This window comes from Zingiber officinale, chromosome 7B (genome assembly GCF_018446385.1).
Source record: "Zingiber officinale cultivar Zhangliang chromosome 7B, Zo_v1.1, whole genome shotgun sequence".
NCBI classification, from domain to species: domain Eukaryota; kingdom Viridiplantae; phylum Streptophyta; class Magnoliopsida; order Zingiberales; family Zingiberaceae; genus Zingiber; species Zingiber officinale.
In genome coordinates this window covers 53,993,389-54,137,567 of record NC_055999.1, presented here as the reverse complement: position 1 = coordinate 54,137,567, position 144,179 = coordinate 53,993,389, and the positions used below count along the sequence as shown (strand labels likewise).

The following is a 144,179-nucleotide window of genomic DNA, read 5'->3' as shown; positions in this document are numbered from 1 at the left end:
CTAGTCCTTGGACCTGAAGTCACCATGGACCCCTACATAAGGAGTTATGTACTTTGGTTTCGTCAAACGTCACCCGTAACTGGGTGGACTATAAAGGCGATTACTGGGTATATAATGAATTATGCGAAGGGATGTGAGTGATGTAGATGGGATCTATCCCTCCTATATGATGGGAGCGATATCGATATTCTTGATAGAGTGAGACCACGAAGTGTATGACCATGCCCAAATGAGTCAATATAAGATATTGAGCTCATTTGATTTAGTGAGTCTACTTAGAGATTAAGATTTAGATTGGTCAGAGGATGACACGGTCTATGCCTCACATTGATCAATCAAGATGTCTTGGATAGAAGGACACTTGTCATATATTGTGAGGAGTCACAATTAGTAGTCATAAGGTGATGTTGGATCTCAACATTCTTTTAACTTGGGTAGTAATGATGTGTTGCTTGATACCGCTCATTACTTATGCTCCTAAATGAGTTTAGGGGCATTGCCAACGTTACAAGAACCTATAGGGTCACACACAAAGGACAACTAGATGGAGATTAGGTTCATATGATGAACCAAGAGGATTAGATTCATTTGATGAATCAAATTGGATTAAGAGTAATCCTAATTGGGCTAATTGAGTTGGACTCAAGTTGATTCATGTGTTCAATGAGTCTAATTTAGATTATGACTCATTGAATCAATTTAATTAAATGAATTAGATTTATTATATTAAATTGGCTTGAATTAAATGATTGGATTAGATCAACCATGAGAGAGATTAAGTCAAGTTTGACTTGACTTGAGAGGAAGAGGAAGAGTCAAGTTTGACTTGACTTTATGCCACACCATTTGTGACTTGGCATTAAGTGGCCAATGATGAGGTGCCACATCATCATGTTTAGCACATGTGTGTGTCACCTCATGGAGGTTACAAATCTCTTAATGGCCACACTTAATGCAAAAATGGGAGTTACAACTCCATGAATGTGGCCGGCCACTTTTGATGGGAAAGAATGAATTTTTCATTCAATTGTATTCATTCACATCTTCTTCCTCCTAGTGCTCTCTCTTCTTGCTCTTCCTCTCCTCATCTTGCCGAACCCTACTAAGGTGCTAGCACACTTTAGTTTGGTGATCTCCTTCGTGTGTTCATGTGGATACCTCATGGAGGGTTGTCTACTTTATTTATGCTTCTTGTTTATTATTACAGTTCATGTTTATATACCTACTGCTTGTTAGTATGTGATAGTTTAAACATGATATCAGTAGTTAGATAACTGTGCGGAAAGCTGGGCTAATTCAAAATTTTACTAATTATCTGATTAATGTTAACTCTGACACTAACATTCCGGGTGTACCTTGGAGTTGTACACATGCTAGGGGAGGTATTTACAACTGGTAACACCCTCCGGACACGCATCAAGGGTAAACGCTCTTATCTAGTGTAGATATAGACTTTGTAAACTCGTACTCGTAATGTTTTCGAAGTTTTATTCTTCGCACGGATCCGGTGGCGGGGCTTTCGAGGTTTCCGCGACGCGAAAAAGCGATTTTCGCGGCCCGAAAAACCCAACATAAATCACATCATGGCCGAAAGTTCAAGGGGCATGAAACTAAACTCTAAACAACATACAAGCATAAGAATATCATGTTAATTTCATATCATATCATAAGGAAAGTCTTAAGCATGTTAAATCAAATTTTATGCTTTCCTAGGCCTTAAGTCTCATCATGGCGAAAGTTCAAGGAGCATGCAATTAAGCTCTAAACAATATATAAGCATAAGACTATCATGTTAACTTCATATCATGTCATAAGGAAAGTCAAAAGCATGTTAAATCAAACTTTTAGCTTTCCTAGGCCTTTAATCTCATCATGGCCGAAAGTTCAAGGGGTATGAATCTAAACTCTAAACAACATACAAGCATAAGAATATCATGTTAATTTCATATCATATCATAAGGAGAGTCATAAGCATGTTAAATCAAATTTTAAGCTTTCCTAGGCCTTTAATCCCATCATGGCCGAAAGTTCAAGGAGTAAGAATCTAACCTCTAAACAACATACAAGCATAAGAATATTATGTTAATTTCATATCATATCATAAGGAGAGTCATAAGCATGTTAAATCATATTTTAAGCTTTCCTAGGCCTTTAATCCCATCATGGCAGAAAGTTCAAGGAGTAAGAATCCAAACTCTAAACAATATACAAGCATAAGAATATCATGTTAATTTCATATCATATCATACGGAAAGTCATATGCATGTTAAATCAAATTTTAAGCTTTCCTAGGCCTTAAGTCTCATCATGGCCGAAAGTTCAAGGAGTAACCCTAGGTTTTTAAGCAATCTAACCTCATGGGAAAACACGTAAACAACTTGTACCACAGGTGAGGGGATACTTACAAATTTCTTTACTTAGTTTTTCTTAAAATAAGATACTCTTATGAAGAGGAAGAAGAAACTTCTCTTCCTAGGTCTCCCTTTTCTTCTCTTGCTTGTAAGGAGTAGATCTTGAGAACTCCTACTTGTGAATTAGTTTTCTTAGCAAGAAAATCTTAACTTGGATTTCCGGAAATGAGATAGGGAGAGGTTTAGGTCTCGGTGGAGGAGGAAGAAGGAGAAGGAAGGAGGAGGAAGAAGAAGGAGGAAGAAGTAGCCAAACTTTCTCTCCTTTCTCTTCTCATTCCTATTTATTCTCAATGAGGATGAAACATGTCCCAATTCATCCCCTTGACTCCTCTACTCTCTCACCCTCTTCATTCTCAAGAAAATAGAGAGAAGAAAGAAGAATGGCAACTTGTCTTTTGCTTGCTTCTTCTCTTAACCAAGAGGAAGAGGAGGAAAGTGTAACACCCATAGGGTCCTTAGCAAAATTCTAGAATGTTTTATCATGAATAAAGAAAAAATATATATATGCTTTAGTTAAATTTTGCTCCTAGCCGAACACTTAAACAAATAAAATAAAAATAAAAATAAAAATATATAAGGTCTAGGACTTGAACTCTAGATCTTTCATTAGATGCCTAAATAAGATAACCAATAGAACAAGAGAAATTATTGTTAGAAAAGAGAGGGAAACCATAATTAAATGTAAGAAGAAAATGCTCTTCTCTTAGAAGGAGAAGTGAGAGTTGTCTTCTTCCTCTCTAATGAAGAGATGCTCTAGAATATTCTTTTCTTACTCACCAAGAAGGGATGTATCTAGACTTTTCTCTTAATTATGAAGAGAGTAAAAGAAAGGAGGAAGAAAAATATATTTTTCCTTCCTCCTCTCATGATGAATAAAAGGAGGAAATTAAAATGAGTTGGCATTTTTCCTCATTCACCTTCCTACTCCCTCCTCCTCCACTGTGACCTCTTCTTCACCATTTCCTCTTCTTGCCGAGACCAAGGAGAAAGGAAGCTTCCCCTCTCTAGGAAGGATCCACAACAAAGGTTAAATCTCTAAGGAAAACAAGCGCAAGGAGGTGAGTATCCCCTCACTGCAGTACAAGTAGCTTCGGTTTAAAATGTTTTTCGAAACTCTAAAAATTTTCTTGCAAGAATGTGGTCAAGATAAAGAATAGGTAGTCACTTAGGGTTAACAAGTGACAAGAGATGCTTCATGTTGTAGAAAAAGAAAAAGAGAAATTTAGAGCCTTATTGCATGTTTCGGCCAAGGATGGAAGAGAGGACCTAGAACAAGTTTTCTTTGATCACATGCTTAATTTTTCTACTCTATGATATATGAATTTCACATGTTGTTAGTTAAGTCTTCATTCTTCATGTTTTGGAAAAAAAAAAAAGAGATACCTATCTATATGGTTCGGCCAAAATTGATTATAAGGCCTTAGGTCAAGAATTTTAGATAGAAACCATACTAGTTGTACCTCTTTGTGATGTATGAATTTTTACATGTTTATAACCAAGGTTTTTATGCTTCTTATGGAATAAAATGGTATGAAACCCTAATGATATATTTGGATAAATTGAAATAAATGAGTTAGGGTTAAGGTTTTGAACTCAAATATGCTTAGATCATGAAGTACAATACCTTGTATGCACTTAGATTAAATGGGCTTGTTATATGTTTAAGTTTTATGCTCCTTATGGAATAAAATGATATTAAACCCTACTGATATGTTTCGGCCAAATGAAAATAAATGGGTTAGGGTTAGAGTTTTGAACTCAAATAGGCTTATTCATGAAGTATAGTGCCTTGTAGGTACTTGTATAATGCTCTATAGGTACTTAGATTAAATGTGCATGTTACATGTTTAAGTCTTATGCTTCTTATGGAATAAAAAGACATGAAACCCTACTGATATGTTTCATCCAAATGAAAATAAATGGGTTAGGGTTAGAGTTTTGAACTCAAATAGGCTTATTCATGAAGTATAGTGCCTTGTAGGTACTTGTACAATGCTCTATAGGTACTTAGACTAAATGTGCATGTTACATGTTTAAGTCTTATGCTTCTTATGGAATAAAATGATATAAGAACCCTACTGATATGTTTCGACCAAATTGAAATAAATGAGTTAAGGTTAGAGTTTTGAACTCAAACATGCTTATTCATGAAGTATAATGCCTTGTATGTGCTTAGATCAAGTTTACATGTTATGTGGATAAGTTCTATGCTTCATATGGAACCAAATGATATAAGAACCCTACTGATATGTTTCGGCCAAATTGAAATAAATGGGTTAGGGTTAGAGTTTTGAACTCAAACATGCTTATTCATGAAGTATAATGCCTTGTATGTGCTTAGATCAAGTTTACATGTTATGTGGATAAGTTCTATGCTTCATATGGAACCAAATGATATAAGAACCCTACTGATATGTTTCGGCCAAATTGAGATAAATGGGTTAAGGTTAGAGTTTTGAACTCAAACATGCTTATTCATGAAGTATAATGCCTTGTATGTGCTTAGATCAAGTTTACATGTTATGTGGATAAGTTCTATGCTTCATATGGAATGAAATGAGGTTGAAACCTACTGATATGGTTCGGCCAAGATGGATTAATTGGGTTAGGAAAGAGTTTAAACCTAACCAAACATGCTTATGTACTTTCATGATATGTAGCCTTTGATATATAAGTAGATTAAGCTTTCATGCTTTATGATGTGATGGAAATATGCTTTATGATATGTTGCACTTCTATGTCTTATGATAAGATGTGCCATGTTTATGATATGATATGATAGACTTATGACATGATAGGCTATGGTCATGATATGATATGCTAGACTCATGATATGATATGCCATGTTCATGATATGTTATGCTAAGTTCATGAGATGATATGCCAAGTTTGATGATAAGAAAATAACATGTTATACTTTATGTTATGATAAGAACATGTTATATAATGCATGTGTGAATGGCTTATGTAAGAAGAAAAGCCTAAAGAGTTGCTTCCCTTAAGTTGGGACCAAGAGCATTCTTCATGTTATGAAAAAGAGTTGCTTCCCTTAAGTTGGGACCAAGAGCACTCTTCATGTTATGAAAAAGAGTTGCTTCCCTTAAGTTGGGACCAAGAGCACCCTTCATGTTACGAAAAAGAGTTGCTTCCCCTAAGTTGGGATCAAGAGCACTCTTCATGCTATGGTAAAGAGATGCTTCCCTTAAAGTTGGGGATCAAGAGCTCTCTTCATGATATGACAAGAATTATGACATGTATGATATGATGAGATATGATATGCATGATATTTTACTTTGTATGGCTTGTACCAAGGGTGGGCTCCATAAGCGCCCCGGGGTCGACGGACTATGAACGGACCTCGTTAAGGGATGGGCTCCTCAGTACGCCCCTAGGTCGACGGACTATGAACGGACCTAGATCCCTAGTAGGTTCGGGGCTAGCTACCCTGTCCTAAGGATTGCGCGTATTTATGTTTACATGTGGTACAAGCCGGGGTCCTTCTCATGATGATGATATGATATTCAAGTATGTATACTATATGTTTTGAAAGAAGCATGATGCATATGTGCATTCCATGATACATGTTTTAAAAATATACATATTGCATCTACATGCACATATTTATGAAATTATGTTTATGCACTCTTATGAACAGGTATGAGTTATGATACATGTTTACATGATATGATAGGCTTCCTGATATGTGCTTACAGAATGTGATATGAATCATGATATACACTCACATGCTATGCTCTGATATGTTATGCTCCTTATGTGATATGATATACTATGTTCTGTTTTCCCTCATGTTAGGTATGAGATGTTATGGTTTTTACATGATAAGATATGTTCTATGTTATGATTCTCCATGCTATGTTATGCTATGCTATGGTTTCTACATGTTATGTTATATTATGTGTTTTTCGGATTTATGGGTAGGCAAGGATCTCACTAAGCCTTTGGCTTATAGCTACACGTTTTCCTTGTACTGCAGATAAAGGCAAGGAATGGATTGTTTAAGGGGAGCAGAGCAGGAAAGGCAATGAGGATGTGTGTGAAAGTGCTGGTGGATAGATCTATTTATGTTTTTGAATTATCTAAGTTATGCATGTGAACAATGTTGGACCTATGCTTATGATAATATTCAGCTAGTATGATATCCTACTCATGTTATGTTGGTACGTTTGACTTCACATGCCATGTTAAGAGAACTAGATGCATATGGTATATGTTATGATATGAAAAAAAAACAATTAATTATATATATGTCTTCCGCTACCATGAATCCATATGCATTAGTATAATTGATGTCCATGTCTTAGTGACGTCCGTCCCTCTGGGGTGGCCTTAGTGCTACCTGGAAGGGCGGGCGTTACAGAAAGCTACTTGCTTTTCTCTTGTTCCCTTACTTAATCATACTCTTACTTTTAACTACAATTTCTATTCCTTGTTATTCATATATCATTCATTATTCTAGTGGTTATCATACACAACTCTATTATGAGAGGTTCATGGTTCAAGCCTTAACTTCTCTTTCTTTTTATTTCTTTTTGATTCTATTTCCATTTCCCTTTTTATTCTAAAATAGAATACCTATATATATAGCTCAAATATTTCGTGGGTGTTACATCCCAGGAGCCGAGCCCGAAGTTCACACGGTCGTGCCAATTGGCACGGCCGTGCAGCGCGGCCAAAGACAAGAAAGGGCACAGCCGTGCCATATTGGCACGGCCGTGCCGTCGCAGCCGTTCCCTAGCTTATAAAAGGGTTTAACCCTTCTCCTCAAGGGGGGCGAGCCGGAAGCGAGCCGTAAAAGGGAGAATCACCTTGGTGTTGTTCCACGTCGTCCAGGACCTCCATCCATTGATCCTTCATCACCACATCGACTCCAGAAGCAAAGGGTTGGATCAGAAGATCACTCGTCGTCGTTGGATAAGCATTCATTCTCTTTCTCTCTTCTTATTTGAGATTGTATGCTTAATTATATCATGTCTTCGGGTTTTTCTCCGGCGTATATGGAGTAGATCCCTTGTTCTAGGATTAGGAAGTAGTTGTGGATTGGTTTGATGTAAGACTCGTATTATGCTTATATTCATTGGATGATTTCACTTGCTTTGTTTCAATTGCATATTAATTGATTGTGTAGGAATTGCTAACCTCGTAGAGAGATTATCTTAGATCGTACACCTAAGGGGCCCTAGTGACAGGGGTAACCCGTTCACGGACATCTAGGGTATTTCCTCGAAATGAGAGGCAACTTCTCCGCAAGGAAGTAAGAGACCAAACCAAACCCTTACTTCTATCCTTAATTACACCAATTAGTGATACAACTCCGGATCAGCTCCAAGCCAATGAGACAGGACTGCAAGTTGAGATGTACATCCCGAACCACGAGGAGCATGAAGAGGACTTGCATGTGCCAACCGAGCTGATATTGAAAACAGAGGTCAAGCAAGTTCAACATGTTGTACAAGCATTGACATTTCGTATCTTGGAATGGTAGGCTGTGGAGTTATAGTTGATGCCATGCCGAATGATCAACTTCATACAAGTCGTCCCTAAAATGGGTCAATTAGCTGCGGAAGAATGGAATATCATGATGTAACATGTTCCTAGCCAAATACCATATTAGAATGGTAGGAAAACACACCATTCTGGTTGGAATTGGTGTGTCATTTAATGCTACCTACATTTTGGATGAATTCCCAAGTTGGAGGATAGCTAGAGGGAGTGTGCATAAAGACTTGCATTCATCATCTTCTCTTTCCATGCATTGGAAACTACCATTTGTTGGAAAGGGAGTGTGCATGAAGACTTGCATTCATTATCTTCTCTTTCCATGCCTTGGAAACTACCATTTTTAGTTCTATATAATGTCTTGAGTAGATATCAAAGGGGGTAGAAAACATTATATTTTGAGAGAGTTTTCCTCCTTGTTGTTCTTCAGCAACTCTGTAGGGATTATGGGTGAGCACTTGTAATTCTCAACACTTTTATAAAATCGGTTCTTGGTTTTGTTATAATCATTGGGTCGATATTCTCCATTGTTCTCATAATATTGGTTCTTGATTCTCTATAATCAACGGGTCAATATTCCATCCCTCCAAAACCTCCTTTGGACGATCCCGGAACTGAGTTCCAATCTTATTGTTGTTGGGTCTCGCGGCATTGTTCGTCTAGGTTTGCATCATCTTTGGTATCAGAGCCAAGTTCCAAATCAGGTTTATCTATCTTTCCTAGTGTTTATTTTGTTTTTATCATCACAATCAGTCCATACTCATATCGTTATCTTCATCTACTTTCTAGTATTGTTGCAAAAAAAGAAAATAAAAGAAAAAAAAGGAAGAAAAAAAAGAAGAACAGAAAAGAAAAAAAAGAGAGTAGAAAAGAAAAGGAAGAACAAAGAACATTTGATTTGTTTTGATTGCATCTCATGATATACATCTAGTGCCATCTGTGGCTGTCGTGATTCCGTTTCCATTTGCATGTTTCTTTTCAACTCCATTTACCATCTCTATTGTGCTGCTTTGATTTGATTTTCTCTATCTTATCATCAATTCGATTTTGCTTCATCATATCATCATTTCTTTTTGCATCATATCTTCTTTCCATCGTTCCTTGATTGGCATCGTAACCTCGATCCAACTGAGCCTAGAATCAGTATTCTGAGTTTGTTGGGTTGAATAAGTGTTTGCTTGTTTTGACTTGCTTAGTTTCTCTAGAACTTTTTGGAGGAAAACAAGTGAGCAGAGAGAACTCAATTTTCTGAGTGAAACACGAGTGTTTTTGTGACATCCAACTGAGTGCAAATACGTGAGGGAGTGAGTGAGGATCCTCCTTTGTTCATAATATTTTAGTTGCAGCTCACTATGTCTCGAGAGCACGGTGGTAGGGTTGATCCAAGTGATGGAGGAGGGGATGATCAGACTACGATCATGCGGTCTATGCAGTAACAATTTGAGCGCATGAATGTCATGTTCAATGAGATTCGAGATCGGTTGGATAGGCATGAGGATCGGCTCGAACAACTTCAGCAAGAGCCATTAATGATGTGAGCCCATAAGAGGCATTGAAGGGAATTGGGGGACCCATGACGAGGTCCAAGACTAAGAGAATGAAGCAAGCTTTGGAAGGCTTAATAATGGGGCTCAAGGAAAAGGAGGATCAATGCACAATGGAGGCAACAACTAAATGGATCACATTCCTTCAAATTGAAAGTGAAATTGGACCAACATGAGGTCCATTTTCGTATGCATTTTTGGGAGGTTTTTCTAAAGTGACTTTTGATGTCCTTTGTGGGTTTTTAATGCATTTTTGAGAGTTCCTAAGCTAGTATAATAAACACCATGCATGCATGGTTGCATTAAGCTAGTATTAGGGATTAGTGGTTGCATTATTGGATAATAAATACCATGCATGCAAGCATGATATTTATTGTATAATTAGTGCATAGTGGATCTTAAGGGATGTTAAATAGGAGAACTCTTGTATGGAAAATCAAGTAAGTTTGAATGAAAATTTTAGTTTCTCTTTGGTGAGAGCTTCCTTCTAGTTCTTAGGCAAAGAACTAATTCTGATCTTATCAAGGCAACTTGTGGCGATCAAACCCCAATGACTTATCACTCACCTTCTCATCTTGCTTGAGTGTGGCGTCAATACCCTTCCCCAAGCTGAATTTCAAGGCGATCTTTTACAAGGATTCTTTATCATTTGGTATCAGAGCCTTGGCTCCTTGATTTTCAGGTTTGTGTCTTGTTTTCATCTTTGTTCTTGTCCATCTTTGTTGATCTCTTCGTCCCTATCTATCATAAATTTCTATTCGCTATTTGGGTCCTCAACTCAAAAAAAAAAAGAAGGAAAATTCGAAAAAAGAAAAAGAAAAAAAAGAATCATTAGAGTCATTGATTTCTGATTGAAAAAAAAAAGAGAAAAAAAAAGGAGGAGGATTTGTGAATTGAAAGGACTCAATATTCTTTCTTTGTGAAATCTGAATTCAAAGATATATTCCTTTCATTGCTCTTGATCATTACTGAATTTCTCGTTTTATCCGTTTATTTCTCTTGTTCTACTCATATTTCTCTTGTTGGTTTCTTATTCACTTGATTGTCTACTTATTGTCTTGAGAAAGATATTGATAAGATTCTTTCCTTAAGAGCTTATAAAGCAAGCTGAGTGGATAAATTTGAGTGCAACCACGTGAGTAGAGTAGTGAGGTCCGTCTAACATTTCTTTTGTAATTTTCCTTGTCATCTTCTTTTTTTTTTTTTTTTTGCAAGCATGAGTGGGGAAAAATCACCTCATTCCCCTAGGCGAGATCTTAATAGGCTTCAAATGGAGGCACTTACTCAACAATTTGAGAGAATGCTCCAAAGGCAACTTGAAGAAATACATGAAAGGATGGACCGACTTGAAGGAGAAAAAGTTTCGAACCGTGAGGGCAATTCTAATCATGAAGAATCTCGTCAAAGTGACCCATTCTATGATTCACCAAGAGAAAGAAGGAGGCATGAAGGGGGAAGAAGACGTGAAAGAGGAGGTAGAGACCATAAACGAGAAGATGATCTAGGAGGTGTGAAAGTCCATATACCTTCCTTCCAAGGGAGGAATGACCCCGAAACATATCTTGAGTGGGAGATGAAAATAGAGCAAATCTTCTCATGCCACAATTACAATGATGCAAAGAAAGTAAAGGTGGTTGCCCTTGAGTTCACCGATTATGCCTTAATTTGGTGGGATCAATTGCAAAAGGAGAAAAGAAGGTATGGAGAGCATCCTATCAACACTTGGGACGAAATAAAGACTTTGATGAGAAGGAGATTTGTGCCTTCCCACTACCATAGGGAATTGCACAACAAATTGCAAAGACTCACCCAAGGGAGTAGCAGTGTGGATGATTACTACAAGGAGATGGAGGTGGCTTTGATTAGAGCCAATATTGTGGAGGATAGGGAAGCTACCATGGCTCGGTTTCTCCATGGCCTAAACCGAGATATTGGAGACATTGTGGAGTTACAACATTATGTGGAGCTTGACGACTTAGTGCATCAAGCAATGAAAGTAGAGCAACAATTAAAGAGAAAGGGCGTTATGAAGAAATCATCTTCTCCAAACTACTCTTCAAGTTGGAAGGACAAGCCAAAGAAGGAGGGTTCTTCTTCAAATTCTAAGGAGGCAGCAAGCACTAAGAAGCCTATTCCTACTACCTCTTCTTCCACTTCTAAGAGTAGGGATATCAAGTGTTTTAGGTGTTTGGGAAAAGGACATATTGCATCCGAATGCCCGAATAAGAAGACTATGGTGGTGAGAGATAATGGGAGTATCTCTAGTGAAGAAATTACTTCTCATTCCTCTTCCTCAAGCGATGAGGAAAATGATGGAGCAGCCTATGCGCAAGATGGAGATCTCTTGGTGGTTAAGAGATTATTGGGAAGCCAAGCCAAGGAGCATGAGGAGGACCAAAGAGAAAATATTTTCCATACCCGCTGCCTTATTCAAGGTAAAACATGCTCTATGATCATTGATGGTGGAAGTTGTACCAATGTGGCAAGTACTAGGATGGTCACCAAACTCAACCTCAAGACTACACCACATGCAAGACCATATAAACTCCAATGGCTTAGTAATAGTGGTGAATTGGTAGTAAACCAGCAAGTGTTGATTAATTTCTCCATTGGCAAATATGAAGATCAAGTTCTATGTGATATTGTGCCTATGCAGGCAGGCCACATTCTTCTTGGAAGACCTTGGCAGTTTGATAGGCGAGCTCACCATGATGGATTCTCCAACAAGTTCTCTTATGTCCACAATTCTCGCAAAGTCACACTTGTACTGTTATCACCAAGGGAGGTTTGTGAGGATCAAATAAAAATGAGAGAGAAAAGAGAAAAAGAAGAGCGAGAGCTTAAGAAAAAGAAAGAGTGTGTGAAAAAGAAAATACTTGATTTTGAGGACAAAATTCAAAAGAAAAGAGAGAATGAGGAAAAGAAAGAGAGAAAAATAGAAAATTTATTTACAAGAGGAAGTGAGGTGAAGAAAGCTTATTTGACAAGGCAGCCTATATTTCTTCTTTTGAGCAAGGAAACTTGCTTGGAATCTAACCCTAACTCCTTGCCTAGTGATGTTGTTATTTTGCAGGATTTTGAGGATGTGTTTCCCAAGGAAGTACCTCACGGTTTGCCACCAATGAGGGGGATTGAACACCAAATAGACCTTATTCCTGGCGCTTCTCTGCCCAATAGGCCAGCTTATAGGAGCAATCCTCAAGAAACAAAGGAGATACAAAATCAAGTGGAGGAGTTATTGCAAAAAGGATGGGTTAGAGAAAGTTTAAGTCCTTGTGTTGTACCCGTAATTTTGGTGCCTAAAAAGGATGGATCATGGTGGATGTGCACTGACTGTAGAGCAATCAACAACATCACAATTCGGTATAGACATCCTATCCCTAGATTTGATGATTTGCTTCATGAATTGCATGGTGCTTGCTTCTTTTCTAAAATTGATTTGAAAAGTGGGTACCATCAAATTAGGATAAGGGAAGGGGATGAATGGAAAACAGCTTTCAAAACCAAATATGGATTGTATGAATGGTTGGTTATGCCTTTTGGGTTAACTAATGCACCAAGCACTTTTATGAGGCTTGTGAACCATGTCTTACAAGAATTTCTAAGAAAATTTGTGGTAGTATACTTTGATGATATTTTGGTATATTCCAAGAGTTGTGTTGAGCATCTTTCAAATCTCCAATCTGTCTTGTATGTCCTTAGAAAAGAAAAACTATATGCTAACTTGGAAAAGTGTTCTTTTTGCACTACTCATGTGGTTTTTCTTGGTTTTGTCATAAGTTCTAAAGGAGTGCAAGTTGATGAAGGGAAAGTTAAGGTCATTAGAGATTGGCCAACTCCTAAAACTGTGAGTGAGGTTAGGAGCTTCCATGGGTTGGCAAGTTTCTATAGGAGGTTTGTGAAGGACCCCATTTTTGTGGTAGTTGATAGAGTCGCCAAGATGGCACACTTCATACCTTGCCACAAAGTGGATGATGCAACTCATGTGGCAGATTTGTTTTTCAAAGAGGTGGTAAGACTTCATGGCATGCCTAGGAGCATTGTTTCAGATCGTGACACCAAATTTTTTAAGCTATTTTTTGAGGACCTTATGAAACAAGCTGGGAACAAAGCTTCTTTTCTCCACCACATGCCACCCACAAACTGACGGTCAGACTGAGGTGGTAAATAGGACACTTTCTACTCTTCTTAGAGCAATTATTAAGAAGAACATTAAATCTTGGGAAGAATGTTTACCTCATGTTGAATTTGCTTATAATAGGGCAGTCCATTCTACTACTCAATTTTCTCCTTTTGATATTGTTTATGGGTTCAATCCACGAATACCTCTTGATTTGCTTCCTTTACCTAACACTTCTTCTTTAGTTCACAAGGATGGCAAAACAAAGGCAGAATATGTGAAGAAGCTTCATGAGCAAGTTAAAGCTCAAATTGAGAAGAAAATGGAGCAATATGCAAATCGAGCCAATAAAGGGAGAAAAAGAGTTGTCCTCGAACTCGGTGATTGGGTGTGGGTTCATATGAGGAAGGAACGGTTTCCTATCCAAAGGAAATCAAAGCTTCAACAAAAAGGAGATGGACCATTCCAAGTGTTGGAAAGAATTAATGACAATGCTTACAAAATTGATTTGCCCGGTTAGTATGGTGTTAGTGCAACGTTTAATGTGGTTGATTTGAGTCCTTTTGATGTAGGTGATGATGACCTAAATTCGAGGACGAATTCACCTAAAGAATGAGGGAATGATGTGAGCCAAGAAGAGGCAATGAAGGGAATTGGGGGACCCATGACGAGGTCCAAGACTAAGAGAATGAAGCAAGCTTTGGAAGGCTTAATAATGGGGCTCAAGGAAAAGGAGGATCAATGCACAATGGAGGCAACAACTAAATGGATCACATTCCTTCAAATTGAAAGTGAAATTAGACCAACATAAGGTTCATTTTCGTATGCATTTTTGGGAGGTTTTTCCTAAAATGACTTTTGATGTCCTTTGTGGGTTTTTAATACATTTTTTAGAGTTCCTAAGCTAGTATAATAAACACCATGCATGCATGGTTGCATTAAACTAGTATTAGGGATTAGTGGTTGCATTATTGGATAATAAATACCATGCATGCAAGCATGATATTTATTGTATAATTAGTGCATAGTGGATCTTAAGGGATGTTAAATAGGAGAACTCTTGTATGGAAAATCAAGTAATTTTGAATGAAAATTTTAGTTTCTCTTTGGTGAGAGCTTCCTTCTAGTTCTTAGGCAAAGAACTAATTCCGATCTTATCAAGGCAACTTGTGACGATCAAACCCCATGAATTATCACTCACCTTCTCATCTTGCTTGAGTGTGGCGTCAATACCCTTCCCCAAGCTGAATTTCAAGGCGATCTTTTACAAGGATTCTTTATCAACCTAAGCATCGGAGACCCGACCAGCGGCCACATTTTGCTCCAAATGTCCCAGATGATGACTATGATGATGGGGTGAGCAATGAAGTGGTTTCCAATGCTACTTGGAGGAGGGCTAGGGCTATCAAACCCGAAAGGCCAAGGCATGTTCAAAGGCAACATCGAGAAAGGGAAGCCGTAGATCATAACATGGGCACCATCAAGCTGTCCATTCCTCCATTTCAAGGTATAAATGATCCTAATGTTTATATTGAATGGGAGAGGAATGTTGAGCTGGTATTCGATTGTCACAATTACTCGGAGGAGAAGAAAGTGAAGCTTGCTGCGGTGGCTTTTACCGACTATGGCATTGTATGGTGGGATCAGCTGACCCTGAGTAGATGTCGGAACCGTGAGCTTCCCATCGACAATTGGGAGGACATGAAAGCCGTTATGAGAAGAAGGTTTGTTCCATCTCACTATTATTGGAACTTACATTTGAAATTGCAAAGTCTGAAGCAGGGGTCCATGACTATGAAAGACTACCACAAGGAGATGGAGATAGCCTTGATTCGGGCTAACATTGAGGAGGACCGAGAGGCGACCATGGCTCAGTTCATTTGTGGCCTGAACCATGAGATTGCCAATATTGTTGAGCTGCATCACTACGTGGAGCTTAACGATGTGGTACACATGGCAATGAAAGTTGAAAGACAACTCAAGAAAGGTGTAACGCCCGCCCTCCCTGCTAACCCTAAGGGACGGGGCTACGATACTCTACGTACATATTACAGCGGAAGACTTAAAATCATTTTTCTTAGTTTAATAAAAAACCGAACTACACTAACATGGTTTCCATAACATGATAACAAGTTAAATAAAAACATAACATCAAGTCAACCATATAGTACTACAATTTATGAAACCAAAGTGAAATTCTTAAAAGTTCTTAAAGCAGGTTCTTATTTGGTTGCCTAGCCACCGCCACACACATCTCCTTGCCTCTCCTGCTGCTCCTTTAGCTCATCCAGCTTTTTCCTTTATCTGTGGTACAAGGAAAGTAAGCTGTGAGCACTCATGGCTCAGTAAGTTCCTTTCCTACTCACTAAAACCAAAAATCAACACATAATCAAAGAATGTCTCAACTTAACATGATCTCAACTAGTCATGGCATAACATATCATATTCTTTAAGCATATCATGCAGCATAACAAACATCATAACTAGTCATGGCATATCATCTCCTAAAACATAGCATGAAACATAACATAATCATATCATAGCATATCATCTCTTAAAGCATAGCATGAAACATAACATAATCATATCATGGCATATCATCTCTTAAAGCATAGCATGAAACATAACATAATCATATCATGGCATATCATAAATCATAGCATCATCACAACATGATCATAAAGTATATGCAATATGATTTTGAAAACATGTATCCGAAAAACATGTGTATGTCTCATGATCTTTAAAACCATTTCTTCTTACATATATACTTGAACATAATCTCAACATAAAGGGGATCCCGGCTATGTACCACATACATACATAATGCGCACATCCTAAGTAGACCCAAGGTAGCTAGTCTTGAACCTACTAGGAAACTAGGCCCGTAGCTCGACCTAGGGGCACGTAAGGAACCCACCCTTTACTAGGCCCGTAATTCGACCTAGGGGCACGTAAGGAGCCCACCCTTTTGGTACAAGCCACATAAAGTAAAGTACATGTCATACTTGTACATATCATACATCATAAAAGCATGCATCACTTAGGCACACATCATATCATAAAAGTATGCATTACTTAGGCATACATCATGTCATAAAAGTATGCATCACTTAGGCATACATCATATCATAGAAAAGTATGCATCACTTAGGCATACATCATGTCATAAGGGTATGCATCACTTAGGCATATATCATAAAAAGAATACATTACTTAGGCATAGGTTGTAAAAACATGCATATCTTAAGCATAGAGCATATCATCAAGCATGCATAATTTCACCACATAACATATCATGTAAGCATGCATATTTTAAGCACATAGCATATCATCAAAGCATGCATAATTTAAGCACATATCATATCATGGAAAGTATAAATCACAAGCATACATGTTTAAGCATAAGGGGTGTATCATGTGATTATACTATCATAAGAAATATGGTAACATAGTTAACTTGGGTTCTAAGCTTCCTAATCCCTTGGGTTCTTATCATGGCCGAACCCCTTAGATCTCATTTTAGATGAAAAACAACCTCCAAGCGTGTGGAACCTAAATTATCATCACATCAATTTCATAGGAAGCATTATAAGCATGATTAACTTGGTTTCTAAGTTCTCCAAGTCCCTAAACTTCATGTGGCCAAACCCTATCAGTATATAAACAAGGTCCCAAACGTCATGAAAGCATGGAAACCTTAAACCATATTTATAGCATTTTTTCCAAGTAACATAGTAAGCATATTGAACTAGTTCCTAAGTCCTTCAAGCCCTTAACATATGTCATGGTCAAACTTTTAACAAGTGTTCATTAGGGCTAAAAAACAAACATACAAGCATGTGAACTTGAACTAACATCATGTATAAATTCATAACAAGACATTATACAACATGTATGGCCGAAACTTACCCTAGCCTCAATTAGGTCATTAAACAACATATAGCATGAGAACTTTGTCTTTCTACTTATCATATTTCATGTAGAGTGACATAAGCATATTTAATTTTGGTTCTAGGGTTTCTAGGGCATCTATCCCTTCATGGATGAAATATACAATGGTCTATTTAGGTCATGGAAAAATTATACAAGCATGTGACACAATCAACACATTATCATATTTCCATAAGAAGCATTTTTAACACATTTGGTTTCATTTCTAAGGCCTCTAGGTCTTTTAAACCCTACTTGGCTGAGACTTATCAGTGTATAAACTTGCTTCAAATAGCCTAAAAGCATAAGAAGTCATACAAGTTTCATAGCATGTATAAAGACAAGCATAATAGACATACATGTGAATTGTGTCTTAGGCTTCCTAGGTTTCTTTCCCTTTTTCTTTTATTTTTCCTCATGGCCGAAGCTTACCAATTTCTAAACTAGGTTTTAGGTGGCTTAAAACATGAAAGACCTAAGTAAGTTTCATGGCAAAAATTTACTAAGAACATCATATACAAAGTTGGTTCATGAACAAGCTAGGACCCTTGTGATCTTACATGTCATATATCATGTAACTAATTTTTCTACACTCCAATTAAACATGAGAGCATTAAACAACTTTCATATCATAATATCACAGAGGTCTTGAGCATATTAGAATTTTGTTTAAGCTTTTCTAAACTATCCATCTTATCATGGCCGAAAATCTACAATAAAAGTTCATGAATTTCTAGCAATGTTCAACATGAAATTCTTCAAGAGAACTCTATATTCTATCATACAAACATGTTTACTTAAATTTAAAGGTCTTCCTAACCCTAAGTCCTTTTCTTGGCCGAAACATATAAATGGATTTCTTTTGGTTCCAAGTAACTTTTAAGCAAGAAAACCAATAAAAGATCCTTAATAGTTCATGGAGAGAATCTTGTACTAGTTTGGTTACACAATATTTTCCCTAACCTCCTTAAAATATTTTTGGCCGAAATTCTAGGGTTAGGTACTCCTCTGATCAAGCATCATTTAGGTATAAAAACATGAAGAAAATCCTTCCTACATAGCATAGAAAACATACCATGAATTAAAGACTTGTTTAAGCCTTCCTAGATTTGAAAACCCTTTCTTAGCCGAATTTTCTTAAATTCTTTCCTAGGTTTTCTAATCCTCATAAAATCCAAAAATCACATAAAAAGCCTTGTACCACAGGTGAGGGGAAGCTTACATCCTTTTCGCTTGTGGATCTAAGGTATAGTGATGGAAGAAGTAGCCTCTTCTTCTAGTTCCTTTCCCTTGATTTCCTTGCTAAGTCCTCCTTGTATCTTAGGCTTTCTTAGGAGAAAACCTTGGATTTGGGGCCGAAGATGGAGGAGAGGGGACTGATGGTTTCGGTGAGGGAGAGGAAGAATGAGAGAAAATGAGAGAAAAATAAACTTCTCTTTTCTTGCTCCCTTTTATGTTAAGGGGGAAGAGGTAGCAAACTTGATTTTTGCTTTCCTTCTCCCTTAGCCATTTTTTTTCTATTTCCTATTTATTTTATTTATTCATTTATTCTTACCATTCATGATGAAATAAGGGGGATTGAATCCTCTTTAATCCCCTCTTTAAATTTTCGGCAAAAGCAAAGAGGAAAAGGGAGAGAAAGGGAGGAAGGCAAGTTGTCTTTCTCTTGCTCTTTTCTTGTTTTCTTTTGGCTAACTTTTACTCTCACCTTTATCATGAGTTTCCCTCCTTTGCTATCAATATCTTCTCTCTATCCCAATTGGTTTCTACTAATTAGTTCTATGAATTATAATATAAGAGGTTCAAGGTTCAATCCTTGACCTTCACTTCTTTTTATTTCATTTTATTTCTTTTTGCTTCAACTCACTTCCTATTATTTTTCTAAGGCAAAATCCCACATTCATATATTTATCTTACAAGCTTAGTGGGTATTACAGTACCCCGTACCTCATAAAATGTTCGTCCTCGAACTTTAAAATAGCTCCGGGTACTTTTGTTTCATATCGTCCTCGCGTTCCCAGGTGGCTTCTTCAAATTGTTGATTCCGCCATAGAACCTTTACTAAGGGTATCTCTTTGTTCCTTAACCTCTTGACTTCTCGGTCCAAGATTTGAATAGGTCTACTTTCATAACTTAAGTCCTCTTGAACCTGTACCGACTGTGGCTCAATTACTTGATTTGTGCTGGGAATACACTTCTTGAGCATCGATACATGGAACACATTGTGAATGGCTGCCATGTCTGGAGGTAGTTCTAGTCTGTATGCAACTTGGCCCACTCTTTCTAAAATCCGGTACAGTCCTACGTATCGTGGGCTTAACTTGCTCTTCTTTCCGAACCTCATTATCCCTTTCATGGGGGATACTTTAAGGAATACCAAGTCTCCGATGTTGAATTCTAGCGGCCTGTGCCGTTTATCAGCATAATTCTTCTGCCGACTCTGAGTAGTTTCTATTCGTTGACGGATCTTTTGTATAGCTCGGGTGGTGTCATCAATAAGTTCCGTTCGGAACCCCATTTCCTTCTTTTCACCACTTTCATACCAGCATATAGGAGATCTACACTTCCTCCCATATAGAGCTTCGTAAGGTGCCATTCCAATAGTAGCTTGGTAGCTATTATTGTAGGCGAATTCTGCCAGGTATAAATATCGGCACCAGCTCCCCTTGAAGTCCAGGGCACAAGCTCTTAACATATCCTCCAATATTTGATTTAATCTTTCAGTCTGCCCATCAGTCTGTGGGTGGAAGGCTATGCTAAACAACAACTTCGTGCCGAGGGCCTTCTGAACGCACTCCCAAAAGTGCGAGACAAAACGTCCGTCTCTATCAGAAATAATGGTCTTAGGGATACCATGTAATCTGACGATTTCCTTAACATATAGCTGGGCTAGTTGTTCAGTTGAATAAGTCATCTTGATCGCCAAAAAGTGTTCAGACTTCGTCAATCTGTCCACGATCACCCATATAACATCATATCCGTTTGTCGTCTTGGGTAGACCTGAAATGAAATCCATGGAGATTTCTTCCCATTTCCATTCTAGAATTTGGACAGGTTGTAATAATCCGTCGGGTCTCTGGTGTTCAGCTTTTACCCTTTGGCACGTCAGACAAGTACTGACGTACTGAGCCACTTCTCTTTTCATACCGGACCACCAAAATTTCTTTTTCAGGTCCTGGTACATCTTAGTGGAACCCGGGTGCATTGCATAAGGCGTTGTATGGGCTTCTTCCAGTATCTTCTTTCGCAACTCTGGATCCTCTGGAATACATAATCGATCCCTGAGGTATAATATTCCATCGTCTGCGATACGGAACCCGTCATTCTTTCCTTCTGCGGTCTCTTGCTTAATTCTTTGAAGGCTCGGGTCCCTGGTTTGCTTCTCTAACATGTTCTCGAATAACGTTGGTGTTATGGTGAGGGTAGAGAGTCGTCCGGACATGGTTTCAACTAATGGATACGAAACATGTCTCAGTTTCTCGATGGATTCCCTCATTAGTTCGTTTTTGGCATTGAATAAAAATTCTAGCATACTGACTGAAATTAAATAGCTGACCTGTGATGATAATAAAGGCGTTTGCCACGTCATCTTGAGCGAGAGAGTAGACTCTGGCATTGGTCATAGTGGGAGGGGCCTCCAATCTTCCTTGGCTGATTGAAGTCCCTTCTATGGCGGCTTGCATCTGGTGAAGCTGTGCGGGGGTACTCCTGTTCTGGAAGTTCTGCGAAGGTGGTGCCTGAGGCTGAGTAGGGCAATCTCTTATCAAATGACCTTCCTTTCCGTAGTTGTAACACTTTCTGGTGCTCAGAAGACATACTCCAGAATGCATCTTCCCACATGTGGCACACTGAGGGTACTTGGTCTGCTTTTTAGCCGGACCACCTTTTGGTTTATTCCACTGTTTCCTCTTTCCACCTGAGTTTCCTTTCCAGTCTGTTCTGGTATTGTGTGATTTTTGTGTTCCGGTCAGTGCTTGGTTCTTGCCCTTGTTCATTGCTTCCTGATAGTGCTCAGTAATCAGGGCACTGCTGACTAGCTCCTCTGCAGTCTGCGGTCTATTAACTCCGCCGGCTACGTTCAGAGCTATCTCGGGTCGGAGCATCTTCAACATTAACTGGACCCTTTCTTTTTCAGTACGGACTAGTTCTGGGCACAGTCGGGCTAGGCGGTTGAACCTCTTGACGGCTTCATTAACTGACAGATCACCTTGTCGGAACTCAGTGAACTCGTCATAGTGCTTGTTGGTCACTTACATATGGAAAAATTCCTCTAAGAACTCTGTCTCAAAATCTGTCCACTGCATTTGGTTGATTTGTCTTTTAGCCTTTACTCTGTCCCACCACATCCGGGCATCTCCGGTAAGACAGAACGACGCGCATTTGACCTTCTCGTGTTCAGGCCAATCCAATAGTTCCATTATGTTTTCCACGGTCTTGAGCCAGGCTTGTGCATCCCATGGTTCACAGTTTCCCGAGAATGCTTCCGGCTTAAGCCTTTGCCACTGAATCAGATAGGCCTCTTGTCGGACCATCGGAGTAGGGGCTGCCGGGGGCACTGGTGTGGCTGTAGGTACAACAGGTAGTGGATTCACCGGTGGGGTGACTGGGTTGCCTTGCTGACCCATCAAGGTAGTGATCAGCTGCTGTTGCTCTGCGATCTGATGCTGGAGGTCTGCGACTACCTGTGTCAGGTCTGGTGGAGTCGTTGTTCCTCCGGTTCGGGTATTTCGTGTCCTAACCATGTTTATCTAAATAAGGACAAACAGACTAGTGTAAGTGGTTATCGTCTTTAGCCAATCTAACGTACTGTTTTGTTTCTATCTATTTGTTCTGGTATTATTCCTAATCTATCAATATGAAATCCTAATCTAAATTATAACTAAAAGCATAGAATAAAGCATCAAACATAAGCAAGTAAAACATGAAGCTAAAGCATAAACAACATAAAGAAATGTAAGGAGTAGAGTGACAACAATATAACATAAGGAAATAAAGCATAAGCAATATAGTAAGGAAAATAAAGCATAGGCAATATAACAAGAAAGAAAAAATAAAGCATAAGTCATATCATCATGAAAATCAAACATAAACATATAATCAAGAAAATTAAACATAAGCATTCTTACTTGGAGCGGCAGGTCGGAGGCTTGATGTGTGTGTAGTGAGCTGGCAAAAACTTGGCTCTGATACCAACCTGTAACGCCCGCCCTCCCTGCTAACCCTAAGGGACGGGTCTACGATACTCTACGTACATATTACAGCGGAAGACTTAAAATCATTTTTCTTAGTTTAATAAAAAACCGAACTACACTAACATGGTTTCCATAACATGATAACAAGTTAAATAAAAACATAACATCAAGTCAACCATATAGTACTACAATTTATGAAACCAAAGTGAAATTCTTAAAAGTTCTTAAAGCAGGTTCTTATTTGGTTGCCTAGCCACCGCCACACACATCTCCTTGCCTCTCCTGCTGCTCCTTTAGCTCATCCAGCTTTTTCCTTTATCTGTGGTACAAGAAAAGTAAGCTGTGAGCACTCATGGCTCAGTAAGTTCCTTTCCTACTCACTAAAACCAAAAATCAACACATAATCAAAGAATGTCTCAACTTAACATGATCTCAACTAGTCATGGCATAACATATCATATTCTTTAAGCATATCATGCAGCATAACAAACATCATAACTAGTCATGGCATATCATCTCCTAAAACATAGCATGAAACATAACATAATCATATCATAGCATATCATCTCTTAAAGTGTCATGGCATATCATCTCTTAAAGCATAGCATGAAACATAACATAATCATATCATGGCATATCATAAATCATAGCATCATCACAACATGATCATAAAGTATATGCAATATGATTTTGAAAACATGTATCCAAAAAACATGTGTATGTCTCATGATCTTTAAAATCATTTCTTCTTACATATATACTTGAACATAATCTCAACATAAAGGGGATCCCGGCTATGTACCACATGCATACATAATGCGCGCATCCTAAGTAGACCCCAAGGTAGCTAGTCTTGAACCTACTAGGAAACTAGGCCCGTAGCTCGACCTAGGGGCACGTAAGGAGCCCACCCTTTACTAGGCCCGTAATTCGACCTAGGGGCACGTAAGGAGCCCACCCTTTTGGTACAAGCCACATAAAGTAAAGTACATGTCATACTTGTACATATCATACATCATAAAAGCATGCATCACTTAGGCACACATCATATCATAAAAGTATGCATCACTTAGGCATACATCATGTCATAAAAGTATGCATCACTTAGGCATACATCATATCATAGAAAAGTATGCATCACTTAGGCATACATCATGTCATAAGGGTATGCATCACTTAGGCATACATCATAAAAAGAATACATTACTTAGGCATAGGTTGTAAAAACATGCATATCTTAAGCATAGAGCATATCATCAAGCATGCATAATTTCACCACATAACATATCATGTAAGCATGCATATTTTAAGCACATAGCATATCATCAAAGCATGCATAATTTAAGCACATATCATATCATGGAAAGTATAAATCACAAGCATACATGTTTAAGCATAAGGGGTGTATCATGTGATTATACTATCATAAGAAATATGGTAACATAGTTAACTTGGGTTCTAAACTTCCTAATCCCTTGGGTTCTTATCATGGCCGAACCCCTTAGATCTCATTTTAGATGAAAAACAACCTCCAAGCGTGTGGAACCTAAATTATCATCACATCAATTTCATAGGAAGCATTATAAGCATGATTAACTTGGTTTCTAAGTTCTCCAAGTCCCTAAACTTCATGTGGCCGAACCCTATCAGTATATAAACAAGGTCCCAAATGTCATGAAAGCATGGAAACCTTAAACCATATTTATAGCATTTTTTCCAAGTAACATAGTAAGCATATTGAACAAGTTCCTAAGTCCTTCAAGCCCTTAACATATGTCATGGTCAAACTTTTAACAAGTGTTCATTAGGGCTAAAAAACAAACATACAAGCATGTGAACTTGAACTAACATCATGTATAAATTCATAATAAGACATTGTACAACATGTATGGCCGAAACTTACCCTAGCCTCAATTAGGTCATTAAACAACATATAGCATGGGAACTTTGTCTTTCTACTTATCATATTTCATGTAGAGTGACATAAGCATATTTAATTTTGGTTCTAGGGTTTCTAGGGCATCTATCCCTTCATGGCCGAAACATACAATGGTCCATTTAGGTCATGGAAAAATTATACAAGCATGTGACACAATCAACACATTATCATATTTCCATAAGAAGCATTTTTAACACATTTGGTTTCATTTCTAAGGCCTCTAGGTCTTTTAAACCCTACTTGGCTGAGACTTATCAGTGTATAAACTTGCTTCAAATAGCCTAAAAGCATAAGAAGTCATACAAGTTTCATAGCATGTATAAAGACAAGCATAATAGACATACATGTGAATTGTGTCTTAGGCTTCCTAGGTTTCTTTCCCTTTTTCTTTTATTTTTCCTCATGGCCGAAGCTTACCAATTTCTAAACTAGGTTTTAGGTGGCTTAAAACATGAAAGACCTAAGTAAGTTTCATGGCAAAAATTTACTAAGAACATCATATACAAAGTTGGTTCATGAACAAGCTAGGACCCTTGTGATCTTACATGTCATATATCATGTAACTAATTTTCTATACTCTAATTAAACATGAGAGCATTAAACAACTTTCATATCATAATATCACAGAGGTCTTGAGCATATTAGAATTTTGTTTAAGCTTTTCTAAACTATCCATCTTATCATGGCCGAAAATCTACAATAAAAGTTCATGAATTTCTAGCAATGTTCAACATGAAATTCTTCAAGAGAACTCTATATTCTATCATACAAACATGTTTACTTAAATTTAAAGGTCTTCCTAACCCTAAGTCCTTTTCTTGGCCGAAACATATAAATGGATTTCTTTTGGTTCCAAGTAACTTTTAAGCAAGAAAACCAATAAAAGATCCTTAATAGTTCATGGAGAGAATCTTGTACTAGTTTGGTTACACAATATTTTCCCTAACCTCCTTAAAATATTTTTGGCCGAAATTCTAGGGTTAGGTACTCCTCTGATCAAGCATCATTTAGGTATAAAAACATGAAGAAAATCCTTCCTACATAGCATAGAAAACATACCATGAATTAAAGACTTGTTTAAGCCTTCCTAGATTTGAAAACCCTTTCTTAGCCGAATTTTCTTAAATTCTTTCCTAGGTTTTCTAATCCTCATAAAATCCAAAAATCACATAAAAGCCTTGTACCACAGGTGAGGGGAAGCTTACATCCTTTTCGCTTGTGGATCTAAGGTATAGTGATGGAAGAAGTAGCCTCTTCTTCTAGTTCCTTTCCCTTGATTTCCTTGCTAAGTCCTCCTTGTATCTTAGGCTTTCTTAGGAGAAAACCTTGGATTTGGGGCCGAAGATGGAGGAGAGGGGACTGATGGTTTCGGTGAGGGAGAGGAAGAATGAGAGAAAATGAGAGAAAAATAAACTTCTCTTTTCTTGCTCCCTTTTATGTTAAGGGGGAAGAGGTAGCAAACTTGATTTTTGCTTTCCTTCTCCCTTAGCCTTTTTTTTCTATTTCCTATTTATTTTATTTATTCATTTATTCTTACCATTCATGATGAAATAAGGGGGATTGAATCCTCTTTAATCCCCTCTTTAAATTTTCGGCAAAAGCAAAGAGGAAAAGGGAGAGAAAGGGAGGAAGGCAAGTTGTCTTTCTCTTGCTCTTTTCTTGTTTTCTTTTGGCTAACTTTTACTCTCACCTTTATCATGAGTTTCCCTCCTTTGCTATCAATATCTTCTCTCTATCCCAATTGGTTTCTACTAATTAGTTCTATGAATTATAATATAAGAGGTTCAAGGTTCAATCCTTGACCTTCACTTCTTTTTATTTCATTTTATTTCTTTTTGCTTCAACTCACTTCCTATTATTTTTCTAAGGCAAAATCCCACATTCATATATTTATCTTACAAGCTTAGTGGGTATTACAAAAGGAGTGTGATCATCTTCCAAGTATGAGGCTGCCAGTTCATCCCCTTGGAAGCAGAAGTGGAGATCATCAAAACCAACTGAGAAAGCAGTTTCAAAATCAAAGGGAGAGACGAATGTGGCCAAGACACAACCTAGTAACAAAGATAAGGGTAACTCATCTTCCCAACCTCAAAGAAATAGTGACATCAAATGTTTTCGTTGTTTAGGATCAGGTCATATTGCTTCTCAATGCCCAAACAAGCGATCAATGATCATGTTGGATAATGGGGAGATCGAAACTGAAGAGGAAGATGAAGGAAATGAGTCCACTCCATCAGTTGAAGATACTAGTGATGTTGAGCTTGCTGTTGATGGCCAAGCTCTTGTTGTTCTAAGAGCTCTCCATATGCAAGCCAAAGAAGATGATGTCGGGCTGCAAAGGGAGAACATCTTCTACACCCGCTGCCATGTGAAAGATCGGGTATTCAGTTTGATTATTGATGGTAGCAACTGTGTTAATGTGGCAAGCAAGTTAATGGTGGACAAGCTTGGCCTACCTACCTTGAAGCATCCAAAGCCGTATAAACTCCAATGGCTCAATGACAGTGGGGAAATGAAGGTAACCAAGCAGGTCCTTGTTTCATTTGTGATTGGAAGGTACATGGATGAGGTTCTGTGTGATGTTGTACCCATGCAAGCTAGCCATTTGCTTCTTGGAAGACCATGGCAATTTGACAGACGGACCACACATGATGGGTACAAGAACCGCTACAGCTTCAGCAAGGATGGTAGGAACATTACACTTATTACACCTTTGACACCTTGTCAAGTATTTGAGGAACAACTCCAGATCAAAAAGTCTGTTGCAGCAAGAGGAAAAGGTGCGGCTGAGATAGAAAAAGAAAATGAGAGTGAAAATGAAAAAAAAAAGATGGTGGACTAAGAATAAAAAAAAGAGTTGAAAAAAAGAAAAGATTGAGAGTTCGGCCTTGAAAAAGAAAGAATAAAGAAAAATGAGCTTCTATGCAAAAGAAAGAGAGATCAAAAGTGCTTTTAACTCCGATTGACCGATGATCTTGTTTCTATACAAGGAGGTCTATCTTTCTTTGGCTGACCATAATGTTTCTTTGCCTAGTGCTGTGATGTCTCTTTTGCAGGATTTTAAGGATGTCTTTTCCAAGGATACGCCACCTGGGTTACCACCCAAAAGAGGAATCGAGCATCAGATTGATCTCATTCTGGGAGCTTCCATTCCAAACCGACCAGCTTATCGAAGTAGTCCAGAAGAGACCAAAGAGCTTCAAAGGCAAGTCAAAGAACTTATGACCAAAGGACATGTTCATGAAAGCATGAGTCCCTGTGTTGTGCTGGTGCTGCTGGTTCCAAAGAAATACGGGACTTGGTGGATGTGCGTGGATTGTCGAGCTGTAAACAAGATAATGGTAAAGTATTGTCATCCTATTCTTCACTTAGATGACATGCTTGATGAATTACATGAATCCACTATATTTTCTAAGATTGATTTGAAGAGTGGGGATCATCAAATTCGAATTAAGGAAGGGGATGAGTGGAAAACAGCTTTTAAGACAAAACAGGGGCTATATGAATGGTTAGTGATGTCATTTGGATTGACGAATGCTCCTAGCACATTTATACGTCTCATGAACCATGTGCTACGTGCATTTATTGGAAAATTTGTTGTTGCTTATTTTGATGATATTCTGATCAATAGCAAGAGTTTGCATGACCATATTGATAATTTGAAATGTGTGCTTAAAGCTTTGAGGCGTGAAAAATTGTTTGCTAACCTTAAGAAATGCAGCTTTTGCGTAGATAGGGTTTTTTCCTTGGATTTGTTGTTAGTTCCAGAGGCGTGGAAGTTGATGAGGAGAAGGTGAAAGCTATCAGGCAATGGCCTACCCCTAGCACCATCACTGAAGTAAGGAGTTTTCATGGCTTAGCCGGGTTCTATAGGAGGTTTGTGCCAAATTTCAGCACCATCGCTGCCCCTTTAACGGAAATCATCAAGAAGAATATTAGATTTAAGTGGGGAGAAGCACAAGAGAAAGCCTTCAACGCATTAAAAGAAAAGCTAAGTACTGCTCCTTTACTACTTCTACCAGATTTTTCTAAGGTTTTTGAAATCGGATGTGATGCTTCTGGTATTGGTATAGGTGCATTTCTTATGCAAGAAAAGAGGCCAATTGCCTACTTTAGTGAGAAGCTCAATGGTGCAGCGTTGAACTACTCAACATATGACAAGGAGCTTTATGCATTGGTGCAAGCTTTGAGACATGGCAACATTACTTGTGGTCCAAGGAGTTCATTATTCACACGGACCATGAGTCACTAAAGCATTTGAAAGGCCAAGGTAAATTGAATCGTATACATGCTCGTTGGATTGAATTCATTGAAATATTTCCTTATGTGATCCAATACAAGCAAGGAAAAGAGAATGTGGTAGCAGATGCTTTGTCACGCAGGTACACCCTTATCTCTACCTTAGGGTCAAAGTTTTTTGGATTTGAGCACCTGAATGAATTGTATGTGAATGATGCTGACTTTGCTGATATCTTTAAAGCATGCGAAAAGGGTGCATTTGATAAGTTCTATATGCATGATGGTTACTTGTTTCAAGAAAATAGACTTTGCATTCCCCAAAGTTCTTTGCGTGAGTTGCTTGTTAGGGAGTCACATGGGGGTGGATTAATGGGGCATTTTGGAGCTGTGAAAACCTTGGACATTTTAAAAGAACATTTCTTCTGACCTCATACGAAAAGAGATATTGAAAGGATTTGCATTAGGTGCCTTGCATGTAAGAAAGTCAAGTCTAAGGTGCAACCACATGGACTTTATATGCCTTTGCCTGTGCCTAGCCACCCTTGGACTGATGTGTCAATGGATTTTGTGTTAGGTTTGCCTAGGACTAGGAATGGCCGAGATAGTATTCTTGTGGTTGTGGACCAATTTTCGAAAATGGCACACTTTATCCCTTGCCATAAAACTGATGATGCTACACATGTGGCAAATTTATTCTTTAGGGAGGTGGTCTGTTTGCATGGGGTCCCTCGAACAATTATTAGTGATCGAGATGTGAAGTTCCTCAGCCATTTTTGGCGAGTCTTGTGGGGAAAACTTGGGATAAAGTTGTTATTCTCTACCACTTATCACCCACAGACTGATGGGCAAACCGAGATCGTTAATAGAACCTTGGGAAATTTGTTGCGTTCTGCCATTGGGAAGAATTTAAAAGCATGGGAAGATTGCATACCATTCATTGAATTTGCATACAATAGGGTTACGCATTCTTCTACTAAGTATTCACCTTTTGAGATTTTCTATGGTTTTAATCCATTAACTCCATTAGATTTAATTCCATTACCTGTGGATGAGATTGCTAGCCTTGAAGGTCAAGCGAAGGTTGATTTGGTGAAAAGGATCAATGACAAGGCAAGGCAACACATGTTGAGGAGGAATGAGCAGATTGCAACCCGTGCAAACAAGGGACGAAAGCCTATTACTTTTCAACCTGGAGACTGGGTCTGGGTCTGGGTTCATTTTCGAAAGGAGCGATTTCCAAAACGAAGGCAATCCAAGCTGAACCCACGTGGTGATGGACCATTTCAAGTACTGGAGAAAATCAACGGCAATGCATACAAGTTGGATCTTCCAGGTGAGTACCAAGTGAGTTCAACCTTTAATGTTTCTAATCTTTCCCCTTTTGTTGTTTCAGATTTGAGGACGAATCCTTTTGAGGAAGGGGGAGATGATACAACTCCGGATCAGCTCCAAGCCAATGAGATAGGACTGCAAGTCGAGATGTACGTCCCGAACCACGAGGAGCATGAAGAGGACTTGCACGTGCCAGCCGAGCTGATATTGAAAACAGAGGTCAAGCAAGTTCAACATGTTGTACAAGCATTGACATTTCGTATCTTGGAAGGGCAGGCTATGGAGTTACAGTTGATGCCATGCTGAATGATCAACTTCATACAAGTCGACCCTAAAATGGGTCAATTAGCTGCCGAAGAATGGAATATCATGATGCAACATGTTCCTAGCCAAATACCATACTAGAATGGTAGGAAAACACACCATTCTGGTTGGAATTGGTGTGTCATTTAATGTCACCTACATTTTGGACGAATTCCCAAGTTAGAGGACAGCTAGAGGGAGTGTGCATAAAGACTTGCATTCATCATCTTCTCTTTCCATGCATTAGAAACTACCATTTGTTGGAAAGGGAGTGTGCATGAAGACTTGCATTCATTATCTTCTCTTTTCATGCCTTGGAAACTACCATTTTCAGTTCTATATAATGTCTTGAGTAGATATCAAAGGGGGTATAAAACATTATATTTTGAGAGAGTTTTCCTCCTTGTTCTTTTTCAGCAACTCTGCAGGGATTACGGGTGAGCACTTGTAATTCTCAGCACTTTTATAATATCGATTCTTGGTTTTATTATAATCATTAGGTCGATATTCTCCATTGTTCTCATAATATTGGTTCTTGATTCTCTATAATCAACGGGTCAATATTCCATCCCTTCGAAACCTCCTTTGGACGATCCTGGAACTGAGTTCCAATCTTATTGTTGCTGGGTCTCGCAGTATTGTTCATCGAGGTTCGCATCAGTTAGAGTTGCATTCTTGTGATCTACCGAGGCACCCTAGTGACAGTGGTTAACCGTAACAGGATTTCATAGGGATCTTCTTTATTTAGTGCTTAAGGATAGTAGCTTTAGCTTCCAGCGAAAGCACGTTGATGGACAATGAGTAAAGGATAGAACGTGAACGAAACCGAACTCCTAGAACTCTTCATAAACCAAGTAAATTACTCTCTCTTCACTAGTTCTCATTTCCGCTTCTCATTTTCTTTTCTTTAGATAACTTACAACTATCGATAGTTTAGCTAATCTTAAGTGAACCATTGCTAGTGCTTATAACTAGTCTTCGTGGGATCGATAATCTTTATTACTGACGACGAATCCGTGCACTTGCGGAATCGTAACACTTGGTGTCAAGAGGTTCCCCCTATTCCTACATTAGATAATATTTTGGAAGATCCTGCTCTTCGTTCTTCACTGGCGAAATTAAAGGGCGTAAAATTTAACTTACCTGCCTTGATCGCTGAAAGCTTTCTATTTACTTTTGGTCTTAGCACAGTAGACATAACCTTAGATGTTTCCTTTGGTAAGATCATTCTTCTTACTCAGGTTTTAAGTCATTTTTGTGTTGTTTCTAATGTAAGTTTTTCTTTTTTTTTTCAGCTGATGCTATTCTTCCTGCTCTCATATATAAGAATACTCGCCTGACAAGGGTGGCTTTAACCAGAATGGGTGAAGAACTATTGAGAAATTGCTCTCTTGATGAACCCCCTTCTTCCCTTGTCCTACTACTTCTCTCCAAACAACCTCAGGAATCTTCCAACTCAGAGTCAGAGCGTCCCTTTATGGCGAAACACCAGAAACCTTGCACCTCAGCTCCTTGTCCCCTCTCACATACCATAGATGATTTTGAGTAAGTTCCCATTGTTCCTACTGAAATCTCCCATTCTAAAGGTAATGACCTTGCTCCCCCAGCTGTTTCTTTATCAGAGGAGGTACCTATTGCTCCTAAGGATACATTGCCTCTTCTTCCAACTTTACCTTCCTTTTCCACCAGGCCTCGTGCTAAAAGAACTCCTTGTAGGAAATCAGTTACTTCTGGGTCTATCACCGCACCCGTTGAAAAGGATCCTCCATTAGTGAGTCTCTCTTCTCCTAATCCATCTTCACTAGCCTCTGAACATCCTCCTTTCTCTTCTTCACCATTTACAAGTTCTCCTCGTCCTTCCATCTTATTTTAACAAGGTCATAGTTTACCATCTCTGCTCGATCAAACTCCTACCCCTGCTCCATATGGATTGTTACAACTAAAGGGGGCACTAGCTGAATCTTGGCTGCAGTCTCAGGCGCATCTGAGAAGAAGCACCTTCACAAAGCGTGTCGACAACCACAATCGTCAAGCCAATGATGTAAGTTTTTGAATCTAACTCCTTTGTTTTATACTTTCAAAATGTAATCTTACTATCATTTCCTCTAGCTATATGCTTCTAGTCTACATTTGGGCAAGCTGGTTGTGGATTTGGAGAAGACTAACCAAATTTTAAAGGACAAGGTAGAAAAGTTGCCTCCAACCTCCCCAACAATGAACTTCTTCAACTACGAGATAGGGTGAAGTTACAAGCTGAGTTAATTGCTAATTTAGAAAAGACTCTACAAGACACCCGCCAGATGCTACAATCTCGAGAGGAAGGAAAAAGAAACTTAGAGCTACAGCTAGAGGGGCTTAATTCTACGCTTAGCGTTGAAAGGCCTTTAAAAAATAAAGCCCTCTCAGATGTTACTCACAAAACCACCCTGCTAAACCAGCTGGAACAATCACATGGGTCGGAGTCTCCTGAGCTAGCCCCAGAATTGGCTTCCAAAAACTTTACCTTGTTCCAACAACAAGAAAAATTGTGAGCCCAAGATTTGCAAATAAGCTCACTTCTTCAAGAACTAACAGAGGCTAGGACAGAGAAGACTACTTTACAAGGGGAGAAAGATAGCCTACAATCTGAATTTTAAGTATACAAAGCAGGCGAGGAAGAGCGCTGGCAAAGTAGGTGCAAAGTCTATTTAAATTCTCCTGAATTTGGTGAAAAGTATGCTAGATGGATTGTAGGAACTCTCACTTACTCAGTTGAAGGAGTAATCCAACAACTGAAAGAGGGAAGTTGTTTATCTAAAGTCCCTCCTCCATTATTTAGAGATCATCGGCGACTCAACCAAAAACTCCTAAAATACCTTTTGAGAGAATTTGAGTAGACTTGGAATTTTATATTTGCATTTAATTGCAATTTTATAACTGATGTATACCATTTACTGTTTAATGAAAGTTCATACTTACCTGCTCTTCCTTATATGATTTCATTTTCTTCAGAACCACCCAATCATTTGTATGAACGACCTTGTTCAATATGTTTACCATATGAAGAGAAATCCCATGGAAAAATTATGAACAAAGGAAGTAGATACGCTAGTTATCCACTAAGTGATATGATGAATGAACTTTTTTTCTGCTGCTCTCCAGGTTCGTATGATAAATTAAATGTCTTGCCCATATATAAAGCATTTTTGACTTGTCCAATAGACCAGTCAAATTTATATATCCGGGCGAGATTAATTATCTGCTATATATGTCATCCTTTAGGCTTTCTTGACTGCATAGAAGATTGGTCGAGTTTGTTCGCCCGAGCGAAATTGAATATATGTTATTTAAATATTCCTTCGGACTTTCCCGATTACATAGAAGACTGGTCGGGTTTGTTCGCCCGAGTGAAATTGAATATATGCTATATAAATATTCCTTTGGACTTTCCCGACTGCATAGAAGACCGACCGGTCGGGTTTGTTCGCCCGAGCGAAATTGAATATGTGCTATATAAATATTCCTTTGGACTTTCCCGAATGCATAGAAGACCGGTCGAGTTTGCACGTCCGAGCGAGATTAAATATCCATAAGTACTATTAATGTTCAAACTCATGGTTGATCTTAGAGAATGTTTAAAGTCTCCGATTTCCTCTAAGGAAGCTAGGCATGTCACTCCTTAAGGTCCCCGATCGACTGTTATGGGCGTTTAAAGTCTCCGGTTCCCCCTAAGGAAGCTAGGTCGGTCACTCCTTAGGGTCCCCTATCGACTATTATGGAGGTTTAAAGTCTCTGATTCCCCCTAAGGAAGTCAGGCCGGTCACTCCTTAGGATCCCTGATAGACTGGATGAAAGTTTAAAGTCTCCAGTTCCCCCAAAGAAAGCCAGGTCGGTCACTCCTTAGGGTCCCCGATCGACTATTATAGAGGTTTAAAGTCTCCGGTTCCCCCTAAGGAAGCTAGGCCAGATACTCCTTAGGGTCCCCGATCGTCTATTATGGAGGTTTAAAGTCTCCAGTTTCCCTTAAGCAAGTCAGGACGGTCACTCCTTAGGGTCCCCGATCGACTAGATGAAGGTTTAAAGTCTCTGGTTCCCTCTAAGGAAGCCAAGTCGGTCACTCCTTAGGGTCCCCGATCAACTGGATGAAGATTTAAAGTCTCCAATTCCCCCTAAGGAAACTAGGTCGGTCACTCCTTAGGATCCCTGATCGACTGGATGAAGATTTAAAGTCTCTGGTCCCCCCTAAGGAAGCCCAGTCGGTCACTCCTTAGGGTCCCCGATTGATGTGAGCCAAGAAGAGGCATTGAAGGGAATTGGGAGACCCATGACGAGGTCCAAGACTAAGAGAATGAAGCAAGCTTTGGAAGGCTTAATAATGGGGCTCAAGGAAAAGGAGGATCAATGCACAATGGAGGCAACAACTAAATGGATCACATTCCTTCAAATTGAAAGTGAAATTGGACCAACATGAGGTCCATTTTCGTATGCATTTTTGGGGGGTTTTTTCTAAAATGACTTTTGATATCCTTTGTGGGGTTTTAATGCATTTTTTAGAGTTCCTAAGCTAGTATAATAAACACCATGCATGCATGGTTGCATTAAGCTAGTATTAGGGATTAGTGGTTGCATTATTGGATAATAAGTACCATGCATGCAAGCATGATATTTATTGTATAATTAGTGCATAGTGGATCTTAAGGGATGTTAAATAGGAGAACTCTTGCATGGAAAATCAAGTAAGTTTGAATGAAAATTTTAGTTTCTCTTTGGTGAGAGCTTCCTTCTAGTTCTTAGGCAAAGAACTAATTCCGATCTTATCAAGGCAACTTATGGTGATCAAACCCCATGACTTATCACTCACCTTCTCATCTTGCTTGAGTGTGGCGTCAATACCCTTCCCCAAGCTGAATTTCAAGGCGATCTTTTACAAGGTTTCTTTATCATTTGGTATCAGAGCCTTGGCTCCTTGATTTTTAGGTTTGTATTTTGTTTTCATCTTTGTTCTTGTCCATCTTTGTTGATCTCTCCATCCCTATCTATCATAAATTTCTATTCGCTATTTGGGTCCTCAACTCAAAAAAAAAAAAAAAGGAAAATTCAGAGAAAAAAAAAGGGGGGGGAAGAATCATTAGAGACATTGGTTTCTGATTGAAAAAAAAAAGAAAAAAAGGAAAAAAAAAAAAAGAGGAGGATTTGTGAATTGAAAGGACTCAATATTCTTTCTTTGTGAAATCTGAATTCAAAGATATATTCCTTTCATTGCTCTTGATCATTGCTGAATTTCTCGTTTTATCTGTTTATTTCTCTTGTTCTACACATATTTCTCTTTTTGGTTTCTTATTCACTTGATTGTCTACTTGTTGTCTTGAGAAAGATATTGATAAGGTTCTTTCCTTAAGAGCTTATAAAGCAAGCTGAGTGGATAAATTTGAGTGCAACCACGTGAGGTCCGTCTAACATTTCTTTTGTAATTTTCCTTGTTATCTTCTTTTTTTTTTTTTTTTGCAAGCATGAGTGGGAAAAAATCACCTCATTCCCCAAAGCGAGATCTTAATAGGCTTCAAATGGAGGCACTTACTCAACAATTTAAGAGAATGCTTCAAAGACAACTTGAAGAAATACATGAAAGGATGGACCGACATGAAGGAGAAAAAGTTTCCAACCGTGAGGGAAATTCTAATAATGAAGAATCTCGTCAAAGTGACCCATTCTATGATTCACCAAGAGAAAGAATGAGGCATGAAGGGGGAAGAAGACGTGAAAGAGGAGGTAGAGACCATAGACGAGAAGATGATCTAGGAGGTGTCAAAGTCCATATACCTTCCTTCCAAGGGAGGAATGACCCCGAAACATATCTTGAGTGGGAGATGAAAATAGAGCAAATCTTCTCATGCCACAATTACAATGATGCAAAGAAAGTAAAGGTGGCTGCCCTTGAGTTCACCGATTATGCGTTAATTTGGTGGGATCAATTGCAAAAGGAGAAAAGAAGGTATGGAGAGCATCCTATAAACACTTGGGACGAAATGAAGACTTTGATGAGAAGGAGATTTGTGCCTTCCCACTACCATAGGGAATTGCACAACAAATTGCAACGACTCACCCAAGGGAGTAGGAGTGTGGATGATTACTACAAGGAGATGGAGGTGGCTTTGATTAGAGCCAATATTGTGGAGGATAGGGAAGCTACCATGGCTCGGTTTCTCCATGGCCTAAACCGAGATATTGGAGACATTGTGGAGTTACAACATTATGTGGAGCTTGACGACTTAGTGCATCAAACAATGAAAGTAGAGCAACAATTAAAGAGAAAGGGTGTTATGAAGAAATCATCTTCTCCAAACTACTCTTCAAGTTGGAAGGACAAGCCAAAGAAGGAGAGTTCTTCTTCAAATTCTAAGGAGGCAGCAAGCACTAAGAAGCCTATTCCTACTACCTCTTCTTCCACTTCTAAGAGTAGGGATATCAAGTGTTTTAGGTGTTTGGGAAAAGGTCATATTGCATCTGAATGCCTGAATAAGAAGACTATGGTGGTGAGAGATAATGGGAGTATCTCTAGTGAAGAAATTACTTCTCATTCCTCTTCCTCAAGCGATGAGGAAAATGATGGAGCCGCCTATGCGCAAGATGGAGATCTCTTGGTGGTTAGGAGATTATTGGGAAGCCAAGCCAAGGAGCATGAGGAGGACCAAAGAGAAAATATTTTTCATACCCGCTGCCTTATTCAAGGTAAAACATGCTCTATGATCATTGATGGTGGAAGTTGTACCAATGTGGCAAGTACTAGGATGGTCACCAAACTCAACCTCAAGACTACACCACATGCAAGACCATATAAACTCCAATGGCTTAGTAATAGTGGTGAATTGGTAGTAAACCAGCAAGTGTTGATTAATTTCTCCATTGGCAAATATGAAGATCAAGTTCTATGTGATATTGTGCCTATGGAGGCAAGCCACATTCTTCTTGGAATACCTTGGTAGTTTGATAGGCGAGCTCACCATGATGGATTCTCCAACAAGTTCTCTTTTGTCCACAATTCTCGCAAAGTCACACTTGTACCGTTATCACCAAGGGAGGTTTGTAAGGATCAAATAAAAATGAGAGAGAAAAAAGAAAAAGAAGAGCGAGAGCTTAAGAAAAAGAAAGAGTGTGTGAAAAAGAAAATACTTGATATTGAGGACAAAATTCAAAAGAAAAGAGAGAATGAGGAAAAGAAAGAGAGAAAAATAGAAAATTTGTTTACAAGAGGAAGTGAGGTGAAGAAAGCTTATTTGATAAGGCAGCCTATATTTCTTCTTTTGGGCAAGGAAACTTGCTTGGAATCTAACCCTAACTCCTTGCCTAGTGATGTTGTTGTTATTTTGCAGGATTTTGAGGATGTGTTTCCCAAGGAAGTACCTTATGGTTTGCCACCAATGAGGGGATTGAACACCAAATAGACCTTATTCCTGGCGCTTCTCTGCCCAATAGGCCAGCTTATAGGAGCAATCCTCAAGAAACAAAGGAGATACAAAATCAAGTGGAGGAGTTATTGCAAAAAGGATGGGTTAGAGAAAGTTTAAGTCCTTGTGCTATACCCGTAATTTTGGTGCCTAAAAAGGATGGATCATGGAGGATGTGCACTGACTGTAGAGCAATCAACAACATCACAATTCGGTATAGACATCCTATCCCTAGATTTGATGATTTGCTTCATGAATTGCATGGTGCTTGCTTCTTTTCTAAAATTGATTTGAAAAGTGGGTACCATCAAATTAGGATAAGGGAAGGGGATGAATGGAAAACAGCTTTCAAAACCAAATATGGATTGTATGAATGGTTGGTAATGCCTTTTGGGTTAACTAATGCACCAAGCACTTTTATGAGGCTTATGAACCATGTCTTACAAGAATTTCTTGGAAAATTTGTAGTAGTATACTTTGATGATAATTTGGTATATTTCAAGAGTTTTGTTGAGCATTTTACACATCTCCAATCTGTCTTGCATGTCCTTAGAAAGGAAAAACTATATGCTAACTTGGAAAAGTGTTCTTTTTGCACTACTCATGTGGTTTTTCTTGGTTTTGTCATAAGTTCTAAAGGAGTACAGGTTGATGAAGGTAAAGTTAAGGTCATTAGAGATTGGCCAACTCCTAAAACTGTAAGTGAGGTTAGGAGCTTCCATGGGTTGGCAAGTTTCTATAGGAGGTTTGTGAAGGACTCCATTTTTGTGGTAGTTGATAGATTCGCCAAGATGACACACTTCATACCTTGCCACAAAGTGGATGATGCAACTCATGTGGCAGATTTGTTTTTCAAAGAGGTGGTAAGATTTCATGGCACTAGGAGCATTATTTCAGATCGTGACACCAAATTTTTAAGCCATTTTTTGAGGACCTTTTGGAACAAGCTGGGAACAAAGCTTCTTTTCTCCACCACATGCCACCCACAAACTGACGGTCAGACTGAGGTGGTAAATTGGACACTTTCTACTCTTCTTAGAGCAATTATTAAGAAGAACATTAAATCTTGGGAAGAATGTTTACCTCATGTTGAATTTGCTTATAATAGGGCAGTCCATTCTACTACTCAATTTTGTCCTTTTGATATTGTTTATGGGTTCAATCCACTAACACCTCTTGATTTGCTTCCTTTACCTAACACTTCTTCTTTAGTTCACAAGGATGGCAAAACAAAGGCAGAATATGTGAAGAAGCTTCATGAGCAAGTTATAGCTCAAATTGAGAAGATAATGGAGCAATATGCAAATCGAGCCAATAAAGGGAGAAAAAGAGTTGTCCTTGAACCCGGTGATTGGGTGTGGGTTCATATGAGGAAGGAACGGTTTCCTATCCAAAGGAAATCAAAGCTTCAACGAAAAGGAGATGGATCATTCCAAATGTTGGAAAGAATTAATGACAATGCTTACAAAATTGATTTGCCCAGTGAGTATGGTGTTAGTGCAACGTTTAATGTGGCTGATTTGAGTCGTTTTGATGTAGGTGATGATGACCTAAATTCGAGGACGAATTTACCTAAAGAAGGAGGGAATGATGTGAGCCAAGAAGAGGCATTAAAGGGAATTGGGGGACCCATGACGAGGTCCAAGACTAAGAGAATGAAGCAAGCTTTGGAAGGCTTAATAATGGGGCTCAAGGAAAAGGAGGATCAATGCACAATGGAGGCAACAACTAAATGGATCACATTCCTTCAAATTGAAAGTGAAATTGGACCAACATGAGGTCCATTTTCGTATGCATTTTTGGGAGGTTTTTCCTAAAATGACTTTTGATGTCCTTTGTGGGTTTTTAATGCATTTTTGAGAGTTCCTAAGCTAGTATAATAAACACCATGCATGCATGGTTGCATTAAGCTAGTATTAGGGATTAGTGGTTGCATTATTGGATAATAAATACCATGCATGCAAGCATGATATTTATTGTATAATTAGTGCATAGTGGATCTTAAGGGATGTTAAATAGGAGAACTCTTGTATGGAAAATCAAGTAAGTTTGAATGAAAATTTTAGTTTCTCTTTGGTGAGAGCTTCCTTCTAGTTCTTAGGCAAAGAACTAATTCTGATCTTATCAAGGCAACTTGTGGCGATCAAACCCCATTACTTATCACTCACCTTCTCATCTTGCTTGAGTGTGGCGTCAATACCCTTCCCCAAGTTGAATTTCAAGGCGATCTTTTACAAGGTTTCTTTATCACCGATTAACTGGATGAAGATTTAAAGTCTCCAGTTCCCCTTAAGGAAACCTGGCCGGTCACTCCTTAGGGTCCCCGATTGACTGGATGAAGGTTTAAAGTCTATGGTTCCCCCTAAGGAAGTCAGGCCGATCACTCCTTAGGGTCCCCGATCGACTGGATGAAGGTTTAAAGTATCTGGTTCCCCCTAAAGAAGCTAGGTCGGTCACTCCTTAGGGTCCCCGATCGATTGTGAGGGAGATTTAAAAAAAATATGTATCTCTCCCAAATAATATTGCTTGCATTTTATCTGTCATTTGTATTAAAAAATATTCGAACAAAATACATAAATGACTTACAGGCATATTTGTTAAGTTCTATATAGTTGCAATGATTAGCGCTCCAAGGCCGCTCAAGTTTTCTCCCTTCTGCATCTTGAAGGTAATAGGCGCTCGATACAAGTTTCTGTATGATTTTGTAAGGTCCTCCCCATTAAGGTTCTAGCTTGTTGACATCTCCTACAGGCTTGATGCGCTTCCATACCAGATCACCTACCTGAAAGAATCTTGGAATAACTCTTTTGTTGTAATTCTGTCTCATTCGTTGTCGATAAGAAATAAGTCAGGTTGCTGCTTTGTCCCGCACTTCCTTGTTGGGTTTTTCGGGCCGCGAAAACCACTTTTTCACGTCGCGGAAACCCTGAAACTCCCTAGCCAACGGATCCGTGCAAAGAAAAATTTTTCGAAAAACTACGAGTACGAGTTTACCTAGATCTACACTTAGATCAACATGGAGAAAATCTTATACCTTCGATGCGTGCCCTTCGCAAGTCCCGCTTGTCCAAGGAGATGCCGGATCTCTAGTTGTCAAAGTAGACAACTCTCTAGAAGTATCCACATGAACAAGATGTGTTCTCTAACACTCAAGGATGGAGAAGAGAACACCACAAGTGTGCTAGCACTTCTTGATGCTCTCGGATGGGATTGGAAGAAGAAGAAAAGAAAAGAAGAGAACACACTCCTCTAAAATCTGTATGTGACTTTCACTAACCTTTCTTCTTGGATTAGATTCACTCTCTTTTCTTCTCCCTTGCTTGAAACCCACGACCAAGAGAAGAGAAAGAGCAAGAAGAGAGCTTAGGAGGAGGAAGATGACTTGAATGAGAGTTACTCACCAAAAGAAAACTTCTCTTTTTCCATCAAGTGGCCGGCCACTACAAGTGGTGTAACCCCCTTCACATTAATCACAATTAATGTGGAGGCCATTAAAGAGAATAGTTGTAACCTCCATGAGGTGGCACATGTGATGATGTGGCACATCATCATTAGTTCTCCTAATGCCAAGTCACAAATGATGTGGCATAAAGTTAAGTCAAACTTGACTCTTCCTCTTCCTCTCAAGTCAAGTCAAACTTGACTTAATCTCTCTCATGGTTAATATAATCCAACCATTTAATTCAAGCCAATTTAATATAATGGATCTAATTCATTTAATTAAATTCATTCAATGAGTCATAATCTAAATTAGACTCATTGAACACATGAATCAACTTGAGTCCAACTCAATTAGCCCAATTAGGATTACTCTTAATCTAATTTGATTCATCACATGAATCTAATCCTCTTGGTTCATCATATGAACCTAATCTCAATCCACTTGTTCTTTGTGTGTGACCCAATATGTTCTTGTAACATTGCCAATGCCCCTAAACTGATTTAGAAGCATAAGTAATGAGCGGTATCTAGCAATACATCATTACTACTCAAGTTACAAGAATGTTGAGATCCAACATCACCTTGTGACTATCAATTGTGACTCTTCACAATATATGACAAGTGTCCTTCTATCCTAGACATCTAGATTGATCAATATGAGGCATAGACTGTGTCATCCTCTAATCAATCTAAATCTTGAACTCCAAGTTGACTCACTAAATCAAATGAGCTCAATATCCTATATTGACTCATTTGGGCATGACCATGCACTTCGTAGTCTCACTCTATCAAGAATATCGATGTCGCTCCCATCATATAGGAGGGATATATCACATCTACATCACTCACATCCCTCTGCATAATTCGTTACATACCCAGTAATCGCCTTTATAGTCCACCCAGTTACGGGTGACGTTTGACGAAACCAAAGTACATAACTCCTTATGTAGGGAACCATGGTGACTTCAGGTCTAAGGACTAGTAGTCATACTAATAGTCACATGAGAAAGTATATGACACTCATATAACGATCCATGATACTTTCTCATGGCGGGTCATTCAGTATACATTCTCTAATGCATACCCATGTGTCAACTTGATATCTCTATATCCATGACTTGTGAGATCAAGTCATCGAGTTGACCTACATACTAGTCTTATTGCGTTAACATTGTCTCTGAATGTTAATACTCGACTAGGAATGATTAAGAGTAGTGTTTCCTATATCATCTCACTATCGATTCAACCAATCGATTGATATAGGTAAGAACCTTCTACTCAAGGACGTTATTATACTTAGTTTATTTGGCACCAATACAAGTAAGTATAATAACCAAAAATCAAATGCCTTTATTTATATAGAATATGATACAACAAGTCCAAAATACAATCATCAAATGATTGGCTCTAGGGCTCTAGCTAACATTCCTCTATTAAATCAAGCTCCATAAGGCGTTGAAATCTGCATTATTGTCATCATAATAAAGTCTCCTTCATTTGGACTCCACTCTAATCTCAATTGGAATCACTACTTCACCACCATAAACCAGGTGAAAAGGAGTAATTCCTATAGATTCTCGAGGAGTAGTACGATATGCTTACAATACATTGGGTAATTCATCTACACAGCTACCACCAACATGATCTAATTTAGTTTTAAGTCCTCTGATAATTTCTCTATTGGTTACTTCAGCTTGTTCATTATTCTGTAAATATGCCACAGAGGTAAAAGCTTGTGTGATGCCATAATCAGAATATCATTTCTTAATCTTCCTCCCTTGAAATTGCCTTCCATTATCATAAATTATTTTATGTGGGATATCAAATCTACAAATAATATACTGTCATAAAAATTTGATAACTGCATGTTCAATAATTCTGGCCAATGGTTCTGCTTCTACCCATTTGGAGAAATAATCCACTGCTACTAACAAGAACTTCCTCTGAGCAGGTGCAAGAGGGAAAGACCCTACTATATCCATGCCTCATTGATCAAAGGGATAAGATACTATAAAAGTCTTCAATAATTCAGTAGAATGATGAGGAATATTCTGATGTTTCTGACAAGACAAATAAGTTCTCATAAGTTGAGCAACATCTGCTTGTAAAATAGGCCAAAAATATCCAGCTAATAATATCTTTCTGGCAAGAGACCTACCTCCCATATGACTACCACAAGAACTCTGATGCACTTCTTGTAGAATATATTGTATGTCATCTGATCCGACATATTTGAGTAGAGGACTAGAGAAGGCCCTTTTATATAAGTGATCTCCAATCATAGTATATAGTCTTGCCCTCTTCTTGAATTCCCTAGCTTATTCTGCATCAGCAGGTAGAATTTCTTGTCGTAAAAATAGAATGATTGGTGTTCTCCAATCATCTTGAATTTCTAGATTAGCCTGTTATTCAACACAAGATACTAATAACGTTTGTTCCACTGGTCCATCCAAATTCCAAGGAATAATGGTAGAGGCTAGTTTATCCAACTCACCTGCTACTTGATTATCTGTTCGAGAGATTTTCTTTATACTTACTCCATGAAATTCAGCTTTCAATTTGTCAAAGGCCTCTACATATAGCTTGAGTCTTTCATTACTAATTTCAAAGTTGTCGGTTAATTGTTGTGCTGCCAATTGTGAATCAGAATGAATTACCACACTAGCAGCTCCCAAATGCTTAGCAGCTTGTAAGCCGGCTATCAATGCGTCATACTCAGTCTTATTATTTGTGTTGGTCGCTACTCGAAATTCCGTTCTGCTTCCCCTGTATAAAAATTTGTACAAACACAGAACTTTCCTAACAACCTATGTGTTCCTCATGAGTTAAACTTGAATTGGAAACGGAACTTAACATTCTTACTTCAAGTTCAACTCATGTGTTCTTCAGTAGTTAAAACTTGGATTGTAAACGATACTTAACATTATTAATCCAAGTTCATCCTATGTTACAGAAGTTGATTAAATATCTATTTCAAGGATTGGCTTCCAGGTTAAACATGGCGAGACACTTGACCTTCTTGGGTATGGGATCATCCACCACTTCCTAGACAAAGCCTTTCAAAGAAATTGGATATTTAAACTTCTTACAGTAACCCTAGGTTTAACTATAAAGACCTCAATAGAAGCACAAGATTAAAACACTAAAATGAAACACAGAAACAAAACACGAAATCGCTAGCCTCTTGTATTGGTATTTCATTATCCATACAAAGAACACAAACTAATTAATTTGAAGCAGAAATAATTAATTAGTTAGACCTTTCTTTGTAAACAAAGACCTCTTGATCTTCTGTTGTATTCCTCTCTTTTTCTTGGACATCGTGTGGGTGATGATCTACCAAGATGAAATCCACCCGAACCACTTCTTCTCCTCCAAGATTCGGCCACCTAAAGAATGCCAAAATAGGAAACTTCCTTCTCTTCTCCTTCTTCTCCAAGCAACCGCCGACCCTTATGTTCTCCCCCTCCAAGCAAGGTTTCAGCCACCAAGCAAGATGAGAAGAAGAATAGTTAAAAATAGTGGTCAGCCCTAGAAGAACAAACAAGGAAAGAATAGAGAGAGAAGTGTCGACCACCAAGGAAAAGAGAGGAGCTTTTGAGAGATGTGTTCATCTTGTAAGGCACCCTCTACCTCTCTTTTATAATCCTTGGTCATGGAAAAAAAAGAAATTTTAATAACAATTAAAATCTCTCTCTTTTATATTTCCTATTGTGATGGCTATAAAAGGAAAGTTTTAAAATTAATCTCTCTCTTTTAAACAATGTAGAAGGCTACAAAAAGGAAAAATTAAAATTAAAACTTCTCTTTTAAATCATCATTACAAAAAAGGAAAGTTTTATCAAAATTAAAATCTTTCTTTTAATCTTTTATAGATAGCTATAAAAGGAAATATTTTAAAATTTAAAACTCTCTTTTAAAACCATGTAGATGGCTATAAAAGAAAAGATTTTAATAAAATAAAATCCCCTTTTAATCCTAGTGGCCAGCCCCTAGCTTGGGCACCAAGCCATGCTTTGGTCGACCACTTCTTGGGCTCCAAGCTAATGTTTTGTCGGCCCCCTTGCACCAAGCAAGGATGTGTCCGGCCCATTACTTGGGTAAGAAGTGGACTTTATGGATATAAGGCTTTATAGAGGCTACAACAGGGACCAAGAGGAAGAATTGGTTTTGGTCTCCCGATGAGCTTGAGCTTCCTATGTTTGCCCCGAACACCCAACTCAAGTTCATCAATAATAACTCATATCACTAAAGAGTTATTATTGAACTACCGCACCAATCCCATATTACATTATGAGCTCCTTCTTATTATGAGTGTGTTAATCTCCCTGTGTTTAAGATATCGAATGTCCATTAATCAAATGAGTTACTGACACTCACTTAATTAACATCTAGCTCCAAGAGTAGTACCACTCAACTTCATTGTCATGCCGGACTAGGTCCACCTGCAGGGTTTACATAACAATCCTTATGAGCTTCTCAAGGGGACATCATCAACCTAGATTACTAGGACACAATTTCCTTCTATAATCAACAACACACCATATAAATAATATTATTTCCCAACTTATCGGGTCTATTGATCCAACTAAATAAATCTCACCCATTAATAAATTAAAGAAATAAATACTAAGTATATGTGCTTGTTATTATATCGAGATTAAGAGCACACACTTCCATAATAACAAAGGTCATGTTCTTTTATGCAGTCAGTATAAAAAGAACAACAACAAATGGTCCTGCTCAATACACTCATAGTGTACTAGTGTAATTTTATAGTCAAGATAAACTAATACCAAATTACACTGCAACCATTCCAATGGTTCGTCCCAATCCATCTTGGTTGTGAGCTACTATTTATAATTTATAAAGAACTGATAACATGATCTTCTGTGTAACGCCACACACCATGTTATCTACAATATAAATTAAATGGACAACTACATTTAACATAAATGCAGACATTTGACCAATGTGATTCTTATTTCAAAATAAATGTTCTTACAAAAAGCTAGGCTTTTAGTATACATCCTAACAATTGGTAGCTCTGTAATTTAATCTAATAGATAATTGTATTTGATCCTCTCTAAGAGATATAAGAAGAACCCCAATTCCACTACCTTGTCGAGTAGAAGATCCTTCCACATAGATAATTCAGGTTTCCTCTGTTTCGGGACTTGGTATTTCTGTTATGAAATTCGTCAAAGCTTGAGCTTTGATGGCCTCCCGAGGCTGATACTGCATATCATACTCACTGAGCTTGGTCATCCACTTAATCAATCTTCCAGACGCTTCTGGATTAACAAGTACCCGACCGAGAGTGTTGTTAGTTAATACTATAATTGGGTGTGACAAAAGATAAGGGCATAACTTTCGAGCTGTTAGAACTAATCCATAAGCTAACTTCTTGAGTGTTGTATATCGACACTTTGCCCCTTTAATAAATGACTCAAAAAATATACAGGCAATTATTCTTTTTCTTCCTGCCTCACTAATACAGAGCCAACAACATGATCATTGGCTGATAAGTATACCCACAAAGTTTCTCTTACTACTGGCTTAGCTAATACAGGAAGAGTAGACAAGCATTCTTTTAACTCCTCGAACGCCTTGCTACAATCCTCATCCCATTGGAACTTAGTTGCTCGTCGGAATACCTTGAAGAAGGGGAGACTCCGATCGACCGACCGAGAGATGAATCAAGACAGAGTAGTAATCCTCCCTGTCAATCTCTGAGCCTCCTTCAGGTTCTTTAGGGGAGTCATGTCCTGCAATGCCTTCACCTTGTTGGGATTAGCTTCTATTCCTTGTTCAGTCACCATGTATCTCAGGAACTTCCCACTCTTAGCCCCAAATAAACACATGTTGGAATTGAGCTTGAGCCCATACCTCCTTAAAGTCCTACAAGTTTCTTCAATATCAGCACAGAAACTAGAAGCCCGTATAGTTTTAATAGGAATATCATCCATATAAATTTCCATATTCCTTCCAATTTGCTTCCAGAAAACCTTGTTTATAAGTCATTGATAAGTAGCTCCTGCATTCTTTAGACTAAAAGGCATAACATTATAGTAATAAGTACCTTCAACAGTTATAAAGCTAACCTTTTCTTTATCAGCCTTAGCAAGTGGAATTTGATGATACCCTTGATAGGCATCCAGCATACTAATAAACTCATAGTCAGTCGTAGAATCCACCACTTGATCTATGCGGGGTAGAGGATAATAGTCTTTCAGATAGGCCTTGTTGAGATATTTAAAGTCAATACACACTTGCCACTTGTTATCTAGCTTAGAAACCAGAACCACATTAGCCAGCCAACTTGGGAATTATACTTCTCGAATGTATCCAGCCTCCAGTAACTTGTCTACTTCTTGTTTGATAATCTTATTTTGGTTAGCTCCGAAATCCCTCTTTTTTTGTTTGACCGGTCCGGCATCTGGATACACGTGAAGAGCATGTTCCATGACTGTTGGTGCGACACCTTTCACTTCATCCAAGCGAATACATCGCTATTTTTTGTCAGACACTTTATCAAATCCTCTCTGAGATTGGGATCCAAGTCAGAGGCGATGTGGTAGCTTCCGGTCGACCGGGCTGTATTTGCACTTCCTCCTTCTCTTCATATATAAGGGTGGGCGATTTTTCGTGAATGGTGTTAATATCCATCCTCTGAGATTTTCGAGCTGCATTAGCTTCCGCACCCACATAACATTTACGTGTTGTTAGTTGGTCTCCCTTGACTTCCCCCACTTGATCGTTCATAGGAAATTTTATCTTTTGGCAGAAAGTAGAAACGATCACCCTGAATTCGTTCAAGGCCGACTGACCTAGGATAACATTATATACTGAAGGAGCATCCACAACTATAAAGACCAACCGACGCGTCCACATAAGAGGCTCCTCCCCTAAGGATATGGTTAATTTTATCTAACCTAGTGGTTGTACCTCATTGGCTGTGAACCCATATAATGGAGTGACCATAGACTGAAGCTCACTCGGTTCTATCTGCAACTGGTTAAAAGCTTGTTTAAAGATAATATTAACGGAACTACCAGTATCAATAAAAGTACGTGAAATGTTATAATTGGCTATAACAGCCTTGATTATCAGTGCATCATCATGTGGTACTTTTACCCCCATCAGATCTCTAGGTCTGAAACTAATCTCCGGTCATGTCGCCTTTTTATCACTACATCCGACGACATGAATAGTTAATCATCAAGCGTGTGATTTCCTAGCTCGATTAGAATCACCATCAGTGGGTCCTCCTATTATCATGCTAATGTTACCTCGAGCAGCATTACTGTGATTTTCTTCCTATCATGCCGATGATGGCTCTGATTATGCATGGTCGGGTGCTTGAGCTTGTACCACAGGGAGAGGTAATATCCCCGCTTGTGACCCGCTCGGTTGATATTCGATTTTGAGCGGGTTGTTTTGTCTAGGATATCGCCGACGATTTGGGATTGGAGAACGCCGACGGTATCGAGTGTTGTCTACTTGTTGATTCTTTAAAGTGAAACAATTCTTCGTATCATGAGTAGTCAGATGGTATATGCACCATCTTTGAGGAAAATATTGAGGAACCCCCACATGTTGCACCGCTTGAGGCCGAGGTTAGAGATGACGATAGTGCTGGTCCGCCCGAGGTCCTTTAGGAGGCTGGATAAGTCCCCCGGGGCGGGCCATTGTTGGAACCGGTGTAGAGGTGTTAACCTCTTTTCTGCGAGCAATTTGGGCCTCTTCCACATTGATGAACTCCAAAGCTCGTTCAATTAATATATCAAAATTGGTAGGAGGGTTCCTAACCAAATCCTTGAAAAAATCATTATCATTAAGCCCTTGAGAGAAGACGCTTACCGGTATCTCTGTAGTGGCTGATGGAACATCAATAGTCACTTGATTAAATCTCTTAATATAAATCCTAGACTCTTTAGGACCCTGCTTGATAGAAAAGAGACTCCATGGAGTTTTATGGTACATTCAATTGCTGAAAAAATGATGCAAGAATACCTTGCGGAAGTCCTTGAAGCGACGAATAGAATTCTCCAGTAGTCGCTTACCTCCAAAAGTAGTAAAATGTTGGATTTTTTGGGCCGCGAAAATCGCTTTTTCGCATCGTGAAAACCCTGAAACTCCCTAGCCAACAGATCCGTGCGAAGAGTATAGAACAAAAATTTACATGTACGAATTTACTAACTAGATCTACACTTAGATCTACATGTTTAGAAGGTTACCCTTGTTGCGTGCCTTTTGCGAATCCCGCTCGTCCAAGGTGCGCCGGATCTCGAGTGTGTTCAAACGTACACACCTCTAGTAGTATCCACACGAACAAGAAGTGTTCTCTAACACTCAAGGATGGAGAAGAGAACACCACAAGTGTGCTAGCACTTCTTGATGCTCTCGGATGGGATTGGAAGATGAAGAAAGGAAAAGAAGAGAACACACTCCTCTAAAATTCTATGTGACTTTCACTAACCTTTCTTCTTGGATTAGATTCATTCACTTTTCTTCTTCCTTGCTTGAAACCCACCGCAACAGTAGCAAAGGAGGAGGAAGAACCCAAGGAAGAAGATACCACAATCAACACACATCAATGCCACAAAAACAAAAACTCTCCACACATTAGTGTGGCCGGCCACATCTTGTAACCCCCTCATTTAATGTGGTCGGCCACATTAAGTGAATGGGATGTGTAACCTCCATGAGGTGGCACACCATAATGAGGTGGAGATGATGTGGCAAGATTAATCATGCCATGTAGGATGAGTCAACCTTCATGATGTGGCAATACATCAAGTCAAACTTGATGTTTCAACTTCCATTTAGTCAAGTCAAAATTGACCAATTTTCTTCCTTGTTGAGTTAAATCCAACCTTTGATTCAAGTCAATTTTTAATTTAATGAATCTCAATTCATTAATATAAATTGACTCAATGAATCAAATTTAAATTAGACTCATTCAACAATTAAATCTAATTGAGTCTAACTCAATAAGTCTAATTTGAATTAATCCGAATCCAATCTTTGGTGCATCATATGAACCTAATCCAATTGGTTCATCATATGAACCTAATCTCCATCCACTTGTTCTTTGTGTGTGACCCAATAGGTTCTTGTAACGTTGGCAATGTTTCTAAACTCCTTTAGAAAACATAAGCAATGAGCGGCATCTAGCAATACATCATTGCTACCCAAGTTACAAGAATGTTGAGATCCAACATCACCTTGTGACTACTAATTGTGACTCCTCACATTATATGACAAGTGTCCTTCTATCCTAGACATCTAGATTGATCAATGTGAGGCATAGACCGTGTCATCCTCTAATCAATCTAAATCTTGAACTCCAAGTTGACTCACTAAATCAAATGAGCTCAATATCTTATATTGACTCATTTGGGCATGGTCATGCACTTCGTGGTCTCACTCTATCAAGAATACCGATGTCTCTCCCGTCATATAGGAGGGATAGATCCCATCTACATCACTCACATCCCTCCGCATAATTTGTTACATACCCAGTAATCACCTTTATAGTCCACCCAGTTACGGGTGACGTTTGACGAAACCAAAGTACATAACTCCTTATGTAGGGATCTATGGTAACTTCAGGTCCAAGGACTAGTAGTCATACTAATAGCCACATGAGAAAGTATATGACACTCATATAACGATCCATGATACTTTCTCATGGCGGGTCATTCAGTATACATTCTCTAATGCATACCCATGTGTCAACTTGATATCTCTATATCCATGACTTGTGAGATCAAGTCATCGAGTTGACCTACATGCTAGTCTTATTGCATTAACATTGTTCCTAAATGTTAATACTCGACTAGGAATGATTAAGAGTAGTGTTCCCTATATATCTCACTATCGATTCAACCAATCGATTGATATAGGTAAGAACCTTCTACTCAAGGACGTTATTATACTTAGTTTATTTAGCACCAATACAAGTAAGTATAATAACCAAAAACCAAATGCCTTTATTTATATAGAATATGATACAATAAGTCCATAATACAATCATCAAATGATTGGCTCTAGGGCTCTAGCTAACATAAAAAACATCTGAAATAACTCCATCAGTGAATTGTTGGAGAAGCGCTGCATGCTCAAACTTGAGAAGATGATCTTTGGGATCGGTTATTCCCGAATATTCTCCAATATTTAAATTCTAATAATGTTTTGGCAGTAGATCATCCAACACCCGTTGAGAAAATGGAGTGATAATCCTTTCAGAAGAGTTATCGCTAGCCACCACCTTCCCCTTTCTTTTTTCCCTTACAGGGGTTTCTCCAGAGGATTCCTGAAGAGCTGCTCTTCATCCTCCTTATTCCAGAGATGTTTGAAAATAAGCTTTAGGACGTCGAGTGGGAGATAGAGGAACAAAGAACAGATAAGCCAGATCTTCTCCTTTGATTTCCCATTCTTGGTGGTGGGAAGTTGCCAACATCGCCGAAGGTGGCACTACAGGTAACGTACCACCAGTATTGACTTGTTGTTATTGTTGTTGCAGTATCTTTTGTACTTTGGCGTTGATGAGCAACTCCAGATCATCCTGTGATATAGTGATGGCATTGGGTTTACCAGCTTCCTCCATCTTCATAGCCTCAAATCCAGGTGAATAGTTCCCAAAGACGGTGCCAAATTTGATCCTATCTGAGATTTGCGAAGATGAGCACTGGCTTTCGATTAATGACGATAACCTCTGATGAAGATGAACTCCAAAGATTTAAAGAGACTCCTCAACACTCCTACGCACAGTGAGACGAGCCAACAAAACGTTAGTGACCTAAGACCGGGGTGGGGATCCCTGGCTAGGCCCTTCGACGCTCAAGTCAGTTCCTCTCACAAATGGAAGAAGAAGAAGAAGAAGAAGAAGAAGAAGAAGAACAGTAACTAAAGTGAAACAGAGTTTAGACGGTAGAGTTTGTGTACCTTGCCAAGGGAGAAGATCCTCCTTTTTATACCACCTCATGTGACCTCCGTAGTTGTGAGGTGGTCCCCGGTTCGTTAGAGTTTGTTAAGAGATGAAGTCATCTACTACACTTCATGCAATAATCCTTTAAAGAATCTTTTTTATACCACAGATGTTCTCATTTTGTCGTTTATGACTTGTATTTATAATGGGGGCATGTCATCATAATTAAAGAAGCTTCTAGATGATGTTTCCCGCCAAATATTCTACCAAGCATGTCTCGACCGACTGTTTAAGTCAGTCGTATATACTGTTGAGAATACCTCCTTCTGAATATGCATCGACCGATCGTTCAAGTCGGTTGTATATACTGTTAACAATACCTCCTGCTGAATATGTCTCGACCGGTAGTTCAAGCCGACCGTATACTATTAAGACTACCTTCTGTTAAATATGTTTCGGTCGGTCATTTAAGCTGACCATATACTGTTAAGCTTGCCTCTTGTTAAATATGTTTTGGTCTGTCGTTCAAATTGATCGTATATACTGTTAACAATACCTCTTACTTAATATGTCTCGGTCGGTCGTTCAAGCCGGCGGTATACTATTAAGAATACTTCCTATTGAACCTGTCTTTTATGCTCGAATGAGCTTTCACTCGGCTGAGCCTATATAAGCGCATGGGTACTTGCTCGACCTATGATTGGCTGGTAATATGCTGAGAGTTATATGCAAGGCTAAATACCTTTACGTTTGGGCGAGCTTTGCCCGGTTGAGCATATATGAGCATGTGGGCGCTCGCTCGGCTTGCGGTCGGCCGACAATATATTGAGAATCTTATATAAGGCTAAATGCTTTTATGCTCGGTCGGCCAAAGCCCGACCGAGCATATATGAGCACGTGAGTATTCGCTCGGCCTACGATCGACCAGCTATATGTTGAGAATCTTAATGCTCGGGCGGGCTTTATCCGACCGAGCGTATATAAGCACGTGGGTGCTCACTCGGCCTGCGGTCGGTCGGCACAAATGCTGAGAATCTTATATAAGGTTAAATACATTTATGCTCAGGCAGGCTTTGCCTGACCGAGCGTATATAAGCATGTGGGTGCTCGCTCGGCCTGCAGTTGGTCGACAATATGCTGAGAATTTATGCTCGGGCAATCTTTGCCCGACTGAGCGTATATGAACACGTGGGTGCTCGCTCGGCCTGCGGTCGGTCGACAATATGCTGAGAATTATATATAAGGCTAAACGCCTTTATGCTCGGGCAGGCTTTGTCCGATCGAGCATATATGAGCGCAGAGGCGCTCACTCGGCATTTATTCGATCAGCGATATACCTTTCCTATCTTTCTGGACTTAAACCCCTTCTTTACTCGATCGACCGATCTATCATAACCTGTATCATATATTATTAAACATGTTAAATTTATGAATTTGTATAAAATGGAGTTAAGTTAAACTTAATTTTGAAGTTTGAGAAGATTATCTCTGAATTTAAAAAATATTCAAGTTTAAGAAAAAATATTTAAGTTTGAATTTTTAAAAAATATTTAAGTCTGAATTTAACAAAAAAAAAATTGAGTTTCAAAATATTTAATTTTGAATTTTTAAAAAATATTTAAGTTAAATTTTAAAAAATATTTAATTTTGATTTTCAAAATATTTAAGTTTGAATTTTGAAAATTTTAATTAAGTTTTAAAAATAATCAAGTTTTGCAAATGATTTTGTTTTTGAAAAATAATTAATAATTATGTTTTTGAATTTAATTAAGTTTTTGAATTTAATTAAGTTTTGAAAATAATTAAGTTTTTGAATAGGTTTAATTAGGGTTTGATTAAGTCAATTCTAGTTTAATTAGATTTATTTAGGTTTAATTGAATTAGTTTAGGTTTAATTGAGTTAGTTTTGATTGAGTTTGATTTAGGTTTAATTAGATTAAATTTTAATTTTAGTTTGGTTTGATAAGATTTAAGGATTAAGTTTGATTAGGTTTTAATTAACTAATTTTAAACCTAAATCCATCTCACCCTTTTTTTAAATTGTCAATCAGAGAATCTTATGTTAGTATTAACCTAAATGGCTCCTTTTGTATCATATTTCATTATTAATAAAAGGCAAATTTGGTTATTATATTTATTTCAATTTCGTGCCAAATGAATAAGTATAAGAATATCCTAGAGTAAGAGGTTCTAATCAATAATATATCAATTGGTTGAATTCATAGTGAAATATTGTAGATATACATAAACCACTACTCTTAACTATTCCTAGTCAAGCATTAATATTCAAGGACAATATTAATGTGTTGAGACTACCATGTAGATCAACGGATGACCTAATCTCACAAGTCATGAATACGAGATATTAGGTTGGCATATGAGTATATATTAGAAAATATATACTGAATGACCCGCCATGAGAATATTTCATCGATCATTATATGAGTATTATAAACATTTTCATGTGACTATTGGTATGAATAGTTCTTAAACTTGAAGTCACTACGATTCCCTACATAAGACATTGTATACTTTTATATCAGTAAACGTCACTTGTAACAGGGTAGACTATAAAGTCAATCATTGGGTATACAATAACTTATGCGAAGGGATGTGAGTGATGTAGATGAGATTTATCTCTTCCATATGATGGAAGTGATATCTGTGGACCCCTTGTTTAGTAGGACATAAGAATGTATGGTTATGCTCAAATGAATCAATATGTGATATTGAGCTTATTTATTTTAGTGTGTCTACTTAGAGATCAAGAAACATAAGGATTGATAAAAGGATGACATGATTTGTATATCATTGATCAATCTAGATATCAAGGATAGAAGGACCAAGTCATACAAGATAATAGCCAGGAAAAGGTTAAGTTAGATTTCGACTTTCTCGTTACTTGGGTAGCAATGATGTCTTACTAGATGTCACCCATTGCTTATGTATCTATATGTTGATTTGGATACATTATCAATGTTATGAGAACCTATTGGGTCACACACAAAGAACAAGTTGATTTGGAGATGAGTTCATATGATGGATCATTGAATTAAATCTAATCCGAATTAGACTCATTGAGTTAGACTCAATTGGATCCAATTATTGGATTGAGTCTAATTCAAATTAGATTCATGGAGCCGATTTGGATTGATATTCATGGAGCCAATTTGGATTGATATGGTTCAATGAGTTAGACTCATTGGGTGATCGTTCACTGAGTTAGACTCAGTAGGTGAACTTGAATTTAGCTAGGAAGATGAATGGTTAATTTAAAACCATTGGATTGAATGGTCAATTTTGAATCATTGGATTAGAAGGCCAAAGGGCAAAACCTTTTGGTATTCATGAGATGATATTTTCATTAGATGAAAAACTTTTAGTCTTCTTCTTCTTCCACCTTCTTCCTTCTCTTAAGCTTAAACTCAACCTTGTGGTTGTTAGCACAACCAAAGGTTGTTTCTTTCTCCACTTTATGAGTTTGTGAGACAAACGACGGCTTGTTCGAGTGGATATCGTAGAGGTGTGAACGTGTGATCGTGCTGAGATCTAAGCTATCTAGAGATCGAGTGCACGCATCAAAGGTATAACTCCCTACTTCATATAGAAACTTAGTATATGGTTTCCTTTCGCATGGATCTTCTGGATAAGAACTAGATGTTTTCCGCTGCGCTTTCGCGTGTTTAGCGCCCTAGTTCTTTACACCTTATAAGTTTTGTGAGATGATTAATTTTATCTTCAATTTAGATTAAAATCTAAGGATTGATTTATATTTGATTTGGACTAAGATTTAACAGTTAGTTAATTAAATATCTATTTCGATAATTGACTTTCAGGCTATGGCGAGACACTAAGTCTTCTTAGGATTAGAGCAACAACCACTTCTAGACAAAGTTTTTTAAAGAAATTGAATATTTAATTTTCTTTCTGAAAATTCTAAGTCTAACTAGTCAAGCGTCAATCAAGCCTAAGTCACTATCTTTTCTTAATATAGCATAAATAAAGAAAATGGTAAATCAAGCATCACACAATTCTATTTAATAACAAAAATAATCTTTTTATTAGCTCCCGCTGAATCATAGTCTCGATAAGGTCTATCAAGGTAATGGATTTGATCCTTGGGGATTCAATATTAATTGAGTGAGTCCGGATTGGTTGTATACAACCCTTTATTTTCCAAGAATCGGATCAAGATTCTTGGAACTCAAGATGAATCATTCCAATGTATCCCTAAGTTCCTTAACTTGACTTTTTAAAATGAAATTCTCTTTCTCAAGTTGTTGGACTTAAGTTGAAGTTATAGTTTGAACAGGCTCGGTCAAGGGACTTAGGTTAGTTACTTTCTTATGGGGTGTTACCTCCTTTTGGAGTGACTTAACCCAGATGTTGGATCTGGCTAGCTTATGCATCAGATAATTTATTAAGTTATATAATTTATCTACTTGAGAGAAACTTACAGTATTGTTAGGCCCTTCGAAAACGGATACGGATTCGTGGCTTCTCTCGAACTTGGCTTTCGATTCACTCTCTATTTCAGACTCGGCGACTTGTTCTTGGGCCAAAAGCATGAGGAAGCTCGTCTGTTCGAGATCTTCATCGGAGTATGTTCATGAAGATTCATCCCACATTGCTTGTAGTGTCTTTTCCTTCCGTTGCTTCTTCGTTTCCTTTTGGTTTGGATAGTTTACCTTGATATGTCCCTTCTTGTTGCAGTCGTAATAGGTGATTTTGGACTTGGCCTTTACATTTGAATTTAGACTTGACTGGTTTATCTTTGATTGAATCACCTTCTTAATCTCTCATTTTATGAAACCCTTCATCTTCTTGTATGGTTTTCGTACCAAGTTCACGAGCTCAATGGTGATTTCAACGTTGTCTTCTGAGTTCGATTCGTCTTCGGACTTGGGTTTGGTCCGAGCTTGGTTTTTGGTTCTTGAGTTTTGCTTGTACCTACAACCAAAGTAATACTTTTCTCGACCAGCAGTGCATTATTCTATTCGTGAAGTTCGAATTCCGAAAATAGCTCATTTAATTTAATTACCAAAAGATCCTTAGATACTTTGTAAGCATCTACCATGGATGCCGACAAAGTGTTCCTCGAAAAGGCATGAAGTGCATATCTGATAAAATTGTAGTTTTCCAATATCTATCCGATTGCATGGAGGTTGTTGAGAAAGTCTTGGATGCATGCGTGTAACTGACTCGCCGTCTTACCTTCTTGTATTTTTATATTATGTAATTTATTTAAAATTAGATCTCGTTTACTTACCTTAGTATCGAAGGTCCCTTTGTGTAGTTCGATTAGTTTCTCCCATAAGTCTTTCACGCTTGAGAATGAGCCGACTCGATTCGGCTATTCTTTGGTTAGTTCTCATTGTAGAATCTGAGTAGCTTTCGCACTGACATCAATTTTCTTCATTATGCTCTGGTCTCAGTTTTCACATGTTACCAGTTTTCTAGTATTGTCAAGTGGTGTGAGAAGTCCATCTAGATGATGATCCACATTTTGAGTTGCATCTTCAAGTGGTACTCCATCCGACCTTTCTAGTAACCAAAGTCCTCACCAGAGAAAAGTGGTGGACGAGCGGTACTGTAGCCTTCTTGATGGGCAATCGAAAAGAAAATTCTTACACACAAAAAAATGATAATTGTCCCATTACTTGGTCTTGAATTAGTAATGTGTGATAAAAGTAAAACAAAGAACTTAAGTGGCATTCTACAAACTTCGAGAAATAAAAAAGAACTTGATTGTGAAAAAAATATGATCGGAAGGGGTAATAGCACCGATTTTGATTGACTCCGAAAAATTCAAAAGTAATACCACAAAAAAAATTCCTTGAATGGTGGTTTCACCGATTCAAAGTGGCCCCGCTCTGATACCAATTGTAGGATTGAAAGCACTAGAGGGGGGAATAGCACTTGTGACTTTTTCACTTTTTGGAAAACACTCGTGTAAAGAGTAGTGTAGCGAAATCAAGAAAAAGACGCAAAGTAAACAACACGCTAACAAATCCAAGTTTTACTTGGTTCGGAGCTTATGACCACTCCTACTCCAAGGCCCACATGTGAGAGTGCTTTCATTGGCCGCAATCATTAAGTTAATTGGAAAGTTACAAAAGTAAATTTACAATTTAAGTACAAGTAACTTTGAATTAAACAATACCAATGACTTAGAAGCAAATCTTGAATGTAATCATCGTTGGAGCAACTTTCTGGCGTCGTAGAGACCTTTTTGGAGCAGTGCGCAGAAGTGGAAGATGTTTAAAATGATGTATTGAAGCTGCTGGTCGAAACATCCTTTTATAGCCACATCTGGGCACCTGAATCCCCTCCCGAGAGCCTGGATTGTGCTGCCATAACAAGCTCTAGTCGAAACTTCAGTCTTGAAGTTTATCCATATCTGAGTGCCTGAACCCCCTCCAGGTGCCTTGACCGCTAACTATTTGAGCGGTTCGAGCAACTCAGGGCACCCAGACCGCTTGGGTGCCTGGGTAGGCACCAGCCAAGGGGCGCTCCTTCATCGAAGTCTGCTTGGGCACTTGGAGCAACTCCCGGTGCTCAGACTCTAGGCGCTCGAACCCTCTCCGAGTGCTCAAACCAAATTCTTCAGAACCTTCTTTTTGCAAAATAGAGTTAGTCTAAACAATAATATCTGAAGCAAAAATAATATCTTGATAGTCTCCGGATTGTCATGTCTTGACTTTAAACTTCGCTGGAACTCTAGGTAGGACCGATGCCTACTGTTCCCTCTTCAGGGAATGTGTTCTCACCTACTCCTCTCAGGAGAGTTTACTTTTACTAGATCTATCCTCCAAACCATCTAGAGTTTTGCTTAGCGTTCGAGACTTTAGGACTTCATACTGGACGCCTGATCCATGACTCGTCCAGTCTTCCACCTAGTGTCTGAGACCCCCAGGACTTCAACCTAGAATCCGCGACCTTAGGATTTCACCCGATGTTCTCAACCTGCCAAGACTTTGCCCAATCCCCCATACCAGGACTTTATTGCCTAAAAGCATCTAGGACTTTCCACCTGCCTAACCGTAACTAGGACTTTCTACCTACCTAGCCTCAACTAGGATTTTCCTTTGCCTAAGATCAATTAGGACTTTTCTGTACACTTAATTCAACTTGTTAGAATAATAGCACAACTTAACTTTGAACCTTTGTCAGTATCAAAATAGAAGTTTGATTAGCTAATCCTTCCAGCACCAACATAATCAACTAACGTTAACTTTGGTTTCTGCCAACCTCTCTGACGGTGAGCTTTCGACGACAAGAAGTGGCTCGCAGTCTAGGACAAGAATAGGGCTAGTGGTTGGCAGTGGGCTAGTATAGCAGCATATACAATGCCGACAGCACAGTGGAGGTTGGCACATGTGTTGTGTGGCTGCTGCGACAACAACATGAACGCACGAGGACAACTGGGGGATTGCTTGCAATAGCATGCGACCGGCGGTGGCGACAACTCGCAGCTATCCAGTGGCTTGTGGCAAATTTTCCAATCGTTCACTACAGGGAATAGGAAGCAACGGAGCGGTTGTGAAATAACATGCTTGCCGGGATGACAGCCGAAGACAACCATGTCGGAGGTGGGGGGGCAGAGAAGTGGCGTTGACGGTCGGCGTGCAGGGAGCAACGCTACCACATATGTGTGCCGGAACATCGCTGTGATCATGTGGGTGAAGGAGCAATGCTGAGGGGAGAAGACGCCACGTCAACCAATTGCTTAGGCAGGGAGTGGCACCTGCGGTCGGTGCGTAGGAGACGTCGTTGTTCAAGCACGCGACACAGCTGTTGTGCGGGTGGGGAGGGAGCCACGATGGTAAATGAACTTAGGGGTTGATTACAAAAACCAACTTTATCTCAATCAACTCCTACTTTAAATAGAGTATTTTCAAATAGGCTTTTCTCTTACCCATTTATCCCTATAAAATCTAAACTGACTCATTTAAAATCTAAAAAAATTCCATAAAATTTTATTAAATTTATTTCCTTATTAATTATCTATTTTTGTGTTATTATTTTCCTAAATAAATTTAATTATTTTAATTTTTAACCATTTTAATCCTTATATATATTTTTAGTATATTACACAATGCCTAGCACAACCAATCCATGTTGGGCTTGTTGCTCCAATGAGCGCTTTACCTCCAAATATGGTACACGACCATGGCAAGGACAACGAGTAGGTCGTGTATGGTGTTGTAATGAGACTTTTTCATCTCCAAATGTGTCCTAAAGTTGAGATCTTTATGCTTTATCAATACAACTTACAAAAAAGCAATCTCTTAAACTAAAAGTATAAAAATGAATGCAAATGCAAGAAACTAAAATAAGTGTGCGTAAGAAATATATGCAAAATAAGATAGAAAAATATAGGTATGAATCACATATATCATCTCCATGAAAATTCTTTTATAGGATTGTTGTCGTGACTATTTTATACCTAATAGTAGACTATTTATCACCATAAGTAGTTTGCTCCACTGCTGATCCAAACATTGTTTTGCTTTGTCAACCTAATGATTGAATCCAACTCATCAATAATCAACTGCTCCTTTTCATTAGTTCATTGATAATGATTAGTGGAGTTGTTGGATCAACTTATAAACCTTTTGTTATCTTGAACAGTATCATTAGTTAAGTGCATCACTTTGCAATTGTTGACTACTAATACCCAATAGTCAATTTGATCACATTGCAAACTACTTTAAACCACTAACTCATGATTAATCTCAATCTAATAGAATTTCTCTTACATAGTATTCGATCAATCTTAACTTGTTAGGACTTTATCACTACTAAACATATGATTTTTCTTAATCTGTCTGGACTTCCCGTCTTATATACCCAATATCCAATCAACTTTGATCCTTCAAAACTTCACCATTGCCAAACATTCGATCTTCCTTGATTTATTTGAACTTTCTATTTATGCCTAATATATGGTCCTCCATGACCCATTAGGATTTCACTCGCACATTTAACATCTAGTTCTCCATGACTTGTTAGAACTTTACTCACATGTCAAGTGTCCGATTAATCATGATCCAATTAAACTTTGCTCACTTGCCAATTTCCTGTTGGATTTTCAATTCTTAAATATCTTATCAACTGTGGCCCACTTTGACTATTTTCTTGTCAACTTTCTATTAAATTTTTACTGTCAAGTGTTTGATTAATCATGACCTATTTGGATTTCTCTATTATCAAGTATCAGGTCGACCTTAATCTACTTATTCAACCATTAAAACTCAAACTAATCTTGGTCAATTTTAACATGAGGTCAATTGCACCAATATTCTTCCTCTCCAATAACCTCTCCTTTGATTTGACATCTCACTCTCAACCATCAAACATATTAATGATCAATTGTCAAGTATCCAGTTAGTCTTAACTTACTCAATGTCTTACTTAAATATCAAAGATATTGATCAAATATCGAAACTCAACTTGAGTCAACTCGAACTTAATCATAACTAAAAGTTGATTGCACTAATAATATTAAGTTGTGTGATTATGACGTATTATGAGGCTGTAACAATACTTCTATAAGTATGTGGATTAATTATAACACTCAAAGATTTAAGAAGACTATATATTATAATTTATGTAGAGATAAGTCTTGCACAATCTATTTTAGCTCATAAAGAAAATAAAAAGGTATGTTCACTTTAAATTTGAGAGAGATAACACTCTTTTGAATGTAAAAGATATTCCATGCCGAGAAAGAATCGATCGTTAGTTTGATTCCAAATAAAAAAAACTCTTGAGTAAAATGTTGATGTGTTCTTTATCATTTGTCTTTAGTAGCTATTAATATTTGATGTGTAATTAATGGATATTAAATTTTTAGACTGTTAATTATGAGCACCTCTTAATTTATCCAGCCAACAATTTTTACAAGGCTAGATTGAGTGCTTCATGTTCAATATTACTGACCTAGTTAATTAATTTAATAGCAATTAACACGCCTCCACATATTAACATGGTATCTACAGAAATAATTATTCTAATAAATTGTAGAATTAATTCTCAATTAGTATAAAATATCTTATTACATATCCGCTACACAAATACCATGAAAAATTTGTTTATCTGTTTTTCTCGATTGAGTAGTCATTAACCCAAATAAAAATATATCAGTTATCTTCGTCGCATTAAGAAGAACTTGCTGGTTCTGCTCCGATTGGAAGTCTAGTCAAAGAGCTTGAGGTCATGAATCATCAAGCGGTTTGGACCTCACCTCGCCTCGTCCCTAAGCGCTTGGCTGAGAAGCGTTGTTAAATTTTCCCATGCATTTTACCCAGCGGACACAAAACCTAAGCGATCCAACTTGAGAGGCGGGGTGGAGGCATGGCTGCCCTTTCCTTGAACTCCATATCCCTTCCTCCTCTCAAGTGCCGGAAACTTTCTTTCTGCTGTTCCTATGTCAGTGCCAGCCTCAGGCCAATCGCAGTCACCGGCAATCCTCCTAGTTTTGTCTCCGCGCCAGGTCGTAGGATAGTTGCTGGTAAATTAATTAGTTATTTCCTGGATTCAAATCATATCACCCTGCTGATCTTTCGGTCATACGGAATTTACTATTTCTTGTATATGCAACTCAGATGTGATGTCGTAGGGTCGCATTTTGTTTCAACGAAGTTAGTTATTTTTCTGAGCCACTCTAGATTTCATTTCCTTTTTTACTAACAGCTTTTGATTCATTTTCAGTCTTTTGTTTTGTTGAATCACTTGTAGTTCGTGGCTTATACAAATAGCTTTGCCATTTTTTTCCCATTAATTGTGAGGTAGATGAGATGGATGGACACAAACAGCTTGTGCAAGTGTTGGAAAAATTCATGACACTGCAGCCCAACAACAATACATATCTCCTTTGTTAAACAACAGACATGGGTAATGATGATGAAAGTCATAGTAAAGCCCTTCAACTGGACGCCATCCCATTTATGTTGAGGCCCCCATATGTGGATTTTATCTTGCTTTTTGCATGAATCATCTTTGTTAGCTCCTTTGGCATGTCATGTAGGCTACAGTCCTTGCCTAGAATCTGGCAATATCGCCTTAGAAATGCTATTACAGCTTCACTTGTTACTTTATTTGTGAATGAGAACTTGCTTATCTGGCTCTTTTAGCTCCATACTGAAGACCTTTCATTGGGGGTCCTTGATGGAATCAAAGAAAGAGAGCAACAAGCTAACGATATGGATCATGGTCAACCCACTCTAGATGTTAATGATGATCCATTATCCATCAATGGAGGCCCAATTACAAGGGCTAAGGCTAGAAAGATGAAGGAAGCACTTAATGTACTAATTGAAGATGTGAATGCCAAAGCTACCATTGAAGAAGGTTTGACCAAGAGCAAGTCATTCGGCATAGTCAACCTAATTCAAGCCTTAGATGAGCTTAATTTGCACTTAAGTCTCATGTCTATGTAGTAGTGATATGTAGGCTTAATTTAGACTCAATTTCTACTTTTATTTGGGTTGTAATAAAACCATAAGCTTAAAATGGCTAACTAGTCTACATAGACCTTTACTAAATGGGCTTTTTTTTGGCCTTTTAGGGTTTTTTGATCACCTTATAGCTATAAATAAAGGGGGTGACGACCACACATGTATCTTTGACATATTTTTCAATCTAAAGCACGTTGAGACTCTCACTTGTTGGTTCTTCATTGAATTAGAACTTATCAATGCATTTCCTTGCGGCGTTCGAAGACTTACGCTCTGTTTACTTGGGAGAGTGGAAAGCAAAATTAAGGAAACGTTTCCGGTGGAAAAGTTTCCGTCGTTTACTTCATTAAAATTTTCCGAAGGAAAAGTAACGCAATCCATCAGCGGATAATTTTAAAGCCAAAATCGATCACCTCAAAATCGGACGGAAAGCAGTGGATGGAAAAAAAAATGACGCATGTACCCCTTTTGCATTCACAAAATTACACCATATACAAAAAAAAATGACGCATGTAGCCTTTTTAACTCACAAAATTATACTATGTACAAAAAAAAATGACGCATGCACCCTTTTTTATTTACAAAATTACATCATAAGTATTCACCTTCCTCTATCAAGGTAAACAAGTGTGTAAAGGAAAAGATTTCTTCACCCTTTCTTTTCTCTTCCTCCAAAGATAACTTTCTATCGTTGATTCTTTTCCTTTCCTCATCCACACTCTGGAGTAAACATAGCCTTATCAACCTCCATCCCAAGGTTGTGGCGTCTACCATCTTCTATACCAAGGTTCATGCTTTCCTAAGTATTGGGTCGAAGTTCTTTTCATCAATCTTATTGATTTAGTTCTTTCTTTCTTTCTTCTTTCATTCGTTGTGGGTTCTTGAGATATTTTTCTCTTTGGATTCACATCAGTCCTATTGTTGGAAAAGTCATGGATGCTTATTGGTAAATCAGTGTCTTAAAAACTTCTTCCAGTACTCATGTTTGATCTGCATGTTCTAATACTTCTCTATTTGAGTAAGCTGGCCTGATGTCTTGAGTTACTGTTGAATAATACTTCATTACCATTTCTGAAATCTTCCTTTGTGCCTATTTCTTAATCAGGTTTCATATTATACCTTGTCAAATTACCTTGAGAGTCACATTGTTTGGATTAACTTCAGTGCCATTTTTTTGGAAATTAATCAGAACATATTTTCTGGTGTAGGAGTTATTGGTAGTAATTAGTTATATATTGAATAGGTTAGTTCCATATTAGGTATTTGGTTATAAGGTGATATGGTTAAGTTCTATAAATATGATATATTGGATCTCTTTTAAATATCAATACAATATTTCATCTCTCTTAAGTTTGTGTTAGAACATGAATTCTCTTTTGTCCTAGGTTGATTTCTTTAATCACCATAGAGTAAACAATATGCATTACCTTACTATTATTGTCATAAAATCATAATTTTACCTTCTCCATTGCATTGTAAACTCGAATTCTTTAATGTGCTTCCCACTTCTTCATCTTGTCATAAATCACAAGCTTTTTCTCTTCTTTGCCCTAAAATAGTGTGTGCTATATTTATCACTTGGCACTTGATGTTGGTTAAAATATAGTCCTTTATCTTATTACTCGAGTTTAGCTTTTTCATGTCATGGCCTAATATAACATAGAACATGTGTTTCTGTTGCCTCTTACTTTGAGGTGTCACCTCCCTATGCCATTGGCAACCTCACAACTTCTATGGCCACCTCCTCTTCCCCTCTGCTAGAACACCCTTTTTCTATTGCCACTTGTTTAGCCCATGACCTATAAGGATATCTTTGGATTTGAATGACTTAGCTAGAAGGGGTGGGGGGTGGAGTGAATAGATGACACTTGATTATCGATGTTTCTTGCACATGTTCAAACACAGTAGTGTGTTTATATGATGATGATTACAATATTATGCTAACAAAAATATTTAACATGATCGAAGCATGGTTTTGAAATTTCATACCGTGCCGACGAAATGGTCAGAACGTATTATTCTTGTAAATCACCGAAACTCAATACCATTCGACACCAAGTTTAAAATCATGAGTGGTGCCATGTTTTGATCTTTGACTAGAAAAATATTCTAGTGTGGTGCCGAACTCTGATGCATGATGCCAATGATAGATTGGAGGCTGAACGAGGAAGGACATGAAGCAAAGGAAGGAGACACTGTCTATGCTACGTCATATTGAGTTTTCGTAATTTATCAAAATGATATGTTTCGATTGTTTTGCTTGTCATAGTGCAAGATTTAAAACTATACTTGGCACCAATATTTCCTTCGTATGTTTCATCTCCTTTCTTCTTCAACTCCAATCCATTACTGGCACTATACATCGAAACATTGCAATAATACTGAAATAGTATCGTTACAATCAACTATCAAAACTTTGGCATGACTTGAGAATTTGAACCTTGGTTATTTCATTTTTTAAAAAGAGAGAAATATATTTATTACTTTTATCTAATTTGTTCAACGTTTGAAAACATATAAAAGCTTATTCATCCTAGAAACATTGTATATATATAATATAAATAAATCAAAGTCATCATCCTCTTATCCTTTTATTATACAACAACAACAACCAAGCCTTATCCCACTAGGTGGGGTCGGCTATATGGATCCTTTTACACCATTGAGCTCTACCTCCTACTATATCATCATCTATACTTAAATAAATTTAATCTTGTTTATTGTTGCTAACAAAGTCTTTTTTAGTCTTCCTCTTCCTCGTTTGATATGCGTGTTTGTCATAATTTCACATCGCCTAACTGGAGTATTTATTGGTCGTCTAAGTACATGCCCATATCATCTTAAACGTGTTTCTCGGAGTTTTCCCTCAATAGATTCAACTCCGACTTTCTCTCTAATGCTCTCATTTCTTATCCTGTCCATTCTTGTATGTCCACACATCCATCTTAACATCCTCATCTCTGCAACTCTCATCTTCTGCCCATATGCTTGAGTCCCAACATTTAGCTTCATATAACATAGCAAGTGTAACTACGGTTTATTATACAATTATTAAAATTTAGACAACATTTTTACATATTCTCAAAATACAAAAATTACATTACTTCATGAATAATTTAAAGTTTTCGCATAAATGTAACATAATCAATGCCTAAAATCATTCAAATATATTTAAAGATATCGAAAACAAAGATCAATCTTCATGACCATTATAAATGCAATATCTCATACAACAATAAGCTTGAAATTGAAGATCAATCTTCATCACCATTATAAATTAATTCTTCATCACTATTATAAATGCAAGTTTTTGGATTTGATGCCTTTGCAATAAAATTGTAATTATGACTATTTAATTATGTGCAATAATGATAAAAATATAGATGTTAAATTTATACATCATCAAATAGTTGTTGCAAAAGATCCGATAAACACCAAACATCTCACTAAATAATATCAAAACTTAAACTCAACATTCAACATCTCAAATATAACTCAATAGTAATTATTTTTAATAATCAAATATTATTAATTAATATATTTTATATTTAAAAAAGTGTCAATCGTATCTGCACATTATGATACGGTATCAAAACCATATCGTTCCAGTTGTGAACCGAAACTTCAACATTACTCGAAATTCTAAACCTTGAATGTTATTATGTAACTGATTTTTTTGTAAACCTAATTGAATTAGATGTATTTGACACTGTTCCTTGGTTCATCATGGTTCCTTTTGATTCATTACAATTCATATTTTTTGCTTTCATTCTATTCTTAATAGAATGTCTCTTCGATTTCTTGTATTATCAAATATTTGTTTAAGAATGCAATTATTGAGATAACTATTATTATTAATTTACATGTTTTTATCTCCATGAAATAATGCATTTTAACATTTATAAGTGTACTTGTTTCTTTTCCAATTCTTTAATAATGAGATGTTTCTTCTATTGTTTTGCCTATTTATGTAATTAAGTAAACGCAAAATCTCATTATTTTTTTTTTGTCAAATTCAAGCTTAATTTAAGTTTGTTCTATACATAATTAAATTTACTCTATTTCAATCTAAGCTTGAATATAAGTAGAATATAATATACATTCTTAATTGAGTATACCTTTATTAATTTGAAGGAACTTTATTTCAGTAATTAGTAATATATTTTGTTTATATAAATATTAATTTTTATAAGGAAAAGTTTCTTTTTTTTTCCTATATACTTTTGATTTTTCAAAATACCCCTCAAATGCTGGTAGATAAAAGAAAGATTCTCCTATTACAAATAGCATTTCACTAACATAAAAAGTTTTTGACATTGCCAAGCAAGCTTGTATGCTTTGGTTTATAAGATAAAAAGATAGCATCATTGTTTTCTATAAAAAGAGGGTTGTTTCAAAGACAAGTAGCAAGTTAAAATGTAGGGAGATGTAAGAATTGAGATGTGTGGATTAAAAAGGGAAGTGTTGGTTCTATAAAAAAGATACAAATTCAAAAAAGGAGATGAAAATGAAAAGGTGATAGATCTATAATGATTTATTATTTATAATGTTTATAATTTTCCATTCTCCGCTTTAACGCATGTATCCTGGATTCAAATTTTACCATCATTTTTATTTTTTCATTTGTCTCGTGTGCATGATTTAAGACAAGATTAGCTATTATTGATTGCTTCCAATATCTCTCTTTCTTAGAGCAAATGACCAACAATTCAACCTCTTCTAAGCATTTTTTTCTGCATAGAGCAAATGATTAAGCCATAATCTCACTTGTATTTTTACAATAGACCCAATGTGATCACCCTTCCCTGGGGCCTCGTATTGGTGGGGACTTTGTGCCCTTGAGTTGCAATTTCAATAAGTTTAGTTGGCACTCCTCACTTATATGAAACAAATTGTTAGGCTTAACCACTGGATGAAAATGTTTAAAAGCTAAGTTAATAGTTGCTCACTCATTTAAACTTATAAAACTCCTTTATTAATTCATAACTCATAATGAAGATTAAAGTGGGGTCTTAAGGCTTCCCACTTAAGGATTGATGTTCTTGTCAAGGTTGAAAGTTCAACTAATAGAATTGCTCACGGTCATACCTAATCAACAACATGTGAGGTCTAATAGTGGTTACAACATCATGCATATAGCCCTTTCCAACATCTTCCCATGTCTTAAATTAGGTTTGCACTCTATACCAATAGCCATGCTCCACTTAGATGAGTGAACCGAAAGCTCACTCATCTATAAAAATCTTTCAATAACTTGTAACTCACAATGTAACATTAAAGTGGGGCGTCACATTAGTTATTGCCTATTATCTCTGGTATTTCTTTCTCATGGAGTAAGATGACTTACAAATTAGCCTTCTCTTTGGTATTTCTCCTCTCTCAAAGTAGATTATTGAAACCTAATGTAATCTTTGTTTTTCAAATTTTTATCTCAAAAAGGTTAGATTTATCTTTCTCGCTCTTCTAGTATCCTCTTTCTATTTTACAGTTTTTTTTTTATCTTTGACATTTACCTTTCTCAAAGTATTATTGTGACTTTACCTGGTCATAGTTACCCTCCAATATTAAATTCTCAAGTCAAAAGCATAATTTGGATTCCAAATTTATCTATTTCACTATCCGACCTCTCATAAGTTATTTCCTCATTGCAAAATAAAGAAACCCGTGATATCTTAACCTAGAGGAGAAAAGAAGAAAATTATATTATCCTTTGAAGAACATCAACATTTTCATTTTCTAAATCACTCTTCTGAAGATGCCATCAACATTGGTAGTTTATCGACTTATTGAAGATCAATCCAGAGCCTTGCATCTTCATACTGCTCCATTAGTATCATTTCATCCTCATAATCAAGTGTTTCACCCAATTTTATTTTGTTTTCTTTGTGACGTATTTTTCTATTTATGTACAAGATGAACGCCAACAGTACCTAGCATTAGAGATAGTGTGTCAAATGATTAGTAATTATTAGTTATATGTTAAATAGTGTTAGTTCAACATTAGGTAGTTAGTTAATATGGTATTATAAGTCCTATAACTATGCTGTAATGTTTCTCCTTTTAAGTAGCGATATAATATTTCATCCCTCTTAACTCAGAAATGCCAAATTTTAGTTTTGACTCAATTATAACTGCTTTAATGATTCTTAATTAGCTAGGTTTCTTTAAAAGTTAAAGTTATTTTCACTAGGTCACTATTAATTAGTTTTGAAATAAGATTTATACCATTTGAAAAAAAGAGGGAGCACTTTTGTGACTTTAAAATTCTAGGGACTTCTGTTGGTAAATCAGCCTTCTTAATTAGAGAACATTAAACCTGTTCTGCAGAATTTCTTTCAAGAATGTGTCAACATTTGATATTTGCATTTCAGTTGGTGATTTACATGGGGATCTTTCAAAAACACGATGTGCTCTACAAATGGCAGGAGTCTTGAGCTCTGATGGCCAAGATTTATGGATAGGAGGGGAAACAGTAAGCCACCTATTTTTTCAAATTTTCTAATGTAGTTTTTGGATATTTGAATTGGAAGAATAGGTTGTACTAGAACCATTTGCATATTTGTATTTCTAATCTTGAATAACATTTGTGAAATAACAATCCTAGTCACATTCAGATCTATATCCATCAATTTCAAAAATTGTCAACTTAATTTCAGTAGAAATATCTATACTTATTCTTTGACCAATATTTTGATTGACTTGTTCTGGTGATCCTATTACATCTCAATCTCTGTATTTTTCACACTCACCTTCACTTCCTAGAAACATACTCATTGCTTTCATAATTTAATCCTCTAGTAAAAGTTCTTTTCTTTCTACAACATAATTCTCTACACAGAATTGTTTAAATGTAGACCAAATATATCAGTTCTGCATCTTACACATAAATAGAACTATGCATTGTGCTTAACACAAAGGATAGTTGATAGTGAAGTGAAGATCTTAAAAATGGTTATCATTCAGCTGACAAATTGGACCTTTGGGAGGATGATTAAAATTATCCTTCCAAATGTGATTAAAGTCTGTATATCTTTGACATTGTCTGCGATCAGAAATTTCCTTTTTATGATATGTCCAAATTAGATATGAAGCAGTACTTTTTATTTTCTTTTTAATTTGTAGGTAGTAGTTCAACTGGGCGATATACTTGATCGTGGAGATGGTGAAATTGCAATCCTGTCCTTGCTGAGATCACTTGATGCTCAGGCAAAGTTAACTGGTGGTGCAGTCTTTCAGGTCTGGGTTAATTTGTATTAGAAATTTATTTTCATCCTGTTTTATAGGATTTTAAGTTTGCAATCACACACCATCTCAGTAAGATTACAAATGACTTGTCAAATCAATTGATAAAAAGGATAACTTCCAAGCATTAATTTTACTCTAAAAGGTGCATAAAGCGGAAAGAGAGTTATATTTTCGATTTGCTTATTTGATAGTTTGATTATTGCTTTGTGTTCTCATATTCAAATTGGCCTTTCACTTTTTTTTTATTATTATTTTTTAATTTCATGCTTTTTAAGTCCGAAGAATTTATCTAGAATGTTCTTATCATTTGATATATCCAAATATGTTAGCTGAGTCTTTGTTAAGTTGAGAGACCTAAAATTGTTTTGTGTCGATTAAAAGAGAAACATGTCAACCATATAGATAGAATCTTAATCTAATATCCAATGACTAAATACTCCGTAGGACAAAGCCTTAATTCCTAAAGTATAAGACTGACTCTTTTCCTTAAGCTGGAACATACATATTGATGAATGCCCAACTTGTTATACAAAAAAAGTTCACAAGAAATAAAACTGATAAGACACTAGATGAAAATGAAGCTGTAATACTAGTATATATTGAGAAGCATGATGATGTGACATCGAATTAAAGTTGATGACAATTTTGAAAAAGACTTGGACTAAGTTGTGCTCAAAAGAATTGGAATAATTTCTTCCATAACTCCCTTCTAATTGAATATACCAAAGGATACCGTTAGTTGTGAGATGAAGTGATAAATTGTGAAAAATTAAAAAGCAATAGATTCGAGTTAAATATCTACTTGCATAATGTAGATTTAATATGAGGGAGAGAGTTGATATTACACCAGGAGGCAAGTAGAAGACCAAGTAATCTTTTGAGTTCTATTTGACAGGAAGAGGATACTAGAAGAGAGACTAACACATTTAATGTAAATAAAATCAAGGAATTAAATATTGTGTTGTCCTAGTTGGCATGGGCAAAATGTACCATTCCACGCCAATCGACACCGACACCACTATTACCACCGTGAGGCCGTCACAGAGGTTGTCGTAATTTTTTTTTACTGTTTTCTTTTAATTTTTAATTTTAGATTGAAATTTATATTTTTTAGATTGTAATTCCTTTCCACTATTAATTGTTTTTCTTATTAATTTTTTCCCTCTTCCATCCATTAATTTTCCTCTTATTAAATTTTCCCTCTTTCATTCTGTAATTTTTTCCCCTCCATTCAAATAAGAAGGTAAACAAAGAGAAAAAAATATCTGTTAAGGATGGTGTTATAGACCGCGGCCAAGCCCATGAACAAAAGAGAATCTAGAGCCCATCAAATACAAGAGAAACGACAGATTTAGAAAGAAGGGTGCATATCAAGAAAATTGCTTCAGCTATAGTAATTGTTTATTTGAGTCGAATATCTTTTATTTCAATAGAATTAAGTCTAGTATCTTTTATTTTTAGGAAGAATAAACCTTTCTTATTCTGTGGTTATTTTCTTCCTTCGTCGAGAAGGAGTTGTATTTAAATTTCTGAAATAATGTGATAAAGATTATGATTGAGTTTACAAAAAGAAATCAAACCCGTAGATTGAGAGGTTCTCTAATCCCAACGAGCCTCAAGTTCTCCCGACTATAGGCCGTCAAGGTCGTAAAACCAAAAAAACAAAGATTATGCGATCCATATTCAAGGGTCTTAACAAATTGTTATCAGAGCTCGTCGTAATGAGTGACTCCTAAGCATCCGTGCTCCTTAAACCATACAGATTTAGGGACGAATTAACCACACCCCTTTGCTAGTCCTCATCGACTCGGGAAGTACTTGTTGCTTTCTAACTTTAGTACTTGCATCCATCTTGGGCTTACCTAATGGAAAACGCCTTGCTCTCTGGGTGGCAATAACTAATGGGCGATGACTACAATGCCTTTGGTTTGCTACAATGTCTTAATCCATTTGGGTGATCACAAATTTAATGTTGAATTTTTCATTCTACCATTGGGAGACATTGGAGCAATGTTGGGAGTAAATTGGCTTCGCACCCTTGGTCTCATCCTTTAGGATTTCTCCCGGATGCGCATGAGCTTTCAACAAACCGGAAACACCATTGATTTACAAGGATCGGGTGTTACTCTAATAGTAGAAGTAGCCTCCCTCGCAACTATTACCCTATCAAAAGTTCATGAAAAAACACTACGATAGATTTTAGAAAAGTATGCTTTAATTTTTGAGGAACCCAGCTGCCTCCCACCTTTCCACATATGCCGGCCCAAAAATATACTTGAACAAGGCACCAACCCCATCGTGGTGTGCCCTTATAGATGCCCCCACACGCAGAAAGATGAAATCGAGCGTCAATGCAGCGATATGATTGACAAGGACTTGATTAGACAAAGCACATCACCTTTCTCTTCGCCGATTTTATTGGTGAAAAAAGTAGACGACACATGGCGCCTTTGTGTGGATTATAGAGCTCTCAACGAGAAGACGATCAAGGATAAGTTTCCTATTCCTGTGATCGATGAATTGCTTGACGAATTACATGGATCTCTTTATTTTACTAAGCTAGACCCTAGATCCGAATATCCCCAAATCTGAATGGAACCAGCCAGCATTCCTATGATGTCTTTTTGCACCCATCATAGTTCGTAGAATGCCTTTTGGTCTCACAAATGCCCCCTCGACTTTTCAAGCTCTTATGCATAATATCTTTGGCGCTTTTCTAAAGAAATTTGTGCTTGTCTTCTTTGATCATATACTTATTTACAATGCTTCTTGGGAGGAACATCTCCACCATTTGCAGTTGGTTTTTGAGATATTACAACAACAACACCTCTTCCTAAAAAAATCTAAATGCTTATTTGCTCGAACAGAAATCACCTATCTTGATCATATCATTTCTCGTTCAGAGTAGCCGTAGATAATGGCAAAATTGAAGTAGTCCTCCATTGGTCGCAACCCACTACTCTTTGTGCCTCCACTCGTCCAAGGTTACGGAGTGTTGGCGCCCCCTCTAACTGGCCTCTTGCGAAGGAACTCTTTGAATGGGAAATGAGGCAACGGAATTGGCTTTCCAAAAGTTAAAAATCGCCTTCACTTCCACAATGGTACTTGCTTTGCCCGATTTCTCGAAGCCATTTGTGGTGGATTGGGATGCCTCAGATATGGGTGTCAATGCAATTTTGTAGCAAGAAGAACGCCCCATCGCCTTTTTCAGTCGTCCTTTGGCCCAACAACACAAGAAGCTCCCTACCTATGAGAAAAAGTTTATCGGATTGGCTAAAGCTATATGTCATTGGCATGCTCATCTTTGGGGACACAAGTTCTTGGTCGAACTGACCATTACAGTCTTAAATTTTTATTGGAATAGCGGATTACCACCTCACCTCAACAACACTTGATTAGTAATCTTCTGGGTTTTGACTTTCTCATCGAATATCGAGCAAGCCGAAACAATGTAAAACCGGATGCACTTTCATGTCATGATAACAATAATGGACAATTGACTGCCATCTTCATGCCCAAATTGAACTTAACAGTGGTGATCTAAATACTCCACTTTCCCAGAAATTCAGCAGCTATTCATATGCCACAACAAGGCAAAGGTCGCATGGAATACAAGGATGGACTTTTATTCTTCAAAGACAAAATCTATCTCCCTGCTGCATCTCTCACTTCTAGAATACTAGCCATGATACATAATGAGTTTCACGCAGGACATCAGAAGACGTTATATCGAATTACACGAAATTTATATTGGCCCAGGATGAAATAGTAGGTTCACACATTTGTACGAGAATGTCTAGTTTGCCAATGCAACAAAGTGGAGCATTTGAAACCAACAAGATTATTACAACCCTGGACCGCTCCTCACCAACAAGTGTGGTTTGACATTTCCATGGATTTTATTGATGGATTGCCTCTATTTTAAGGTAAAACTATATTGTTTGTGGTCGTGGATCACTTCTTTAAGTATATTCATTTCATCCCTTTATCACACCCATACATGGTTGTGAAGGTGGCTAAAGTTTTCTTTGATAATATTTTTAAGCTTCACGGTATCCCAAAACAATCGTTGATGCAACCTTCACTAGTTCCTTCTAGAAGGAGCTATTTCGCCTCAATAGAACACAACTTTATTTCTTGCCCGCTTACCATTTGTAATCGAATGGCCAAATCGAAGGCGTGAACTGGATAATCGAGATGTATTTGCATTGTTTAATGGGAGAATTTCTAAAAAAAAGGGATATATTAGATCTCTTGGGTAGAATTTTATTACAACACTGGCTATCACACATCCCTCAAGGCCACCCCCTCGAGGTCGTGTATGGGCGATCACCTCCTCGCCTATTATCATATTTGACTGGTGCTGCTTGTATTAAATCAGTAGATCAGGAGCTCACTCGGAAACAACTTATGAAGAATCTACGAGAGCAACTTGCTGCCTAAAATCACATGAAACTTCAATATGATTCATCCCATTGGGAGGTATAGCTTGAGATAGGAGATATGATGTTATTAAAGCTTAAGTCTTATCGCTAAGTAAGTTTGACGTCCAAGAACCGTTTGAAACTTTCTCCTCGCTTTTATGGGCCTTTTAAAATCATTGGCCTTGTGGGCCACATTGCTTACAAGTTCCAATTGCCAGGCCATATAAAGCTCCACTCGGTTTTTCATGTGTCCACTTTGAAGAAATGTTACGGCAGCATCCCTAGCTTCCTCACTCTTCCACCCATACATTAGGAAGATTACATTCCCTCTCCTTAGGCTATTCTCGACTACCGCTGACACCGTGGCCTCTTCCAAATTCTGGTTCATTGGGGGGGGGGGGGGCTTATCCCTCTTCATGGGAAGACACAGTAGCTATCATTCATGTTTGTGGATAAACTCGTTTTTCAGGGAGGGAATAATGTTATGGATCGTGAATAAACCAAACCCATGCAGCAAAAGAGAATCTGGGTCTAATCAAATATAAGAGATACACACATTTAGAAAGAAGAGTGCATATCAAGAGAATGGATTCAATTATAGTAATTGTTTATTTGAGTCGTGTTGAAATAAAGAGTTTTTAATATTCATCATATTTCAGGAGAATTACATATGCTTATATAGCCACACAACCCTAAGTATCAACTTATTAACAAAAGATAAAAAGACTTATCTACCCTTGCTTCTCACAACACTCCCCCTCAAGTTGAACATATATATCAAACATGTTTAACTTGCTAAGAGAAGAGTCTAACACAACTTGGGGTATAACTTTTGTGGGCACCTTCGGGAAGAAGATCTGCACGTGGCAGAGACAAGGGAAGAAAGCTCGTTCTGCGCCAGGAGATCGCGATGAAGAAAGGAAGAGGAAGCTTGGTCGGCGCTAGGGCAAAGAGAAAGAAGATGCGCCGACGGTTAGGGTTAGGGTTAGGGATCGGAACTTTGCTCTGATACCATGTTGAAATAAAGAGTTTTTAATATTCATCATATTTCAGGAGAATTACATATGCTTATATAGCCACACAACCTTAAGCATCAACTTATTAACAAAAGATAAAAAGACTTATCTACCCTTGCTTCTCACAACAAGTCGAATATTTTTTATTTTCAATAGAATTAAGGCTAGTATCTTTTATTTTTAGTAAGAATAATTTTTTTTTATTCAGTGTTTTCTTCCTTCGTCGGGAAGGAATGTCACTAGTTGTATTTAAATTGTTGGAATAATGTAATAAAGATTATGATTGAGTTTACAAAAGGAAATCAAACCCCTAGATTGAGAGGTTATCTAATCCCAACGAACCTTAAATACTCCTTACTACCATAGGCCGTCAACGTCATAAAACCAAGAAAATAAAGATTAATTCCGCTGATCAGCCGATAAACTGTCCCATTACGCAATCCATATCCAAGGGTCATAACAAATTGATACGTGATCCATATTCAAGGGTCATAACAAATTGGTATCAGAGCTCGTTGTAATGGGTGACTCACAAGCATTTCAATACTACTTTGATGCTTTTCTCAAAATTTACCAGGAGGACAAAGTTGCCGATATAAAATGACAATAGCTTATCCACGTTGAGGAATTGTTCAAAGACTTCTCTAAAATACTCTCGCATAATAACCATCGAGGCGAAGGGAGCAGCAACCATCTTGACCCAAAGGGCACCGCTCGAAAGGGTACCGTGGCTATGAGGAGGGATCCTCATATATACCACAGTATTTGAAACTGGATTTCCCACGTTATGATGGTCAACCTGATTCTTTGGGATGACTTAATAGATGTGACCATTTTTTTCGCCATCAACGCATTCCGGAGGAAGAAAATGTTCGCCTAACCTGTTTCCATCTTGAGGGAGATGGCCAATTATGGTTCATCGAACTAGAATGTGATTGACATCATATTCAATGGGAGGAATTTAAGGATCTGTGTAATATGAGATTTGAGCCACATATTCGCAACAACAAATTGTGCGAGCTTGCCAAACCTCAATAATCAGGATCCGTGGAAGACTACTACTAGTGAAAGATAAAAAAATTAAATATAATATAATTTCTAATTATATAAAATATAATACTAATGAATTAAATTATTCTATATATAAATTTGGTTTAATTGTAAACCGATCAAAATAAATCCATATTAAATTAATCCTAAATCGACTTTTACTCAATAAATATCAAATATTTCATGAGATAATATCAAAATTTAAACTCAACATTTGACAATTCAAATATAACTCAATAATAAACACCTATAGCGATCTAATATTAATTAAAGTATTTTTTAATTAATATAATTTATATTTAAAAAAGTATTGCAACTTTATCGATACGATATCAAAATCATATTGTAACTTAAATTCTAGCACGGTTCAAAATTTTAAACCTTGAATAAAGCTGAACTATTTAAAATAGAATAGATCCATTAAAAAAATCAGTTTAGAATTTGAAATACTATTTTTATTTAATTTCATAAGTGGCTAAATATTTCTTATAATTTATTTCTACTTGACCAATACTATAGTTCACATTAGTTATATAGTTCTTTGAATCGATTATTCTTGAGATCCGACCCATGAAAGTTTTCCATCAGTTATCAGGGTAAATCGGGAGGTGCTCGTGGTAATCTATCAAGATGATCCACTTTCACCCATTATCTATTGGACGAAAAATCCCCTGCAATTCACTGCAGTTGAGTCTCGACCCTTAGATTCTTGGGATCCGAACTTGGAGGTCTATCCACCACGCCATAACCCTAGCGGCCACTCGACCAATACTAGCACACTAGTCTATGTTTAATAGACTAATTATTATAAAGCCTATTAAAGAGTGTCATATATATGAAAAATATTCTTTCTTATGAAATCATCGGCTAAGACACATCTCCATGAGATCATTGACTGAGACATTGGTCTTATTTGCGCTACTACGCTATCTTTTAGATTTCAACTAATAAAGATTGATAAAGTGTTGTAAACAAAAATGAGATTTGGATTTTAACAACTAATTTGGGAAGGGAGAATTGATTGCAAGAGACTAAGTTTTCGATAATTTTACTCTAACATGTAATGTTAGTGAGATAGATGGAGTAAAAGCCTGATACCATAAATAATTGATAATTGTATCTTAAATGATACAAACAATATGCTAAATAACATATAAAAAATGAAAAATGATGGTGATATTGGAAACATGACAGAATTTCATCATGAGGTAGAAGAGAAGAGAGAAAGATTTAAGAAGAAGATGGTAAAAGACATATTTTAAATCTTTCATCTAAGGATTAAACTACTGTTCTTATAATTCTAGTAGTACAATTTTGATACTATGTGTGTCAATACTTAACACATTTTAACCTGCATTAAATAATGTCATGGTTAACTCAAATAAATTTTAATCCTATAATCTCTTTCTACTTAATTTGCTTACTCCAAATATAAGCCTAGTAAGACCGCAATTGCATTAAAATTACAGTTTTTTTACTGAACCACGTAGTTAAGTTTCCTAAATATCCAAATTACGTACCCAACTTTCAAAATGATCAACTCATGTACCTATACCAAGTGTACCCCTCCTTATTTACCCCAATCAATTGCTACTATGATAATTTTTTTTTAAATAGACAATTTTTTTTTAAAGATCTATTCATATTAAAAAATTTTTACTCTCAATATATTTTGTCAAATTGATGTTTTTATGGATATAATCAGGAGAATTAGACGAACATATAGAACCTAATTTTATGTCATTCCGAGCTCTCTAGGTCCATCAGCTAAGAGCTCGGAATAACATGGAACTAGGTCTTATGTGTTCGTCTAGTTCTCCTAATTATATCTATGCCCTCAAATATCAATTTGATATAATATATTGAAAGTAGTGAATTTTTAAATACGAATTGAATTTTTAATCATTTTTTTAAAAAATATACTTTTTACGGCAATCGATTAAAATTACTGTTCATGATTATAGAAATAACTTTAATCGATTGCTAAAAAAATCCGATTTGAATTAAAAAAATCATTGCTCCCAATATAGTGTGCTAAATTGATGTTTGAGGGTATGAATATAATCAGAAGAACTAGACGAACACATAAGACCTGGTTTGAGCTCTCTAGGTCCATTCAATTTAGGCCGAAATTGACAAAAAATGGTTAATGATTTAGAGAGCTTAGAATGATATGAAACCAGGTCCTCTACGTTTGTCTAATTCTCTTGATTATATTAATTCTCTCAAATATTAATTTGGCACAATATATCGAGAGCAGTGATTTTTTTTTAATACGAATTGGATTTTTCAGACACATTCTTGTTAAAAAAATCAACGCTCGATATATTATACCAAATTGATATTTGAGGGCATGGATATAATCAAGTTAACTAAATGAACACATAGAACCTAATTTCATGTCATTTCGAACTCTAGGTCCATTGGCCAGTTTTAATCAGTTCCGGCCAAAATCTGTTGGTGGGCGTATAGAGCTCAGAATGATATGGAACCAGGTCCTATGTGTTTATTTAGTTCTTATGATTATATCTATACATTCAAACATTAATTTGACATAATATATAGAGAGCAGTGGCGTAACGGTAAAATTGTTACCATGTGACCAAAAGGTCACGGGTTCGAATCCGGGAAACAACCTCTTGCAAAAAGCAGGGTAAGGCTGCGTACAATGGATCCTTCCTCGGGACCCCGCATGACAGGAGTTTCGTGCACTGGGCTGCCCTTTATATAGAGCAGTGGTTTTTTTAACATGAATTAGATATTTTGGACACATTTGTGTTAAAAAAATCATTACGCCCAATATAGTGTGCCAAATTGTTGTTTGAGGGCATTGCATATAATCTAGAGAACTAGAGAAACATATAGAATCTGGTTCTATGTCATTCCATCAGCCGATTTTGATCGATTTTGATCAAAATCAATAGATGAACCTAGAAAGTTTAGAATGATATGAAATAGGTTCTATGTGTTCGTCTAGTTTTTCTAATTATATCTATACCACCAAATATCAATTTGACACACTATATTGAGAGCATTGATTTTTGAACATAGATGTGTTCGAAAAATCTAATTCATGTTAAAAAAATCACCGCTCTCAATATATTGTGCCAAATTTATATTTGAGAGCATGAATATAATAAAGGATAGAACACATACGACTTAGTTAGATGTCATTCTGACTGATGGACCTAGAGAGCTCGGAATGACATGTAACCATGTTCTATATGTTCGTCTAATTCTCCTGATTGTATCCATGCTCTCAAACATAAATTTGACATAATATATTGAGAGCAGTGATTTTGATTGATAGACCTAGAGAGCTCGAAATGACATTAACCAGGTCCTATATATTCGTCTGGTTCTCCTGATTATATCCATGCCCCTAAACATAAATTCGACACAATATATTGAGAGTAGTGATTTTTTTTTTTTTTTGAGTATAAATAGGTTTTTTTTTTAAAAAAAAATCTGTCTATTTAAAAAAATAAAAAATAAAAAAAATTACCCTAGTGTAGCAATCGATTGGGGTAAATGAGGAGGGGCAAATGGGGATAGGGTATGTGATTTGATCATTTTGAAAGTTGGATGCGTGATTTGGGTATTTAAGGAAACTTAGCTTCGTGGTTTGGTAAAAAGTTGTTAAAATTATACAACAACAAATTATAAAAAATATAAGCACATCTAACTAGTTAACTACATTCATCTTGGCGAAGATGATTTAGCAGTTCTGCAGATCTTGTTGGGATAGAGCTGATGAAGTGTGGATGGGAGGATCTTAGTGAGGTGAAAGATCTCATGTCTTGGAGAAATGCCTTGGTGAAATTAGTGGGAAACTCTATAAGACAAGCCATACAAAAGTTGTAGGAGTAGAGCACGACAATAGCATTTTGGTGATACAAATGAAGACACAAACGATGTAGAGCTGCTAGATCTGGTAGTCACATAGTCGCACTTGCAACACATCATTTTTCTTTTTTTGACCTTCAGCTTAACTTTGGGGATTTGTTAATCCTAATTTAGAGGAGTGAACAAATAAAGGAGGGCATGGAGCATGGGAGGGAGTGGAGGCAGGAGCAGAGAGGTGAGGATGATGAAGATTTGAAATAACCCGCAGCCTTAGTTTGTATGTTGAGAGAAAAGGAGGGATGGAGATGAGAGTATAGGGGAGGAAGGAAGCACTTCCACATGAAAATAACAGCATACACTAAGGGGATTGAGGAAGAAACCCTAATTTAGGATTGGTGTTCTTTGGTACCATGTTGAGAGGGATACAACTATATTGTATTTGATTAAAGGATAATGATTAGCCCCCTCCTATACATAAGCTTTGACATAATACCAAAATGATAAGGATCCCATATGACACCAATTCTGTTCCCATATACTTATTAACTCTATGATATGGCATGGTTGTTTTCTGTTTTAGTATTATTTCTAAACAATTCACTCTTGATTTACTGCAGCGAACCTTAGGCTCCTACTACAGGTTCTATTACCTGGAAACCTGGTTATAAATCAAAGTCAATGTTAAAGTTAATCTAATGGTTTCCTTGTTCTCCAAGATGTCAAGGACTAATGAACAGATGAAGCTGAATCATCAGTACCTATAATCATGATGACTAACTACGATACATTTTATGAGAGTGAGAGTTTTCCTATCTACTCTGCTTTGATATCTTAATTAATCATCTTGATTTTGTGGTTCTTAGGGGGAGTAAGAAGTGGGGTCTTTGGTGATAGTGTTTACCTGATGTAACACTGTTTTGAATTTTCTGGAAGGAAATGATTCTGTATAGCGTGTAACATGCAGCATCTTGTATTCCTTATTACATGAGTCCATTGGATTACGTTCTCAAACATACAAAATTCTTCATACACTTTCTTAGTTCCTGCTTTTTCATTACTGTAACTCGTGTTTTATGTGGCAAAAGACGATTCGCTCGCCCCCAGCGCCCCCGTACAGTCATAGAAATGGGTGATTCACTAGGTTGCCCATTTCTTATTAATTTAATTTATAGAAATGAGTATAATACAGATCATAGAAATTTCTTGTTCAGCCATATTCAGCCATATAGCATCATCTCACCCACAACAGTATATGCTTTTTTTTAATGTTTCTATGACTATATATATAACATTGTGTGTGACCTACAAGAACAAGTTGTGAGTTGGAACTATTTGGAGCTGGGTACGTGGATTCTATCTTGCAATTTAACTCTAAGATTATATCAAGAGTAATACCTAGGGCTTGTAAATAAATTTTTTAAAATTATTTGTTGCTTCTATTCTTCACAATCTGACTCTAATTGATTCTAATGCATCCATACAATCATAAGCTTGAACATATTTTCTTCCATTTTACATTTCTTGGAGCCACATCTGTATGCTCTCAAATAGTAACAATTTATTTTCTTTTTTCAATTGCTTAAACCTTCAACTTGATATATTGTGGCAATTGTTTAGAAATTTTCATGGATATCTATTAAGCTTTGTAACATGAACATGAGTAGTATTTATCAATTTATTTGCTTGTGTTCTTTATTGTCTTTATATTAAACTAAAAATTGTTTTATAGTTAGCAAATGCTCTTGAAAAGTTAATACTTTGTGTGTCAGTTCAAATACAGTTATATATTTAATTTTGAGATGCTATATGTCTGTTGTCTAATAGGTTAATGGAAATCATGAAACAATGAATATAGAGGGTGATTTCAGATATGTTGATCTAGGAGCATTTGATGAGTGTATAGACTTTGTAGACTACTTGGATGAATATGAAGGCAACTGGGATGATGCCTTTATCGGTTGGAACAGCGCTACTAACCAGTGGAAAGAGAGAAGGATATCCGGTAGTCTTTGGACCCCTTGGAATTTTGTAAAGGTATATACAAGTAGTTTCTTTAAGAAAAGTATGTGCTTGCTTGTATTACATGAACTTGAATCCATTAAAATCTAATAATTTTTAATTAGTTGGATGCTTTTTAATGTTTGTAGTAAATTTTGTACTCTTTTTGATTCATAAATCTAATTATCATAAATATAAGTAGATGGACTCTTATGACTTCATGAATCCACACAGGTGTCTTCCTATATGTAGTAATGCACATACTTGTAAGCAAACACCTGAACATTTACGAATAACATTGTCCATATATTTCTGTACTTTGTTAAAACTTCTTTTATACTAAATTTGATACTTACTAATGGATTGAAGTGCTTAGCATGAATTTTTATATGCCCTTAAGGTTTATAAGAAACAACATGGACTGTGGTATTACATAGATTAAAATGTTGGATAACCAAGAAACAACAAGGACGAAAATAAGAAGGAATAAGAAAGAGATGGTTTTGTGAAATTACTAGGAAAGTGAAAAAAAAAATACTACTATCTTAGAATAATCAGGAGTAATTTTCTAAGGGTGTGTTTATTACAAGGGAAGGAATACTGATGGAAATAAGGTGACAAAAAATCTTTTGGCAGTACTTTTTCTTTGTTTCTTATAGGGGAAAAAGGGAGGAAAAAATGATTAGAGTTTGTTTGTTCAATTGTCTCTATATTGCTTTCATTCAAGTGAAAATTCACTTTTAGCTCAAATTCTATCTTATTTTTTTCTTTTCAAATCTATTTTTGACATATATATATAAATTTTTTACATAAACTTTTCTCTCAAGGAAACAAAAACTAGGAAAATATTTCCAAATTGTTTTCCAATGAGATTTCTCCCTACTATTTTTCTTTTCCTAAATGTTTCCTTCTCTAGTTGGTAACTCGGCGTAATAGATGGTAAAGTGGGAAAACACAAATTAAGTTGATATGGGCATGTTCAAGTAAAATGATGAATTCTCTAGTTAGGTAAGTTGTAAGGATTAGAGGAAGACTAAAGAAAACTAATGAAATACAAATGAAATAATAGATTAGAAATTAATAGTTACGTAGTATTGCACAAATTTTAATATAAGGATAACAATCATGTAGTTGAATACTAAGTGGATATGATGAGTTGTGTTAGATCTAAATTTTATCTCTACTTTGGTTCTTTTTATAGTAGTCATAATTTTCCAAGTGGCCATGATAAGTTGTGTTAGATGGAATTTTTTCTATACTTTGGTTTTTTTATAGTAGTCATCAAAATACTCCAATCTCTATAAAGTTTGTGATTCATAGTTAATTAACTTAATTTGACTGAAAAGGTGAGTAATGTAGATAGATCTCTTTCATCCCTAATATCACAAAGCATGTCATTGTAATATTATGCTAGGGTTTGTTAATAGTAATATTAATAATTGATTATAAAATTATACATGCACAAAAGTTGTAGTGATAGGTTATAGAATTTTGTTTCCATGTTGTCGATAGAAAGTAGCGGAACAACAACAACCACAACCAAGCATTTATCCTGATTCTGTCTGAAAGCGATGAGATGGGACGCTGGCTCCGATGAATGATTGTTCCGCGAATAAGAAGCTTCTCGAGATCTGAAGGGAATTCTTCAATGATCTTGCCCACAGTTAGACGAGCCAACAAAGTGTTAGTGACCTAAGTACAGGGTGGGAATCTCTGGCTAGACCCTTCTACGTTTAAGTCAGTCTCCTCTCTTGGAAAGTGGAAGAAAAACAGTAACGGAAACTGTAGGAAAGTAGGGCTTCAGATGCAAATGTTGGTGTTTTACCTTGCCAGTGGAGAGGATTCTCTTTTTTATACTACCTCACATAACCTACGTGATCTTCCGAGGAATTTTTTTCTATTCCAGATGTACCTCCTTTGTCGTTTATAACTTGGGCCCTTGATGAAATATTCAAAAGGTGTATCGCTGTAACTGAAGAGGCTTTGAGAGAATATTTCCCGACAAGTTCGCCAGGATGTCATAAAGTTATCGACTATCTGCTAAATATATTTCAACCAGTCATTAAGTCGATCATATATTGAGAATATCTTTTGTTAAATATATCTCGGCCGGTCGTTAAGCCGGTCGCATATTGAGCATACCTTCTGTTGAAAATATATCCCGACCGCTTATTAAACCGGTCATATATTGAGCATACCTTTTGTTGAGAATATATCTCGGCCGACATTAAGCCGGTCGTATATTGAGCATACTTTCTGTTGAGAATATATCCCGGCCGATCGTTAAGCCGGTCGTACAATGAGAATACCTTCGAATATATGCTGGCCGGTCGTTAAGTCGGTTGTATGCTAAAAGTTTTATAAGGCTGAGTACCTTTAAGCTCAATCAGACTTTGCTCGGTCGAGCGCACACAAATACCCTTATGCTCGTTGGCCTTCACTCGGCCGATCCTATGTTATAAGCTTTGTAAGGCTGAACACCTTTAAGCTCGATCGGGCTCTGCCCAGTCGAGCACACACAAGCACCCTTATGCTCGTTCGACCTTCGCTTGTCCGATCATATGTTAGAAGCTTTATAAGGCTAAGTGCCTTGAAGCTCGATCGGGCTTTGCCCGGTTGAGCGTACACAAACAAGCTTATGTTCGTTCAGCCTTATTTGAGCATTCTGCTCAAAGAACGCTCGGGCGCGCTTTCATAACTTTGATGTAGGGCAACCAATCAGGACCAATTAGCAAACATCACCTTATCCTAACCTTGATCACCACTTCACCTTAACTTTGATATCCTTGTCATTTCCTGAATCCGTTCGTCATAATCTGTATCACTAGCTTTCCTCTCAAGTCTAGTCGAAGGAGGTGTAGCCAACTGACTGGACTCAAGTTCTAGTCTTGCTTACTCCTCATTTGTGACTTACTTTAGAAGAGTTAACTTTCCCATTCTCCCTTTTAAAAGAGAATGACACCATTTTAAGGTTGATGAGGGACAATCACTTGTATTTCAACGAGCTAATCAATGAATTTCAAATTTAACAACTTTGCTGTTTCATTCCTACCTACTTATTTTTCTTTGATATTAGGATTTTTTTTTACGATTCGTGTTCTCGATCGTACCTTAGGCGTCTAGCAATTTGTGCCTTAGGCACTTAGTGACTTCTTCGAAAAACAGTTCTCGTTTCACTAGGTCGAGTACCGAGGATATGTGAAAAGGTATTTTTGGCTGCTAAAAGGTCTCGCTTGTCATGTCTTTCATAAATGTCTTTTCCTGGATGATTGCCACGTGTCCCTTCCACTCATTCTTCATGACGACTGCTGACATCCCCCTCCTTGAAAGCACAATGGCACACTCGTTTAACCTTGCGAATCAACGACCCTCCTTATATGGGCCCTTTCAATCTAACAGTGATGCTTACACTACTCCCTACTCCATATAAAACCCTAACCAACACCGACTCTTCACATATCGCTTCTCATCTTCTCCCATCTGCTCTTTCCAGTGACCTTTCTTCCTCTGCACTTCCTCTTTCCTGACTTCTAGGGGACCTAGTAAGTTGCTCGTCTTTTGGATTATATCTTATCATGGCCTAGGAATCCTTTATTCCGTGGTATGCTTCTACTGCTTCCAGCTTTGATGCTTCCGACCGAGCTCACTTCCATTCCAAATATGGCATACCCCATAGCTATCAAATTCTCCTTCCTTCTTCGGATGAACGCCCCCATTCTCCTCCCGATGATCACCTCACATTCTTTTATGACCAAGTGGTAGCGGACTTGCGCTTTCCTATCCACCCTTTCTTTTCCGAAGTAAGCCAAAACTTTCACATTCTGCTACAACAATTCGTCCCAAACGATTTTCGATATATGTGCCGGATGTACATGCTATTCCGTTTGTTTGGCATTCCCCCTACTCCCTGCAACCTATATCTGTTTGTCTATCCCAAAAAATCTGAACCTGGAACCTTCCTTTTCCAATCTTGACCAACGACAATCTTCTTTGAAGACATGCCCTCTTATATTAAAAGTTGCAAATCCCATTTTTCTTTATGAAAATGCCCGATTCCGCCACTTGGTCCATCGCTTAGCAATCTTCCTTTCCTCCTTTTCCAAATCCTACCCGGCTATCTTTGTTTCTTATCTCCCTAAACTGAGCGGCCAACGATTCAAAATTAATCAATGGCCACAGGACGACTTTTTGTATCTTTTTGGCTTAAGTCCTGTCCAAAAGAGGCTACCCTGCTCTTTTGGTAAGTTTGGATAAGTTAATCCTTATGTTATCACTAATTGAAATGTTTTCTGTTTTTGTGCAGTGGGCGCCGTTTTAAAATCTCTAGTTACTAAAAGGATTGCCCTTTTTAAAGAGGAGCTTTGTGCCAAAGAACAAGAACTATTAGCCGAGCGGGGCTTACCCCCGGCCACTAGTTCTAGTCAAGCGGTCGAAACCAGTGCTACCACTACTTCAGAAGAGCTTGCCCTTGCTTCTCCACCTCCCTCAGAGGATGCTCCCTCGGAACCAGAGGTGCCTCTGAAGAGGAAACATAAGGGGCGAAAACTTACTCTCGCTCCTTCCCCTAAAAGACGAGCAACATCTATCCAGGAGGATGATGCCCCTGAAGAAGGGTCAGAGCAATCTCCAGAACCTACCTTGTCAGCTCTTTATCCTACCCTTACACTGTCTAGTCCCATGCAAACTAGGGAAGGCCCCTCATTGCTGAGCGATCCTCCAAGCTCTAGCCTTTTACCTTCTTCTCAAGGAAAATCTGGTGGCACTGTGCCAGAAGAGCTCGACCAATCCCTTATGCTTTTCTGTTTACCCTCTACTCCAAGCCCAATTTCCCTCGATTATCTTCCTTCTGTTACTTTTTCCCCTTTTGTTAGGAGGAAACTTGGTAAATGCTTGGGCAGGGGCCAAAAATGCTGACTTGTTGTATCTTTTTGGCTTAAGTCCTGTCCAAAAGAGGTTACCTTGCTCTTTTGGTAAGTTTGGATAAGTTAATCCTTATGTTATCACTAATTGAAATGTTTTCTGTTTTTGTGCAGTGGACGCCGTTTTAAAATCTCTAGTTACTAAAAGGATTGCCCTTTTTAAGGAGGAGCTTCGTGCCAAAGAACAAGAACTATTGGCCGAGCGGGGTTTACCCCCGGCCACTAGTTCTAGTCAAGCGGCCGGAACTAGTGCTACCACTACTTCAGAAGAGCTTGCCCTTGCTTCTCCACCTCCCTTAGAGGATGCTCCCCCGGAACCAGAGGTGCCTCTGAAGAGGAAACATAAGGGGCGAAAACTTACTCTCGCTCTTTCCCCTAAAAGACAAGCAACATCTATCCAGGAGGATGATGCCCCTGAAGAAGGGCGAGAGTAATCTCTAGAACCTGCCTTGTCAGCTCTTTATCCTACCCTTACACTATCTAATCCCATGCAAACTGGGGAAGGCCCCTCATTGCTAAGTGATCCTCCAACCTTTAGCCTTTTACCTTTTTCTCAAGGAAAATCTGGTGATACTGTGCCAGAAGAGTTCGGCCAATCCTCTATACTTTTCTGTTTATCCTCTACTCCAAGCCCAATTTCCCCCGATTATCTTCCTCCTATTACTTTTTCCCCTTTTGTTAGGAGGAAGCTTGGTAAGTGCTTGGGCAGCTGTTTAAGTGAGAATAGGCTCCAAGGAGTTTTGTGGTATCGCCGGTTACTAGAGAAGTGGTGGAGAAATATCTTCCGGAAATCCGTGAAGCGGCGGATAGAATTATTTGGCAATTGCTTGAACCATCGTTGGGCTGATCCGCTGAATGTGGCGAGGAACATTCGGCATTTATACCATCCGTTAATTGTTGAAGAAGGGCGACGTGCTCAAATTTGAGAAGATGATCCTCTAGGTCGGTAGTTCCTGAATATTCTCCTATATTTAGGTTCTGATAACGTTTGGGCAACGGATCATGCAACACTCTTTGAGAAAATGGAGTAGTCACTCGCTCAGGGAAACTATCACTGGCCATCACTTTTCCTCGCACAGGTACCTCTCCAAAAGACTCCTGAGGTATTATTCCTTGGCTCAACTGTTCTAATAGTGTGCGAAAAAGAACTCGGGGGTGTCGAGTTGGTGAGAGAGGCATAGGAGGCAAGTGAGCAAGGCCCTCCTCCTGAACTCCTCTTTCCCTTTGATGAGCGGTCGTTGATGCTTCCGGATTTGGTGGTGGCAACATATCACCAATGTTGGTTTGTTGTTGTTGTTGGAATAGTTTCTGCGCCTTGGCGTAGATGAGCAACTCCAGATCTTCTTGTGTTAAAGTTATGGTATTGAGTTTTCCAGCTTCTTCCATCGGGCTTTGATGACCAAGCTAAGGTTAAGGCTTTTGATGACCGGTTATTAAGCTGGTCGTATGCTAAAAGTGTTATAAGGCTGAGTACCTTTAAGCTCGATCGGGCTTTGCCCGGCCGAGCGCACACAAGCAACCTTATGCTCGTTCGGTCTTCGCTTGGCTAATCGTATGCTAGAAGCTTTGTAAGGCTGAGTACCTTTAAGCTCGATCGGGCGTTGCCCGGTTGAGCGCACAACCCTTATGCTCGTTCGGCCTTCGCTCGACCGATCATATGCTAGAAGCTTTGTTAGGTTGAGCACCTTTAAGCTTAATCAGACTCTGCTCGGTCGAGCACACACAAGCACCCTTATGCTCGTTTGGCTTTCGCTCGACCGATTGTATGCTAGAAGCTTTGTAAAGTTGAATGCCTTATATGAGCGATGGTAGCTTTCTATATAATAGGCATTGACTTGACTAGAAAATCAACCAACATTTCATGGTCAAAGTCAACATTTTAGTCAATTGATCTCTCTTTCGACTTACCTATATAATTGATGAAATTTTGATCTGATTTAATTTTATGCAAAATCTAGTGAACTAATATAAGATTAGCAATCGATCGATCACAAAGTCAATAATAAATTCGATGAAAAGAATTTAGTCGAAGATAAAATCAACAATAGTTGACTTATGGATAAAATATAATCGACCGTTTGATACAAGCTATCTAGTTCATGGTATAAAATACCATGCCGATCGACATAGGTTGAATTTTCCATTCTGTCTGTTGATATGCACTAGCATGGCCTCGTGAGGTCGTAGAGGAAGTCGTGCACTCGGACATCAAAAGATTGTGACTATCTTTGTTTTTAATTTTTAATTTTTAATTTTATTTATTATTTATTTTTAAGACATTTAATTCAAATCCTTTCTCCCTTAATTTTTTTCCCTTCTTTTTCTCCTTCTTGATTCATTAATTCTTTTTCCTTCTTCATCTTCCTTCTTCATCGTTAATTTTTTCCCTTGTTCATTCGTCCACGAGGGTATAGAGAGGAAAAGAATCTCTTTACCTCATTAATGTGGTTAATTTTTTCCATCCACTCGTCCACGAGATAAATATAGAAAAAAAATCTCTCTTAGAGAATGATTAATTTTTTCCCTTCCATTTATCCACCAAGAAAAATAAACCTCTTTAAGTTGGAGGGAATATATTGTTAGACAAAATAAAAAATTTAACTATAATATAATTTCTAACCTTATAAAATATACTACTATGAATTAAATTTTATATATATAAATTTGTCTTAATTTTAAACCGACCAAACTAAATCCAAATTAAATCCAATTTAAACCTACTTGATCTTGCCATGTTTAGTTGGTGGATTTTAGCTAACCCTAAATTGACTTTTATTCAATAAGCAATAAACATTTTACGAGATAATATGAACTCAACATTTAACCTATCAAATATAACTTAATAGTAACCAACTATAACAATCAAATATTAATAAAAATATTTAATATATTTATATTTAAAAAGTACTAAAATTATATCGGCACGACATGATACCGAAATCGTATTGTTTAGGTCATAAATTAAAATTTTGGCATGACTCGAAATTTTAAACCTGGATCTAGTTGATTTAATCAATTGATGACGTGTCCAAGTGCTATGGTACCAAAAAGGATTCGGTCTCAGAATTTATAAAGACCAGTTGATTGATGGTAAGCAATTAATGACACAAATCAACAGATTGAAAGGTTCAGATCCAAATGAAGTGGTTGGCATAGTAGGAATATGTTGACGGGTGAGCTACATGTAGTCTATCGATGAAGACAACTGATAGACAAGGAATAATTGACTAATGCTAGATAAGAGCCAAATAATCAACGTTGTGGATGATGACCAAAAGCGCCGAACCAATCTACAGATGTGTCATGACTAGTTGATTGATGGATACTAGTCAACATCTTTAAAAGGGGACTTGAGGCAGCTCTACTAGTATATCAACAATCCATATAACATATTTTTCTATAGTTTGGTACATTTGTTTTAGTTATATCATTTAATGTATATCGGGTATTCTACTGCTTATACTTGTATACTGAGATTTTTGATATTATTTTTGTTTGATTTTTGAAAAATATTTTTGTTGTAAAAACTAATTTTTGTATAGGTTTCTTCATCTTTGAAAGATTTCCAAAATGATAAATTTAGTGGAATTCCGAGGAGTGACTCGCCGAACGAGTCATGGATCATGGAGTATGAACTTGGGGGACGTTAAATATTTGTGTTCTTGTTGTCTGTCTACTTTACTTTATTATGCATTTATTCAACAAATATTTTGAAAACAAAATTATTTAAACTTTAATTCAAACTATGAAAGCATTTTAAATGTAGTTTTCTACTGTAAACATAAGATCTTTTCAAAATAGCGCTTTGAAACTACTGAGTTAAAATTACTTACAAATAAAAAATGTTGTCACCTCCCCCTCCCCTCTAGCTTCTTGTCACAAAATAGCGTTATCTTTGATCGTACATTAACTTCTTTTCAACCAATATATCTTTGGTTCATGTAGCATGTTTATGTATTTTACAAAGGTGAAATAACTTTTCAATGTAATTTTTCTCCAATATGCATCACTAGAAAGGTTGAATCTTGAAATTAGTGAATTTCAAGGACAAAGTTTTTGAAGATTTTAGCCTTGGCAAAAGCATCCAAAACATTTGCTGCTGATGGTTATGGACTTTTTCTTTCTATTCTGATTTATTTAGTAGTAGTAGATGGCACCAGAAGCTATTTCTCTTTTATACTTGTGTCTTTTAATTAATACATAAGTAGCCTAAATTAGTTGGAGATTTTGTGGTTCTGATTTTTGCGAGTTGAGAATACTTAAGCTTAATTAGTAAACCATGTTAGAGTATTTTAGCAGTGTAGTTACCTTGATACTTATTTATAAACTTATTTTGTTAAAAAAGATGCAAATTCATTGCCAAGGTGACTCTATAAATACTTTGATTTGAGAAACCAAATTACCATGGAGTTCTTCAAATAATATGTTTTCCGATTGGCTGTTAGATTTTCAATTTTTCATTTGATTATGCTTGCTTGACCCTTCCAAATTCACATTTTTGGGGAGGAATCATTTGGATGTTGAGAAGTAACTCATACAAGTTTGAATACAATATCACATGGAATCTCTGCCTCTGATCAAATTTGTTATAGATCAATGTGGACATAAATTCTTTAGAATTATGGAACAAATCCACTGTGTTCATTCCAATGAGGGAGTTTAAGGGGTTAAGCTGGAGATTATTTTGTTAACTTGAATTCAAGTTGCATGGAGTAGCACCTAAGTGATGAAGACGACATTTGATCTCCCTTACTAATACCATAATGATCGAATACATATTTGTTTCAATTCCAATAAGTTTAGGATAATAAGAAATTTAACTGGAATACTAAAATGATCAGCATTTCTAATCATTAATATATTGGTTTCTTTATCTATTTGGATGGATCTTTGATCATGCATTGTGAACAATTTTCCTATACTTTTTTTCACCTCTAAATTTTTCTTCATTATGCTGACAGATTTCTAAAAATATTAGGACAGAAGCAGCAGGGTGTTATTGCTAGATCTTCACTTTTGAGGCCGGGTGGTCCTTTGGCATGTGAGCTTGCGCGCCATGCTGTGGTTCTTAAAATTGATGATTGGATCTTTTGTCATGGAGGCCTTCTTCCTCATCATGGTAAATTTCTGATATGTACTTATGAATCTTGATGTTTAAGTAATTAATGAATTTCTGCTTAACTTCTTGAAATGGACTGATCAAAGGCTGGATATCAACGATATGACTATTCTGTGCTATGTACAAAATCTTTTTATGATTTCATGCCTTCTAGTTGTGGTTGTAGCTTTTCTTAGGTTGGTTGTGAAGGTTTTAGAACTTGATCCTCACCCATCTCATTTATATCTCATAGTAGTACAATTACTTCTACATATCCTCAATGCATTGTTAGTATTCTACAAAGATCTTCTTGTAGTTGCAACTTACTAGAAATTCTACTGTGTACTTGTTTAAATTTCCTAGATGTTATGCTGTATGCAAGATAAATATACTTTCGTAGAACAGCGTGTAGTTCAATTTTACATATATGCCATACTGTGGAATTTTGACGTGCATACAGTCATATGCTTAAAATGGTGAAAATATGATCCAAGTCCACGTTGTCATGACATGGAATTTTTTGCATACTCAAATGTTTTCTACTAGCAGAAATGTTGCAGGGTGAACAAAAAAGGTCTAGTTAGTGATGTAACAAGAAATGTAGAATATACAGAACATATGCTTATAGTGGTGGATACATTGTCTTCTCTGAGTTTTTTCCTCTGGAGGGCAATGGGAAGATCTTTTTTTCTATCTGTATACAAACATTACAAATCTTATCATCTAAGCTAGTTGGCACCTTCAAGTTTATTACATGATTATGACTTCAGTATACATACATAGGGATATTGAGGAGAACAGCATGGCATGTTGATGTCTCATTTGCAAGGATTAATATGACTTCTTTGTTTGGAGATGAATTAATTACAGATGACTCAATGCCATCCCATTCTACTTGGTTGTGCATGTTTTCTGACCTTGTGTTCTGACTTTCTTTTTCTGATCATTATAGATTTTGCTATTCATAATACTTATGTTGTCAAATGGACCGGCCCATAGCCCAATCCAACCCATGGCCGGTTGCGGGTTGGGTGGGGGGCCAACCCACGAGTCCAGAAAAAATAACAACAACAACCAAGCTTTTTCCCACTATGTGAGGTTGGCTATATGAATCCTTTTACGAGCCTAGGAAAAATAAAAAAAAATAAAAAAATAAATAAAAAAGTTTTTTTTTTTAATTTGGGTTACAGATTAGATGAGTTTAGAGCTTGTAAATTAAGATAAAAAGAATACATACATTATTGAAAAGTAAGACCCCTTTATATACAAACAAGGGATCTATTTTAAGGAAACTATAATTAGGCTAAGTGAAAAATTAGCCTAATTGACATATATCTATTAACTAATTTGTACCAATAATATGGTAATTATGGTAATATATATATATATATATACGGATAATACCCCCCCTCGAGTTAGAGCATAGATATTCATCATACACAACTTGTTACAAAGATAATCAACCCGAATCCCATTTAGAGCTTTTGTGAAGATGCCCCCAAGTTCTCCAATCTTCAAATATTGATAGAAATCAAGTTTTGTTGAATTTTCTCACGAACAAAATGAAAATCAATTTCAATGTGCTTAGTTCACTTATGAAACATAGGATTTGATGCGATATGAAGAGTAGCTTAGTTATCACACCACAGTTTAGCTAGCACTGAAATTTTAAGTTCTACTTCAGTCAAGAGTTGATATATCTATATTATCTCGTACACAGACTATGCCATGTCTCTATATTCTGACTATGCACTGGATCGTGACACAACGTTTTGCTTCTTACTCTTCCATGAGACTGGATTTTCTCCAACAAAGATACAATAACTTGAAGTAGATCTTCAATCTATTTTAGAATCTGCCCAATTTGCATCTGAAAAACATTCAATATGAGTGTGCCTATGATTTTTATATACGATATCCTGTCCGGATGTTCCCTTCAAGTAACACAAAATTTGCTCTAATGCTTCCCAATGATGAGCGGTTGGAGATGACATAAACTGACTACAACACTGACTGAATATGCAATATCTGGACAAGTTACAGTAAGGTAATTCAACTTCCCAACTAATCTTCAATATCTCTCAAGATGCTCAAATAGTTTCCCATCTCCTGTTAGACATATGTTCTAACTCATTGGAGTACTACAAGGCTTTGTTCCCAATTTTCTGTTTCAGTTAATAAGTCGAGGACATATTTTATCTGAGATAAAAATATACATTTTGAACTCCTCATAACTTCAACACCCAAAAAATACTTTAGTACTCCCAAGTCTTTTGTATGAAACTGAGTATGAATAAAAGATTTAAGAGATGAGATTCCCGTAGTATCATTTCTAGTGAACATAATATCATCTACATATACAATTAATAGAATGATACTAGCTCCTGACTGCTTGTAGAATACAGAATGATCAGACTTTCTTTTCGTCTTACCAAATTTTTCAATAATTTGACTAAATTTTTCAAATCAAGTATGAGGACTCTGTTTCAAACCATACAAAAGCTTTTCAAAGACGACAAACTTGCCCTGATTTCTCCTAAGCAACAAAACCATGAGGTTGCTTTATATGCACCTTCTCTTGAAGATCACCATGAAAAAAAGCATTCTTGATATTAAGTTGATGTAAAGGCCAATGATGGGTAGCGGTCATTGAAATAAATAATTGAACAGATGTCAACTTTGTAACAGGAGAAAAAGTGTTAGAATTATCCACCCCATAGATCTGTGCATATCCTTTAGTGACAAGACGTGCTTTTAATATGACAACTGACCCATCCTGATTAACTTTAACTATGAATACCTATTTATATCCAATAACCCGTTTCCCTAAAGGTAGATCAACCAAGTCCCAAGTGCCATCATCATCTAAAGCATTTATCTCTTCTATCATTGTTTCTTTCCAACCAGCATCAGATATGGCCTTACACACATTCTTAGGAATAGAGACAAAATCAAGCAAAGCAATAAAAGAACAAGAGGAAGACGACAAGTCTTTATAAGAAATAAAAGAAGTAGGATAAGTACACTGTCGTTTACCTTTTCATAATGCAATAGATCATTGCTCGGGATTGGATCTGATGACGAAGTAGTAGGTGCAGGACATGAATCTAAAGGGTGATATTTGGAGTAGACTTGAATAATAGGAGGTTTGACATGAGCCAATTCCGAGACAGGTGCGGAGGGTGTGATAGAATATACCAACAAATCATCATCCTCCCTTTGATGAGTCCAAATTGGCGAGGATGGAAAATAAGGTGTGTTTTCCATGAATGTAACATCAATTTAGATAAGATATTTGTTAATACTAGGATAATAACACCTATAACCTTTCTAAAAATGAGAATAACCAAGGAAGATACACTTCAAAGACTTGGGATTTAACTTAGTGACATGTGGACGAACATCCTGAACAAAACAAGTGCTACCAAATATCCTAGGATTAATAGGAAATAACGACTTATTAGGAAAAAGGATTTTGTAAGGGATCTCACCACGAAGAACAGAGGATGACATGCGATTAATGAGAAAACATGCTATAGACATTGCATCAACCCAGAAAGGTTTAGGAACATTCATTTGAAATAAAAGGGTTGTGTAGTTTCAAGAAGATACCTATTTTTATGTTCAGCTACACCATTTTGGGATGGAGTGTCAACACAAGAGGTTTCATGAAGCATGTCATTCTGACCCATATACGACTGGAATAAACTGGACATATACTCCTTAGCATTATCATTTCATAAAGTACAGATGGATGTATTGAATTGAGTTTTAATCTCAACACAAAAGGCACAAAACAAAGAAAATAACTCAGAACGATTTTTCATTAAATATGACCAGGTTACACAAAAGCAATCATCGACAAAAGTAACAAAATATCTAAAACCAGATTTAGATAGAATAGGGCAAGGACCCTAAATATCAAAATGAACTAATTCAAAAGGAATAGTAGCATGTTTATTTACTCTAGGACTTGAACTAAGACGATGATGTTTTACAAACTGACACGACTCACAATCCAACGAAGACACCTTACAAAGCTTTTTGAGCAAAGGTAGAGATGGATGCCCCAATCTATAATGGGCCTCGAACGAAGAGGTGATACTTGAGCCAGCAAAAGAATATGAGAGTGGTGTGTCAAGAATGTAGAGACCTCTAGACTCATGTCCTTTACCATTAATCTTCTTCATCAAAATATCTTGAAATAAACAATGATTAGGAAAAAATGAGATGCAACAGTTAAGATTATGAGTTTGTTGACTAACAGAGAGCAAATTAAAGAATAAATTAGGTAAATGTAAGACAAAGGATAGAAAGCAAAGGAGTAGGATTGATAGTGTCAAACCCACGAATACAAGATAGAGACCCATCAGCTAAAGTAACAGTAGGAGTGTTAGCTTTGGATTGAAAAATAGAAAGAGACTAGAATTACCTGTTATATGATTTGTGGCACCAGAATCAATGACCCATTTGGAAGAGGAGGGAAGAAATGCGTTTTGTTTACTTGAATCAACAATAGCAGTGATAGAGGAAGATGAAGACTTGAGTGATTCTTGATATTTTGAGAATTTGATAAATTCATCTGCAGAGATAAGGACCGATTTATCAGAGACATCATTAGTGGATGCAATATGGGCTAAGTGTTTTTACTGATTTTTATACGGTAGCTTTCTACACTCAAACTTTGTATGGCCTGGCTTATGACAGTAGTTGCATATAATACTACTCGAATTCGGTGTTCGAGTTTCAAAGTCATATAAGCCACCTCCTTTGTTTCCACTGTGACTAGTTGGTCTTCCAGGTATATATTTAGTATTGCGACTCATCAAAGCACTATTCAGCGAAACGGGTGTAATATTTTCTGTACGAAGAGCATGAGTAAATACATCTTGTAAAGAAAAGACCTCTGAACTAGAGAGAACTTGTGACTTGGCAGACTCAAATCAGGAGTTAGGCCAACAAGAAAGCTCATAATAGCCATCTGTTCTCGTTGGTGTTGTTAACCTTCACATCAGGGCTAAAGAGCAAAATCATATTAATCTCCTCATATATCTTCTTGAATGCCATAAAATAATTGATGAGAGGTTGATCTTGTTTTTCCACACGATAAAATGCTTTACAAACCTCATACATGCGAGAGAGATTTCCTTTCCTAGAATATAGAAATTCCAAGTAATCCATTAGTTCTTTAACAAATTCACAATGATTGTTCAAACCTATTACCTCACTATTAATACAATTCTGAATATGAAAGAACAAGCGAGCATCTCTCTAAGCCATGTTTGCTTTGAATCATCTTGAGGAGGGTCATCAGTAAAATGACCATCTTTGTCAATACTTCGTAAATAAAGACGAACCATCTTATTCCAATCTAAATAGTTCAAACCATTTAGCTTATAGTCCATGATTTTAGACATCATTGGTACCATATCCGTTGCAAAAGAAGCCTTATTTTCAGCCATAAAATTTTATCCCAAAAGAAGTCAAGTAAAAGAGGAAGGAAGACTTCTCTGATTTCTGCCAAAGAAAGTCCAAGACGCTGCTGGAAGAGGAGAGCTCTGTTTTGTCATCTTTTTTGGCTGCACACGGAAACTATGTGCAGGAAGTACAGTGATGGCAGTTGCTCGATGAGGAGAACAATGACCGCTACCTCACTGGAGCTTTGGGTGTGGTATCTCTAAAGCCCCTTGGAGATGTGGCCAGCGATTAAGCTCTGTTGGATGTCTATGTTGGTGGAGAGCACTTGTGCATCTGGTCGAAGAGGTTGTACTCGCCAAAGAACTTCTTGAAGGGATGTTCGATGAGGTGGAAGATGTTGGCAAACACCTTGTGCGAATAGCTTGGTGAAGCACACAAAGATCACAAAGTGGCTGACCAGGAAGTTAGTGGAGACGCCGAGGTGGTAGGCGAAAGCGAAGCGACCTGGTGCGCCTGCCAAGTTGATGCGCAGGTGTATGAGGCGAACAAACAAGAGAAGAAGGGACGGCGGTGATTGGCTTTGTTGAACGCGAACAGATCTACGAGTTTTGTTGAACACGAACAAATCTACGAGTTCCAGATGATAACACCGAACGCAGCACTAAAACAAAATTGCCAATCAGAGTGGCACAACAGAGAGGCTGGTGGGAGGCGTCGTCGTCGAGAGAATGAAGAGAGCACAGGTGTCGCCGTCAAGAGAAGGAAGAGAGCTTAGGTGTCGCCGTCAAGAGAAGGAAGAGAGCTCAGGCGGCAGCGTCGAGAGAAGGAAGAGAGCACAGGTGTCACCGTCAAGAGAAGGAAGAGAGCTCAGGCGGCGTCGTCGAGAGAAGGAAGAGAGTCGATGGCCGTCGAGAGAAGGAAAAACACCGGTGGGAGGCGACTTTTGACACAGACAGAACAAAGTAGTGACGCGAACCCAAATTTCGCTATGATACTATGTAAATTAAGATAAAAAGAATACATACATTATTGAAAAGTAAGACCCCATTATATAAAAACAAGGGATCTATTTTAAGGAAACTATAATTAGGCTAATTGATAAATTAGCCTAATTAATATATATATATATATATATATATATAGAGAGAGAGAGAGAGAGAGAGAGAGAGAGAGAGAGTTTCATGAAACCGTAATTAAGTAGGTTTTTGTGTGTTTATTGTCTTTGGAGATTTCCTTTCTATAAGGGAATTGTGGATGATTTGGAGTACTTGTTTGGTTATGGTTTATTAAGTTTTTCCTCAATGAAGAGTGAAACTCTTATTTATTTTTCAAAAATTTAATTGTACAAAAGGAGCACCTTAAATCTCTCGTTCTTATTTCTTTTGTTTATTTGAGAAAAAATTTCCTTGGGGAAATTTTCTTTCTCAATTCATAGGCCAACCCAAGCTCGTCGCGGGTCGACTCATGTGGGTCGCAGCCGAGGGGGGTTAGCCCACCTAGACCCGTCTTTAAAAGAGTTGATAAAATTCAACCCAATCCGATTATATTATTTGGAAGGGTGGGCCAATCCGATGAGCTCAACTCAAATTGATGGCTCTAATAATACATATTTTCCTTTGCTTGAAAACCTTCCAAATTATTTAAAGTTTTAAATCTAAGAGATGAGTGGTATGTGGAGCTTTGATAAAAACATGATTGCTTGAAGTGGAAAAGGCCTCACACCAGGCCTAGTTGCCGAAAGTGCTTTACATTTTTTCTCACTGTTAAAATATTTTAACTATCAACATAGAAAGGCTTTACATACTTCTAGTGTATTCATACCTAAAAGTGGGAATTGACACTCACAGAAAATGTAGTAATGTTCATTTCAATGCTCGACTTTTAGAATCAGTGATTAAATACATGTGTTCACTATGCAGTTGCAGAGCCAAAAGGGTTTTTGGCAGATGCAGTCAATGTTTTGATGTTTCACGTGAAACAACTGGTTAAATTGATCCTCAATTCAGTCCCAAACTTAGAAATGCGAGCAGTCAAGTCTGATTAAGAATTGGTTTCAAATGATCAAATACTGACTGATCCAAATTTCTTTATTGTATTTTTAATTTGTTTAGGTGGACTATTTGGACCACTTTAATTATCAACTTCAATGCAGAGCAATGCATTTGCTAATCAATCAACTTGCAGCTTCAAAATTAAATATTTTGACTGTTAGGAGCTTCTAGATATGCCATGGAGAATATTGAGTGCCCTTTCCATTGATTTCTAAATGCATTGTTCTCGTGTCCCTAATATTCTTAGGATAAATGAACCTCAACACCTTACGTAGTATGTCTGGGTTTCCACCTTTGAAAATGAGGTGGAAGGGATGGTGAAAAGAGAGGAAGTGTGAGGATGAATATAGAGATCACACATTACTTCTACAGTCGTACTCTAGGCACTGATGCGATTTATTGTGTCAATTATGCTAACATCAACTACAGATATTATTTGCTCCACTCTTGTATGGCTCAACCCTTGCCAATATGCCTAGGTATTGAGATCCTGATCGATCACAATCTGTGGCTTAAATAGGGTTTGATCCTTTTGTTAGTACTATGCCAATCTCATAGAGATATTCTCATGCTTAATAGTCTGTTAAATTTACCACCATATACACACGTAAATGGTTACAGACATGTATTGCATAATGTCAAAGTACTCACGGTTTTTCCAAGATGCAGTGTATTGTCATTAGATGAAGATAATACACATCATGCCTTTGTTCGAGGACTCTGTTTCTACTATTTGAATGAAAACTTTGTTTCATTTCATAATGCATGTGCCTGAATTTGGGTCATCATTAAACTGTTTTCTTCTGTACTACTGACAAACCAGAGAACAAAGATTAACTATTAGTTTGATTATTTGGGATAATGTGTTTGCATCTGTACAGTTGCATATGGAATTAAGAAGATGAATGAAGAAGTATCATTTTGGATGAGAGACACAAGTGAAAGTAGTGATAATTTTGCATTTCCCTTCATTGCCACCAGAGGTTATGATAGTGTTGTCTGGAACCGTTTGTACTCAAGAGATTCAAAAGATACAAAGTACCACAGTTTGCAGGCAAATTGTCCCACAAAAAAAATCTTAAAAATCTTATGTTTTAATGTTTTGGTCACCTTTTATGCTTTGTTATCTTCATAGATATCCTCTATACTGGAAGAGACATTAGAAGCTTTAGGTGCAAAAGGTATGGTAGTTGGACATACTCCACAATTTGGCGGTGTAAATAGGTATGATATCACCAGTTATAGTTTAGTTGAACATGCGATATAAACTTTCATACAGCTCAATGAACAGACATGGATTGTGATAAATTGAACATATGATCAATTTATGATTGAGTTTTCTGAACTACTATAATAGTATCATTTGTAATTCTGCAGCAAATATAATGATAGAATATGGTGTATTGATGTGGGCATGTCTAAGGGAGTCCTTGATTCGAGACCAGAGGTAAATATTACTTGAGAACCATTACTTTTCTTTTATGTTCTCATGTCTATCATCTGCCTTGTCAATAAGTTGTTTCCTACTCTACCTAGTTAACATAATTGTTGAATGTGATGAGGATAATATTAGGGTTTATTCTATGCATAGGTTAGTCTCCTCTACCTTGATATTAGTTATTATTATAATTGTTCTTTTTAACATTTATCCGCTTCAAGCTGTTAAATTATAATTGTTACAATTTAATCCCAACACTCTGCTCATGCTAGTTCGAAAATATTGTAATGCCTATCTTGTTACAAATATATTCAATTCTAGGACCTGCCAAAACTTAATGAGGTATTCAAAATCTCAAGCAGTTCTAGTACTCTAGTCTTTGACTGAAATGATACAAATTTAATACTAGGGATGTAAACGAGCCGAACCGAGCCGAACCGAGCCGAACAGTATTAGGCTCGAGCTTGGCTCGTTTAAGTTATATTCGGGCTCGAGCTCGAATCGAGCTTTTATCATAAGGCTCGAGCTCGGCTCGTTTTAGAATTATCAAGCTCGCGAACAGTTCGAGCTCGGCTCGTTATTAGCTCGATTATCAAAGTTAACGAGGCCTAACTCGTTAAACGAGCTCGGGCTCGTTTTTGGCTCGTTTTAGAGCTCGTTTTTTTGGCTCATTTTAAAGCTTATTTTAAGGCTCGTTTTAGAGCTCGTTTTTTTGACTCGGTTTAAGGTTCATTTTTTTGGCTCACGAGCCTATAAATGAACATGTTCGCGAGCTCACGAGCCGAATATCCTTAAGCTCGAGCTCGGCTCGATAAAACTGTCGAGCTCGAAATCGAGCTCGATCTCGGCTCGATAAGATAAACGAACGAGCTTTTTAACGAATCGAGCTCCGAATAGCTCGCGAACTATTTGATTCATTTACATCCCTATTTAATACCGTATCATGCTGCATCAAAATGATTTGGGTACTTATTTACTTTTAACTGTAACTATATATCAATTAAAACATTATTTCCATTAAATATTTGTAAAATATAGGCTGCAAATTATTTCGAGAATCTTGACCACTTTGCTAAATCCAAAAGGAATGTTGCGTATCAGATGAGAGCATTGGTTCTTGTAGCATACTTATGCAATGAATTCTATAGTTTTCCCATAGTCACATCTCTATTAATATGTCTAGATTCACCGCTAAGAGTTAGATTTGGATTAATATCATTCAAATCTGAAGTGGTACATGTATAGAATAAAGATACACATGTTTTCAATCTATAATATGATGGATCATCGTATGATATACCATTGTAGAAAAAGGTGATTATGCTCACCTCAGACGCTCCTCATAGTCTGTCCCTAGATTATGTGAAGGGAGATAAATCATGGGGTAGTTTATAGCCTACCGCTAAGTTGATTAGGGGGTGGGAGAGGTTTTTTTTCCCGAGGGCATGTGCTCATCGGGAATTGATCCTTTGTCCATTGTAGCAAGTTTGCCATCCTCTATCCAATTAGGCATCCCGTGGGAACATCATCATATGACATACTAGAGGTATAATAAAAAGGTTGAGTGAACGAAGAACCTTGATCAAAATCAATTTAGCTAAAGTCTTAATAATACTTATATTGATTATTAAAATTAGTCATCGCGCACACGCATTGCAGGTGTAATATAATGCATGAATACACATAAATTAGTATCTCAGGCCTCTAAATTGGACTTGGTAAGGGTGCGCTAGACCTATGCAGTAGTGCAATGCAAGGGCGACTCTCCCTCGTAAAAAATTAATTTAATTTTTTATATCAAATATTAAATTATCGAGAAAGGTATGCTTTCTAACGTCATCGGTTCAAGGCATTTATCGAAGCTTTTTCGCTCACGGTGTTGTCAATCGGAAGATATGAGACTAAAAGATAACCATGACAGGACATATTTTTATATAAAAAATAACCAGAAAAAATTACAAATAAATCTTAAAATTATTTTTAGTGTGAAAAGAAAATAATTTTGGGCTTCATCAAAATTAGTTAGTAAAGGGTCTAGAGTTTTAATAAAATAGTAAGATTAATCAGACTTACATTTGCTGTGCTAGATTTCAATTTTGAATCTCAACTCCTCGTTTTCAGTATCAACTTCAAGCTTTTCCGACGAGGCTTGTCTGAGAATGTCTTCTTTTTCAGTGAGGAATTCCTTTTTAATTTGGTCAATTTGAAGTTCCATCATGGCTTGAGCTGCCTCAACTTCTTGTTGTAGCCTGACTATCTCTGCTTTTGCCCATGTTATATAAGCTTGCTGTTCTTTAACTAAGCTTGTAGGATTAAATGGTATGACAGATATTCGTTGTACGGGTATAATCATATCAAAATAATTATCTGAACACATACCACACGTTGTTATTTTGCATTGGCTGCAATGTGCTCTGTGCTTCTTCATAGTTTCTCGCTTGCAGCAATGGCATTTGCCATATGGTGATGGGATGTCATCATTTATTATCCAGATATGGGTGCAGTCATGCTGTTCCTTTGAAACTCGGACCATAGGTTGCCATCCTCCAGTTTTTCCTATCATATAGTAGTTTTTTGCTTCCATGAAGACAAACAAGTATTCAGTAGCTATGGATAATACCTGTTTATCCTCGCCTTCTGAAATGCTATAGATTGCATCTGATTGGTCATCTCCTTCTTGTACTGACATTATTTCATATTCTTCAGGAAGTTCTAAACCTTCAAACATCGCAACCCTCTTGATATTTTTATATTTCCTTGGACAATCTCGGGCAAAATGACCTTCTTCTCCACAAAGAAAGCACTTACATTTTTTATTTCTTATCAGATGCTTCTTCTTTTCTATGCGAGCATGAGACTGATGAGGTTTGCCTTTATAAGTAGTTGATTTTCGAACTCCATACCTTCTTTTTGAATCTTGATAATAGCCGGGTATAGGTATTTGGTTGCAAAATGATAAATCTTTTAATGACCTACTAAAGACAACCTTTTTACATTCCTCTTCTAAATACCTGTAAGCAAAAATAATGCGGGGGTGAACCCCCATTGTGTTACCAGGGTACATATCTTCAAAAGCAGCCTTTATTCTTCTCCCAAGGTCCCCTGGAAGTTTTAACCAAAATTTTTCAGACAACTCAGGACCTGTAAATAGATGACCTGTCTTTGCAGCAAGATTCATATATTCATTCATGAAAGGTATAATATCCTTAATTTGGGAACATGTTAATCTTTCTAAATCCCTGTACGCTCTATCTTGCATATCAGTGGATCCTTGGAATGGATTTTCAAGAATAAATACTCTTCTAATTTGAGAGATTAGATTTTGCGTACCATTTCGTCCATCAGCTGATCTTACTAGTTCAGCATATTCATTTGGAAAAGCCATGCACCATTGAATCCAGGTAAGTCTTTCTGCTTCTCCCAATAAGTTTTCAATAAAATCAACCTTATCTTGTGAATCTGTAAAGTTCTGCAGGGCAACTACATTCTTGGTGATAGCTTCTCATTGTAAAAATACGTCCTCAATTTTTCCTAGCTGCATAGGAAGGGTTAATATAGCTCCTGTCTGCTGTTGTGCTGATGGTAGATTCCACCATTCAGAAGTATTGTTTCCTTTGAAATGCCCTTTGCCTTTATTTATTTGTGGTTCTCTGGTAATACTGACAGGTTCTGGCTTTGGTCTTGTTGGAGGGTAACCAACTGGATTCATAGTTGTATCAATAGGTGGCCTGTATTGAGACACAGCCTCCTGAGAATATATTTGTTCCGACAGACGCTACAACTGAGGATAATCTGTAAGAAATTCGTCTTCTTTGCCAACAGGAAGAATATTATCTTCGTACAAGTGTTGTTGCAATTGTGGATAATCTGTCAGAAATTCGTCTTCTTCTTTGCCAACAACAGGAATATTTATGAAGAATTGGCCTGCTATATGAAGAATTGGCCTTCTTCTTTGATGGCATCCCAACACCTAGCGGGCCTTATGATCTCCTTCAACAATACGAAGAATTGGCCTGCTATACGGGAAGGACAAGTATCTACAACCAGGAAGAACACGACAAATGCTCTCATATGGCCGACATCGAGTGGATAGCAATCAAACACATCCTTAGCAGCATTAGAGAGCTTGAGCTTATCTGCCAGCTCAAGGAATCAGATTTCCGCAAAAGGAGCCACTTTCAAGGACGAGATACCTACTGGCAAAGAGCCTTACCAGCTGTCAATGAAGCAAGGATTGAATTATTCAAAGCATTCATCCACATGCAACGCATCGCACAGCTCATAAGGAAAAATCCACCATGATTGACATAAAGGAGCATGGTGAGCCCAGGAATCCAAAACTTTATGGATTGAGCCCCGGGGAGCCGTCCATGTGTCTATGTTGATAAGTTCTCTGAGTCAGCACTACAATAATGCTTGTAAAAGGGTCAATAGATAAGATTCGATTGAATGATGATGGGCCCGATGCGCACCCAGTTCATCGATTCCTTCTCTATAAAGCCCTATGTCTAGTCTCACTGCAAGACATCAAGCGCTTCACGCTACAAGTCTTACTTTGAGAAACTTTGTAAGTCTTTTGTCTAAATTGTTTTCAGATCTTAGTCTTGTATTACTTTCTAGTGTCTTGTACATTATCTAAGGTTTGGAAATATCTAAAGAAATTGGCCCCCCATTTTCTGGTATCAGAGCTAGTTTGATGGCTGAGTAATTTGTTTTAAAGGTATTTAAGGAATGCATGTTTGGTAACCTTTGTGAAAGTAAGGAATCTCAGTTATTTGCTAAAACTAACTAAGCGATCTTCCTTTAAAGGCTTGAATACTAAACTGTGATAAAGCGATCGAGGAACGACGAGTGGATTGCAAAAGGGTAGGTCCTAACTTGGTAAGGCTTGGAGCCGAGATACCAAGGGCACACCTACATGAGCAAGAAAACTCTTATAACCTCCTAAGCCATAAGCAGTGAAAACTTCAAAGCTAATAAGGAATAAAAATTTAGTTAGTGTTTAGGGATAAGATCCAATTGAAAAAGAAACTACTTGATCGCAAACTAAGCCTTGTAGTTTTGCTTAAGGTGGATAGCCAGAAGCCAATTTACTCGAGAAAAGATCTTTATGTCTAGACGATGGGAAATAGCTATACAAGAATGGTATGCAAAGGCACCAACTGCAAACCTTGAGTACCTTGATTTAGCAGAAACAAAGCCAACCGTTAAAGAACTAGCACACAATATAGCTGTTATATTTGATAGATTGAGTCTCTCTAATAGAGTGAACCTTAAGAATTTTAAGCAAATTCAGGAAGACATTGAGGTTTTAAAGGAAGAAAATCAAAAGTTAGTCAAAGAAATAAAAAATTTGACTAAAGAAGTAGTACAAAACCAGCCCTTAACTAGGGAACAGTTGAAAAGCTTTATTCTCCAAATTGAAGAAAAACATAAGCTAGAAACCAGCCAGGTAACAGCTTATTCTGAATAATTAAAAAGAAAACTTAGTCAGATTGAAGCAGTACTACAAAAGGTAGGAGCGTAGGCCTCTTCATGAGCTACATCAACACTCAAGCAACAAGCTCATATAAAGAAGCTCTCCAGGCAACTGAAGCAATTGAAGCACCTTCACTTGGTTTCTGTAAACCTGCTGACTACAAAGGCGCTCTTAGCGGAACAATTGCTACTATCAAACAAGCAAATACACAGATCCAGCTTCTAGTAACTATACTAGAAAAACTTGAAAGTTTTGAGGACAGAATCAAGAAGATTGAAGTAAAAGCTAATCCTGAGGTAACTTTACCTGACGAAGTTATTCAAGAATTATCTAACAAAATTAAAGGCTTGACTCTTAAGGAAAAGGCGAAAGAAGGAAGAGGGAAGCTATTGGTATTCAAAGACCCCTACGAGTTATTTCGAGAACAAAAGAAGCAATGAATACCAGGGTAACTACAAACCCTCCTGTCACTACTGAAAGAGCAAGTGAAAGAAATCCCCTTTTCGAAGATCAAATTCGGGATTATAGGCATAATCAACGAAGAAGATATAATGCTGAAAGAACTTTACAGAGAATCACCCGAAGAATTACAGGGCAGGGACCTTATATTTATTCTCTTGAACAACAGATTGATCCTCAAATTCAGTTAAGACAATCTATGCAAGAAAGGGCTTCCTTAGTACCCGCTGAGGTACTTTATCATTCCAGACGAGACGATGTACACTATCGGGTGTATATGCATAGATCAGAAGAAGCCATTTTGGTGACAACTAATCAAGTAGATCGGGCTTTCATTCAAGAAGAAAGTTTTCATCAATTACAAAGAAGCGGGATGAGATTTATTCATATGGGGATTATACAAGTTAGAATCCAAATCCTTCATCGACAGGAAGAAGGTACTTTACTACTAATGGTATTTCGTGACAACAGATGGCAAGGAGATCAAGCAATTTTTGCAACAATGGAAATTGATCTTACACATGGAAGCCAACTAGTGTATGTAATCCCTGACACAATGCTAACTATATCTGATTTTTATAGAAATATATAGATATCCATCCTAGCACGAGGCTATGAAGGATGGAGAAATGGAGAAGCAAATATTCTCATCACTCGAGGGCTTGTTGGACGATTATCAAATACTCCAAATGTGGGGTTCGCTTATGAAGTTCGAAATGTTGTTGATTATCTTGCTAGCCATGGGGTTAGAGCATTACCTGGAAGGAGATATGATACAAGGGAGTTAATGGGGCAGAATTCGATTATTGTACCATCAATGGTTACAGTTCCCCTACAACCCACTGAGGTAACCGCTAATAATTTAATTGATGGAAGAATTTCCCTTCATTTTAATGGCAGCAAGAACACCCACACCACCAAGATATAACTCAAGGGCTAATGAGGAAAATGACGAAGAAGAACAGATGTATACAGTTGCAGTCTTAACACTAGATGAAGAAGAGGTGTTTTACATCAAAAAGATAAGTAGTACAACAAAAACACCAAGGCGAGCATCAAAAGGAGCTGCAGGATATGATCTTGCTGTTGACCAAGATTATATCATTCCCCCACAAGGACAAGAATTATTAAGCACTGGAATCAGTATCAAAACTCCAGTAGGCACTTATGCTCGTATAGCACCTCGGTCCAGTTATGCTACTAAAGGCATCATAATAGGAGCTGCCGTTATTGACTCAGATTACAGAGGTGAAGTAAAGATTCTGGTTCATAATTTCTCTAATGATACTTTGTCTCTCAAAACAGGGGAATGTATAGCACAAATAATTTTAGAATGCTGCAAAACCCCGATGATCATGCCAGTACGGGAACTGGACAATACCTCCAGAGGACATAAAGGTTTTGGGTCAACAAGTTTATCAATCAAGGAACAAGATAAAGAGCAAAGAATAGCAGAAACAACTCAACGAAGGACAGAACTATTGCAAGCAAGAGAACAAAAACAAAAGATGGCTGACAAACGGAGTCCCCAATCTGCAAGGAAATACCGAAGGGATATTTGGCAAAAACATTTTACAACTGAAGATATTTGGGATTTACTACAACCACATAATTCAAAGTCTATTGAAGATCCAGAGTATATTGAATTTCTTGATCAAAGACATTTCTTATGTGTCAACACATTGGACATCCAAGATGACTATATCAACTATTTGCAATATCTCATGTTGCAAGAAACAGACACAGGTATTTTCAGCTTTTTTTCCGTCTCTTCAGATGATTTTATTAATCCTTTTGCAGTGGAAGATGGTGGGAAGTTGCCAAATAATATTGACAACGAAAATATTCCTGCTGTTGGCAAAGAAGAAGACGAATTTCTGACAGATTATCCACAATTGCAACAACACTTGTCCGAAGATTGGGGACAAATATATTATGTGTCAACACATTGGACATCCAAGATGACTATATCAACTATTTGCAATATCTCATGTTGCAAGAAACAGACACAGGTATTTTCAGCTTTTTTTCCGTCTCTTCAGATGATTTTATTAATCCTTTTGCAGTGGAAGATGGTGGGAAGTTGCCAAATAATATTGACAACGAAAATATTCCTGCTGTTGGCAAAGAAGAAGACGAATTTCTTACAGATTATCCTCAGTTGCAGCGTCTGTCGGAACAAATATATTCTCAGGAGGCTGTGTCTCAATACAGGCCACCTATTGATACAACTATGAATCCAGTTGGTTACCCTCCAACAAGACCAAAGCCAGAACCTGCCAGTATTACCAGAGAACCACAAATAAATAGATAAAATTAAGTGAAAAATTTTGCAAAAGCCGAACGGGTACCACATAGAAAATCGACTGTGCAACTTGCTTACTTGACAAAGTGCTAGTGGATGCCATGTCATCATTTTAACAGCAACTAAATTAATATTTGACATATGCTATATTTTAGTACAAAAAAACATTTATTGTGCTGCTAGATTTGATATTTTTGTGCCAGATTTGATGTTTTAAAGGTTGCGATAGATTTGAGAAGAACCCTAATGGTTGTGTTAGATTGATATTATTAACTCACCTAAGATCAACTAAAGAACAAGACTTTTTATGTGTTCCAAATTTTTTACCACCTCTAGGATCACATTTTATCAAGTCATCAGAGCACATCATGGTACATGGGATGATTCACTTTTACAATTTTAATTACTTCAGTGTAGGGAATTCGAAAGAATGAATTAGGTACATAGGTGAGACCAGACTGGAACATGAAAACCATATATGCACATAAATTTTTTAATAAAAATATTTTCTAACTAGGCATATTGCCACTGAGATCCTATCATGGCATTGTCCCTAAAACCCCAGTAGGAGCTATACTGTGTATGTGTTGACCCTAGCATGGCGTTGTCCTAAACTGTGGTGTGTAACAAGTAACAACTAGTAATTTTAATTTTCAAATGGCTGGAAACAAAGCTCTGTTGGAAAACCCTATTACAATTTTGCAGCATTTATTGTGCTTTTGATCATCACAGGGAATATCATTGTTCCTTCGCTAGTAGTTAATATTGGAAAACTTGCTTAACATGATGTGCTAAGAACTCACATTTCCTATCAAACAGGTTCTTGAGATTGTAGATAATGAAGCAAGAATCATAAGGAACAAAACTGACTTGTTTGATGAGCTAGAAGTCACAAACTTTCTCTAGAATTCTCCTTCTTTCAAAGGTATATTTATCACTTCTCAAGTAGTTGTTCCCCTCTATGCAATCTTGAATTTGCTTTTGATTTGTCAGTTCTCACCTTTTTGAAATAGATATTCTGGTTGTCACTTATCCAATGTATTTAAGTTTTCACTCACTGATGGACTCAGTGGTTTGGTGGCAGCCGATATTCATTGTTATGCTCCAAAGGCATCAGGGGCATCTTGTTTGATTGTTTTTGTAGTTTTGGAAATTTTTTTGTTAAATTTCTTATTGGCAACCTTTTGCGGAGGTTTTTAAAACTGAACTAGCCTTGAATTGTGTGAGCTTCAGCTAAAAAGTTGACTCAAGCAGGATTGCTCCACTGGTTCAACCATTCTAGATTGGCCTCCAATTCCTAGGTTTAGTTGAACCAAATGGTATGGCCTGTTTTAAAAACAATGCCTTTCGCTGAACTTGCTCGGCTCAACTTAATTTCATATCCCATTTGGGGTCCTAAGATGTAGGGCAGATATCAACAAAATTACTAGGTTATCAGCTATCATTTTTTGTTAACTTACTCATCCCTCGAATACAGCTAGTTTTCAGTTTCAACAAAATTATACGTTTTTGGTGGGACACAACAATAAATTCCTAGTTACCTACCTCCCCTGAGAAACACAGCCTCCTTTAGACCAATGCTATGTTCAGTTTGGATCATATTAGCTGCAATGAACAGCACTTCTTTCTGGTTCTTCCCATATAACTTATCCAAAAATACAGTTATTCTACATAAAATGAAAAAGATGATGTATTATCTTATATTATGTTAAAGTTATCAATAGACATCTTGACATAATAATAAAGTTATTGTTGTATGACCTAGAAGTCACATGTTTGTGTCTTGGAAATAGCCTATTGCAAAGCAGGATAAAGTTGCATACAATAGATCCTTCGCTAGATCATGCATTCACATGAGCTTTGTGCACCTGGTTGTCTTTTTTTTTATCAATAGGAATATTTGGATCAAACACAATAAGTTCTAGAGAAAATGAAAATGATATATTATCTTATAGCATCAGAAGTTTCCTTGATTGAAATCTCTGCACCTATGATACCTACTATGTTTATTGGCAGATCATTCCTAACAAAGGATCATCTTGCAAATATGTAATTGCTGTGGATTCATGCTTGTAAAAACAGAGAACCAAAAAGGTGACACCACCATCTTCAAATATTTTTTCAACAGTTACTATTGCCAAAAGTGTATAGTTATTATCATAATGACTATAATATGTGACCCAATCACCAGATACGATTATGATCCTGTTTTTTTTTAGTGAACAAAAATCACGTCATTATGTGATGAACTTTTGTTTTTTATTTTTTATTTTTGTTTTACAATGTCTGTTTTTGGCTTTTGCAAGAGCTTTTCAGTAAATGTTGAATCAAAATTTGAATTTTTAAGTTTTGAGGTGTAGTTATTCTTCGAATCAAAGGGAGAGGGAGGAGACAGGTAAGTGCTATAGATTGGAAGAACGATTAAAGGCGGGAGAGGGAGGAGACAGGTAAGTGCTATAGATTGGAAGAACGATTAAAGGCGGGAGAGGGAGGAGACAGGTAAGTGCTATATAGATTGGAAGAACGATTAAAGGCGGGAGAGGGAAGAGGAAGATGGAGATGATTACAAGGAGAACAAGAAAAGAAATGAGATGGGCTTGTGGGAGAAAAGGGTGAGAGATGAAAGGAGGAAGAAAAGAGAAATATAAGAAGACAATAAATTTTATTTATCTATAATTGCTGCAATAGTGATATTATATACGTCAAGTGTAGGATTTATGGATTCCCCCCTCTACTTTGACATTGCAGAGAGACAATGTTCTAAAGAATTGAGTTACCGACATAATAATAAGGATAGAGTTTGAAGATAGTGAGACATAATGCGCTTGTGACTAACGAGTTTTTTTTTAATTAGCTGGTACCATGTTTCTAACATAGGTTGATTAATTCTGAGATGATCGATCTGACTCCATAGAAATTTTCTAACGATTACTAGGATAAATTGGGAAGCGTTCGCACCGGACGCTATCAATCCAATGTTCTCAAGTCAATTATTTATTAAGAGAAATTCATCTATTAGTTCGTCAAGGTTAACTTATCTTTAGATGTTTGAGCAATTAAGAGATGTTGCCACTATACCATTGTCCCGGGGATGACTAAGAACAAACTTGCTACATACAACAGCTGCATCACGATTATCATGTCATCTCATGTAATATATGTTGATGGAAATTGTTGATGTCGATAATCTAGGTTTGGTCTGGTCAGTCAATTCGTTGATAAGGTGATGGTTTGAATTGGTGGAGCTTTGGTATGATGATATGAATTTAGTTCTTTTTATATTCTCAATCTCTTGTCATCACTGACTTAGTCTTACCGGTTAGTCTTGACACACCCGTTTAGAGAAATTTATCTCTTCGAATAAGAGATTTAAAGTTAATTGCCTTCTAAAATACGATTTGCCATTCAAAATAGGAACGCAGTCAATTTTAAGACTAGATTGACCTTCAAAACCATGGACTATTTATAGGGTTGAAGGGATAGGTGAAGGGGTGAAAATATTAATTGATTTAATTAATTAATTAATTAATTATCTTTTAATTTTCGCAGCCGACAATTTCTGTTTCAGTCGCAGAGTAATAATAATAAATAAATAAATCAATCAATTAATCATTAATTAATATTTTGCTGGCGTCGCACAGATTAATTAATCTTTTAATTAACCAGCTAATTAATCTCAATTAATTAATTAAATACGGCTGGTATCAATCTTAATTTTTAAATTTATTTTGTAGCAAAATTAATTTCGATCAATTCTTCATCACCCCTTAAATGATTCTAGGCAAATTAACATTCATGAGTATATTCACGCATACTTATGTATTCACGGATATGAATATAGCTCGTGCGTCAGTCGATACTTTTATTCGATCATAATAATTAACCCATTATTATTCTAATAATGTTAGATATTAATTTTTATTTACTTGTGAGAATATAATTCATGTTTACTGAATACTTATTGGTAATGAAAAATAATTTTTTAATAATCCTGAATGAAAATTATGAATAAATTTAATGCTCAAATAAGAGTTCTAGTAGAAGACTATTACATTTGGAGAGGTTGTTTGTGACTTTAAATTAGAATTGTCATATAGGCCAATCAGTGACGGGGCAGGCTGATTATTTGGTGAGATAGGAGGGGTTGTTATTTTAGTGGGTTGAAAAATTTTTAATTCAATTTACCTATTTGGAGAAATAATCTACTGCTACAAATAAGAATCGTCTCTGTCCCGACGCCATGGGGAAATGTTTTACAATGTCCATGCCTCATTGATCGAATGGGCAGGAGACTATTGCGATTTTTAATGTTTCCGTCAGGCGGTGGGTCAGATTCTGATGTTTTTGGCAGGACAAGCAGGTGTTCACCAGTCGTTGTGCATCCCTTTGCAGAGTAGGCCAGAAATACTCGACCAATAACACTTTCCGGGCCAACATTCTTCCTCCAACATGACTCCCACAACTTCCTTGATGTATTTCCCGTAGAGCATATTCCGCCTCCTCCACTCCTACGCATTTAAGCAGTAGTTTGGAGAACACTCGCTTGTATAGTTGATCCTCGATTAGGGTGTACATATGAACTTGTTTCCTAACCAGCCTGGCTTCTTCCGGATCATCCGCAGGACACCCCGCTGCAGATAACTGATCATCGGAGCCCTCCAGTCGATTACCTCCTCAATGTTGTTCTGTAAGTCTATTTGAGCTATTAAGAAGGTCTAAGTTACTGACCTGTCTAGTACCCATGTGATCAAGGAGCTAGCCATTTTGGCTAATTCATCAGCCCGTTGGTTATCTGCCCGAGGAATCTTAGTTACTATGACCTTAAAGTCCACTTTCATTTTCTCATACGCTTCTCGGTACACTTGTAACTTATCACTGTTAACCTCGAAGTTGCCTGCTACTTGTGAGCTACAAGCTGAGAATCCGAATATATAATGACCCGAGCAGCGCCGACATGTCGAGCTGCTTGCAATCCTGCTAATAAAGCCTCATATTTTACTTCATTATTAGTGGCCTTGAAATTTAATCGGACGATCAATTGTAAGATATCTTCTTGAGGGGATATCAGAAGGATCCTCACTTCGCTTCCATGTTGGGTGGACGACCCATCTACATAAACCTTCCAAATTTCCTCAAATCTGCTTGATGAACCTCCGTCAAAAAATCGGTCAATGCCTGAGCTTTGATTGTTGTGCGAGGTTGGTACTGTAGGTCGTACTCCCCTAGCTCGGTTGCCCATTTGATGAGCCGTCCTGCCACCTCCACATTAGTTAGAGTCTTACTCATGGTGTTATTGGTCAGGACTGTAACAGGATGTGCCAAGAAATAGGGTCTTAAGCGGCGAGTTATGAGTACCAATCCGTAGACTAACTTTTCCAGGGCCTCAGGGGTGGCTGACAAATGATCGAAGAAGTACACTGACCGTTGTACATCATCTTGCTCCTTGACCAACACTGCCCCCACGACCTCACAGGTGGCTGACAAAGACACCCAAAGTGGCTCTCCCACCGTAGGTTTAAACAAAGAGGGTAAGGTCTCTAGGTGCTTCTTTAGTTCTTCAAAGGCCTGATTGTACTCTTCATCTCACTGAAACTTGGTCGTCCTTCTGAGCATATTGAAGAAGGGTAGCACTCGATCTGCCGACCGGGATATGAACCTGGACAGGGCGGTTATCTGGCCTATCAGTTTCTGGGCTTCCTTCATGTTTTGAGAGGCCTTCATGTCTCGAAGTGCACGTATTTTCTCAAGGTTGGCCTCAATTCCTCGCTCAATAACGAGATATCCCAGAAACTTTCCTCCCCGAGTTCCAAATAGGCACTTCAATGGATTCAGCTTCAATCCATATTGTCGCAATGTGCTGCAGGTCTCTTCAACATCGACAATCAGATTAACTGCTAGAGTGGACTTAATAAGTATGTCGTCCACATAAACCTCCACATTACGACATATCTGCTCTCTGAATATCTTATCCATCATTCTTTGATAGGTTGCTCCTGCATTTCTCAGTCCAAAGGGCATGACAGTATAATAGAAGGTGCCATCGACCATGATAAAACTGACCTTCTCTTGATCTTACCGTGCCAGAGGGATCTGATGATAACCTTGGTAGGCGTCCAGCATACAAATCCTTTCGCACCCTGAAGTTGAGCCCACCATTTGATCGATCCTGGACAGCGGATAACAGCCTTGGGGCTAGCACAGTTGTGGTCGCGAAAGTCGATGCAGACCATACTTATTATTGGGCTTGGAAACCAGGACCACATTAGAGAGCCAGGACGGAAACTGCACCTCTCTAACATGACTTGCTTTCTTGAGCTGATCCACCTCATCTCGGATGATCTTATTCTGCTCAGTCGAGAAATTCCTCTTCTTCTGCTTGACTGGCCGGGAATCAGGCAGAAGATGCAATTTATGTTCGGATATCTCAGGCTTGACTCTCGGCAACTCATCAGGGGACCAAGCGAAAACATCCCTATTTCTAGTCAAGCACTGAACTAAGTCCGTCTTGACCTCAATAGACAAATCGCTGGATATGCGAGTGAGGCTTTCAGGGCGCTCAGGATATAGCTGAACCTCATCCCAAGGGATGAGCTCATCTGTTATAGGCAACAACTTTTCTTGGATGATATGGATCCTCCCATCCTGAGTTCTCTGGGCTTTGCGAGCCTCTACCTTCACCATGTCTATGTAGCATATGCGAGAGACCAACTGCTCCCCTCTTACTTCCCCGACCTGGTCTCCTATTGGAAACTTGATCTTTTGGTGGAAAGTGGAGACTGCTGCCCGGAACTCATGTAACGCCGGTCTTCCCAAGATGATGTTATAGGAGGATGGTGAATCCACGACGATGAAGGTGCTCCTCCTTGTCCGCACCAAAGGTTCAGTACCCAAAGATATGACCAGCTTGATTTGGCCCATGGGACGTACTTCATTGTCGATGAAGTCGTACAATGAAGTGGCCACAAGTTGAAGCTCGTTGGCGTCGATCTGCATGCTCTCAAACACACTTTTGAATAACACGTTGACAGAGCTTCCGCTATCTATGAAAAATTTGGCCACGCGACTGTTGGCTATGATGACCTTAATTATGAGAGCATCATCATGAGGAAGCTCTAGCCCCTCCAGATCTTGCAGCTCGAAACTAATTACGGGCCCGACCGCTTGCTCCCGACTACATCCCACAGCATGTACCTCCAGACGACGCTTATGAGATTTTCGCGCCCTAGCGGAATTCCCGTCTGTGGGCCCTCTAGAGATCATGCCGATCTCCTAGATGACCATGTTGCCCCGGTTTTCTGCCTCCATGGCTTCCCCAGGCTCCTGGTCGCGACCGGGCTGCTGATTCCCTTGTCTAGCAAGATCAGGCTAAGGCCTGCCGGGTTGACCTGTCCCGACCGCGACCTGTTGGCTGGCCAGTGTCCTTTGTTGAGTCCTGGGCGCAATTTCTGACGGAGGTAGGCCCAGCTTAGCGGCACGTCTAGAGTCTCGAGCGAATTGAAAGTAGTCACTGATGGCATGGGTGTGGGAGCGATGGTAAGTGTAGTAGCATGGTCCCCACGGCCCAAGCCTTGGGGCTTGAACAGCTACCACACGCGGAACCGATCGGGTATCCAGACCGGGATCAAAGGGTGATCGGGCGTCCCGAGCATGCAGAAGAGGCTGGGCTGGCGGCTGAGGTGACTTCTTTTCTAGTTTGTTGGTGGAAGTAGACACCTTGTCTGCTTTTCGTCGAGCAGCCTGAGCCTCTTCCATGTTGATATAGCTGGCGGCCTTCCCCAGTATCTCGTTGAAGTTCTTTACGGGATCCTGAACAAGGTCCCGGAAGAACTTCCCCTCTAGTCTATGAGAGAAGACGCTCATCAATATTTCAGAGGTGGCCGATGGAATGTCTTGAGCCACCTGATTGAAGTGCTTGATATAACTTCGCAAGGGCTCGGCTAGCCCTTGCTTAAGAGCGAAGAGACAATGGTCAGTTTTCTGGTACTTCTTGCTACTGGCGAAATGACGCAGGAAGATAGTTTTGAAATCGTGGAAACAAGTGATGGACTCATACGGCAACCCGTCAAACCATTTTTGTGCCGAGCCGGATAAAGTATTAAGGAACACTCGGCACTTGATGTCATCACTATACTGATGCAACAGGGCAACGTTCCTAAACTTACGGAGATGATCCTCCGGGTCCTGACTACCATCATATTCTCCTATAGCAAGAGGCCTGTATCCCTTGGGTAACTTTTTCCCGAGCACCCTTGTAGAGAAGGGCACTTGTTCCTCAGGGTCCATTCTGAGCTCCTCCCTGAGGACTATAGTCTTACCCTTTTTAGAATCCCTGGGCGGGGAGCTTTCCGCCTCAGAAGCCTGCAGTTGCTCTTTCTTATTATAGTCGCCCGGGCCCTTGTGATGGTAATCGAGGCCCGACTCTCGATAGAAGGTCGAGGGAAACTCCTCGGGCTGTTTTCTTTTGGACCCTCTGTCAGAAGCGTGGGTCGACTCCTTAGAAATTGCCTGCATCTTGTATGGTCGAGAAGCGGAGGTTTGCTTCTCGGAGGCTGCCCGCCTCTTGGCTTCCTTGTACAGTTCGTATGCTCCTGCCGTCATGGTTACGTTGATTCTGCCGGTGTCTTCCATCTTTACGCTCCAGAACAGATGAAGAAGATTCCCACAGATGACGCCAAATTGATCCTGTCCGAAATTTGAATCAGATGAAGGTCGGATGAGGTGCCGTTGATGTTGACGGAGAAGAGACTGTGACGCTGCGGTCGTGTGGGCTTCGGCGGACAGACCCCCACGTGGCCTTAAAGGACTATTAAGCCCGAGTCGACGGTACTAGCACTCTCCACACACTCAGATAAGCACACAGAACGTTAGAGACCAAGAACCAGGGGAAAAGTCCGCGAAGCAAGCCCTTCGACGCTCAAGTTAGGTACTTTTTTCCCCAGAAGAATAGTGTACGAAGGAAAAAAGAAAAGTAGAAAAATATACGAGTGAGCGTACTTGCGCAAGGGAGAGGATGCTCCTTTTTATATGATAGTGCGTACCTTTTGGAGACTGACCCCCTGTCAAAGGGTGTCGGGTGTCAGGACTTGTCGAGTGGTGGATGACACGTGACCTTTTCTTATAGGCGGGAGGAAGGTTCCACTGGCAGATGACCCCAACCGCTGGAATATTCCCTGACATGCAGCAGATATTCTCTGACAAGTGGTTACGATTCCCTGAATTGTTGTCGCGTAGCGCCTTTTATCCCGCTCGGGTGCTATCGAAAATAGCCTGGGCCGGTCTGCTAAGTGCTGATGAACAGACTGGATGAATGGAAGGGCACGACCAGAGTCCCTCTCTGTCGTTCTTTATGATTCAGACCCGACCGAGAATGATGAATCTGCTCACATAGGCTAATTTGATAACACCTGATCGATAAAGCCAGGTCGGGTTTGGTCCTGATCACACTTCCTGCAGCAGACCTGGTTTCTCGACCGGTAGAGCTCGCCCTGGCTTTATATGCCAGATGGCCCCGACCTTTTTCAATTAGCGGATCCAATGATTCTTCATATTTAATGAAAATCTCACCACTAGAGATTTATTGCTTTAACGATATTAAGTCTTCAGTAACTATTTCAAGACTTACAATTTTACATTGGTGCTCTTCTGGTTCCTTTTTTTGACTACTATAGTGTATTATAACTGCTGGCACATATTGAAGCATTTTTATGCATTCAACTCTTTTGGCCACAATTTGAGGCTCCATAGGAAGGTTCATGATCTTTTTGTGACTCAAAGTTTTCATCTCTATCTAGTGAAATGATGTGAACCTCGACGAACAATGTCGCGAGACCCAGCAACAATAAGATTTGGAACTCAGTTCCGGGATCGTCCAAAGGAGGTTTTCGAAGGGATGGAATATTGACCCGTTGATTATAGAGAATCAAGAACCAATATTATGAGAAAATGGAGAATATCAACCCAATGGTTATAACAGAACCAAGAACCAATATTATAAGAGTGTTGAGAATTACAAGTGCTCACCCGTAATCCTTGCAAAGTTGCTGAAGAACAGCAAAGAGAAAAACTCTCTCAAGATATAATGTTGGCTGCTCTCTTTGATATATACTCAAGACATTATATAGAACTAAAAATGGTAGTTTCCAAGGCATGAAAAGAGAAGATAATGAATGCAAGTCTTCATGCACACTCCCTCTAGCTGTCCTCCATCTTTCCAAAAGAGAAGATAATGAATGCAAGTCTTCATGCACACCCCCTCTAGCTGTCCTCCATCTTGGGCATTCGTTTAAAATGTAGGTGGCATTAAATGACACACCAATTCCAATTAGAATGGTTGGTTTTCCCACCTAACAATATGCATTCTAGTATGATATTTAACTAGGAACATGTTGCATCATGATATTCCATTCTTCCGCAGTTGATTGTCCCATTTTAGGGTCGACTTGTATGAAGTTGATCATTCGGCATGGCATCGACTGTGATGCATCGACTGTGACTCCATAGCCTGCCCTTCCAAGATACGAGATGTCAATGCTTGTACAACACATTGAACTTGCTTGACCTCTGCTTTCGTTATCGGCTCAGCTGGCACGTGCAAGTCCCTTTCATGCTCCTCTTGATTCGGGACGTACATCTCGACTTGCAGTCCTGTCTCATTGGCTTGGAGCTGATATGGAGTTGTATCATCCCCCTCCCCCTTCCTCAAAAGGATTCGTCCTCGAATCTGAAACAACAAAAGGGGAAAGATCAGAAACATTAAAGGTTGAACTCACTTGGTACTCACCTGGAAGATCCAACTTGTATGCATTGTCGTTGATTTTCTCCAGAACTTGAAATGGTCCATCATCACGTGGGTTCAGCTTGGATTGCCTTCGTTTCGGAAATCGCTCCTTTCGAAAATGAACCCAGACCCAATCTCCAGGTTGAAAAGTAATCGGCTTTTGTCCCTTGTTGGCACGGGTTGAAATCTGCTCATTCCTCCTCAGCATGTGTTGCCTTGCCTTGTCATGGATCCTTTTCACCAAATCAGCCTTCGCTTGACCTTCAAGGCTAGCAATCTCATCCATAGGTAATGGGATTAAATCCAATGGAGTTAATGGATTAAAGCCATAGACAATCTCAAAAGGTGAATACTTAGTAGAAGAATGTGTAACCCTATTGTATACAAATTCAATGAATCGTATGCAATCTTCCCAAGCTTTTAAATTCTTCCCAATGGTAGAACGCAACAAATTTCCCAAGGTTCGATTAACGACCTCGGGTTGCCCATCAGTCTGTGGGTGACAAGTGGTAGAGAATAACAACTTTGCCCCAAGTTTTCCCCACAAGACTCGCCAAAAATGGCTGAGGAACTTCGCATCCCGATCACTAACAGTTGTTCTAGGGACCCCATGCAAACGACCATCTCCCTAAAGAATAAATTTGCCACATGTGTAGCATCATCAGTTTTATGGCAAGGGATAAAGTGTGTCATTTTCAAAAATCGGTCCACAACCACAAGAATACTATCTCGGCCATTCCTAGTCCTAGGCAAACTTAACACAAAATCCATTGACACATTAGTCCAAGGGTGGCTAGGCACAGGCAAAGACATATAAAGTTCATGTGGTTGCACCTTAGACTTGGCTTTCTTACATGCAATGCACCTAATGCAAATCCTTTCAACATCTCTTTTCATATGAGGCCAGAAGAAATGCTCTTTCAAAATGTCCAAGGTTTTCACAGCTCCAAAATGCCCCATTAATCCATCCCCATGTGACTCCTTAACAAGCAACTCACGCATAGAACTTTGGGGAATGCAAAGTCTATTTTCTCGAAACAAGTAACCATCATGCATATAGAACTTATCAAATGCACCCTTTTCGCATGCTTTAAAGATATCAGCAAAGTCAGCATCATTCACATACAATTCCTTCAGGTGCTCAAATCCAAGAAACTTTGACCCTAAGGTAGAGATAAGGGTGTACCTGCGTGACAAATCATCTGCTACCACATTCTCTTTTCCTTGCTTGTATTGGATCACATAAGGAAACATTTCAATGAATTCAATCCAACGAGCATGTCTACGACTCAATTTACCTTGGCCTTTCAAATGCTTCAGCGACTCATGGTCCGTGTGAATGATGAACTCCTTGGACCACAAGTAATGTTGCCATGTCTCCAAAGCTCGCACCAATGCATAGAGCTCCTTGTCATATGTTGAGTAGTTCAACGTTGCACCATTGAGCTTCTCACTGAAGTAGGTAATTGACCTATTTTCTTGCATAAGAACAACACCTATACCAATACCAGAAGCATCATATTCGATTTCAAAAGCCTTAGAAAAATCTGGTAGAAGTAGTAAAGGAGCAGAGCTTAGCTTTTCTTTTAATGTGTTGAAGGCTTTCTCTTGTGCCTGTCACCACTTAAATCCAACATTCTTCTTGATGATTTCCGTCAAAGGGGCAGCGATGGTGCTGAAATTTGGCACAAACCTCCTATAGAACCTGACTAAACTATGAAAACTCCTTACTTCAGTGATGATGCTAGGGGTAGGCCATTCCTTGATAGCTTTCACCTTCTCCTCATCAACTTCCACACCTCTGGAACTGACAACAAATCCAAGAAAAACAACCCTATCTACACAAAAGCTGCATTTCTTTAGCTTGGCAAACAATTTTTCATGCCTCAAAGCTTCAAGCACACATTTCAAATGATCAATATGGTCATGCAAACTCTTGCTATAGATCAGAATGTCATCAAAATAAACAACGACAAATTTTCCAATAAATGCACGCAACACATGATTCATGAGACACATAAATGTGCTAGGAGCATTCGTCAATCCAAATGACATCACTAACCATTCATACAACCCCTGTTTTGTCTTAAAAGTTATTTTCCACTCATCCCCTTCCTTAATTCGAATTTGATGATACCCACTCTTCAAATCAATCTTAGAAAACATAATGAATCCATGCAATTCATCAAGCATATCATCTAAGCGAGGAATAGGATGACGATACCTTACCGTTATCTTGTTTACAGCTCGACAATTCACGCACATCCTCCAAGTCCGGTCTTTCTTTGGAACCAGCAGCACAGGCACAACATAGGGACTCATGCTTTCACGAACATGTCCTTTGGTCAAAAGTTCTTCAACTTGCCTTTGAAGCTCTTTGGTCTCTTCTGCACTACTTCGATAAACTGGTTCGGTTTGGAATGGAAGCTCCCGGAATGAAATCAATCTGATACTCGATTCCTCTTTTTGGTGGTAACCCAAGTGGCATATCCTCGGAAAAGACATCCTTGAAATCCTGCGAAAGAGACATCACAGCTCTAGGCAAAGAAACATTATGGTCAGCCAAAGAAAGATAGATCTCCTTGTATAGAAACAAGATCATCGGTCTATCAAAGTTAAAGACACTTTTGATCTCTCTTTCTTTTGCATAGAAGTTTATTTTTCTTTCTTCTTTCTTTTTCACAAATGAATTCTCAATCTTTTCTTTTTTTCCACTCTCTTTTTCCATTTTCAGTCCACCATCTTTTTTCTCATTTTCACTCTCATTTTCTTTTTCTTTCTCAGCCACACTTTTTCCTCTTACTGCAATGGACCTTTTGATCTGGAGTTGTTCCTCAAATACTTGACGAGGTGTCAAAGGTGTAAGTGTAATGTTCCTACCATCCTTGCTGAAGCTGTAATGGTTCTTGTACCCATCATGTGTGGTCCGTCTATCAAATTGCCATGGCCTTCCAAGAAGCAAATGGCTAGCTTGCATGGGTACAACATCACACAAAACCTCATCCGTGTACCTTCCAATCGTAAATGAAACAAGGACCTGCTTGGTTACCTTCATCTCACCACTATTATTGAGCCATTGGAGTCTATACGACTTTGGATGCTTTAAGGTAGGTAGGCCAAGCTTGTCCACCATTAACTTGCTTGCTACATTAACACAGCTGCCACCATCAATAATCAAACCGCATACCCGATCTTTCACATGGCAGAGGGTGTAGAAGATGTTCTCCCTTTGCAGCCTGTCATCATTCCCTTTGGCTTGCATATGAAGAGCTCTTAGCACAACAAGAGCTCGGCCATCAACAGCAAGCTCAACATCACTAGTATCTTCAACTGATGGAGTGGACTCATTTCCTTCATCTTCCTCTTCAGTTTCGATTTCCCCATTATCCAACATGATCATTGTTCGCTTGTTCGGGCATTGAGAAGCAATATGACCGGATCCTAAACAACGAAAACATTTGATGTCACGATTTCTTTGAGGTTGGGAAGATGAATTACCCTTATCCTTGTTGCTAGATTGGGTCCTGGCCACATTTGTTTCACCCTTTGATTTTGAAATTGCTTTCTCAATTGGTTTTGATGATCCCCACTTCTGCTTCCAAGGAGATGAACTCGCAGCCTCATACTTGGAAGATGATCGCACTCCTTTCTTGAGTTGTCTTTCAACTTTTATTGCCATGTGCACCACATCGTCAAGCTCCACATAGTGATGTAGCTCAACAATATTGGCAATCTTACGGTTCAGGCCACAAATGATGTAACACCCATAGGGTACTTAGCAAGATTTTAGATATTTTTATCATGAATAGAAATAGGTCTTATGTGTGAATTTGCAAAAATAATAATAGAACCCCAAAAAAAAAAGAGATGACCAAGGTTTGAACCTTGGACCTCTTAATAGATACATGCATGTGTTAACCAATAGACCAAGAGAAGTTATTGTTAGAGAGAGAAGTGACAATATAGTTAAGAGTAAGAAAAGAGCTCCTTTCATTTAGAAGGAGAAGTTAGAGTTGTCTTCTTCCTCTCAAAAGAAAAGAGGATTCTTGTTTCCTCTTTTCATTAAGGAGTAAAAGAAAGGAGAAGGAAAAGTGCATTTTCCCTTCCTCCTCTCATGAAGAATAAAAGGGGAAATTAAAGAAGAGATTTCATTTTCTCCTCTTCCTCCTCCCTCCTTCTTCTCATCGTGACCAAGCTCTCTCTCCACCTCCATTGCCGAAATCCAAAAACAAAGGAGGACTCCTCTTTAGGAAGGCTCCACAATCAAGATTACTCCTCTAAGGAAATCAACCACAAGGATGTAAGTATCCCCTCACCTGTGGTACAAGTCGCTTACGAAATTTCCGTGAGGTTAGAATGCTTAAAAAATAAAAATAAAAGAAAGAAACCTATGCTCATGGATTTCACTATGTTATGATATGAACTTAGTTAAAGATTTATGTTGGATGTTGTTTTAAGCATGATCTTCTTCTTGATATGTTTCGGCCATGGATGTTTTAGGGCTTTAAGAAGCGTAAAAATCTAATTTAACTTGCTTATAGATTCCTTTATGATAGGATATGAACTTGATTAAATATCCATGCTTATATGTTGCTTGGAAATTTTATTTTCCTCTATGTAAAGTTTCAGCTATGATAGATTCTAGGGCTTCAAGAAGCTCAAAACCTAAATTTAACTTGCTTATAGATGCCTTTATGGTATGATATGAACTTGACTAAATATCCATGTTGTATGTTGCTTGGAAATTTTAACTCTTTTATAGTAAAGGTTCGGCCATGATAGGTTTGGGGTTTCAAGAAGCTTAGAACCTAATCTAACATGCTTATAGACTCCTTCATGATATGATAAGAACCTGGTTAGGTATTCATGTTTGTATATTGCTTAGGAATTTCATCTTCCTTTATGTAAAGGTTCGGCCATGATGGATCTAGGGTTTCAAGAAGCTCAAAACCTAGTTTAACTTGCTTATAGATTTCTTTATGATAAGATATGTACTTGACTAAATATTCATGTTTGTATGTTGCTTGGAATTTTATTTCCTTTATTGTGAAGTTTCGGCCATAAGGGATTCTAGGGCTTCAAGAAGCTCAAAACCTAAATTTAACTTGCGTATAGATGCCTTTAAGATATGATATGAACTTGACTAAATATCCATGTTTGTATGTTGCTTGGAAATTTTAATTCCTTTATAGTAAAGGTTTGGCCATGATGGGTTTGGGGTTTTCAAGAAGCTCAAAATCTAATTTAACATGCTTATAGATTCCTTTATGATAGGATATGAACTTAGCTAGGTATTCATGTTTGTATGTTGTTTGGAATTTAATTTCTTTTCCTTGAAGTTTCGGCCATGATAGATTTTAGGGTTTCATGAAGCTTAAAACCTAATTTAACATGCTCATAGACTTCTTTATGATATGACATGAACTTGGCTAGGTATTCATGTTTGTATGTTGCTTAGAAGTTTATTTCCCTTTCATGAACTTTCGGCCATGACTATATTCTAGGGTTCAAGGAAGTTTAAATTTAGACTTAGCAAGCTCATGGATTTCCCTTATGATATGATATGAAGTTAGCTTGGTATTCTTATGCTTGTATAGAACTTAGTTTCATGCTCTTAAAGATTCGGCCACAACCAAGTTAAAAGGCCTAGGAGGCTTAGAACCTACTACCTATGCTCATGATATTCTTTATAGTTTATGATATGAAATTGATTTAAGGTTCGCATGCTTATATGTTGTTGTAACCTAAAACTAAACATGGTAACTTTCGGCCACTATATGGAATTAGGGTTAGAGACCCAATTATGATTTTTGCTAGGTGTCTCACATACTAGGATATGAATTAGGCATATATGATTATGATTTCCTATGATGCTTTACATGCTTATTTAAGTATGCTTATGAACTATGCATGATGAGGACTTTTATGATGTGTTTTATGCTTAAGTATGCATGCTTTATGATAAGACAAGTAACATGCCTATTTATGTATGTTTATGAACTATGCATGAAATGATTCTTATGATGACTATGTACCCAAACATGTATGATTTCAAAGATGTTGCATGCTCATTTACGTAAGCTTATGAACCAGACATGAAAATGATTTTTATGATGGCTATGTGCCCAAGTATGTATGTCTTATGATATGATAAGAAAATGGCTAAGAGTTGCTTCCCTTAAGTTGGGATTAAGAGCACTCTTCATGTTAAGACAAGAGCATGACATTATGATGATATGATATGACAGTTATGATGATATGATATGCACGACATGTATTTTACTTTGTATGGCTTGTACCAAGAGTGGGCTCCATAAGTGCCCCTAGGCCGACGGACTATGAACGAGTCTAGTAAAAAGGGATGAGCTCCTTAGTACGCCCCTAGGCCGACGGACTATGAACGGGTCTAGATCCCTAGTAGGTTCGGGGCTAGCTACCCTGTCCTAGGGATTGCGCGCATTTATGTATGTATGTGGTACAAGTCGGGCCCTCATGATGATGATATTATGTTTAAGTATTAAAAGATATGTTTAAAGACATCTTGCACTTGACATGACATATGTTTTAAAAAGACATTCTGCATAATGCACCCATTCATGATATGATATGTTTTTATGAATTATATGACATGATGTTATGCTATGCTCTTATGACTTATAGGACATAATGTTATGAGATGTTTTTGATTCATATGACCTGATAATATGTTATGCTTCTATGATTCATATTACATGATGCCTTTATTTATGATATGTTAAGAGTATGATGTTTCTTGATGATATGATATGATAGGAGGCTATGTTCACATGATATAATGTTAAATGATTATGTCTCCATTGTTATATGTTTATATGACCATGCTATAAAATACGGTTTTTGTGAGTAGGAAAGGATCTTACTGAGCCTGTGTGCTCATAGCTTACTTTCCTTGTACCACAGATAAAGACAAGGAATGGATGATCTAAGGGAGCTGCAGGAGAGGCAAGGAAATGTGTGTGGCAGTGGCTCGGCTAAGACAAATAAAGACCTGCTATGTTATTTTTGTTATGTCTGACATGAACCAAGTGTATTATGTTACATTCCAGTATAACTTCATGACATTTCCGCTGCTTTATGTTACTAGAAAGAAATTTTAAATATACATGTGTATCCTGGATTAGTTAAGTAAGTAAGTAGCTCCGTCCCTTTAGTAGCAGGGAGGGCGGGCGTTACAAATGAACCGAGCCATGGTCGCCTCTCGGTCCCCCTCAATGTTAGCCCGAATCAAGGCTATCTCCATCTCCTTGTGGTAGTCTTCCACAGTCATGGACCCCTGCTTCAGACTTTGCAATTTCAAATGTAAGTCCCGATAATAGTGAGATGGAACAAACCTTCTTCTCATAACGACTTTCATGTCCTCCCAATTGTTGATGGGAAGCTCACGGTTCCGACGTCTACTCAGGGTCAGCTGATCCCACCATACAATGGCATAGTCGGTGAAAGCCACCACAACAAGCTTCACTTTCTTCTCCTCCGAGTAATTGTGGCAATCGAATACCAGCTCAACTTCCCTTTCCCATTCAATATAAACATCAGGGTCTGATAGCCCTAGCCCTTCTCCAAGTAGCATTGGAGACCACTTCGATGCTCGCCCCATCATCATAGTCATCATCTGGGACATTTGGAGCAAAATGTGGCCTCTGGTCGGGTCTCCGATGCCTAGGTAATGGCTCTTGCTAAAGTTGTTTGAGTCGATCCTCATGCCTGTCCAGCCGATCTCGAATCTCATTGAACACGACATTCATGCGCTCAAATTATTGCTGCATAGCCCGCATGATCGTGGTCTGATCAGCCCCTCCTCCATCACTCGGATCAACCCTGCCACCATGCTCTCGAGATATAGTGAGCTGCAACTGAAATATTACGAACAAAGGAGAATCCTTACTCACTCCCTTACGTGTTTGCACACAGTTGGATGTCACACAAACACTCGTGTTTCACTTAGAAAATTGAGTTCTCTCTGTTCACTTGTTTCCCTCCAAAAAGTTCTAGAGAAACTAAGCAAGTCAAAACAAGCAATCACTTATTCAACCCAATAAACTCAGAACACCGATTCTAGGCTTAGTTGGATCAAGGTTACGATGCCAATCAAGGAATGATGGAAGAAGATATGAAGCAAACAGAAATGATGATATGATGAAGCAAAATAGAATCGTTGATAAGATCAAGCAAATCAGTTTAAAGCAGCACAATGGAGATGGTAAACAGTGTTGAGAAAAAAATGCAAATGAATCACGGCAGCCACAGATGGCACTGAATGTATATCACGAGATGCAATCAAACGATCTTTGTTCTTCCTTGTCTTTTCTGCTCCTCTTTTTTTTTTGTTCTTCCTTTTGTTCTTCCCTTTTCTTTTGTTCTTCCTTTTTTTTTGCAACAAAACTAGAAAGTAGATGAAGATAATAAGATGAGTATGGACTGATTGAAATGATAAAAATATAAACACTAGGGAAGATAGATAAACCTGATTTGGAACTTGGCTCTGATACCAAAGATGATGCGAACCACGACGAACAATGCCGCAAGACCCAACAATAATAAGATTTGGAACTCAGTTCCGAGATCGTCCAAAGGAGGTTTTCGAAGGGATGGAATATTGACCCGTTGATTATAGAGAATCAAGAATCAATATTATGAGAAAATGGAGAATATCAACCCAATGGTTATAACAGAACCAAGAACCAATATTATAAGAGTGTTGAGAATTACAAGTGCTCACTCGTAATCCTTGCAAAGTTGCTGAAGAACAGCAAAGAGAAAAACTCTCTCAAGATATAATGTTGGCTGCTCTCTTTGATATCTACTCAAGACATTATATAGAACTAAAAATGGTAGTTTCCAAGGCATGGAAAGAGAAGATAATGAATGCAAGTCTTCATACACACTCCCTCTAGCTGTCCTCCATCTTTCCAAAAAAGAAGATAATGAATGCAAGTCTTCATGCATACCCCCTCTAGCTGTCCTCCATCTTGGGAATTTGTCCAAAATGTAGGTGGCATTAAATGACACACCAATTCCAACCAGAATGGTTGGTTTTCCCACCTAACAATATGCATTCTAGTATGGTATTTGACTAGGAACATGTTGCATCATGATATTCCATTCTTCTGCAGCTGATTGACCCATTTTAGGGTCGACTTGTATGAAGTTGATCATTCGGCATGTCATCGACTGTGACTCCATAACCTGCCCTTCCAAGATACGAGATGTCAATGCTTGTATAGCACGTTGAACTTGCTTGACCTCTGCTTTCGTTATCGGCTCAGCTGGCACGTGCAAGTCCCCTTCATGCTCCTCTTGGTTCGGGACGTACATCTCGACTTGTAGTCCTGTCTCATTGGCTTGGAGCTGATCTAGAGTTGTATCATGAAACTTATGGCTCGTTGAGAGGACAAGTTTCCCTCATAATTTTGTGAAATAATTCTAGACTTATCAACATAATATTTATCATCTCCATGATGTGTGGTTCTTATGTTCCACAACATTATTTGGATTGAGGTGACTAAGTTACAATCGATTGATTGATGAATGTTGCTCTTTTCAAAGAGATTCATTGAGTAATATCTTGTAATTCTCTTTCTCAATCACCATTGCTTAGTTAATTTTTCAATCACATTTTTAGTTGTATTTAATCACTTCAAGGGACTCAATATCAACAAGTCTCCCTTCCGAGAATATTTTATCATATATTTTATCATATATTGATCACGAGAGACAAAATTGCACGATAGCCCATTCGACTCGATGCCAAGGACGTATGCTTTGGTTATAGTTGAAGTAGTGTAAGTAAGAAATCCTTTTGGCTTTGGCATAACAAGAGTTAGACTGAGTCTCTTGATCCATTGTCATGTGTGTGATGTAATCTTTTTAATTCATTCATTTTGACATCCATACATATAGGGTCTTTTTTTATGTTAAGTATTATATTTTATAAAAATGATAATAATAAATAAAGTAAATCATCGAACACGAAATGAGTGTTATATTTGAGAGTGTTATAAGTTAATCACTTTAGCTATTGTATCATTTAATTGATAAATAAATTTATTATTTGGGTATATATTCTCTATATATATGATTTGATTTTAAATTTAACTAATGAAGTCCATAATACAATACATACTGATCCTGTCTGAGACCTGTAGAGATGATGCGTTGGGCGCGATGGATGGTTGATTGACTGTCAGAAGACCTTTCTCTCCAAAAGAAGCTTCTCCTTTGATCTTGCACACAAGGAGATGATCCAACAAAATGTCAGCGTCTAGAAATCAGGGGGAGTCCTTGGCGAAGGCTCTCCGACGCTCAAGTCACTTCCAGTCCAAATGAATGAAAGAACAGTCAGAACTTATGCGCGAGAGTAGAGTTGCAGATGTTAGTGAGTGTATCTCCATCATGGAGAGAACTCCACTTTTATATACCACCTTACCTAACCTCCGCAATGATGAGGTGACAAAAATGTGTCAGAGTTTATTAACCAGTTCACCATAATCGTTCGAGGAATCTTTATTTTACCCACATGTATACCCCTTTTATCGTTTATAACTTCTGTTATTGCCGAGGTTGTTAAAGGAATATGTTGTTATTATTGGTCTACTGATGGGAGATATGATGGTCCTTGAAGAAGTTTCTAGAAGAATATTCTCTGACACAAAGTTGTTATTATGATAAGTTGTCAGGATATTGTCTGCTGAGCATTATCTGACCGGCCCTTAAGCCTACCGTCCTATTGAGATGATGTTGTCAACTGAATACAATCCGGTCGGTCCTTAAGCCGGCTGTCCTGTTAGGATGATGTCATTTGCTGAATATAATCTGGTCGGTCCTTAAGTCGACCGCCATGTTAAGATGATGCTGTTGGCTAAATATGTCTTGGTCGGTCTTTAAGTCGGTTGCCTTGTTAGGCTGATGTAGTTTGCTGAATATGTCTCGATCGGTCTTTAAGCCGGCTGCCCTGTTAGGCTGATGTAGTTTACTGAATATGTCTTCGTCGGTCTTTAAGCCCGGCTATCTGGTTAGGATGATGTTATTGGTTGAATATAATCCGACCGGTCCTTAGACGGTCACTTTGGTAAGATGATATTGTAGGCTGAATATAATCTGATCGATCCTTAAGCTGGTCTCTTTTATTGAGCTGTTCAGTTACATTCTTTATATTCCACTGCTATGCATCATATTAAGCTGCTCAACCACGTTCTGTGCAGCGCTAAGATACTCAATGGAGAATGGTAGAGTGCATCATGATCCCGGGAAATTCCTTTGATAATATATGTTGTGCTGGAATTCCGTTTAGGCGATAATAATATAAGTGTAAGTGTCATATGCCCAGTCGTCCCTTTACTTGACCGAGCGTATGATAAGTTTACCTAGAGAAGGCCTGCTTCGTTCTAAGAGACTTGATCAACATACTAGGTTGGGCTGGATTTGTCCTGCCCGAGTGGTAATATGAGGATGCCCGGTCGTCCTTTCCCGCCCGAGCTTATAATGGGCCACTGAGAGATGTAGTTATGTTCTGAGAAGTTCAGTTAGTATATTGAGCTGAACTACGTCATGTCATTGCCTGGCTAAGTTTTTATATGGCCATGGTATGATACTCGTCCGATTATGAGACTTGACAGATATACATGCATACTGTCACTTTTAATAGGTATGTTGTGGAGTGTGTCAGTCATTCGACTGATATGTAAAGTCGGCTGGCCTTAAATTTGACCACCTTAAGATCTTACCACTCTTGAAACACTAGACTCCCTGGTTCGCTCGGCTTAAGGGCTGATCATCTTTCCCCGACTGGATTATAATTTGGTCTGGTGGAATCTAAGAAACTTAGCACTGGACGATTTAATCAAAGGCGGATGAGGGGATTTTACTCGCAGAGTATGACTGCCACCTCATGTTACTTTGACCACCCCATCACCTGGACTTTGACCGCCACGTTACCTTCTGGGCCCACTAATCATAATCAGTATCACTAGCCTCCCCTTCAAATCTAGTCAAAGGAGGTGTAGCCGACTGATTGGACTCAAGTCCTATTTTTGCCTGCTCAACCTTCTCACCAGTCCATTTAGTAATCCGCTCTTCCCTTTAAGTCTTTAAGAGCTTAGCAATTTTTTCAAAAATTGCTTGTCCGCAACCATCTCTTTTAGGTGAGGTTACCTGTTGGGAATCAGATACTGACTAGAAGGGGTTGAATAGACGATGCCCCCAACTCGACACTTTCCTACGTATTCGTTAGTGTACAGCGAAATACAATACTAATATGAATATAAAAGCTAATTTAACTATAAGACAAGAAATGAAATGCAAACCGTTAACATGCTCGTTTACGTGGTTCGGAGATAACTTGCTCCTATTCCATGGCTATCCATAAGATGGACGATCCTTGTGATCCTTCGGTGGATCAAGCCTTGAAACTCTGGCTAGCGCGAACTCTTTCTCGGTGGAGTAAACCTCGTACAACCTTGATCAATACACCGCACTCCAATCACAGCTCAAGGTAGACTATTAATAGGGGTTAACCACCTCTATTTGGTCAAATCTGGCCAGTCATCCCAAGCTCCATTTTATGGAGCTTGGGAAGAAACAGCCTTCCTGTTTACCATTACCAGTTGACTAGTCGTTACATCAGTCGATTGGTGCCTGGCTAACGGCTCTTTACCAGTCAACTGGTCCTTGCACCAGTTGACTGGTCTTTGCCATTCGGGAACAGAAACTCTTTGTGCTCTGCCCCAGTCGACTGGTCTCAGTACAGTCGACTGGTAAAATCCTAAATATAGGGTTTCCCTTCCCGAGTACATTTCTCTCACACTCGGACCCTCACGACTCACTTGACTCTTCTTCGCAGCTTTAACCTCTTGCCTTTAAGCGTACTTCCTTTGGCTGTCGTCTCTCGGATGCATTCAAGCCCGCGACTTTTCCCCAATGTCATCTTTCGTGTATGCCTTGAAGTCGCTTCCCTCGGCCTTTGTTCTTGCTGCCTTGTCCCTGATCTCTTGGATGCTCCATCCTTCACTAGACCCAAAGCCATCAATTTGAGTCATATGTGTATCCTGCAAACCTGCACACTCATATACACATATTAAATATATGGGTGAACCTAACTTAAATCCTTTACCTAAACATCAACACACATGGTCGCATAGACCATTGAATTGCTCCAACAATCTCTCCCTTTTTGATGTTTAGAAATACGTTTAATTTAGGGAAAACATAATTGCAAAACAATATGCTAATAACAAATGGATTTACGTTGCTAGGGCTATGCACTTGGACTTACACCGCTGAGAAATGGACTTACACCGCTGAAAAATGGACTTACACCGCTAAGACTACACACTTAGACTTACACCGTCGAGAAATGGACTTACGTTGTCAAGGCTACATACTTGGACTTACACCGCCAAGTCAAAAATACAAACATGCATTGAAACCTATCACAAGGCTCCCCCTACACTTAAGCTCTCCATTGAGTTAGGAATTTTGACACAGGGATATTTAAGAACCTATCACAAGGCTCCCCCTACGCAAATACATTTAAGGTTTTTCCAACTAAACCTTACTTCTCCCCCTTTGCCTAACATTAAAAAACTTCCAACAATATCCCAATTGTCGAAACTTGATCATCCAAACTGACCCCTAAACTTGTGTATTTACCCCCAAGATCTCATATACCAATACGAGTTGACCCGGTCAAAATTAGTGCTAAAAAATAATTTCAGATTGGTATCAATCAACTGCCCCAAATACCAGTCGACTGCCCTCATCGATACAAACTCACAGAGGCATTATGTGGTAAATAAATACTGTTACCAGTCAACTGGTAACTGCACCAGTCGACTGGTACGTCGATTTTAGCCTAATCAGCATTTCTAACTCGATTTCTGAAATGCACCAATAATTCTACAGACATCCAAAAATCTCTTTATGGATAGACGAGATTTGAAAAAAGTTACACAAAAAACTATGTTTACCTCGATAAGAGTACTAACGCTTCGAGAGGATTGCCTGTCGAATTAGTTATGATAGTTGGCTCCTGATTGATGCCACGTGTGTGTTCATCATCATGAGTATATGCCTTTCTCTATACTAACCACTTTGTCTTTCATCATCCAACCATCCAGAATATAACCCGCATTTTCGCTATTACCATCTAACGACTCTGCTTGATAAGCGATCTTAACAACTTCCTATAAACTTTTTTCGGAAAACCGTAAGGTTTCTACTCATCCTTCCTCGGTATTTTCAAACTTTTTATTTTTCTCATCTTCTTGCTTACCATGGCTAAAGCTCATTCGTGGTACACCCAATACCCTTCCATCTTTACTATTGAGGTGCCTACCACCGTACCATCAACTACGGGTTTCCTTCTTACATAGTTATTCCTACCGGCTAAGCTTGCCCTCATCTTCCCCCGCCGTAGAGAATTGTTGTCTTCAGAGAACAGGTCATAACTGGATTTCATTCCCCCCTTCATCCTTTTTTTGTTGACGTAGCCAATATTTTGACATATCACTCTATCAACTTATTCCCCAATCTCTTTGCATCTTAAGTGGTGATGTCATTGTTTTTTACTTGTTCAATGTTCCTCTTTCTTCTCGTTTGTTCCACTATTATTTCTTCCCCCAACAAGTAGAGGATGACCTATTTCGCTTACAGGCTCACCCTAAGACAATTTTATTCAATAGGATTCTAGCCCAGGAGGAATGAAATGATAAATATTTTTTCATACACCTTCCGAGCTCTCTGTCCTGTCTCGCAACCTAGCAGTCAAACTTTCCTCCTATTCCTGACTTGGGTAACCTTCTCATAGACCCAATTCTTCGCCAGGTCCTAGATCAACTGAGAGGTTTGAAGTTTAGCTTGTCCGAGTTAACTATAGAAGGTTTATTATATGTTTTTGGGCTCACTATGGTCAACCTCAAGCTAAGCGCCACCTTTGGTAATAAAAAATCCTTGTCTTTCTTTAGTCATTTGCTATCTCCTAACCAACTATTATAAATATGTCTAATCGCTCACTTATTTTTACAGCGGAGGCCATTACTCCACTTTCCTCTTCAAAAACACTCGGCTAACAAAAGAAGCGTTAAACCGAATAGGCAAGAACCATTTAAAGGAGAGTTAGCTTGGACAATCCTTTGCACCTGTTGGCCTACTCCCTCCGGCATAACCTTCTCGTAGTTCTTCCTCCAGCTCTACAAATTTGGATGCTCCTCTCATAATTAAGTACAAAGGGCCCTATGCAGAGGCTATAAGCCCGAATATACTTGAGCAATCCATCACCAAGAGGGATCCTTTTGCTTTGACTGAGATCTCTTTTGCTCGAGGTAAAGAGCCTAGATCTTAAAAACATAGTCGCTCTCGTTTTACAATTGCTATGATGAGGCTAGATGTTTTTATACCTATGTCTAGTGCGACCACCCTAGTTATCAGGCCAATCGAGACAACGTCAGCCCCTCTATCCACTCAGCCAATTCCACCACAAGCCTTGAGTGTTTCTTCAATTACCCCTCGTTCCAAACGAACTCCTAGTACAAGATCGACCAATTGTACATCCAAACGATTAATACCCGAGCAAAGTCCTGACCTGGTCGGGTAAATATCAGAATCTTTACCCGTTCAATTAACTTTCGTTTGTTCATAGTCGCCTGGGATCCCTCTTGCTCTTCCTTCAAGGCCTACTTTTCCTCCTAGCTCCCAATGTCGTTTCAAGCAATCTTATGGGTTACCACCCTAACAAAGGTTGGATGCTACTTCTTCCCCATCCTACTAGATACTTAAATTGAAGGGTCTATTAGCCAAGTTGTGGGTGCAAGCACATAGACAAATACAAGGGATCACCATATGAGAGTGTGCTAATGAGCATACTCAAAATGTTACTGCATGAGTCCATGCCTAAGTTTGTTTAAATTACCTTTGTGAACTATAACTTTATCATTATTCCCTCATTCAGTTCTATGCCTCTAAGCTACATTTGGGCCAACTGGTCATGGACTTAGAGCGAGTCAAAAAGAATCTAAAAAGTCGAAGAAAATGTTTGAGCAATCTAGGTGCCCTAGGTTTGATGTTTAGGCAAAGGTTTAAGTTAGGTTTATTGTTGTATTTAATATGCATTGTGTGTTAGCTAGAGCTCTAGAGCCAATCATTTGATGATTATATTTTGGACTTGTTGTATCATATTCTATATAAATAAAGGTATTTGGTTTTTGGTTATTATACTTACTTGTATTGGTGCCAAATAAACTAAGTATAATAACGTCCTTGAGTAGAAGGTTCTTACCTATATCAATCGATTGGTTGAATCGATAGTGAGATGATATAGGGAACACTATTCTTAATCATTCCTAGTCGAGTATTAACATTCAGGGACAATGTTAATGCAATAAGACTAGCATGTAGGTCAACTCGATGACTTGATCTCACAAGTCATGAATATAGAGATATCAAGTTGACACATGAGTATGCATTAGAGAATGTATACTGAATGACCCGCCATGAGAAAGTATCATGGATCGTTATATGAGTGTCATATACTTTCTCATGTGGCTATTAGTATGACTACTAGTCCTTGGCCCTGAAGTCACCATGGATCCCTACATAAGGAGTTATGTACTTTGGTTTCGTTAAACGTCACCCGAAACTGGGTGGACTATAAAGGCGATTACTGGGTATGTAATGAATTATGCAGAGGGATGTGAGTGATGTAGATGGGATCTATCCCTCCTATATGACGGGAGCGACATCGATATTCTTGATAGAGTGAGACCACGAAGTGCATGGCCATGCCCAAATGAGTCAATATGAGATATTGAGCTCATTTGATTTAGTGAGTCTACTTGGAGTTCAAGATTTGGATTGATCAGAGGATGACACGGTCTATGCCTCACATTAATCAATCTAGATGTCTAGGATAGAAGGACACTTGTCATATTTTGTGAGGAGTCACAATTAGTAGTCACAAGGTGATGTTGGATCTCAACATTCTTGTAACATTGGGTAGCAATGATGTGTTGCTAGATACCGCTCATTACTTATGCTCCTAAATGGGTTTAGGGGTATTGCCAATGTTACAAGAACCTATAGGGTCACACACTAAGGACAATTAGATGGAGATTATGCTCATATGATGAACCAAGAGGATTAGATTCATTTGATGAATTAAATTTGATTAAGAGTAATCCTAATTGGGCTAATTGAGTTGGACTCAAATTGATTCATGTGTTTAATGAGTCTAATTTAGATTATGACTCATTGAATCAATTTAATTAAATGAATTAGATTCATTATATTAAATTGGCTTGAATTAAATGGTTGGATTAGATCAACCATGAGAGAGATTAAGTCAAGTTTGACTTGACTTGACTTGAGAGGAAGATGAAGAGTCAAGTTTGACTTGACTTTATGCCACCTCTTTGGTGAGTTGTCATTAAGTGGCCAATGATGAGGTGCCACATCATCATGTTTAGCACATGTGTGTGCCACCTCATGGAGGTTACAAATCTCTTAATGGCCACACTTAATGCAAAAATTGGGGGTTACACTTGGGAAAGTGGCCGGCCACTTTTTGTTGTGAATGTGAATTCATTTTTTTCATTCATGTGCATTCACTTCATCTCCTTCCTCTAGCCATTTTTGCTCTCCCTCTCCTTTCCTTGGCCGAATCCCATAAGGTGCTAGCACACCTTGTTTTGGTCATCTCCACCTAGTGTGTTCGTGTGGATACGTATAGAGAAGTATCTATTTTGATACTTTCGAGATCCGACGAATCTTGGACGAGCGGGATACGAAAAAGGGCACGCATCAAAGGTATAGATCTCTTCCATGTATATCTAGGAGTAGATCTTAGTTTTATAAACTCGTACTCGTATTTTATTTTATTTTTCTTCGCACGGATCCGGTGGCTGGGGCTTTCGGGGTTACCCGAAAAATCCAACAGTGGTATCAGAGCCACGTGCGAAGACGAATACGAGTTTATTTTGTGTTTTATGAAAACTTTTTAGTTCTGTAATATTCTGTAAATTTATGATTTTTATAGTTTTTAAGGGTATTTTTCTCGTAGAAGCGAAGCACAAGTGTTTCGGCACTTGTAGGCTTCGACTACCGAGAAGTTTTTCCCAAAACGGCTAAGTTTCGCCCCAAAACTTTTTGGGACAGCGGGCTAAGGCGCTGTTAGATCGCAAAGGAACCCTCGCGATGGTTAGATCGCGAGTAGGGGCGCTGCCCCTGGCCTCGCAAGGGGATTCGTTCCGCGATTGCGCCCGAAAACCGCTAAACGGAACTGCCGGGAAATTGTACTCGTAAAAATTGTAAAAATTATAGAAAAAATTACAGAAAATTATAGAAATATATAATTTCGAATTATATATTAATTTTGTGATAGTCATGGCCCAAAGACCCAATTCGATTGGATAATTTGTGTTGTAATTCATAATACAGCCTGCGTGCCGTGATGTGATGCGCGTGTTGTATTTTTATTTTCCGCGACCTGTGCGTCGTGCCTTTCTCTTTCATTCTTGTTGTAAATTAGTTTAGACTCGAATGTAACTCGAGTTTCAAAAATATAATGTACAAAATTTGAAGCGGTGGAAGGTCCACTCAAGACGGAGTTACGAGGAAGGCGCGAGCAACACAAGGTGGTCAAAAGGAAGGCGCTTGAGAAGCTGTTGACCTTAGGTTGACCATCCGATCTTCTCATTGGCTTGAGAAGATCGTAGTAGGGCAATGACATAATCACAAAATTTAGTTAATTACTTGTGTATGTGATGCATGTTTAATTAAGTAATTAATTAGTGCCTAACGATTAAGATTAGATCTAAATCGTGCACAAGATGCACCCTTATGATTAGATTAGATCTACATCGTGTACAAGATGCACCCTATCGATTATATTAGATCTATATCGTGAATATGATACAACATCGATGTTTAGATTAGATCTAAATCACGTCAACTCTAATGCCTACCGTGCCATGATACCTACCACTACCTCGATCGCATGCTGTTGTTGAATCTGCCAAAGCAGAGCAACACATACTATCTTGGTAGGGTACGGAGGGACAATCTTGGTCCCGCCTATCAACGCATGGGTGAGTACGACTCAATTAGATTGAGTAACTAGTTAACTCGGTTGAATCGAGTACAACTATAGGCATTCTTCCAACTGTTGGAAAGGTAGGACAAATCACGTTTAAATTAATTCTCGGGCGTATTAGCCAAAGCTAACTCGAGTTTTAATATCAATGCGGATCTTGATCCTATAAACAAGAGTTGCATAGAGATGTAATTGGTAATCGTTACCTACCGATCATACTAAGTCTTGGGCGTATTAGCCAAAGCTAACTCAAGGGTTAGTATGATGTGAATCTTGTCCCACATGAATTATAGAATTCAGTAGGAGTATCATTTAGTTAAATGCCTAATTAAATGATTAAGAATATGATATTTATTTCTGTTGTAGATTACCATGACATCGAATACGAATACCTTCTCCCTGCGATCTGTCCTCGAGAAGGACAAGCTCAACGGAGCAAACTTCCTGGACTGGTACAGGAACCTGAGAATAGTTCTCACCCAAGTACGTAAACTGTACGTTCTGGAGCAGCCCATTCCGGAGGCTCCTCCTGCCACTGCCCCGCGAGCTGACCGAGATGCTTTCAAGAAGCATCAAGATGACACATTAGATGTGTCTTGTCTAATGCTCGCGACCATGAACTCTGAGCTTCAGAAGCAACACGAGTTAATGGGAGCTTACGATATGGTTGAACATCTTCGTCAACTGTATCAAGGACAAGCGAGGCATGAGAGATTTGAGATCTCAAGGGCACTGTTTCAGTGCAGGATGTTAGACGGGGCTCCCGTAGACTCATATGTACTCAAAATGATTGGGTATATAGAGAACCTACAAAGGTTGGGGTTCCCACTTGGCCAAGAGCTGGCCACTGACCTGATCTTACAATCCTTGCCGGATAGCTACAGTCAATTCGTTCAAACTACAATATGAACGAAATTGACGAGCCACTGCCCGAGCTGCTTAGCATGTTAAGAACTGCTGAGCTGAACCTTAAGAAGGCTAAGCCCCACTCTGTTCTGATGGTTCAGAAACACAAGGGCAAGGCCAAGCCCAAAGGCAAGGGAAAGCCCCAAGCCAAGGGCAAAGGCAAGGCACTGAAGCCTAAAGGAGGGGTCGCCAAGGATGCTACCTGCTTCCACTGTGGTCAGACCGAGCACTGGAAGAGGAATTGCAAGGTATACTTGGAGGATCTTAATAAGAAGCGAAGTGAGACTTCCACTTCAGGTATATATGTTATAGAAGTCAATCTATTTATTTCTACATCATGGGTATTAGATACTGGATGTGCTTCTCACATATGTACTGATGTGCAGGAACTGAGAAATAGCAGGGCATTGACAAAGGGCGAGGTGGACCTACGAGTAGGCAATGGAGCACGGGTTGCTGCTGTTGCTGTAGGGACTTACTTTCTATCTCTGCCCTCTGGGCTTGTACTAGAGTTAGTCGATTGTTGTTATGTGCCTGCATTAACTAAGAACATTATATCAGTTTCTTGTTTGGACAAGAAAGGTTTCTCGTTTACAATAAAGAACAAATGTTGTTTCGTCTATTTTAACGATATGTTCTATTGTAGTGCACCTCTGATAAATGGACTCTATATTCTAGACCTTGAAAGCCCTATCTATAACATAAATACCAAGAGATTAAAGTCAAATGACCTGAACCAAACCTACCTCTGACACTGTCGCTTAGGTCATATAAATGACAAGCGCTTATCCCAGCTCCATAAGGATGGTTTGTTGGACTCATTTGATTTTGAATCATATGAGATATGTGAGTCATACCTATGAGGTAAGATGACCAAGACTCCCTTTAGTGGGCACAACGAAAGAGCGACTGATTTGTTAGGACTCATACATAGTGATGTATGTGGCCCTTTCAATGTCGCTGCTAGAGGCGGTTATAGGTACTTCATCACATTTACTGATGACTTCAGTAGATATGATTATGTGTACTTGATGACACATAAGTCAGAATCCTTTGAAAAGTTCAAATAATTCAAGAATGAAGTACAGAACCAGCTTGGCAAGAGTATTAAGATACTTCGATCAGATCGAGGTGGAGAATACCTTAGCCATGAGTTTCGTGACTATCTAGCTGAGTGTGGGATTCTATCCCAACTCACTCCTCCTGGAACACCACAGTGGAATGGTGTATCCGAAAGGAGGAATCGTACCCTATTAGATATGGTACGATCTATGATGAGTCACACAGATCTTCCGACATACCTTTGGGGCTATGCTCTAGACACGACAGCTTTTATACTCAACCGAGTTCCATCCAAGGCCATAAAGACACTATATAGGATATGGACTGGGAGAGATGCCCAGGTGTTTTTCATGAGGATTTGGGGTTGTGAGGCTTACGTTCGACGTCAAGTCTCAGACAAGTTAGGACCCAAATCTGACAAGTGCTATTTCATTGGATATCCCAAGGAAACTGAGGGATATTACTTCTACATTCCCAGTCAGCACAAGATAGTTGTGGCAAAGACTGGAGTCTTTCTAGAAAGGGACTTTGTTTCTAAAAAGACTAGTGGGAGTACATTCGATCTTGAAGAAGTTTAAGATGCGGATCCTAGCACTGAAGCCTCGATGGAAGTTGAACTGAACCACAAAGTGTTGTGGATGATGTTGTTCCACAAAGAGTTGAGGAACAACGACCAGTTCAAGTAGACATACCTCTTCGCAGGTCTGATAGGGTACGTCGTCAGCATGAGATATACTCATTTCTCTTGTCTGACTATGATGACGTTGTGCTCATAGAGGATGAGCCTACCACCTATCAGGAAGCTGTGATGAGACCAGATTCCGAGAAATGGCTAGAGGCCATGAGATCCGAGATGAAATCCATGTATACCAACCAAGTATGGACTTTGGTTGATCCACCTAAAGGGGTAAAACCCATAGGGTGTAAGTGGGTCTTTAAGAGAAAGACTGACATGGATGGACTTATCTATAAGGGTCGCTTGTTAGCTGAAGGTTTCAATCAGATTCATGGTATTGACTATGATGAAACCTTTTCTCCAGTAGCGATGTTTAAGTCCATTCGGATCATGCTTGCTATTGCAGCTTACCACGATTACGAGATCTGGCAGATGGATGTCAAAACCGCGTTTCTGAATGGAAACCTAATCGAGGATGTGTACATGACACAACCTGAGGGTTTTGTAGATCCACAGCATACTAGCAGAGTATGTAAGCTGCATAGGTCCATTTATGGACTAAAGCAGGCTTCTCGGAGCTGGAATCTTCGATTCAATGATGCAATCAAACAGTTTGGTTTCATCAAGAACGAAGATGAACCTTGTGCCTACAAGAAGGTTGTAGGTGACATAATTGTCTTCCTCATATTGTATTTGGATGTCATACTTCTCATTGGGAAGGACATCCCTTTGCTACAGTCTGTCAAGACTTGGCTAGGGACTTGTTTCTCAATGAAGGACCTAGGTGAAGCATCCCGCATTCTAGGGATATAGATCTATAGAGATAGATCTAAGAGATTGCTTGGCATAAGTCAGAGTACATACATTGACAAGGTACTCCTTCGGTTTGTCATGCAGAACTCCAAGAAGGGATTTCTACCGATGTCACATGGCGTGAGTCTTTCGAAGACTCAAGGTCCCTCTTTTAGAGAGGAGAGAGACCGCATGGATAAGATCCCTTATGCTTCAGCCATAGGATCTATCATGTACGCTATGCTATGTACTCGACCTGATGTCTCGTATGCTTTGAGCATGACGAGCAGATACCAGTCAGATCCAA

At 38.0% G+C, this 144,179-nt stretch overlaps 2 protein-coding genes across 19 annotated transcripts; one reads left to right on the top strand and one right to left on the bottom strand.

Moving 5' to 3' along the window:
• Positions 1-62,470: 62,470 nt before the first annotated feature.
• Positions 62,471-112,799, top strand: LOC122005748 (shewanella-like protein phosphatase 1). Of its 18 annotated transcripts, XR_006118491.1 has the most exons (12): positions 62,474-62,847; positions 70,165-70,265; positions 70,916-71,029; positions 83,199-83,408; positions 93,275-93,410; positions 101,740-101,912; positions 101,994-102,082; positions 102,236-102,305; positions 105,764-105,878; positions 105,963-106,090; positions 106,200-111,464; positions 112,556-112,799. XR_006118491.1 is itself a non-coding variant. In XM_042560929.1 (10 exons), the coding sequence occupies exons 1-9, from the start codon at positions 62,691-62,693 to the stop codon at positions 111,443-111,445; spliced, it is 1,137 nt and encodes a 378-aa protein (XP_042416863.1). In that variant the 5' UTR covers positions 62,477-62,690; the 3' UTR covers positions 111,446-111,464; positions 112,556-112,799. The 18 variants fall into 18 exon arrangements, 3 of the variants coding, with proteins under 3 accessions (XP_042416864.1, XP_042416863.1, XP_042416862.1); XR_006118485.1 differs by having other exon boundaries at positions 62,473-62,847; positions 105,764-106,090; XR_006118488.1 differs by having other exon boundaries at positions 62,473-62,847; positions 105,764-109,980; positions 111,359-111,464.
• Positions 112,800-120,992: 8,193 nt separating this feature from the next.
• On the bottom strand, positions 120,993-129,096 carry LOC122004349. The gene is made up of 8 exons (XM_042559252.1): positions 128,529-129,096; positions 124,130-125,090; positions 123,546-123,831; positions 123,379-123,470; positions 123,048-123,255; positions 122,151-122,930; positions 121,309-121,944; positions 120,993-121,259 (listed from the first exon to the last, which is right to left on the bottom strand). The coding sequence occupies exons 1-8, from the start codon at positions 129,094-129,096 to the stop codon at positions 120,993-120,995; spliced, it is 3,798 nt and encodes a 1,265-aa protein (XP_042415186.1).
• Between the last annotated feature and the right edge of the window lie 15,083 nt (positions 129,097-144,179).

Bases quoted from the DNA above. Each gene is read 5' to 3' on its own strand.
- LOC122005748 (XM_042560928.1), top strand. From the start codon at position 109,104: ATGGAAGAATTTCCCTTCATTTTAATGGCAGCAAGAACACCCACACCA. The intron at 110,247-111,358 runs GTATTTTCAGCT...CCTATCAAACAG, and splicing joins GTTGCAAGAAACAGACACAG to GTTCTTGAGATTGTAGATAA.
- LOC122004349 (XM_042559252.1), bottom strand. From the start codon at position 129,096: ATGTCGTGTTCAATGAGATTCGAGATCGGCTGGACAGGCATGAGGATC. The intron at 125,091-128,528 runs GTAACGCCCGCC...AATCTTGCTAAG, and splicing joins GACCATGGCTCGGTTCATTT to TACCCTATGGGTGTTACATC. The intron at 121,260-121,308 runs GTGAGTTCAACC...TTGTTGTTTCAG, and splicing joins ATCTTCCAGGTGAGTACCAA to ATTCGAGGACGAATCCTTTT.